We start from the raw sequence: 121,896 nt of genomic DNA, 5'->3' as shown, positions 1-121,896 counted from the left end.
GGAGGGAGTTCCTTACTTCCCTCTAACACTCTCCACCTGGTAAGTCCACACTCAGAAATGGTAAGTGTTCTTTGGAGGGAAGATGCTTGAGAAAATTAAGCCCACTGAGGTCAGCAGAAGTTTTGCCAGTTGTTATGGATGGGGATGTGTTTGGGTCCTGAGAGTTAATGCATACAGAGCCCACCATGGCGAGATTTGACCCATCAGCAGACAGATCTGAAGCCACGGGCAGGAGCATATCTCACATCTTCCTGTCGATTTGTTCTGCTGCTGAATTCCTGCCACTGTCCTCACCGAGCCGTTTGCTGACTCATCAGCTTGTGCATTTGCCCTAATTAGTCATATGCAAACACTATTTCAGGAAGTTCTCTTAACGTAAGTTGGAGTATGAACTTAGCACAGCAATAAAGGTCAAGAAAAGTGACTAAGGCATTATGTACTGTAATAAGCTTCTGTTACCAGCCACTTGCAAAGTGGTAAAGATAATGTACATACAGAATTTTCATGGAGTGATGCAAAACTAGATGATCTTTAAGGTCCCTTCCAACCCAAACCATTCTATGAAAAGTTTAGTAAGGGGGAGGATGTGTGTGGGGGAGAGCGTTTGCTTAACATCTCTCTAGAGCTGCTATAGTATGAAAGGCTTAATTGCAGAACAAGTTTCTACTAACAACCTCCTGAAACACAGTTGGGTTTTGAAGCAGTATTCTTTATTATGAGCTTAGGGTAAGCATGTTTGGCATGAAAGAAATGCGTCCAGTAAGGAGACCACAAAACTTACTCACAGCTCCTCAGCCAGTTCACGCTGGGAAGTCTGACATCTTTGAACAATTAACTTGAGCAATGTTAGTAATTTGTATACTGAGATTTTTCTGCAGTGTCTTTTACTCAGGGATTGCTAACACATCTCCAGCCTTTGTGCCTGAATGATTTAAAAGGGTCAGAACCTAGGGTGAGAATACTCAACAAGGAACTCTTTCGATGTATTGCACAGTATTGGAATTTGGATAATGGTAATAAAGGTGCACAAGTGGATCCTAAGACGTCGATGCTTTTGGGCACCAAAATTGCCATTCCAAGGAGTGACAGCTGTAGGATTGAAAATAAGAGCCTACTGGATAGGATAAGCCGGGTTCTGTAGCATTACTGCTAGGCAGTCCTCAGTTTGGATTGCATCAGTGCTGCTTGGTCTTTGAAGGGAGTGTGAGCACCGAGATTGCAGTCGAAGTGCAAAAGAGGCTTTCACTTCTGAGTCTGGCCGGCTCACCAGGAACCACTTCACACTCAAATTAGATAAGCTGCAATGGCTGCTCTGAGTTGCACCAGGCTCTAAGGCATGGGAAATACCTCTAGTAGCGCCACTTCACTTCCAAAACTCCCCCGATGCTGTTCCCCAGGGCAGGGACTCTGATGGGGAAGGTGGCACTGAGCTGGGTATGTAATTTCTGCACTTGCCAGGAGATCCCCCCGTTTCACCAGGGAAATTCCTTAGGGGCTGTTGTGGTGACTCTGAGACTGGACTAAAATAATACATGGTTGCCATGCATGAGTGCATTTGTCCCTATGTTTAAACTGCCTGTACCTCATTTTGAAAAATGAAATTTTCCATGAGCTCTTATGTGGGGCTTCTGGGTACTTATGCAAGAGACCTAAGCTTAAGTCTTGCTTTCGTTCTCTTCTTGAGGCTCCAGAGAGCACAGAACCACAGAAATATCATTAGTCCACAGCCACACTGCCATGGGCTATCGTGTTGTCACATCTCATAAGCTAAGTAAAGCTGGGCTTTGTCAGCGTTTGGATGAGAAACCTTAAAGGAATAAAATGAGTCTGTAGCACCTGTGCCTCTTCTGTGTATCAAGATTGCTGCTGGCAGAAGCAATTCATTTCATACAGAAACTCCTTGTGATTTCTAAATGTCACGGTCACTGCTTTTTCTTCAAAAGAAATTAAAAAAAACCCCAAACCACAAAACACCCATGGTTGTATGCAAAAACCTGGACGTTCGGAACCCGCCGCAGAAGTGTTAGGAAGGTGCAGTACTGAGCCACCATCACTTTGCCCTGCAGGTGTTTCTTACAACATCACATGTGCATACAGCAGCGCAAAGATGTTACTTATGCCTGTCAAAGCTGCTTTTTTTAAAGGTATCATTACCTCCAAGCTGCAAATAGAGTAGTCTGGCAAGATTCGGCTCCATATGATTGCTTAAAGTTCTTGCTGGAGGAAGCCTACAAGGACATGGCCCTGTTGGAATGGGTCCAGTGGAGGGCCACAAAGATGATCAGAGGGCTGGAGCACCTCTGCTATGAGGACAGGCTGGGAGAGTTGGGGTTATTCAGCCTGGAGAAGAGAAGGCTCTGGGGAGACCTTATAGCAGCCTTCCAGTACCTGAAGGGGGCCTACAGGAAGGATGGGGACGGACTCTTTATCAGGGAGTGTAATGATAGGACACGGGGTAACAGCCTCAAACTGAAAGAGGGTAGATTTAGATTGGATATCAGGAAGAAATTCTTTACTGTGAGGGTGGTGAGGCACTGGAACAGGTTGCCCAGGGAAGTTGTCAGTGCCCCAGCCCTGGATGTGTCCAAGGCCAGGCTGGATGGGGCTTTGAGCAGCCTGGTCTAGTGGGAGGTGTCCCTGCCCATGGCAGGGGGGTTGGAACCAGATGATCTTTAAGGTCCCCTCCAACCCGAACCATTCTGTGATGTAAGTGAACCTCTGAGCTCTGTGGAGTCCCTCCACCTGGAGCTGTACCTTTCCTGCCTCCCCAGACGCATATCACTCAGAGTACATAGCTCAGACCACTGTGGCGGTTTTAATTTTAAATCTGTGGGGCTCTGCCTGCGATTTTCCTCTCTCTGGCCCCAAGGCTGTGGCCTGGCTCCCGATCTGAGAGGCCACTCCTGAGCATCTGCACGGCCGTGCCTAGGCCAGGCCTGCCGCTTAGGCCTGGGCCGGCACAGGCCCTGTCCCCTGCACAGCCGCTGGTGACGAGCCTCCAGGGCCGGCCAAGCTTTGCAGGAGGCGCCGGAGCCCTCAGGTGAGCGGTGCCCCACACCGCCCTCGCAGGGGCAGTACAGGTCTGCCGCCGGCCTCTCCGCCCCGGGCCGCGCCGTGAGGGGAGCGGGCTTGCCGACCCCTGCCCTGCCGGGCGGCCGCTCTCTGACGCCCCCTAGCGGCCGCGGCTGGCGCAGGGGCAGCGCGGGGCAACGCCGCCGCGGGGCCGCGCTGGTCCTAGCGCCGCCCGCCTGCCCCGGGGACTGGCAAGGGCCCGGGACGTTCCCCCCAGCTCCCCGGCGGAGGCTGCGGTGCCACGGGCGGAGAGCCCGCACTCGTGCTGGGCCGGCGGGGCTCGGGCCTGCCGGGGCGGGAGGAAAGGCAGCGGGAACGAGGGCCTCCGCGCAGCCCCCGTCCAGCCTCCCGGCTCTGCCTGTAGGTGTTTTGGAAGTTGTAAAACTTGCTCGAAATGTGCTTAATTATCTGTGTGTTACCCTTCTGGCCCGCCCGCCGATGCAGTCGCCTATTTCCTTTAATTAATATGGGGTTTTGAACTCTTTAACTGGAAATGTCCGGGTTTTAGGACTAGGAAACCTTTCGGGGAAAGAAAGAGGAGCTATGAAAAGAGTTCCTCACAAAGAACGTAAAATAATTAAAACACGCGATAGCCCATACACGTGCAGCCGCGCCGTCGGGCTCTTGCCGGCGGCGGGCTCATTTTTTGGGGCGATTTCTTTCACGATCTGCACCGGCGGCGGTGCTGGGCGTGAAACCAGGGGACCCTGCCTTGGGGGCGAGTCGTGTTCCCCCACCCCCCGCCGTTCCCCGCGCCGCTACCCGCTCCCGGGATGCGGGGGCCGGGCCGGGTGTCGGCAGTGCGGTGCGGCCCGGCCCGGTCCCGCCCCGCACACAGCGCCGCACGTGAGGCGCCGGCCTCCGCCCAGCTGAGCGCTCAGCTGACCCCGCCGGCCGAGGGGCTGGGCCGCGCCACCGCTCCTCACTGGCGCAGCGCGGGGACCGGGCCCGTCCGCGCCCGCCCCCGCCTCCTCCTCCTCCGCGCCCAGCCTACCGTCGCCGCCGCTGCGCCCTTCGCCGCCCGCACCTCCCCGCAGCCTGCCCCGATGCTCTGAGCCCGCGCGGCCCCAGACCCGGCCCCTTTCCCGGCCGCGCCGCCATCTCCCCCCGCGCCGGCCGTTGGAGCCGCCCGCCTCGCAGCCAAGAGGAGCCAGCCCGCCGCCATGGAGAGCCCCGGCGGCGTCACCGACAAGAAGAGGTACCGCCGGCCGACACCGTGGCTTCTCGAAATCGCTCGCTCGCCCGCCCGCCCGCCCGCCCGCGGTACCGGGGCTCGGCCGGCAGCGCGATGCCCGCTTGCCGCCCCGCAGCGGGGGGCCGCTCCCCCCTTCCCCCCCCGGGGGGCTGCCGGCGCCGTCCCCCGGGCACCCCCCGCTTTGTTACCGCCGCCCCTTCCCCTCCCCGTCCTCCGTCCCCTCCTGCCCTCCCCACGCTCCCCCAACCCGCGGAGCGCTTCGCTCTTTCATTCCTCCTCCTCCTCCCCGCCGTCCACGTCGCCATTTTGTCGGCGGGGGGAGCGGGCCGGGGCCCCGCCGCCGGGGGAGGTGGGGGGGAGTTCCGTGTGGTGCGACGCCTCTCCCGCGGCGGGAGCTGTCCCGCCGGCCCGGCCTGCTTTGGCGCTCGGGTCCGTGGGTGGGAGAACCTGGCGTGTTTTCTCCCCCGTGGGGCGTGCGTGGGCCCCGCGCTCTCAGCCCGTCGCGCCCGGGCGGCCTGCGCGCCGAAAGCGAGAGAAGCGGGCCCGGTGGAGGGGCCGCGGGGTGTCGGCGGCCGTCCTGAGGGGAGCCGGGAGGGGGAAGAGCCTGGCTTCGGCCGGGGTGCGGGCCGCATTCCCCCTTGAAAATGAGAGGGTAGGAATTGACCGCGCTTTATTCCAGGCGGTCGCCGAGCCTGCGGTGTTCGGTTTTGTGCAGGAAAAGGGGCCGTTTTGGCATCTGGAAATGCTAAGCTTAAAAAACCCCCAAAACCGGGGGGGTGGGGGGGTGGGGGTGGTGGACGATGGCGGCTGGACAATGTGATTGAGGAGTATGAATAATTCACCAAGGATTGTTAGCTCAAATTAGGAGGGGGAAATAAAACCCTTAAAAGCCTTTGTTACACGGTGAAGTTAGGGAGTTTGAGTATTTGGGTGACCAGATTTGTGCGCCGGTGCTGCACCGGCGCGCTTTGTGAAGGGATTAATTGCCGTAATCGCCATCTGCGGAAGACGCCGTTTGTTTATATTAATATCGATACCTTTCTGGTTTTATTTAATTTTTTTTTTCCTGCTCTCCTATCAAAGGGTCATCTAAGTAGGTTAAACGCAATAAGTATTAAAGCGTGTAAGTCGCGTTGGAAGAGGAGACTGGCTGGCTTTTAAAATGGATGGTGAGCTTTGTGCTGAGCTGGGAGCGCTTCACCCCTAGGACAGTATACTCTCGGTGACAATTTGGAGTTGTTACGGCGGTGCGGGGAGAGGGGTGGGGGCGAAGCAGCTTTTAGTCTAATAAAATCCGTACAGTGAGGCACCTGGGGAGGGGTGGCACCGATTCGGTAACCTTTGTTTTTTCTCCTCGAAGCTAATAGCTATTGAGAAGTCTGGGAGACAACGTTGCAACAGAAATGATTATTCTGAGCTTTGGTCTGCCGCCCTAATTTTAGTGGCAGGTCTAGAAAGGAGGTTTGAGACTTGAGTTGTTCTCTGTTGCTGGTTTTTGTTTTGGTGTTTGTGGTTTTTTGTGGTGGTGTTTTCTTTTTTTTTTTTTTGCCCTTGAGCATTTGTTATTTTTTTTACTTACCATTCTGGGTACTTGGGTACTTTTTTTGCAATTTCCTTATCCTGGATATAATCTGCTTTTTTCAGAATATAAGAATCAGTATGCAAAGCTTATCCTTCCTTCCTAAAGGCAGGGCTTAAGAAAGAGAAATTGTTTTCTGTTTCCTGTAGACTGAGTTCAAAGTTGGGAATGTTTCTTATAAAACAGTAAGGAATATTAAGATTACTTCTGTTGTAGGGTATGTTTTAATAGAAAACATAAAGCTGTATTTGTGCTACGCTCATCCTGTGGGCTCTGAATGTGCAGTTGAGCAAAGATGGCTAAGCAAAAAAGGAAGGATGTGAGCTTACCAGAGAACTTCTTGAGAAATGCTTGAGATTTTCAATAACCTGTATTGTTTTAGAAGGGATTAAGTTTGATGGTGTCCATATTTAGAATACCTTTAAGGCAGAAGACCTTCCAGTCCTGTTCTTCAATGATAAAACTTCAGTTGATTGTATATATAGCACTTCTCCATTTTGGCATGTGTTAAGATCCTTTTATTCCTTGTCCCTCCCTGTCCTGTATTGGATAGTGTTTAGCTCTTGATGGTTAAAGTGAAGCTTGTTGTTTGCTTAATTACATGCTGTGAGATGCAGAAATTATGGAATTTGACCAAGTGTGTGTCTCAGTCTTACATAAGTGAAATTCAGTCATAATAGTAACTGGAAGTTTGGATTCATTTACTGGTTTGTTGAATCCATTCTTTGACATAGTCCTAAACTTCTTATATACATACAAGGTTCAAGATTCCATAAGAAACAAAGTATCAGCAACATGATTATGTATTGAGTTATTTGAGGTTTAGCTGTTCTTTAGCAGTTGCATCATTTTCATGTGCTCCTGCGTTTTCCCCCATGTGCTACAAGGAGTGAGTTTATCTGAGGGCATAGAGTGGGTAAAACAGCATTGTTCGGAGCTTTGTTTGCTTATTGACTTTCGTTTGATTCAAATTTAAGGCTTTTGTTGAGAAGTATGCTGATTTTTCTTAATATTCTGTGAACAAACTCTAGTGTGTGGGTGGCCGGTGCTGTGAAAAGTTTTTCCCCAGGTCTGTGGTGTGACGCTTCACTATTGGCAGAGTCATTCTTGCACCATTTTAAGTAAATGAGCCATTTAGGGTTACTGGTTACTTTGGTAGTGACTTTCAGCTGGTAGATAAACTAGAAAAATGAATCTCGTATTGTTTTAAGTCCTTATTTCTAGTATAAAATATATATATTTAATGGTATGGGTGCTAAATAAAAATGAGAAGCAGAGGGGTTTAAAAAAGTGATTTCTTGAATGCTCAGTCTGAGTCTCAGATGGTATAAAACAGTGGAATTCAACAGCCTAACTTGAGTGTCTTGCAGAAAAACTTCAGCTTTTCAGTTTCTCAGAGTTAGGACTTGAAACTTAACATCTAGTGTCTGAGGGGATGATTTGAATGACCAGGGTTTTGCTGCTGGATCTCTGCCACTGAGGTTCAGCTCCAAAATTTGTTTGAGGAGCCTGGGTCCTGCGCCGCTGGCTGTGTGGGGCAGTGGCTACTGCTTTTTTTTCCTTAAGCCTGGGTGAGGTCTTTGGGATTGTATGTGCCATTGCTTTTTGTTTGTTAATTTCTTTCAACACCGGTGGAACTGAGCCACCATTGCTAGAGTCAAAAGTGAATACAAAAACCTTTTGTATACACTCTAACTGTACTTCTCTACGTGTTGTAAGAAGAGAAATCTTTCAGTAAATCTCCTGTAGACTCTCCCCGCAGGTGCAGGGAGGGCAGAGTAGTTTCTGGCCTACAGAACGGTGTTTTTACTGCTTTCTGGATTGTTTGTCTTGCCATATGGCTTACCTGGTGGTAATACCTGTGTTGTCTGTTCTTTGCCGTTTCCTCAAATGTGAAACAGTTTTGAATTCCTTCAATAAAAGTGATCAGAAACTACTTCCAAGTGCCTGCCAGAGATGAAGGCAACAGCATAGTGCTACAACCCTTCCTCCTCGTTATCAAGGCACTGAAAATCAGGGAAGAATAGCAGTGGAGGATTTACCTACTGCAGATCTTTTCCATGATTTTGCACTGTTGGTGCGTTGGTTTCCTTTTATCAGTGAAGGTCTGAGTATTTGGCAGTATGTTGATGGAAGCAGCGGGAGGGTTTTCTGTTTTTTGTTTACAGTCATGCTTGCTTTGCCCTTTTAAAACATAGCGTCTTAAGTTCATAGTCAGGGTCTTTCAGAATGCCTGAAATACCACCAACTGGTCTACACTTAGCAGACAGGTCTAGTGTAGATGTTATCACATGGTCGAGGTTGTCAGTATTTCAAGTACTTCCAAGCCTTTTTAGTAACTCTGCCATCTGTATAAATGCTCTTCCTTTCTAGCATCTCTGAAGGCACATCCTGGACCATTTTTGGGAGGGGGAGGAACAAATGTAGCTGCATACTGCTATCAGCAACTTAAATCTGGCAATTAAGTCAACTATTGGTTTGAAGGTGGAGGTGGAAGTGGATAATCCATCTTATTCCCTTATTTAATTGCCATCCCCACTTTCTGGTTGGTTTCCCTCTTCTCAGAAATGCCCATCAAGGGTTTAGTTAGGTTAGGCAAAGATCATGCTAAAGTATGTCCTTTGTAAGCCTCTAGAAGCTGAGAAGCACAGTTGCATCCTCTGTTTCTAGTACCAGCAGAAGAGAGGCCAGAGAAGACCATCCTGCTATCATGTGTGAGACTTCAGTCAGCAATGTAACAGCATGCATTTACTTATAGTTGTTTGCTTCCTCCTCTGCACATTGTGAAAGCAATGTAGACCTTTGTTCCTCCTTATCCTTGAACTATAATGTGTGGCATTTATAAGGCTGTTTCCAGGACTCTGATTGCTGATGATGAAGTGGAAAAAGAAAAGTCAATAAATATTAATAACACTAGCAAATGTCAGTAGTGTTGCCATGTAAGCCCAAACCCTTCTGAGGTTCTTAAGAGTGTGTATGTTCACTTTGGTGTGCTTCTGACCTGAAAGGCTTGAAGACTCTTGCTGAGTCTATGTAACACAATGGATTAAATTCTTGAGTGTGTTCATGTTGTTCAGTAGTAATACTGCACCAATTTATGTTAGAAGGCTGGATTTCAAGTCAGCTTGCATGAGATATTTGGTACTAAAGGGGACATTGAATGACAAAACCCACTTATTTTTGAGTATTCTTTTTTTTTTTTCATACTGCAGAAGAGTATTTGGCAGTATTATCTCAATTTATTCTTGAAGAGCTTGGTGTTATGATATGCCAACAAAATAATTCCTACATGATTGTAGAGTGCGCGTTGTTAAGTAAACCCAAGGGGAAGTTCAGTGATGGTACATGAGAGCATCTAGATTTTCCTGATGATACTGCTCTTTCAAGGAGATGCAAATCACTGATCCGATTACAATATGTGTTCTTTAAAAAACAAACAGCTTCAAAACAAAAACAAATCTCACAAGAACCTTAGCAAGAAGGCGTAGTAACCTGTTTCTAGCTCGCTGATGTCCAAAGGGAAGAATGTTCCAGATTACAAGTCATCAGCTCAAATGCTCCTTTTATCTTCACATACACAGTTATATGGGCAGGTGTTTACATGCCTCAAAAAAACCACCTAGGTAATGCATGGAAAGAACTTGGACCTTAATCATCTTTTCATGTTATAACAGCCCTTTCTTTCTCTTTTGAATTCGAGAAAGTTTGAGCATTTTGAGCCTTTTTTGGCAAACCTCCTTTGTATTAGAGCAGGCAGAAGAGCATGCAGGAGAATCTGAGTTTTCTGCTGAGTACTGATCTGAAATGGGAGATACTTGGGGGTTTTATGGCATTCGGAACTACAAAAATGTCCCAGGAGAGGAGGTGAGCCTTTTTACTTTAACTAATGACTGAAAATTCAGGAAAGATGCAGGTTTCCAAATGACTATTGGATATGAAGGCTATTAAGGTTTTCGTCTACTGAGATTTCTGCTATTTAATTTAGAGTAAAAGTCTCTATGAAAACTAAGTTCTGAAATTACTAGAAACATGAACGTGAAATCAAGTGAATACATGCCAGCGTATATATTTTTTTAAATATAGTTTATGTAGGTGACAAACACTTTAGGGTTCTTTGATGTGGAGCCATAGCCTCAGTTGATGTAAATTAGCACAGGTTCATTGAAGCTACGCCTGTTCATACCAGCCTGGGGGTTTGGTCCGAGATCTCAGAGCAAGTGCATTGATAAAGAGGAGCTTCATCGTATGCATAATCTGTCATTTCTTTGTGTTGAAGCCTGATAATACTGGGGCTTGTACAAAAACGTGGCCTTTTAAAATGTTGAGATATTTCAGTACTAAGACATTTGAAATGGCTCTGCTGGCACTGAAGAAGTGGTTTGAGAAGATCCATTCGTAGTTCCTTAAAGATAGCCAATACATAATAAACTTTGTGTGTGTTAGGAGAGACACTGTGCAGCTTCTGTTTAATTTGGTGTGGTGTCAGTGAATGTTTGTTAAGCATTTTGAGGAAAAATGTTACAACAGATCTTGTAACTCATTACTTTTAAATAGAACCTGAACTTCAAGTGAAGGATTGAGGAAACTGAATCAGCAGCGCTGAGCTGTGCTATTATATTTACAACAGTGGGAGGTTTTACCAAGTGACTTATTTAATAACCTTTTCAGATCAATTTGTAATAATCCTGGAAGTCTTTCCTGAAAAAGATGACGCATTTTATTGATCAGAATGAGTTGTTTCACTGTTGATCCTCAACCAAATGAGATTGGTGTTACTTTATGAAAATTCTTGCATTTCAAGAAGCAGAGGAATATGAGGCCAGGACTCCTTTTTTTTTTTTTTTTTTTTTGGAGCTTTTTTTTTTAATTTCATGCTGCTTGCAAGTGAGAATAGTAAATAGATTGTTATGTTAGGAAGAGAGTTACTAGAGGTTTAACTCCTTAAATTTGCCCCCTGCTCACACCCGTTGGAAGAGATGGGAATATGCTTCAAGGAACAGAAGACTTGAAGTAATCCACATCAAACATAAAAGCTGCAGCTAAGCTAGAGAAATGAGAAGCTCTACTCTTGACCGCTTCGTGAATCTGTTTGTTCTTTATTCATACAGAAAAATAAAATTTTATATCTCCTACTTCTGTTTTGGTGGTTTTTTTTTTTAGTTCCTAAAATCTTTGATCATGAAATACCTTGTTAACTGAAAGGAGTTGAGGAACACGAGGTGAAGGGATGAGAGCTTAGATGGAAGCAGTGAGGGAAAATGTCCAGCCTCCAGTCTGGAAAACCTAAATACAATGACATAAATGGTATATTTTAAAACCATGATGTAAACTAAAATTAGTTACTTTATCAAGAGTCTGCATCTATCTGAAGATAGACCAGTTTGTACCTAAAAGGTTGTTAACTGAGAGCCTGACAGATGCCTTGGGGTTATCTTTTGCATCTTTTTTTTGTGAGCCTGGTAGATGCAAAAGCAGAAGTGCTGAAGGAAGGGGAGCACTTAGTGGCTAGTTCTGTCAAGCCCATGTCCAGATAGCTCTTTTGAATAGCTGTGGCTTTTCTGTAATAATAAACACAATTTAATTACCATGTATCTTTCATCCTGAAGGGCAGAGCATAGCTAATTAAAAGAAAAAAAAAAAAAGAGTGCTGTATTCTAGGAAAAAGCCAAGTAACCTACTTGAAAAAAAGTAGACTTTTCTTACAAGCAACCACTGTATGCCATATGGTTATTTTAAAACAGTAAATTACTATGCAAAAGTAAAATATCAGTGGGTTACGTTGTGTAGTAGGATGCAGCAGAATCACTTGACCACGTTCTGAATTAGAAATACTAATTTGGGAAACTTTTACCTTCTTACTCACACTTTCTAAGCAGGGAGGTAGTTGGGGTTTCAGGTCAGTTCAAGGCCAAATCCAGGTGACAGATAATCTTGGCAGTCTGGTCCTGTGCTGGCTTCAGGAGTTTCAGGCTCTGCTGCTGGCTCTTAGGTGCCATAATTTACCTCTCTGTAAAATGGCTGTTTATACAGACTTCACAGTCTTGATAGTAAAGACTTTGTAAGTTAATGCGTAGCTCAGTGGAGTCTTCTCGCTGCCTCTCCCCACTATCATTTTGCAAACGGCAGTGGGTTTCAGTGTTCACTCAGAAAGTTTGTGCTGTTGTAGCTAATTCAGCCTGAACTGCCTGCTTGCTCTCTTAATTCATTAGGGTTTTTTTCAGTTAGGGTTTTTTTTTTTATTTGATGGTAGTCAAGTTATGGTAAATGCCTGTAACTACCCTCATGTAAAGAAAATAAGCTGCTTTGTCAGAAGGTAACGCACAAAGGAATGAATTTTAAGAGTTGACATAGAGAAGTGTTGTCTCTGCTTGCATTTTAGGCTAGTTTCTGCAGTTAAATCTCTCTTAAATCTTTCTTACTGTATGGAAGGAATTTCTGATTTCTTTTCCTGAGTTGGATTACTGGGCTGTAAGGTTCATTAATTCATAATGAGCAAGACTTTCTTTTAGAAAATCACATGCTTGTGATTACACATGAGATTTGGATGTGGGGTTTTTTTGTTTGGTTGGTATTTTCCTTACAAGAACTCTCTACGGAGACTAAAATAACGAGACTTGGTAAATGAAATTGGCCATAATGGTGAAAGCAATAATAAAGTCATGTCAAAGCAAGAAGAGGCAAAGCTGTAACCCAGAGTTCTTCGTGAACTGGTAGCTGAGAGATTGTACTAATTCTGTAAGGCAGCTATAGAAGGAAGGAGCGCATCTCCTAACCAAAAAAAAGTAAAATTTATGGAGAATTTGCAAATATATTACAGTTCCCAGAAAGCCTGCCTATCCAACTGAAAATTCAGACTTTGCAATAAGTGTTTGAGAGCACAGTCCAAAATGTCTTTTCCCTCACCGTTGGGAGGAGTGCTTGGATACCAGAATCAAGTAGCCCGGTAAGCCGACACGCGAGGTGAAGCTGGTTCTCTGGCCCCTTTCCTCCCCCCACTCCATTGCCTGTGTTTTCCCATGTTTAAACAGGAAAAGTTGGGGCTACCATACAAGACCAACTGCAGTGGACCCAGCTGCCCCTACTATAACCTCTTCTGTCGTTTCCCTGATAAGCGATGTACAGTCTGGGCTGCTGCATCTTGGGTGGTGGCTGCTGTGTCTCAGCTGCAAGTCAGGCCGGACAAGTTACTGATGGGCTGGGAGGCGAGAGGGGAAGGGGGCTTTTGGGGCTGCCTGTGACTCTGAGCCATGTTTTGTGTGGGTCTGTCTCAGGACTTGATAGTGTTAACACTGCAGCTCTGTTGCCCCTAATTGAGGTTGTTTAACATCAATTTAAAAATATTTTTAAGGGGATAAGGGGGCTAACTGGCAAGTTCTCCATCTATGCCAGGTGGAAGCTGAGAGGCTTTTGGGTATTGAGTGTGGGTTATATTGGGAGTTTTGCATGGGTTGTTTTGGTTTTGCATTTCTTCGGAAGAATACCTGCATCATTAGCTGGCCATATATTTAAATAACTGGATTTGATGTTCTCTTACATTATAAGCCTATTTTTCGTATGAAGTCGTCTTTAGGGAATTTGATTTACACTGTTTTAGTTGCTCTGTGGCAAACACTGAGCTTGCTTGGGACTTCTTTCCATATAAGAATAATTTAGTAAATATTGTGGCTAGCAGCTCTGTGCAAAATAAAGATTTAACAACCAGCAGAGAAAATCGAATGACTGCATATTCAGCCCAGTCAAAAGAGGAGAGCTCTGTTGTAATACCCTCTTTGGCATCTGCAGCTTTTAAGTGAGCTTGTATCTAGTTGGTATTTTGTTGGCTGAGGCGTACGATTGTGCTGTAGGCGAGAGTAGTTGGCGTGGATGCGCCTAGGGTTGAGGTCTTCAGATGGTCCCCATGAACGCAGCCACTTGTGTAATGATACCTGCATTGGGGTGTTCTGCTGGGCCTCAGCTGCACACCAGGAATTGCAGCTCTGTCCCATACAGCTGTACTGGCAGAGGAACTTGGTTTAGGCTAGGCAGGAGAAAAGAAAACCAATTTTGTACCAGCTGCAGGAATGAATTCGACCTTAAAAGCTAAATACCAGGCCACTCATGGGTCTGCTTTTTAAATTCAATACCATCAGTGATGACATCTACTGTTAATGTATTATTGTATTGCAATAGCTACATCTTGTCTCTTTTTTTGCGTAATGAAGAAAAAATGAAGCAGTTTTATAGTGGATACCGTCTGTGCGACTCCATTCCTAAGCCAGATATTTCTAGTACTAGCTTTACAGTCTGAGGAGATGTTGCATCTAACATGTAAGTATTGTGTGTCTAGTCTTGTGCTGGCAAATGATGGGAATTAACATCAGAACTCAAAACTAGTTAAAGCTCAATAATGAGAGGTTACTGGATTTGAAGCACATTATGCATTTGGATTATGTTGCTTCCACATGGTATACTTCCGTGAAACTGCTTAAGAACAGATGCCACGATAAATAAAAAGCCAATCGATCGTAGGAAGCAGTTTTAAAAAGAAAAATGTGAATCGCTACCAGAGGATGCTTATAATTTATTTTTTTTTTTTTACAATGTGCTCAAAACCTGAATCAAGAAAGATGAGTCTGGATCAATTAATACATATACAATTGCTATTTTGCTTGGGAATTGAAACCAGTTATAGAGAGAAAAATCTATCTGATTAGAGAAACAGTAAGTTAGAATGAGAGAAAGGATAGAAAATAGACCACAGCACTAAAGCAACATACGGGGGGGGGGAAAAACCCAACTGATTAATTGTGTTAATGTAATATTGTGTACGCAATGTAAAATTTTCCTTGACACTGATTTAAGAAACTAGAAGGAGACAAAGTTGACATGCTACATATTTTAAGATACGACCATTGACCATTTTTAATCTAGTTAGTAATTTTTTTAATTGAAATTTATCAGTTACTGATGGCATTTTCCAGGATTCTTTTTGGATTTAGTTGCTGGTGGTAAATAAGTCAGGTTTAAATGTGGCTATTGATTAGTTTTACACTTGAGGAAATGAGAACCATGGGCTGTGTTTAGTCAATTGGGGAATCATTTGTGGAAGTATGTAGTGGTGGGCAGAGGCGTCTTTGGGGTGGTATGGGGAACAGTGTATCATTTGAGAGATGCTTTGGCCCAAATGGTTCATATGACCGTAATGACAGGACTTGCACATTGGAGTACAGAGGCTGTATTAACATCTGTAACTGGTGCACATGAGACTGCTGCTGGCGTGCTTTGTTCTGAAGGCTGTTGGGACAATTCTTGCTTGCCGCAAAAGCCTGCTGTAAAACTTTGTTTATAATCACCTTGCTATATTTTAAAGCCTTTTTGATTTGAGGCAGTGAGTGGGAGCCTGGGCAATATCCTTCAGCTGAGGGCTTGGTTCAGCTGCAGTGAATCCTGGTGGTGAAATATCTTTTTGCTCTGGGTTGCTAGCTCGGGTATCTTTTGGAACTCATGATTATTCAGCTATTGCATGTAAACATCTCTTACATATAAAAAGTGCCTCGTATTGGATGTAAAACTGTCAGTGAAACACCACTTTCTGTGAGCTATGGCGCATAATCTGTTTTGGATTGCTTCTGCTTCTGTATTCTGGTGGCAGAAATACAAAATGGAAATGAATGTCTGGCACTGAAATTGTGCAGGAAACATCAGACCTGAAAATGCATGCAATTTCCTGTCTAGCACCGGCATTTCTGATATTTTCATTGCATGTATAATCCACTCTTCATCTGAGATTTTCTTCTGAGTCTGTAGGTGTTTCTCTTTTGTGCATGACTGGTAGCAGAAGGTTGCAGCTCTTAAGTTTTGGTTTGTTTTAAATGGAGCTCGGATTCCTGTTGTTCCTACAGAATGGTATTTCTGTTGTGAAGAGCATGAGTTTTACACACAGGCACTTCTGAAAATCTCTCTTAAGTTATATGACTTGTTTAAATGGATTTTGTACCAATTGCCATCTCACTGCATAAAGTCCTCTTCCTTGAGCTCCCCTTTTTTCTCTAGTGAGAGAGAAATATATTTTCTTAATATATTTCACTTAAGAAATATATTTTCTTTACAGGAACTCAGCGTCCTTCATTTGACTGTACAGAAATTTGTGGGCAGGTACACACAGTGATTGTTGCTTTTTCATTTACTTTGTGCAACTAGAAGTAATAAAGCTTAGAGTAGTTGCAACAGTAAAGGATTTCTTTTTGGCTTTTTTTTTATTATTATTTGGTGGCATCCCATGTTGAGGCAACTCTGACTTCACTTGGTAATTAAACCTCATTTGTGACCTTTTTCCCCATTAATTTGATCCATTAAAGAAATGCTCTTTGAAGCTGGTAGTTAATCTCCCTGTTTAAATTGCTGGGTTTTACTCAGATTGGTTACAGCTTAGTTTTAAACAGCAGCTAAAAATAGCAAACTGTTGTGCTGTACAGTTTAAATATCTATCTATATTAGTAGCCTTTCTAGAAAGGAAATACTTAGGGAGAGGAGACTCTGCTGCTTGGACAGCACCGGTTGGTACCAACATTGCACTTGAGTTTTGCCCATTGCAAAGACAAGCAGCGCTCCAGCAGGCAGCACTTGAGTCCCTTACTCTGGGATTAATTTTTAACACCGTGAGCTTGATTTGAGGAGCGTTTCAGTTGGTAATTAATAATTCAATGGCCGAGAAGTTTTGACTGGTTATGTTTAAGTCTGATGCTAAATGTGCTAAAGCCAGGCAAAGATCTAGAAACTAGTTGAAATACTTTCAAGAGCATTAGGCTTTCGGGAAGAAAATACAAGGGAAAGGTCTGAAATCACAACCTGTGAGGTTAGGATCTATTTTCATCGCTTGCGTTGTCCTTCTCTACATGCCCTTTGTGATTCACAGAGGCCTGACAAACTTGTAGACTTGAAGTGCACAGCGTTATTGCCAAAGCATGGGTTTTTTTAACTTAAAAGCGTCTGCAGTTGAAAAGGAAGCCGTGACAAGACTGCGGACGTCTAGGCAGATGCAAACCAATTACTTCCAGTAGTTCTCCCTTGAGTTTCTATTGTAGCAGGAACTTTACGCAGGTGAAGGAATCTAGAATGAGTAGCTAATAGAAAAAAAATAATCAGAGGTATAAAGGTGAATCTGTCTAAGGCAGCATAATTACTTGTGTTACCTTTGTCAGTGAAATCTGTGGTCCAAGAAAGAGGGCAAAAAGAATCCGGATTTTTTAGTATTGTTGAAGGTTAGACTTCTTGTAATGGCTGTTTCCAGATATACCTGTATGTCAGGAGCCTCAAGCTTCTCAACCAAGATATCCATGACTAGAGCAGGAACATCTGTTGTCACGGGGAAATTGAATGTGAAGAAATCTGCAAGACGGGAAACATTATCAGATATTTTAGGCTACCCTTCTGAGGAACACCAGCTTATATTCACAGAAACCGATAGACCTATTGTATGTCCAGAATTTTTTACTACTATAAGACCAGTACTTTAGTTCTCCAAATAATCTCCATTACTATTACATTGATTTGGTACTGTTTCTCATTACATAGAAATAGTATTTCTGTGACCTAGTAGCCTGATTTTGCCACCAAAGGAAAAAACATAATCCTATTTAAAAGCTTGTACAAGCTTTTAAAACTTATGATTCTGAAAATCAAACTCCTAGCGCTTCTTTCTGCCAGCAGTGGCAGGGGGTAGGAGGGTGGGGTTGGGGGCTGGATGGAGATGCCGTACAGCTTTATGAAGTCAGAAAAAAATGAAGGTAATCACAGAATGGCTTACTCTGTCTTTATCAGAGCTTATTAAACTTCTTTGGTGTTTCAGGGCATTCATGCTTCCAATGTCATTCTTAATAGTATTGTCACTTGCAAGTTTCTGCACAAACTAAGCAGGTTTTTGGCTATTATGGGTAGCACATCAGTAAAGGACTGAAAATGTGTTCATTTGGGTATGTGTTTGAGTGCTTGCATTAAATTTGGTTCATTATTTCTGGGGAATATTGGCTTTTTGAATCACTTTCCTCTATCGTCTGTGGTACCTCTCACAAGATGTGTGCTAATTAAAAAGTGCTTTAGCACAGATCTGCAGATTTAGCAATCTGAATTTGGCAGTGGTAGTATGTGACTTTTAAGTCTGGTGAAATTTGAAAAAAGTAATTCCTAAATTGTTAGTAGTAAATAGTGCAGTGGTTTATTCTCTGTCTTTTTCAACTAGTGACGCTTAGTCTCTTTATGATAACATTAAAAGGCATGCAACTTCAAATTATAAAAGCAGTGTTTATAGGCATATGTTTATCTTAAAACTTCCATGAAAGTCAATGGAAAAAGGTGATCCTACAGATCAGTGCAGCTGCCTTTTGTAGCTCGAGTGTATGCAAAATGAAGATAGGGTGCCCTCAGAAGGCATAAATGTATAAAAAGAAAAATGGACATTAGTACTGTATACTTGTGTATCATCCATTTAAAAATAAAAGCACGTTTAACTGCAGTGGCATAATGTCCTCGGGGACCAGAGCAACATTGAGTTCTTGTTCAAATGTAAGAAAAAAATTGGAGGATCCATCTCAAAACACTTAATTCAAAACTTATGTGACAGATGCTTGAGACAAACATGAACCAGTGTGGGTACTGGGCAAAAGGAGAATTACCCACGTTACTGACTGACGGAGAGTCTCGGTTATTTTGGGGCTTGCTCTTTGTAAGCTGTCCTTTACTTCATGCGTCCTGAGGGAGGTGAGCCGAACAGAGGCAAGGGAAGGAGAATAGGGCAACTTCTTTACAGTTTTCCAGTATCGGGGGGACTATGGAAGGGGCTATACTGCAGAAAGAGAGCTGGGAAAGAGACTTTTTGGATCACTTGAAAAGCAGGTCGCCTCATGCTAAATCAATATCCTTGCTTATCTGACCTGTTAGGTGGGCTTTGTAAGGATGGATGGTAGAAAGGGAAGAATTTGGAGAGTGTACGCAATAGTACTGGAGCATCAAGCTGGAAATAACTTATGCTTTAGTATTTTGAACGGTCTTAAGGGGTTAGGAAAGAAGAATAAAATGGGAATTGGAGGCTTAGAGAGGCAGCAGTGAAGGTGTGAGATAAGCATTTCGGGAGCAGTTCTGAGTATGTAGATGCCTGTTGGAAGAACTAATCTTGTTGGAAGCCTCTGTGTGTTTGAATTTAGTTCTGGCAGAGCCCAACTGCAACAGAACTCTATACACAGAATTACATTTACGCTTTTAGACTGAGGTTTTAAATTATTCAACTTTGATAACTGTTTAATTGGCTTCTGGGTGGTTTAGTTTCAAATTTAACTTTTAACTTGCACAGAGAATTCTGTTTCCTATATTAACCCCAGACTTTGTTTATATAGGATTAGCTCGGAACGCAGAAAAGAGAAGTCAAGGGATGCAGCCCGGTGCCGAAGGAGCAAGGAATCAGAAGTATTCTATGAGCTTGCTCATCAGCTGCCGCTGCCCCATACCGTGAGCGCACACCTGGACAAGGCGTCCATTATGAGACTGACTATCAGCTACTTGCGCATGAGAAAGCTGCTAGATGCTGGTAAGGGAATAACATGGCAGAATCTGGAAAAGGGGCTGGAGGTATATCAAGGAAGAAGCTATTTCTAAAATGGATCAGCAGTTAAAAATAAATTAATTAATAGTTGCATCCTTTCCTATAGAAAGTTGGAAGACCTTACAGTAGAAATAGGCTATTGGTGATGGCACAGGAAAAATGGCCACCATTAAATAGACTTTTGCTTTTTTCCCTTTCTGTTCTGATGAGCCCAATTTGCTCATCACAGCCATAGTGCCATTTTCAGTCTGAGTTATTTGACCCTTGTCCCGAAGTTAATTTCTTGCATTTAACCCTCTTTTTTCCCCCCTAGAGTTGGTTGCTCCAACTGTGCTTTACCAAACTGTAGGTTGTTGGTGCAAGGCTGGCTTACCAAACTGTAGGTGTTTCTCCTTAATATAAACTGCAAGATTATTTTTTTTTTTTTTGTAATTGTACTCCACTGACAGTGAAGTTAGCTGCATCTGTGTCTCTGCAGTTACACCTACCCATACAACTACAGGAGTATCTGAGTTGGCTCATGAACCAGTATCTGTACAGCAGGCCATAGGTGCTGTACTGATTATTTGTGCTCATGCATGCCTACTTATCCTGTATGGAGGAGTAACTTTTGTAGCCAGACTCTAAAATGTCCCCTAGGAAGCCCCTGAGAAAAGTTTGTAATGCCTTTTTGAGATAAATGCTAATATTTCTCCTGCGTAGACTTTTTCCTTAAGGTGGAAGGTTTATTGGTTTATGCATAAAAGCACAGACATTCAACCTCAAGCTGCCTTTCTGTGGTTTTTGATACCATTACTAGAGCTTGAAGAACTTAATCGATCGCTTACCTAATGAATATACTGGTTTTGAACAGCCGTGCAAGATTTACTCCTTGCAGACTGGTGCCAGAAGTCATTCCTGATGGTAAGTGAAGAATGACTGGTGTTTACTTAAATGAAAATGTGTGGCTGCTTGTAGGTGAGCTGGAGACCGAAGCCAAAATGGAGAAGGAACTGAACTGTTTCTACTTGAAAGCTCTTGATGGATTTGTCATGGTTCTGTCCGAAGATGGAGACATGATTTACATGTCTGAAAACGTGAACAAGTGTATGGGACTCACTCAGGTGAAATACTGACGTTTCCTAAGACTGTTTCAAATCTGTAAAAGTTGTTGCATTTTTGTATGTGTAAAGTTAGACATTTGTATACCTCTCATTTTTTGCAGTTTGAGTTGACGGGGCACAGTGTATTTGATTTCACTCATCCATGTGACCATGAAGAGCTGCGAGAAATGCTTACACACAGAAATGGTGAGGAGAAAGAAAAAAAAAATCAATTTCATTTACCTGTGGATAATTCCTTTTGGCTTTAGTACAGTTGGATATCTGCCAGAAAAAGGTGTTGAGAGAACAAACTAGTATGTTTTGCTGTTTAAATCTCAAAATAAACCTTGTTCAGAGATACTAACAGAAATAACCATAATGTTTTGGAAGATCCTAACTGTAGGAGAGATGAGACTTAGTACTCTTTAATCTAAAACAAAATTGACTAAAATGGTGTTATTGAGGGTGGAAAGAATTATTGTGCCTACAGGAATAAAATTAGAGGTAGATTGATTGAGAATTATCTTAAGCAATTGCTATAGAAGGATACGGAGAAGTTATATTGGTTCATTTGTCTTGGTCTGAGCTTGTCCTCACAGGACAACTTAAGCAAATGCTTTCTTCCAGAAATCTGTGGTGGTATACTAAAGATACTATATTTAAGACACTGAAAAACTAATCGGGGAATACTTGGACAGCCCCAAAAAAGGGCTTTGGGATTGATGCTTCTCTGCGTCTTCTAATTGGTGCATGAAATTGGTATCTTTTCACAGATTTCTGACTCTTCTTTTCTCCGTCCGAGGGAGTAGAACACTGTGTTCACTTATTCTGTATGCTTTTGAATTTAACAAATGCCCATGAATTACTACTTTTATGTCTTCTAAAGGTTTGTTAATGACTATAAAGACTTGGCAGCCTGCATGCCTCCAAACAAATCTGCTTTACTCAGTTGTTAGAAGTCTAAAATCCGACCTCTATAATTTCTGTTTCATCAAATAAGGGTTATATGGACTCTGAATCTAGACAGTGATAAATTACCAAGCCTGACCTCTGCTTTCCTGTAGCACTGTAAATCGGAAGTCTTTTATGTTGTCATTCTATTTAATTCAGACGAAGAGACCTGATAAGGTATCATAGCATTAAGGGCCCCAACTTTGATTTTGTAAGCGTTTTTCTAAACTCGTCTGCCCTTAATATTGATGTGTCTAAGGCTAGGTTAGACTCCACCCCCCCATTTGGAATACTGTAATGCATGCAGGAAGGGTGGGGAAACAACTTCACTAAGGCAGTGTAAAAACTGGTCCTGGTCTTGTTGCAAAAGCTTATTCTTAAAGAATTTATTCTAAATTTATTCTAAATTCTTAACTCTGTCATATTACTGAGTTTCATGCAAACCAACTGTCTAAATTGACCAGACTGGAATAAGATGTCTGGAAAGCATTATTACAAAATCTGTTTCGCAAATGAAGTTGGCAGACAAAAGTCTAAATTACAGTAATAATGGTGCATTTTTATATTTATTAGTATTCCCAGGTTGCTCTCTGCTGCTGCAGCTTTTACATCAGTGGAATTATTTTTGTTTTGAATTGAGTATTAAAGACTCCCCTTTGGGATTGTACAGGTGCAAATGAATACAAATGTGACTGGCAGAAGCTGAACTGTATTCTGATTTTATGAAGTTGCTATTGAAACTTTCAAAGCTGGTGATTTTAAAAATGATGTCCAATGCTCAGTCAGACCTGAGAAAGCTGTTCCATCTTTTACAGCTGCTTCTCAAAGCAGAGCCTTAAGCATTAGGAGTTGGTAACAATAATGTTTTGTGATCTTTAAGTTTCTAGATTGGTTTGACTGTTTTGAAAACATATTGAATTAAATAAGTGTTGGCTGCTTCTCTAAACTCTGGAGTTTTTTGTGTTTCCCCTCCTGCCCTTTACTTGAGGATATTTTGATGTGGCATTAAGTAGGCTTGTCCCTGTTAGTCTTTCCTCTGCTAGAAGCAATAGATAATGTAGTGTAGGGGCTTTAACATTTTTCTAATGAATCTTGTCAAACTAGCAGCTGCAGTGCAAGCCACCATGAAGCTACTATTGTCTGTGGAGGATGAGGGCAAGCTATTGTATTAACTTGTATCAGAAGTAAGCTCGCATGTTCTAAACTTCTACCCCATGCTATGATTTGGTCTTCACTCCTTAGCGCACCTCGGCAAACTCGCTCTTCCACTGCTCCATATCCGAGGTGCTTTATTTCCTGCTTCCACACACGACGAGCTGCTTGCAGCTCTCCTGATAGGATCGGTTTGCATTTTCTCTGCCCAGAATAGCCTAGCTACTTATTGACTCTGAAAGGTTCTCTCTTGTAAAGGCAAAAACTTAACTTAAAGCCTGCTGTTGGCAAGTAAGGCTAAAAAACGTAGTGCCGCTAATACTAATTTGTATTAGGATTTCTTGACTCTTTCTTTTTCTTCCCAGCAATGCTAATAATGTGTTTAAAAACTTGGTCCCTGTTTACTCAGAGTGTAAATCACTGCCGAAATATTCAGATGAATATAAACAGCAGAGTCGTTAATTCTGAATTTAAAAACTTAAAATACTGCAGTCCTGAAGAGCTACGGCCCCAAAATGTATTTTATTTGACCTCCATGCAGTGAGTTACTGATGCATTTCAGTGGAAACTGACTCAACAGTACTTCTTATTCTGCACATGCTTTTCTTGTCCTCTCTCACAATTTTAAAATACATTAAACTTTCAAACAGTCTCTCTCTCTCCCCACCCCTTTTCCTGAAATCTGGGAATGTGGAGATGGCTACAAATACAATACTGATCTTAAAGCATTGAATCTTCAGTTCTTTGCTTACCTTACAGTAAAACTCATTATGAAAAATGTTATTATCAAAAGTGCTGTTAGGTTTATCGATCTGTTTAATTTATTTTTTGGGTCTTTCCCTAGTCTTAGAGTTCTATAACAAGTTTGGGTTTGGGGGTTTGTGGGGTTTTTTTATGCCTTTGGAAGATGATCCAAGAGCTCAAGAACTGGTTTGCTATTTGCTTTTGCTAGGTCCTGTGAAAAAGGGCAAAGAGCAAAACACGGAGCGCAGCTTTTTTCTCAGAATGAAGTGTACACTGACTAGCAGGGGAAGAACAGTGAATATAAAGTCTGCTACGTGGAAGGTAACAAATGCAAAGGAATACTTACATAGTTTGGCAGCTTCCTCTTCAGATGTCATAACACTATTATTTCAACATTTTTACTTCACGTAATAAGCTTGAGTTTTGCTAAGTACTTAACTAATTTAATGATTGTGCTTCAATATGCTGAATTTTAATGCTGAATACATCACAGAGGTAACTGAAACAATGTTTTAAAATTAGTTTTTCAAAAATCTTTAATGAGCTCTCCGTTTTAAATTAGAGGTCATTTACTTACTAGAAATTATAATTACTAAATGTGTTTGCATAAAGCCTTGTCCTTTAAAAAAAAAAAAAAACAAACCAACTTGACACCACTTATGCTGATACCTGTTTTCTTTTGATTTGACACTGTAAATGTGACAGTTGAGGTCTCTGAAGGACTTCAATACCATTCATTCTGAAGCTGCTGGCTATCCCTTTTGTAACAGTTGGAACAAAAAGAGCACAGCCTGATAGCTTTCTGCAGTGAATGCATTTTCTCCTCTGGACAAAAAGTAACCTTCTACTGTATTGAGTGGTATTATGGCTCACAATTCTCTTTTACGACTTAAATTTAATTATTCATGATTAAACAACTTCTTTCTTCTTTGCTGTTGTCTGAACAATTTCTACTTCAGAAAGGTTAAAAAAAAAAAAGGGCCACAAAATGCAAAACTTCTGTCTCTTGAAGACTGTATTTCATCTCTAACATCACTTCTGCAGATGATCTAAAATGGAGGTTGATACTGTTACCATAACTTTCAGATTTAAATAGTGAGATACCTTTTGCTTGAGGCAATTGCTTATCAAAGTAGAACAGTTCACAGAAATGTAGAAATGTCTAGCGTTGTTTCAGCCAGCACCCGAGAGGAAAGAGTTGGCAGCCTGCGTACTCATCGCAGTCTGCCTAGCGTGAGAACTGCTGCTCTCCTTCAGCCATCCATCTGAAAGCACTGCTGCCTTTCCGTTGTTGCTCTCCTGTCGAGGGGTGGGGAGGGGAAGGACTTCGCTCCGGGTGTGCTAATGGAAATACAGTTGTGTTGTCTGACAGACAAGAACCTGGTCTCTTTTTAAAATGCAACTTTCCCGTAGGTACTCCACTGCACTGGACACATTCGTGTATATGACACATGCGGTAATCAAACTCACTGTGGCTACAAAAAGCCTCCCATGACGTGTCTGGTGTTGATCTGTGAACCTATTCCTCATCCATCAAACATTGAGGTCCCCTTGGACAGTAAAACGTTCCTCAGTCGTCACAGTCTTGATATGAAATTTTCCTATTGTGATGAAAGGTAATATATATATACGCTACTTAAAAAAGAATTAATTTGAAGGATTTGCATGGTTGGTACATGTTGGCTAGTGTTGGCCTTATACATTTACGTAGTTGTACTTGTTAACTTGATTCATCTGTGCAATGGAATCGTCACTTGGGATGCTTTGACTTTTACTAACTGATCAGGAAGTCTTATTGAAAATAAGACAGACTTTTAAATGTAACAAGGGTTATTACTTTGGAATAAATCCTTTGCCTGCAGTTAACTGCCTGTTCAAACTGGTCTTTAGTGTAGTGGCAGCGATTAAATTGAAATGAGATGATTCTTCCAGACACTGAAAAAACAGGAAGGATTTTAGGTTTGTCAAAGATGGTGGTGCAATTTGGTGACTGAAAAGAGTGTGTGTGTAATACTTGTCAGATGCATTTCATTGCTACCACTTCCTCCCTCTCCCTTCTTCGGGAGATCGGTGTCTGCTTTCTCTAGTCCAACCCCCCACCACCAAACATACAGCTGTACTTCTAATGCAATACACCTGCTGTTGAAAATGAGATTTTCGTGTTCTGCTACAAATCATGGATGTAGTCAAATACATAAGACTGCTCTTACTGTCTGCTGGAAACCTAGCTTGACAAATCTGAAAAACAGAAGTGAAGGAAATAACTGGCCTGAGGCTTTTTTGTTTGGAGTTTTTTTGTTTAGTTGGGTTTTTTGTGGTTTTAATTGGGTATTATTTCTTACTGCCTGTTTCCTTTTCTTTATAACAAAAATGAACATCTGATTAGTTGCTGCAGGTATGTTAGAGATGTTAGTGCAAGTTACTTTCTGTCCTCTGCAGTAATTTTACCTTTCTAGGACTGATGGTGTCACAGAAAAGGTACTTATTTGGTCATTCTGCACGTAGAATGGGGCAAAATAAAAGCTTTCCCCTGGTTAGCACTGCCCTCTAGGGGCTGAAGAAAGTACCGTTTTCTTTAAGAATGAAGAATAAATCCGATTCCTAATTTCTTTTAGCTGCAGGTTTAAAACCATTGAAACATGTCGTTGTTATTTTGTTAAATTCTTATATTTGTGTAAGCTGGATATTCTAGTCCCTAAGTAGCTGGTCTACCTTTTAAGCAAAAAACCCCAAACAAACAAACAAAAAAAATAACCCACAACCCTACATAGCAGGCTTTACTTAATCCTGTCCACCACAGGATGTGATTTATAAATATTCACTGAGAAGGAAAATCCTGCTGAAATTTCTCATAAAGCATAAAAAGCTATCATAAGCATAAAAAGTAGCAATTTCTTTCAAAATGAAAACTGCCAGTAACCCGAAATTGTAGCTAATGTGTATGGAAGTGACTCCGAGGATTTTTCTAGATGTGCAAGCATCCAAATGCTCTAGTAATTTTGCTAGTCCATGTCTGCTTTTATTTAGCAATTTTTCCCTGTGTTTTCAAGAATTACAGAGTTGATGGGGTATGAGCCAGAGGAACTCCTGGGTCGCTCAATCTATGAGTACTATCATGCGCTGGATTCTGATCATCTGACCAAAACACACCATGACAGTAAGTGAAAAGATGTATTTAATGCCCTCCAACTACAAGAGATGAGATGCGGAGTGGGGGCTTTCTTTTAATTGCAGATACGAATCTGCAGTGAATACTTATCTTAAATGGTTTTGTTTTTTTCTGCCTGTAATTAAAGCTGGTGTCCTTTCTGCTTTTAGTGTTCACAAAAGGGCAGGTGACAACAGGACAGTACAGAATGCTTGCTAAACAAGGTGGCTATGTCTGGGTTGAAACTCAAGCAACTGTTATATACAACACTAAGAATTCTCAGCCACAGTGCATAGTGTGTGTAAACTATGTGTTGAGGTAAGCTGAGTGGACATCGCTATTCTTTGTCGTTATTTTTATTGAAGACAAAGACAGATTCTGATGGTGCTACATCTTTTTTTTTTTTTTTTTATCTCGTTGAGCATGTGATCCCCTGTTGAATACATTATGTTACTATTTCCTACCAATTAAACTTTGCTTAGAATACTGCTAGTGCTAGGATTAGGAATTGTATTTGAAAACAAAACCATTTTTTGATCTAGTGATGTCAGTAGGAAGACCTCTGCAGTCAAACGAGTGTAGGGTCAGCCTCTTCTTAGTATTGCAATGGAAGAATTTGAGAATTTGTGTGCATTCTAGACAACTCTCTAATCTTTGTCCAGTCTGGAGCAGTTGATTTCACTAACAACTTTTAGTCATGGAATCAGAGCAGCATTAATGGTGTCTTTCTTAATACCATTTATCTTTTTCTTCCTTAGAATTCCTCTCTTAATTGATAGCTTCAACTAAAGGCAGATTTGTTGACTGTTTTTTCTGCAATTGCATAATAGTCCTAAATGAGCTTTTCAAAACTCTAGTGAATGTACCAGTATCAATCTATCAACATATTACACAGTCATTTAAAACAATAAAAGTGTCTTAGGAAATATCTTTTGTCTTTTTTCCTTACTTTCTCAATGCTTTCAGAAAAGCATGGGGTTTTTTGTTACTGTTTTGATAGCACCACAATTAGTGCTTGCTTTTTCTATTACATTTGAGGAAAGAATGAGTAAGAAAAAAAGAATTTGTAAAGCTCCTATCCTGGTAATTTTGTGGTGTGTGGTGTTTTGAGGGTTTTTTTTGGGGGGGGGAGAGGTTGTTTAGGGGGTCTTTCGCTTGGGATTTGGTTTTGTTTTTTTTTCAACTTACAAAACTCTTAAGCCTGAATTTATTCCTTTTAGCTGTTCTTTGACAGTCATCTTCCTCTCTATCTGACAGTGGAATTGTTCAGAAGGACTTGATTTTTTCCCTTGGACAAACTGAGTGTATGCTGAAACCGGTGGAGTCTCCTGATATGAAAATGACCAAAATATTCAGCAAAGATGACCTGGATGATACCAACAGCCTATTTGAAAAACTTAAACAGGAACCAGATGCTTTAACTGTGCTGGCTCCAGCGGCTGGAGACACAATTATCTCTCTAGATTTCAGCAGTAATGGTGGGTGTGTGTTTCAATTGGAGAGCATGCTAACTAGTAAAGCTAGTATTTTACAGTAAATGTTGAAAAATAACCTCCCAGTATCACTTGCCTAGTGGTATTTCAGCTGCTGTTTAAATTTAATGAGGTCCATAGACACGCACAGTATTGTTACTTAGGTTGATGGTTTCTTTTAATTTTTATAGAGTCTGATGAACAACAATGTGATGAAGTTCCTTTGTATAACGATGTAATGCTCCCCTCATCCAGTGAGAAATTGCAGAATATAAATATGGCAATGTCCCCACTACCTGCCTCTGAAACTACAAAGCCACTTCGTAGCAATGCTGATCCTGCACTCAATAGAGAAGTTGTATCAAAGCTGGAGCCAAACACAGAGCCACTCGAACTTTCTTTTACCATGCCTCAGGTGCAAGAGCAACCAACCAGTCCTTCTGATGCAAGTACCAGCCAAAGTTCACCTGAGGTTAGTTACGTAATTTGCATATCCTGTCATTAAAATGTATGTGCTGTTGGGCCTTGTGGAGCAAATCTGGTTAAGGGTGCAGCCAAGACAGAAATTGAAAATTATTTTTAAGTTGTGACTTAGTTAAGCTCACGCCATGATCTGAGAAAAAAGATAAATTTTCATACTGAGCATTATCTTTTCATTAAAGTCTTGCAAATGCACGCAATACCACCTGATAGAAACAAGAAGAGCTTGGGATTGGTCTCTCTAGAAGAGAATGGTTCGGAGACGACTCCTGTAAACAGCAAATTAGTTGCAATAAATTACTGTAGTGGCTACTTCCAGGTTCCATCTAATCATGTGCTTCCCAAGTGGGGTAAATTTGAATGTATACCTATAAATGTGTTTTCATTTTCCCGTTTCAATTACGTGCAACTATAGCTTGGAATTAGTTTTTTACATTAGAACGTTTTTCAGAGAATCTGTAGATACAATACAAAATGATGTAATGACAGAAACTTTAAATTGCACTCAAAATGTTTTCACAGCCCAGTAGTCCCAACAACTACTGCTTTGATGTGGATAATGATATGGCTAATGAATTCAAACTGGAATTAGTGGAGAAACTCTTTGCGATAGATACAGAAGCAAAAAATCCGTTCTCTACTCAGGTAACGTACATTAACTTAAAATGCTGTATTATCTTAATACTTATTCTCAATGTGCTTGTCTTTCTCTTAGAATCTCTTCAGGAACCTCCTTCCTCTTTTACGTTTTTTTTTTTTTTTAATTAAAATAAATTGCAAAAAAATATTGTAAGGATTTGGTAAAAGGAAGAGCCTTAATGAAGACATGAAGGCATAGCTGGGATGTTCTTACATATTTATAGTTTTTACCTCTTGTCTTTTCCAGGAAACTGATTTAGATTTGGAGATGTTGGCTCCTTACATCCCAATGGATGATGACTTCCAGCTGCGATCCTTTGATCAGCTATCTCCGCTGGAAAGCAGTTCTTCCGGCTCTCAAAGTGCAGCCACCGTTACCATATTTCAGCAGACTCAAACACCATCAAGTACTGCTGATGAAATAAAACCAGTGACAGAACGTGTGGATGACGTGAAGACGTTAATTGTTCCTTCATCTCCTGTCCACATAATCAATGAAACGAGTAGTGCCCCAGCATCACCTTACAGCGGGAACAGGAGTCGAACTGCGTCTCCAGTCAGAGCAGGAAAAGGGACATTGGATCAGACGGAAAAATCTTGTCCGGGAGCACCCAGTTTGCTAACAGTCACTCTGAATAAAAGGTATTTTAAAAGCACAGCTTAAACCCTATTATCTGTTCAAGAAATTAGATATAATACATTTTTAAGTACTGCCAACTGTTATATGTTGTCTTTGGCATTCTACTTCAAAGTTGAAATTCATACATTTAAATTTGGACACTTCAAACAATTTTGGGGTTTTTTGTATAATAAGCTTCCGTAAAGTTAATTTTGCAGTAGCTTTTACATAAACATCTTATGTAATAGGCAGCAACTGTATGCAAACTGTGTTTATAATTTTGTTCTGCTCTTGTATCTGACACACAGCCTTTTTAAAAGAATGCAGTAGGCAGTTTACAAGTACTTATACCCACACAATATTTCTGGTGCTTTTCTTGTCCACTTTGTTATGAGGTAAGAGGCGACTACAGTCTGTGTGCTACATGTATTGCTTTTAAAGCGAGCCGTATTTCACAATGGTGGACTGTGGCATTTGTAGCAGATATTTATCATGACAGAAAATTCTACAAAGTCAAACGTCAGACCTTTGATAAATCGAAGCTTTATCTGTACATAAAAATATTAAGAACAGACTTTTCCTCACCCTTCCCTCCCTTCTTTCTGTTGGAAGTGAATTGCTGAACTTTATGCTTTGTTTTTTTCTGCAAAGACTTTAAAATTTTTGTTGTAACTCATTCTGAGCTTCACAGCAAGATTAAAAGCTAACATTTGCTATGCTAATAGATAATGATTGTTGAAATAAGTCAATTATAAAAGAAAAGTAGTATAGTTCATAAAATCCGTTCTGTGATATTGTATGTAAGTGTTCACAAAAGAAGAATGGCTTGAGGATAGTAGAAACGTCTTAACAGCCTGAATCAATTTTTCTTAGATCTACTGCAGTGGATGAAGAACTAAATCCAAAGATGCTAGCTTTGCATAATGCTCAGAGAAAACGAAAAATGGAACATGATGGTTCACTTTTTCAGGCAGTTGGAATTGTGAGTTCTGTTTTACCATTTTAAAATATTCACTTTTAACCTTACAATTTCTGAAATGAGGCATCGGTGCAGACTCCTGAATTTAGCTGTTGGTAAGCAGTGAAATCTTGGGATCAGAGATAACTAATTGTTCGATAATCAAATTCCCATATGTATGCAGATACTCTGATTTTCATTCTCTTACGGTGAGCTGTTTCAAAAGTGCCCTTTATACCCAAGCACATTTCTTAATTAGGTAGAAGATACTCTTTTGTGAACATACATGTTCTTCAGTAGAATGTGCACAAATGTAAGACATCACATTTAAATTTATAATTGCCATATTTATTTCACTTTTGAATTCAAACACAATTTTCATGTTTGTCAATAGTGGAGATAGTATTCTTATGCTTCTTTCTATGCTTTCTTTTTTCTGTCGAGTCTGAGATTGCTTTATTTGATCAGATAACAAGACCATCTGAACCATAAGGGAATAGAATTCATATAACCTAGCAAATGTATGTTACTAGTACCGCTCTCATTTCGTGCACACCTCTCTAGTATTAGTGTGTGCGCTTGCAAGTAGCTCGTAATCATCTGTCCTAGATACTAAAAATAAACTTTCTAGGTATTCTTAGATTTGTGTCACTTAATTGGGGCTATCCAGCTTGTTATTTTCTGTAAAGGGTATTTTGGTTTCTATAATCTTTGTCTCTTACTGTCAGTTCTTAGTATTTTGAAATCTTGAGCTTTGCCATTACATACTGTTATCTCTCTTCTAGCCTTCATTGTAAATTCCCACTTCTCTTCAGTTTTTCTACAGTTAATTCTTAGTTCCTCTACTGCAATGTAGCCTTTCGGATTCTTTGTTTCTGTAGTGGTCCATCTCCTTGGTGTAGTCAACCATCAGGTCTTACAGTGCAGGACTACTGTTCTTCTGAACTATGAGATATTCCTGTATTAGGGTTCTGGTTTGGGCATGAGACAAATCACTGTATACCATCTTTATCATGGCTCTCCTCTGGAAGAGCTGAGCAAGCTCTTGTATGTTCTGTTTTTTCTATGAGACAAGCAGACTTTATGTAAAATAAATAAATAATTAATCACATGCCATTGCTTTCATTTGCTAAATGCTTTGCACTTCCATGCATGTTGTTCTGTTGCTTCCAGTAGCCCTGTAGGAATGCACAGCTCTGCAAGAAACTTTACTGCCTTTCATTGCGTCTTTCTCATGTGATGGTGCTACAGCTGGCATAGCGCTGCTGATAAAATATTCAAAATAGCATGGATGTCATTAAATACACAGAACGCAAGCAGTTCTGTATTAAGTGCTGTAATAGTGTTCGGTCTTCTATGCTTAGTGCTTTTTCAATGCTTAAAGGTTCAAACTTCATCCTTTGCTGAACGTTTTTCTTTTTTCTGTACCTGACAAGTGTTATAAAGGTTTTGATGGTTTCTGCACCGTCAGAAGCTGAATTTTCCAAGTAGCTGGGTCTTACTGACATCACTTCAAGCAAAGTGCTTTTGTTGTTTGGCTTCTTTCTTCGCAATGGATTTCTGAGTGGATTAACTAGGCCTTGCACAGGTGCAGAAGAACAATTATGTTAAATCCAGGCTTATAATACGTAGTATTCTGGGATTGTGCAAAAACTTGCCACAACTGTTCAGCTGTAAGAAAGTAGGACTTAACTTTGTGAAGAGTGAAAATAAGTGAAGACAAAAGTAAAATACTATTCTCGTTTTCTAGAAAACAGGAGAATTAGACAAGGGCAAGATGTGTTGTAGTAAGACTGTGAAATAATGATCCAAATCATTAAATTGAAACGGACAAGCTAGGCCTTTTTTAATATGAAGGGCTGTATCGCATTCACAGTTAAAAAAAACCAAATAAAACAAAAACAAAACCCAAAAAAACCCAAAAACCCCACAACGAAACAAACCAGCAACAATGTAGGTGACTGACCTTACTATGAAATACAGCTTCTAAGTCCAAGTTGTTTAACTATAGTTTCTATTATACAGTTGTCTTTTTGACTCGCGTGGATGTTTTATAACCTGAAAACATATGTTCTTTACTATTTTAAGTGTTTGGGATAATGGCAGCACTCTGAAATACCTTTTTCGCTTTTTGCAGTAGTTGACTACTAACAAGACAAAACTTTGCAGATTCAACTACTTTTGCTAGCAAACTTGTACTAAGATGGCATTTTTTTCCCTTCCATCCCATCTGTTTGAGTGGCAGCTGCTTCTTACTTATCCTAATTACATGGAGCCCTTAAAAGCTTTCTAACCTCCATATCTTCTATGCTGCTGTCAAAACAATATGCTAAGGAGCCATATCTGCAATAGAATGGCTTAGGACTGCGTTCCCCACAAGACTTGGGTCAGATGGCTTGGCGGCAATAACTGGAGTGCAAGCAGAATTTACATCTTAAATTTAGATAGAATCAACCTACCGAGGGTCCTGAATCGCCTGTCTATGCTATTAGTTCCAGTGCAGAAAACCATTAGAGACTTCAGTGAAAACCTGATGCTTACTCACCCAAGAGCGGTAATTAAATGGGTGTGTATGTGTACGTGTACATGCTAATCTTGAGCATGGTAACTGATGATAACCAGGATTTAGTAATTGTTTTCTGTAAGGCAAGTAAGGTCTTGAAATCTGATTCAGTTTTCTTTTAAATTTCGAGGCTGGTGTACTTGGAAACATGTTTTCCCCGGGTTCTGAATAAAGCCCAGTTTAATTGTAACAATGCCTACATTAGTAATTGGTGACAGGAACTGTTAGTTTTGAAGAGGGATGTGGAGGGCTAGAAAGATACAGTATTCAATAAAGAAGATTTATTTTATTTCTTTGTAGGGGTCTTTATTCCAGCAGACAGGTGACCGTGGAGGAAATGCATCACTTGCTTGGAAACGTGTAAAGGGATGCAAAACAAATGGTCATAATGGAGTGGAGCAAAAGACAATCATTCTACTATCAACTGGTTAGTATTGGCTTTTTTTAAATACGTAGAGGGGGGTGGAGAGGGACCGTGTGAAAGAACTGAATGACAAAAACATCCAAACTTACCTCCTTTATGAGCAATTTTGGAGGAAAGGTTTAGCATGGTGAATAAAGTGTACTTTTTTTCCTTCCCCTCCCTCTTTAGACATAGCAAGTAAACTTCTAGGGCAGTCGATGGATGAAAGTGGACTACCCCAACTCACGAGTTACGATTGCGAAGTAAATGCTCCCATACAAGGCAACAGAAACCTGCTACAGGGTGAAGAACTGCTCAGAGCTCTGGATCAAGTTAACTGAGCTTTCACAATACTTGTTCCTTTTTTTGGACATTGGTGAATCATCACCTAAAGCAGTCTATTTATATTTTCTATATCTGATTTTAGAAGCCTGGCTACAGTACTGCACTAATTCAGTTAGTTCAGTTTTGATCCCCTTTCTACTTATTTTGACAGTCTTTTTAATATGTTCTTTATGTAACAATAACTCAAACTATAGTGCGTTTTTATAATTCTTCGGTACATACACTTTTAAGTCCATTACATTTAAAACACACTTGCAATAGCAGCTTTGAAATATGCACCTGATTTTAAAAAAAAATATTTATTTTTTGGCTGGGGAGTTGGTCACCAAAACTTAACATTAGTAAAATGTCAACACAGGAAAACCTGGCAATACTTCCACCCTGCTCTTCATAGGTAGTTGGAAGACTTATGCTCTCTTACTCTTTATGTTCAGATAAGTTGGGTTTTTTTTATTTTAATAATTTTTATAAGAAACAACAATGCTTTGCAGCAGTGCATTGTAGCCACAATCGCACAATATATTTTCTTAAAAAATACCAGCAGTTCCTCATGCAATATATTCTGCATTTATAAAAACTAGTTTTTAAGACGAATCCTCCTTTGTTTGCCTATGAAATCATGTTTAAACATGGATTATGTCATTATTTTAGTCATGTTGTAATACAAATTGTTCTTAAATGCTGTCTCATGCTTTTGACTTAAATGAGTGTGATTAGTCAAAGGAAAGGCTTTATCTGGAAAGGGCTAGCAGCATTTTATTTGGATACGTTCTCAATTTAGAGAGAGTTTGATGTTCTTAAAGTAGTCACTTTGCCAGCTTAAAAAAAAAAAAAAATTCCCTGCCTGTAGTTGTTGAAGTTAATGCTAATATTGTGTATGATCTTAAATCTAAATGTTCAGCTTACCCTGTGTGGTATAGGTGATATTTCAAGCAGATTGTAAAACATCTTGCATTGTTAGCAAAGTTTTATCTAGTACATCATTGAGTTGCTCAATATTTTGATGTTTTGGTTTTATGCACCTTGTTGCTATTAACATCCGTATGTTTTCATGTAGATTTCAATAACTTGAATATATTTAGAAGCCTTTTTATTTAGAAATATATAGTTGTCACAAACATCTTATTTTCCTATATGTACTGTACAAAACCTTCACTCGCTCATTCTTTTGCTCTTTGTGGTTGGATCTAACACTAACTGTATTGTTTTCTTACATCAATAAACTATATGTGGACCAGGCCCCCTTGGGGAGTGTGTTATCTGAGAGAAATGAGATAATTTATATTTTTGTTAGTGGTTATTGTTCATCCGTGTTCCCTTTTTAACTTAGAGTTGATTGGAAATCACTGCTTCCTTATTTTGATTGTAACATCTCCGCATTAATGATTTGAGCCTATTCAGTACTGAAGTCTCCTAGACAGTGTTGTACTACCGCTCGCCAAAGATGTTAAATTTTTAAATCTGTTATCACACCAGTTAGCAAACTTGAAAGTGAGGAGACAGCATATTTGTGTTACTTTAGAGTGGAAAGATTCTTCCTTGTTAACAGCTTAAAGGCTTGTCTCTGGAAGCTTTATCAAGGTAACACTGGGAAAGCAGGAGAAAGTAAAATTCACAAGAGTGATCAATTAAAAGATGGATTTTTATCACAAAACTGCATGATTAGAAAAATTAAGATAATACTTGTGATAAAGCTTGTTCTGCATTCTTGTGCTGTTGACTTAGTAACTTTGACTAGGTGACTTTTCTCATTTTGCTGTCATAAAACATGATGCTTCTGATACAACCTTGTAATGTGTAAATATGATCAAGATATTCTGTGCATTCTTCAAACTAGTTTTTTTTAAAACTTTATCTCTGAAAGAAATCAAACGTGGGGTGTCACAAGAATTATTTTGGAAACTTTGGTTTCATTGGACTCTTGGGTCTTTTGAAATCAGTATAATGGTATATAAGCTTAAGCTGTTTTCTAAAATTACTGTTACTCTTTCACTGAAATGAGCACTTTTCAAACTGACACAACTGTATCAAACTAGATGGAGACTATTAGCTACCAGTTAAAAAAAAGATAAGGCCCTGGTAGCAGACGACCGTTGCATACTTAGAGTAGAAGTTCCACAAAGAGAGGAGAAAGCGTGTAGGTGCTGTAAGCTAAAACTGAAGCTTCATCCAGAGACCATTTTGAATATATACAGCTGCTACTGAATATTAAAGATTTTTAATGCAGCGGTTAAGTATACAAAGCTTATAAAGTTCTCTGGATAAAAGTAGCAGAGCTACTTTCTACCTGCTCTGTGAGGTCTCTTGGATGGCATTCTTTCCGTGGCATCCCTTTCTCTGTCAGCAGTTAAAAGGTTAAACGGTGAAGTTGCTAAAGGCTTTTAAGTAAAGTTGGGTTCTGCTTTTCTTACTGCCCTGGCAAGCTTTCAGCTGGCCTGGTGAGTTATTGGTTTTTTTTTTATCTCCCAAGAGAAACTTCATACCTTCCTGCCTGATGTTGTTCTGCTCTCTTGACCTTATTTTTGGAGGAGCCTGACCTGTTTGGAGCTGTCGTTTCCTCTTCGGTGTACTTTAAGAGGGCTGTACATTTTCATAGAGAAAAATCCATGTTAAAAAGAGGAGGAAAACTTAAGTGACCCATGTGATTTATGGCTATGAGCCTTCCCACCTCTCACACTTTTTATTATGCGTAATAACAAGGCATGGCATCTTGTTTATTGTCTTGGTAAAAGTGACTTAAACAAGCAACTCTAGGAAAAAAGATGGGCGAAACAACCCCGAACGAACCTTCTAGAGACACTGAAGTGTGGAAAAGTAACAGTAATTGATTGCTCTGGCCTTGTAAAAGCTTTGCTAAATGCAGATGACAGTTCATAAAACCTAGTACACATTTTAGCTGCTTTTTGTTCGGTTTTACTTTTTTTTTTTTTTTGCTTAGATTCCAGGAATACACAGCCTGATTCTAAACCTACTTTGTAGGACAAGCTTCTAGAATACATTACTTTCTAAATGTTTTCTTAGTGATTTTGAATACTTTTGTACTTGAGTTGCTATTTCTTAAAATGTTGAGGCACCATGTTAGAGCATTTATTCTTTCCTAGTAGTAAAGAAAAAAACGGTAGGTAAATATAGTGTTTCCTGCGGCGTATGAAATAAGCTAGATTATGTGGAAATGATAAACTGAGAATAACAAAGTTTGCTTCCAGAAGGTTATTGTGACCACAGCAGTAGTCAAGCCATGCCTTCTTTATGGCATAGAACAATTATTACTTTCACATATGGATTGTAATTGATGTTTTTATCAGCAACACTGATGATTTTTGTTAAAAAGTAAAGGCATTTTTAAACCAGTATTTGTGATGCCACCATTCATTCCTTTACCTGAAAGTAGTTAACTACAGCTGTAGCTCCCAAGTCGTCACTTAAGTCTGCTGTCCAGTAACTTGATCACGGGTGTAATACATTGAGTAAACTAAGGTAGCCTGCAGTCCAAAGTACACCTTTCTAACATACCTTCCTCCCCTGTAGTGAGATAGGCTTGGATGGTATGTTGATCTTTGAAAACCTTGGCCTGAAACAGAAACAACTTGCTATTAAGTTTCCTGTTGTGTCTGTGTACATGTATTAAACTCTCCCCAAGTAATTATGAATTAAAGAATCACAGATTACGGCCAGAAAGAACAATTAAAACTTTACACATAATACTGGCGGCAATTTCAAGACTTCAAAGCTTATTTTGGATTAATTGGTCAACTCCGCTTCCAATGAAATACAAGCGTAGGAATAAAAAAAAAAATGATGATTACAGGTTAAACTACTGCATTTTTAAACAGCTAAACAATATGGCAGAAACAGGGGCTGTTAGCCAGTATCTCTTGGCAGGCTTTCTTCACTGTTACGCTGCCGAATGAACCATTTCCTTTGAAAGGTGCCTGTGGAAGCCGGAGTGGTGAGTACCTGACCACTGTGACCTGGGCTATAGCTGGACATGCTCCAGGTCGACCATCTGTTCCCATCCGTGCTGATGAGCTGCTACTGAACAGAACACACATCTCACTCAAATGTCACTGCACTTAACGCACGTTATTCAAACTGTAAGTGTCCAGCATGAAAATAAATATTTTGCAGGCCAGGAATGCTTTGTAGGAATACTTTTTATAGGAATTCATGTGAGTTGGGTATTCAGCTTTCGTTAAAAATACCGTTATCAATTAGGCACTTGGTTCCCTGGAAAGCTCCATTCTGGAGAACTTTTTTTTTTTTTTTGATTCAAATTCTAGAAATGAGTTGTCATTGTCCTGCTTCCCTGTTTACCTTGAGCAAGGCTTGCCAAGTTACCAAAAAGTTAAAGAGTTTGCTACTGGACTTATACAGTATGGTAGATTTTGTGAATAATAGCAGTATTCTCTCATGAAGAAGTGGTATATTTTAATGGAATTCTTTTTTGGAACCAAGTACAACGTATTGCAATTGATATTTCTCTTGAAACATTTTGACATACTTGTGACTGTATTTCTTTTTGATTGTGTAACAGTATAAAATTCAATAAAAGAGGGTTTGTTTCTAATTCGTGATGTCTGTGATCTTTCTGTTCATCTGTTATCCCTGTTCTAAAAGATGGAGATGGCAGATGGAAAAACCACTTTTTAAAGTGAACTAAATAACCACTATGCAGTATAACTGAAGCTCCTTGCACGTTTGAGGTCTGACTACCTTACTTTGACGCTAAGCGTGCATGGGTTCTGTTTTCCAATAGGGTTTATAAATTCTCTCATGCCCTTACAGCTGAATCCCGTTCACCTTAGACACAATGGTTATCCTACCTGAATAAATATCCTACCCTACCCTAGACTACATGCATGAACAAAAGAGGTTAAGCATACAATTTAACAAGGGACGGTGCAGGTTTTCCTGTGGGAAGCTTAAGAGAGAGGAGAGTGACAGCTATGGGGCAAGGGGGACGGAGAAGCTTATGAAACCTCTGAGTAATGAAGAATGCCCTTAGTAACAAAACAGAAACTAGTCTGAATCTAAGGTGACGTCTCCAGGTGAATTCTGTTCCTCTCAGTACATGCAAATGACTTCACAAGAACTTATGACTCTTGCTGTTTTGTTAAATCAATACCGCTTCCTATCGCACAGATTAAAAATACTTGCACCATTTTTGCTTGGTTGGGAAGTCGGAAAGCAGAAGGCACATGCAAGTGCTGTCACAGTAGAGTATGATCCTGTTATTTGGTATTAGTGATAGGTTTGTACATACAGAAGTTTGAATACACTATTTAATAAAATATATCCATGATCTATTTTCATTAAAATCCATTAAAATCTGATTTATTTCCATGTTTTCAATTTCAAAATGTGTTCTATTACAAGGTAATTTTTTTTTTTAAAAAAGGAGTGGTCTTGTGCCATGTGCAACTGGAGAACCCCCTGTTATTTATAACTATGCAGGACAAATGGCTTTTTAACTTGCAACTTATAAACTAGGAATTAACAGGGCAAACAGGACTTCATCCTTTTGTTTAGGAGTTAAATAAAAATATGAAGAAGATATAGCAACCAGCACGCTCTTGCTTACATAATCTAATTTTTTTTTGTTTATTTATTTTGGTTTGGAAGGCAGTCTATTAAAAATTAAAACGTACTAATGAAAAATCTGAAGGAGCACTAGATGAAAACACACAATAATTAGCCTAAAAATTGACACTGTATTTCATTGTATACACCACAGAAGGCGAATTCTACAAAGACACCCTGTTGCTTATTTTTATTATTATTTCTCTGCATTTTCATTCTTTACACTGTAGCCAAACTTTCTGCAAGGAAAGACTTAGCACATGTTAACATATGGGCACATCATCCTCATCCTCACTACATCTTACATCATCTTACACAATGGAAATGTCATGACATGCAACTCCATCTGCCTAAAAAAAAAAAGAAATTTCCATCTAGCATTTCTTGAAGCACCACCTCTGAGAAAGCACAACACCCAATGCATGCTTAAAATACAAAAATCAGAAAGCACACTCAAGCTTTACAAATTCAGCACCACTCCAAAGACAAGCTCCTCTGCTCCTTTTAGATTATGGGATAACTCCTGTATCTAAGCAGGGCTTGGCTTGACCTGTAAGTAATGACAAACTCATTCCATGATGTGTCAATTATTAACTTGCTTGTGCTTTGAATCCTTAAGTCCAGTGTGATCGGGGGGAGTACATTATAACTGTTTTTCCCAACAGCATTGGCATTCTGTTTCAAAATCAGTACAATCTGTTGACAATCGGGTCACATACTGGATGAATGGGGTCACTGTCCTATGGCTCTAAACATGAATCCAAATGATAGATGAAAATGTCTCGTCTTTTCGGGGGGGGTGGGGGAAGCCAAACCAAAACCCGGCAGGTGCAGCTCACCCCCTGCAGCGGCTAAAACCTGCCCAGTTCATATGTAACAGCTCTGGAAATGCTTCTGTTCCCATAATCAATGACAGTGGAAATCAGTGGTGCTTAAACACAACAGCTGTTTAGCTGATGGCCATTCATTTCCTACTCATCTATACAGGCTGATAAAGGTTGGATTCCAGCAGCCTTTTGGGAAATATAATAAATATGGAAAGATGCTTTTGTGCCTGAAGCATTGTGGAAGCTACTGTCATTGTACGAGCCGATAGCTTGAGGTGCCTAGCTTTACGGAGCAACCTTTGGATCAATTAGTTGGTGGTAACGGTGAACTGGAGAACATCACGGTACCAGAGCCAGGAGAATTTACAATTTTGCAGTGCTTGATTATTCGAGAAAGCGAAACGGTCACAGGGCGAAACACCTGCAGGTTTAAACATCCCAAAGGCAGCACGCAACGCACCATCCCATGCCCGCTCCCTACTTTTGCCTCTTTTCACCCCTTCAGTCCCCCCCCGGCGCGGTTCACAGGCTGAGTTCACACAAGCCGAGTTCGCAGCCCCTCTCTCCCCCCACGGATGCAGAGCCTTCCGGCGCGCCCCTGCCGAGCCCGGGGACCCGCTCCCCAGCGCAGGTGCCGCCGCCGCCGCCCAGCCCCGCTCCCACAAGACCGCAGCCCGTCTCCGGACAAGCCCCGGCCGCGGAGGCGACTCCGCCCGCGGGCGCCCATCGCGACAACGACGCCCTGGAACCAGAGCCCCGTCCCTAAACCCTCTTGGGAACTGCCGGAGGGGCTGCGGGGCTTCCCGGGGAAGACAGCGCCAAAACCGACTCCCCCAGAAAACACCTTGCCACCGCCCCGAGCCGCTGCTCGCCGCTCGCCCGCCTCCCCCGCTACCGCAGGGCCGTACTCACTCGGGGCGCGGGGTGTCTCGGACGCCAGCGCTCCGCTCCGCTCCTCTCCCCAGCCGCCTCGGTCACCGCTCGCCCCTACGTGCGCGGGGGAGGAGAGCCCCCGCCGCCCCGCTCCGCGCCGCCGGCGAGGCCGCGCCCACCCTCCCTACGTGCGGCTCGGCAGCCGCGGCCCCCTCCCCGCCCGCCCGGCTCGCCCCGTCCGCCGCCTACGTGTGGCCGTGCATGCGGGGAGCCGGCAGCGCGCCGCGCCGGAGCTCAAAAAGAGGGGGTGGCCGCCCTACAAGCCCCCGCCCGCCGGATGAGCTCCTGCCCGGCGCGCTCGCTCAGGCGGAAGCGGGGCTTCCCGCAGTCGCCGAGCCCTGCTCCCCGCCGCCTGCGAGCAGCGCTGGGCGGGGGAACGCCCGCCGAAGCGGCCCCCTTCGCCGGGCACAGCTGGCCGGGAGCGTGGCGGCGCGTCACGTCCACACGGGCCGCGAAGCGCGGGCGCACCGCGGCGCTGCCGAGCCCCCCTTCTCCCCTCAGCGAACCCCGCCGCTCCCGCGCTCCGGGCCGGCGACATCGCTGGGCCGGGGGAGCTTCTGCGGGGCCGGGGCACTCCGAAACCCCACGCCCCACCGGCATCACCGCCTCCCTGGGGCTGTCGTACGCCGGCGGCTGCCTAGCCGAGCCTGCCGCCGCTCCTTCCCCACCAAACCCCTTCCTCCCTCGGGCTGCTTCCCAACTGCGCCCTGAGGCCAGCCGAAAACCCGTCTCGCCCGGCAAGGCGAGGGGATAGCCGCCCCCGGGACGGATGGAGGGATAATCCCCTCACCGGCGGGACCGACCTCTCACAGAGAAGCCCAAACTGCGTCTCCCCGGTAACGGGCGAGTGCGCATGCGCGGAAGGCTGCGCAGGCGCCCCGGGGGCGCTGTGGAGGGGCTGCGCATGCGCGCGCTGCGGCGGAGCGGGCCGCCGGCGGCGGCGGGATGAGCTCGGTGCCGGGGCTGCAGGCGGACTGCGAGGAGCTGCTCGGCGCCTTCCAGGAGGCTGACACTGTCCGCTTCGAGCGGTTCGCCGAGCTGTGGCGGGAGCGCCGGTTCCACACCATCTTCTAGTGAGTGAGGGGTCCCGGCCGGCCCACCCGCCTCCGGGCCGGCTCCTCGACGGCCTGCCCGCGGCGAGCCGCCCTCAGCGGCACCGGCTGGAAAGGTCCGGCCGCCCTTTGACGGTCCTTTGGCTGGGCCCCGCCTGAGGGAGCCCGTCTTCCCCTTCTTGAAGCCCACGGCTCCCCGCTGCTGACCTCCCCCTGTGCTGGTACAGGGGGTCTTAAAGGGTGGTGTCGGTGAGCCGCGTTTCCATTTGGGCATGGCTTTTCGGGAAGGTTTGCCTGCCTGGCGTGTAGGTAAAAGGCAACGAAGCATCGGTTCTTGTGTAATACTGAAAAGTAGTTATTAATTTTATTTTGTATATTAGTAACGCCTGTGATTGTAACACTAACACCTCAGTGAGCTTGATGCAATCCTCATGAGATTAAAAAATACGATTGTAGGGCATTGCATTTTTCACTTTCGGTCTAACTTAATACAGAGAATTTCATGCAGTACTGGGTGAGAGTTTAAGGTCTGTCTGTCTTTGAAGACTTCCCAGAACTTGAACCCTATGATAATATGTTTTAAAATACCTAAAGCTTGTTTCTGCATTATGGATTTTCTAAATTACTTGCTTTAACGTACTTCCTTTTGTTTACTTTAGTGGTAGAATAAGAGCTTTGGAGAGGAATAAGCTCACAAAGAAGACTTTAGAACTGGCACAGCAGTACTTCTTGCCCCCGTATGCATTCCAGATTCGAGTTGGTGCTCTGTACCTTTTGTACGGGCTCTATAGTACACAGCTTTGCCAGCCAAAACAAAAGGTAATTGTTCTTGAGGTTTTATTCTCGGGAGATACTCGATGTTAGATACATGGCATACCTCTGTCTGCTTTGTCATCGTAAATGGGTAGGGCATTTCCTCTCGCTTTCTTAGAATAAAAATATTTAGAACCAGATGGTCCCTTTGGAAAAGGTAGCCTTTCAAACACCTTTGGGTTGGAGAACTTACATGGTAGTGACTAAAATATTGCTTATGCTTCCTAAATTGTAGCTGTGGTGTCAGAAATCTTGTTTGCCGGATAGGAAGTTCTCTGTTCAAAAATGAAGACTAACTTTCAAAATGGCAACAGAGAACATGCTCATCAGCTATAGGGTGAATTCCATTACAGCCCCAATTATTCCTTAGGATTTCAGCAGCATGAAGACTGGTTGAATTATTTGCAGTTTCTGTTAGTCAGAAGTAGAACTAAGTGGCATTTGTAAATAGGTTGAAAGGATGGATGTCTGAATGACATGTCGCCTTGCTGCATTTAGGTCAGGAGACTAGTGTATAAAGGAGTTGGAAACTCAGTGCAAGTAGAAGCGGTTTACTTGGGAACTGTGTGATGTATGTTGTGTTCATATGCACAACAGACTTCAAATTCTTTAAATAAGAAACTGGAGTTTAAGTATTCTGCAACAATGACATTACATCTCATATCTTAACTTCAAAGGAGTCGATACCTTTTATGGAGATTAATTTAGGGAATTTTAAAACCCCTGCTATATAGCAACTATTAGAGAGTCCAGGAATTATCAAAGCAGTTAACTGAGGTAGACATGGAGTACGTGGGAGAGGAAGGAAAGCACAGAGACAGGGATACTTTTATGAACATTTCGCTGGTAGCAAATCATGGTATTAGTATTATTTCCTTATCATCTAGTCAGTGGGAGTCTCCTGGGTGTATATTGTTTCAGGCATCCCGGAATGTGAAGGCTTAACTTTTTCAGATGTCGAAGAGGGCTTGTGTTTCATGTCACTGTCAAAGAAAGTAACTGCAGTGAGAATATTTAACATAACAATAAAATAAGCCTATCTGCATAAAATGTTGATAGTAGTAACAAATGTTATAGTAGGGTCCTTTCTGTAGTTCTGTGGTTATGTGACGTGTTATACCCTAGATGTCCAGGTATTGCGTGTAGTATAACATGATCACAGTAGTCAGCTGAATTCATTTTTTATTTGTTGAAATGTTCAGGTTGGTATGACAATACACAACTGTTTTGCTGCAGATCAGAATCGCACTCAAGGATTGGCCTGAAATCCAGAAATTTCAACAGGATTTGGTAGACTCCCAGCATTACGATGCAGCATACATCTTTAGGACACTGCGACTTGCCAGAGCATTCCATTTCACAGCAATGCCAAAGCTAGTGAGTTATTACATTAAAATTAATTTTTTTTAATAAAATTTCTTCCGTTTTCAGTGGCTGGCAGTTCAACAGCACTCGTGTTTCGTTTAGCTTTGAGGCTAACGTGTCTTGCTTCAGCTAGGTGGGTGACGTAAAGCTTAGAGGATGTTTGAATGTAGCATGCTTATCACCTGAAAATGGTTTTTCAGTATCTAATGTTCTTATTAGATTTGAGATGTCTTACCATTTGTGCAAATGAGTCTGGGTGCTGGATTAAATTCTTGACTAGGGAATAATTTTTGAAAAGCCCTGACTGAGCACTTGACAGTGAAGCTGCATGCTGTTGTTGATGAGATGGTTTTAGGCCTTTCAGCATCTCTTGATTGTTGGATATGCAGTAAGAATTCTCAAGAGAAGATGCCATTTTAAGTTTGCTTTTAGGTTACAAAACACTGTCTCTTGCTTTAGCTAAACTACAGAACTAAGAAGAAGATTCAGGAAAATGAATTGAAAGAAGAATTTAAGGACCCAAGTAACAGAGTAAACAGCCTCATCACTAATGATGTACTGGAGGTACAGTAACTTTTAAACTACAGATTAATCATTGGGGCTTGTTTTGTTTTTCTTCTTCTGTTGTCCAAGAGCTATAACTTCCCTAATTAGCACAGTCTTGTCCTTTTTAAGTCTTCTTATGGAATCCAGACTAGGATAATAGTCTGTGCCAGCAATTTTACTGAACGTACAGAAACACGACATTCATTTTGGAAGAATCGTGGTACCTTTTTCAATATTGAAATATGCTCTAATGTTTTGTGGTTTTGCCTCAGTAAGATGTAAAAGGGGAAGGGTATAAATGGTTAATTGGCACTTAAGCAGAGAAAAATGGATGATGGCAGGTGGGGGGAAGCATGTTTGTTTTGATGTGTCTGCAGGTTGCAGCTGGAGGCTTGATACTTGTGGTAATATGACTTTACTTACCTGCAAGTTTATAGCCTTCTCTAACCTTTATTTATCCTTTTAAAACTTGGTTTTGTTCAATATATAGTACATTTTATAAAAAATTGAGTAATCCAAGCCAGATATAGGCCTTATACTGCTCATTAGGACTCAGTAATAGATCTTTGTTTACAGGTTTTTCCAGTTGCTGCTAGCAAATATTTATCTTCAGTAAGGTTGACTACTGTGGTATAAAAATCAGTAATCTGTGAAATGACAGGGTGAGAAGACCTTCCTCAAAAGGAGGAATTAAAATGCTTCCTCCAAAGAGATGAAAATAGACCATCATATCAGAATGAAACCTCAGCAGTGATCCTGAGTATCACTGAGACTTCCTTCTTCGTTTAAATAATGAAAGATACTCCTTCTTCTTTTGTTTATTTGGTGGACTAATTGGAGAGTACTACGTAACAGTATTGCTAGGATCCCTAAAACTGAACTGATACAGAATCTGTTTCTAACATTCCTTCTGGTTCAGTAGTTTCCTTAGGATGGTTTGTATAACCCTGATTTTGTTCATTGAGGACTAACATTGCTTTACTGCTGGAATCTTTTTTTTTTTTTCCTGAAAAAGAGTCTGTTTTGTTATTTTAGGAACTGATGAATATTCATGACCACTATCAGAAAATGAAGTGTGTCATTTCAGCTGACAAATCCCAGCCAGACAAGGCCCTGAGCTTGATAAAAGATGAATTTGTAATTACTCTTAAAGACATAACTTTGGAACATCAGGAATGGCAGCAGAATAGAATGGTAGGTAATACCAGCTATTATGCTGTGGCAATTTAACAGATTGTGTCAACATGTAAGAACTGTTTTAGTGTAGTTGCCTCTGTGCATGCTTCGTACATGTCAGACTTAAGTAGAAGGAACTGTAACGCTGAAGACATGGAATGAGTAAAATGCTAGGCTGAGTTATGATATGGGGAGAAGGACATGGACTTGTATGTGGTGTTGCCTCTGTGATAACATAAGGGATTGCTGAGGGTTAAGCCCTGGAAGGTGTCCGTTTCAATATGGGTGTGTCCAGATGGTCGCATCCAGTGAGTGGATGAGCCATTAGCTAATGGCTCAGTGTCCAGATGGAGGTCGGTGACTAGTGGTGTCCCTCAGGGGTCCATATTGGGACCAATACTGTTCAGTATCTTCATCAATGTTGTAGACAGTTGGACAGAGTACACCCTCAACAAGTCTGCAGACAACACCAAGCTGAGTGGTGTGGTTGACATGCCTGAGGGATGGCATGCCATCCAGAGGGACCTGAACAGGTTTGAAAAGTGGGTCCATATGAACTTCATGAGTTCAACAAAGCCAAGTGCAGGGTTTTGCAGGTGGATTGGGGCAACCCCTGGTATCAATACAGGCTGGAGGATGAAGGGATTGAGAGCAGCCCTGCCAAGAAGGACTTGGGGGTACTAGCGGATGAAAAGCCGGACATGAGCTGACAATGTGCACTCACAGCCCAGAAAGCCAACAGTATCCTGGGCTACGTCAAAAGCAGCATGGCTAGCACATCAAGGGAGGTGATTCTGCCCCTCTGCTCTGCTCTTGTGAGACCCCACCTGGAGTACTGCCTCCAGCTCTGGAGCCCTCATCACAGGAAGGATGTGGGCCTGTTGGAACAGGTCCAGAGGAGGGCCACAGAAATGATCAGAGGGCTGGAGCACCTCTCCTGTGGGGACAGGCTGAGAGAGTTGGGGTTGTTCAGCCTGGAGAAGAGATGGCTTCAGGGAGACCTTATTGTGGTCTTTCAGTACTTAAAGGGGGCTTATAAGAAAGATGGGGACAGACTTTTTAGTAGGGCCTGTAGCGATAGGACACGGGGTAATGGTTTTAAACGAAAAGAAGGTAGATTCAGACTAGATATAAGGAAGAAATTTTTTACACTGTGGGTGGTGAAACAGTGGCACGAGTTGCCTGGAGAGGTGGTAGATGCCCCATTCCTGGAAACATTCAAGGTCAGGTTGGACGGGGCCCTGAGCAACCTGATCTAATTGAAGATGTCCCTGCTCATTACAGGTGGATTGGACTAGATGGCCTTTAAAGGTCCCTTCCAACCCAAGCTATTTTATGGTTCTATGTATTAGAATGACCACAGGAAATACCTCTGTAACGCCTATCCTTGGATTGAGGAAAGGCCCTAGTGTAAGATTGATAAAGAAAATGGGCACATGTTTGAATACTTGTTTTGTTTTTCACAATTCTTGGATTTTAGCTGCCTTGTATATGACAGACATTCAAAAAAATATTTTGTGGGTCTTTTTTCAGAAATTATTCCTAAATGCTAAAGAAACTGATGAAATATCAAACAAAAAGGAAGAGGGGGCTTTGCTAGAATCAGAGGTAAGAACAATAAACTAGTTTGCTACACTATGCAGGTGAAATCTGTTAGTTTTTTGACTTCAGATCACAGGCTAAACAGTGTATGTCAAGGCTTGATAATAGCATCAAAGTAAGTTCTGGGAATAGCTGGTTGGGTTGGGTTGATGGAGGGTATTTTTTTGATTTTTAAATAGCATTGTTTTGTGTTGAGCTGTGAGCATTCACTACTGTAATAGCTCTTGGATGCTCACAATAAAACGCTATGGTCTCTTTCACATAAGGAGGGGAAATAGCTGTATTTTCTTGGCCAGACTCCTTTATGGCTCTTCCTGGAGTTTCAACTAAATGCAGTATCGATTTTTTTTTTTTTTTTTTTTTAATGCTACAAAATTCTCTCGTTTTACTTACTTGCTTATTTCAATTTTGAATTTGAGAAAGATGTGAAGGTTCAAATTTGATTTGTCTTCTCCTAGGCTTTGTGAAGGCAACCAAAATTATGCTCTGTCTTTTTAATGAAATTTGTACTTTTTTTTATAAATATCAGTTTGGCAGCATTCTAACATAGCTCTGATTCTAATTATAGAATTACTGCTGTAATGAGATGTTGCTGAAGTAGTTGTCTGATTTCACATTTCAATATTTCTATAATAGAATAAGAAATTTTTTTTACTGGTCTTTTGGTTCTTTGCAGGGTTCTGAAAGAGCAAGTGCGTTGGCTAGAATCAAATACAGGTCTTACTCTGCGGTTGTTGAGGTAGGTATAAAATTTGATGATAAGTACGTACTTAAAACTGTTGTTCAAAAATAAATACCAGTTTAATGTAAATGATGGCTCTGAAAGGAATGAGTTAAAATTGTCCTCTGCAATTCAGCCTTCGAATATTCAGGTTTCTTTAACACTGGGGAAACCAAAGTTCTTATTTTTCACGTTAGATTTATGGAGACAATGCAGATATGGTCTGTGCTTGGGGGAGTTCAATGTACAACGTATCTTTTAATGTCTATGCTCTGTTTTTTAGGTAGATGGAATTTTAAACACATGGAATAAAAATACTTGTGAGTTTAATTGCTCAAATTTCTTGAAGCTTACATGTTGGAATCTCTGAAGATGCTTGCAAAAGTAGAGCTTGGGGGTTGGGAGTCAGTTCGGAGTTCTTAGAAACATTATTTCGATAACTTCTACTTTAAAAATATTGTTGATTTTTCTTTTTTATAGCAGGCCTATGATAAACATTATGTCTTTCCTTGTTTATTAAAATCTCTTATTGGAAAAACACATTATTAAATAAAACGGAGCTCTGTAAGGTACAACAGTCCAGACTTATGAATACGCAGGGATAATGTTTTCTAGGCATCTAAGCAAAATATGAAAGAAGCTTTGTGATGCAGCAGTTTTTCAAAGTGTTCCTTTTGCTTGCACACAGTGGTGCAGTTCGATGCCAACAGAGAGTGGTTTGAAAATAAACAAATGTTTCATTACCTGGATTTTAAGTGACACATCCATTAAATCATAGAAGGGCATTTTCCTGTTAAACTGAAAAAGAGTAGCTAGTGGTAATCTTTCTTCTCTCCCTCACTGCTGTCCCCACCCTGACATATGAGGAAGTTGATGCCTCTGGTCCTTGCTGACTTGTGAAGTACTCAGTGACATACAGTAATATGTGGCTGTAGCATTTTAGCTTTTTTACATCATTCATGTGTATGTTTTGGTTCTAGGCTTCCAAATCTAGAAGACATCGTCAAGTAAAATTAGAATCCACTGAATCAGGATCGAATTATGGGAAATCTCCAAGCCGAAGTAAAAAAAACAGTAGGAGACTACAGCCAGCAGGGAGAGGAGATGCTGTGGAAATCAAAGGTATTTCTCCGTTGTATTTATGGATCTGGAGAGACTGCAAAAGTTTATCCATTGCTTTGCTAGAGGAGGCAGCTGGGTTAAATTTCAGTGTTGATTAGTGGAGGTAGAAGATTAAAGAAATGTTTTGTGACACCAGTATTGTAATTGAATCTTTCTGTTTTCCACAGTCTGGTCAGGTAAAAAGACAACATGAGAGCATGCAGTTTATAGTTAATATGAAGTTTTATACACAGTCCTGCTAATTTTTGTCAGGAAGATCATGTCCTTGGAAAAGCTTGTTCTGTGTGGCACTGTCTTAATTTTTCCTATTGCCATATAACCTACAGGCCGGTTAGTCTCACCTCTGTCCCTGGGAAGGTAATGGAGCGACTCATTCTGGATGTCGTCTCCAAACACGTAGAGGAACAGGAAGTTATTGGAAGTGGTCAGCATGGATTTACCAAGGGCAAATCATGCCTGACCAATCTGATAGCTTTCTATGATGTTATAACGGGTTGGCTGGATGAGGGGAGAGCCGTAGATGTCATCTACCTTGACCTTAGCAAGGCTTTTGACACTGTCTCCCATAACATCCTCATTAGGAAGCTGAGGAAGTATGGGCTAGATGAGGTAACAGTGAGGTGGATTGAGAGCTGGCTGAGTGACAGAACTCAGAGGGTTGTGATCAGCGGCACAGAGTCCAGTTGGAGGCCTGTAACCAGTGGTGTCCCTCAGGGGTCAATACTTGGTCCAATTTTGTTCAATATATTCATTAATGACCTGGATGAGGGGACAGAGTGTATCCTCAGCAAGTTTGCTGATGATACCAAGCTGGGAGGGGTGGCCGACACTCCAGAGGGCCGTGCTGCCATCCAGCGTGACCTGGACAGGCTGGAGAGCTGGGCAGAGAAGAACCTAATGAGGTTCAACAAAAGCAAGTGTAGGGTCCTGCACCTGGGAAGGAAGAATGCCAAACACCAGTATATGTTAGGGGCGTAAATGCTGGGAAGCAGCTCTGAGGAGAAGGACCTGGGGGTCCTAGTAGGCAGCAAATTATCCATGAACCAGCAGTGTGCCCTTGTCGCCAAGAAGGCCAATGGCATCCTGGGCTGCATAGGGAAGACTGTGGCCAGTAGGTCGAGGGAGGTCATTCTCCCCCTCTACTCTGCACTGTTGAGGCCACAACTGGAATACTGTGTCCAGTTTTGGGCTCCCCAGTTCAAGAGGGACAGGGAACTACTGGAGCGAGTCCAGCGAAGGGCAACCAAGATGATTATGGGACTGGAGCACCTCCCTTATGAGGAAAGGCTGAAAGAGCTGGGACTCTTTAGCCTGGAGAAGAGAAGGTTGAGGGGGGACCTGATTAATGTTTACAAGTACCTAAAGGGTGGGTTTAAGGAGGACGGAGCCAGGCTCTTTTCAATGGTTCCCAGCGACAGGACAAGGGGCAATGGGCACAAGCTAGAACATAGGAAGTTCCGTTCAAATACACGGAAAAACTTCTTTACGGTGAGGGTGAGAGAGCACTGGAACAGGCTGCCCAGGGAGGTTGTGGAGTCCCCTTCTCTGGAGACTTTCAAGACCCGCCTGGATGCAGCCCTGAGGGATGTGCTTTAGGTAATCCTGCTCTAGCAGGGGAGTTGGACTAGATGATCTCTAGAGGTCCCTTCCAACTCTGAAGATTCCGTGATTCCATATAACAGACATACTGGAGATTAAGATATGTATCGAACTGTTTCTTCTTTTGACAGATAGCTTCTATTTTTGAAGCTATCTATCTTTTTCGTGAAAATCAGCCTATCTTTATAGTTTTGATACTTAATACTATCTTCATGAAATCCAAAGTAAACCTTGCCTGTCTCTGTTCTGTTCCTGGGCTCTTAAAGGAATAACCTCTAATATTTCTGAAGAGAAAAGGATACCAATATCTTAAGGACAATGCTTTGTAAGGCTACTACCTCCACTATCACATCAGTTATTCTCCTTCCACCTGATACTTGTTATTTATTTTGTTCTTTTACTACTGAAATTTTTAGTACTTCCATGTGAATTAAAATATTTTGTCAACAACTGATGCAGTTTCAAAACTCTTTCAAATTGTTTTCTTAATCCCACTATTGCAATTATATTCTAACAGGGTAAGATTCGTGTAGTCTATAGTTAGACTTAACTTTTACCTTCTTGACAAGACTCTTTTTTTGTACTCCTGTGACTTGTTTTTTGTGGTTCTCTCCTGTAATTATATTCTATTTTTCCTGGTAATTAACATTTTAGCTAGGAATAAAAACAATTTTAAAGAGCAAACTTTTTTTAAAAGCAGGTACAGAGTTTTTAAGTCCAGTCTCTGGGACCTTTTTTCTTAATTTGAAAATGCACCCTGGAAGGAAATAGTTTTAACTGCTTGTATTTCTTACAGTTCTGGGTTATTTATAGTGATATAAGAAGCATTGGGGTGTCCCAGTGTGCCCTCAGTGAGGGCCCTTGTTTAATGTAGTCAGAAAAAGACTTCAAACTTTTAACAAGAATTATTATGGAATATTAAATGCATATGCCTATAACCTCCCTTTGAATCCTGTGGGAAGGATAGAATTTTGTGAGTGACAAGAACGGCTGGGTGAACGTGGGTGAAAATGCTTGTAAGAAGGAATGACTAAGTGAGGATATGGTGAACGTCTTTAAAAGAAAACTGGACTGGGACCTCCTTTCTGCCTCAGAGGAGGAGTTTTTGAAAAAAAAGTTGATTTACCTGATCTAAAGCTCCTAAGTTAGTATCTTTTCCATTTGTGAAGCTTTTTGAAAGCATGATGCTGAGACCAACAACCTAAAGGATTAGCCATTTATATAGATTTTTGTTGTATGGTGTCACTTCTGTTAATATATTCTGAAAGAGATCAAGTGTCAGAACTTGAGGTCTGACTTGTTTTTACATGACATTAGCATAAGACCTGGTGTGAAGGTACTTTGCTAGATCAAAAGAGGAGGTGAGGAAGGAAAGGCAGATCAGCTCTCTAATTCGGGTCTCTTGGAGAGATCCTATCTGATGTTGCTGATCTTTGGCATATCTGAACTGACTAGTGATTTATTTAGTTAGTTATTTTACTATCATAGAATTTATGTCATCTGTATTGGTGCAATTTTTTGCACATACTTTCCAGGTATTTGCACATCCCTACTTAGGCATCTTTTTTTTTTTTTTTTCCTTCCAAGGTTCTCTTTAGATCTCTTTACGTCCCTTTACGTCCCACTTCTGAAAACATAGGATATAAGTTTTCAGAAGGAAATCATCTTTCTGATATCCAGCTTTTAAACTGATAGAAGTTGCTCTGCCACTGAAGTTCATTTAAAGGATAAGTTAAATTGAACAGAAAAATAGTTTTGAATAAACTTTTATTTTAAATTCAGTGATTTAATTTCCAAGTTACAAAGCATTAGTTAAGCTTACAAAAGCTGACAGTTTTTCCTAAAAATGTATCTGCGGGTGAAATGCAAGTGGCAAAGGAAACTGTTACTCGGCATATTGGAATGCCTATAATTACAGAAGAAGAGAACCCAGATGAAGAAGGTACAGTGATTGAAATTCTGACAGACTCGTGACTTGGTTTTTAATAGCTCTCTACTATACTGTTTTTTTCTGAAACTAAAGCTGATGTTTTGGACCACGTGTTGCTGCCTTGCAAAAGCTAGTTGAGTTTTTAGCCTGTAAATTGTTGCATGAAAATTGAAGCTTTGCTCTGATACTTTGTTACGAGCACACATGTGGTGGCAAAATCCTATGGGTCATGTTTTTTTCTATATAGATTTCATTATAGTTTGTTCAGAGTTAAAATTGGTCCAGTTAAAAGGAGACTTACTCTTCTGTAATACAAATCTGGCTTGAAGAGTTACAATGCGTAGGGAAAAGTGATTTTTCAGTCATTCTCCCACTTACAGAAGATACCTGTCCTAGTAGCTCTGGGAACTTATGTAATTTGCATTTGAGGTTAGAATAGCCCTTGCTGCCTTCATCTTTGTGGAAGTGAGGGGACATAGAAGTTTCCCCTCTGGCCTTATTTTCACCTGGGCAATGTTTCAAGGATTAAGTTCCATTATACGTATACAGTAACAGCATCCTCTGCTATATTAGAAGTTGTCTGACGTCGTTGGGGTGGGATTCTGGGAATTGTAGGAGAAGAGTGGATGACTTTGCTGTCACTCGTTATTGGAGATAATGTAATTTTTATTTGGAAGCAATGGTAAAGCACGTTTCTTAAAGCTGATGGTGGAGTTGCTCTACAGAAGCATCAAATGCAAATAGTACAAATTGAGATGTTAGATGATCTTGAACTGCTCTGCAACTCAGAAGCTTCAGGGTCTGTTCTCCGTATCGCATGAGGAGAACATAAGCACCATGGAACAGACACCGTACAAAGAAAATTGCATCCTCTTTATCTTGAGATACCTTAATGGGCTATTCTCTAGGAAGAGTCCAGTGAACTGCTTTGCTGCCGTGCCTCCAACATGGGTAGTGTTCCTGGGAGAGGAGTTGGCCAGCTAAAGGCATGATTTCGACTGGCAGTTCTAGCTAGTGTGAGACCGATGGGTCTTGCTTGCATAGTGGAAGGCAGACTTGATAGAACCAGAGGTACTGGTTCTTAACCTGAAAGGGTAGGATTTAATTAGGTTGCTTAAAGGGAGAGCAAAGGGTTAAGTACAACTTCTGGAAAGCTTTAATGACATAGATGAATGGGAGGGGTATATCTTTTGGAGTTAATTTACTATTCAAAACTGTATGTAATGGGAGGATATTTCATACAAGGGAGCGTAGTAACTATTAAAATACATTTTTAGTGAGGTAGCACATATTTGCTCTTTTTAAAAGCCAAAGAGCATCTTGTACTGAAATGAGATTACGTTCTCAGATAACCTTTGTTGTAGACAGTGTGAATTCAATGGTGCATTTAATATTGTACTTTATTACTTATTTTTCCTTCAAGTTGTTGTGGACAAAAAGTTTCTTTCTAAATCAGGAACATTCTCCATTTCTCAGAATTTGTCGTCAAATTCTGAAGCATTAAAAATACCCATAAGCAATCTCTTCAGGTATTCTGTGCTTAATTTTTTGAGTATTCCATTTGTCAAATTCATAATGAAATCTTAAAGGTGTTCATGAGGAGTTGTAAGCTGTCAAGATCAAATAAGTTTTGAAGTACAGTATTTTGTTCATCAATAGAATTTTAATTGATATTTTGAATGCTAGTGTGCTATAGAATCTGGAAAGACTTTTTTTCCTATTTAAAACCTCGGGGAGAGAGGGATTGGGAGGGGATCTCAAGAGCTCATTTAATTCATTTCTTTTCCTGGGCAGAATTAATTCTACCTTAATCATTCCTATAAGGGAAGCTAGGTTGAAAAGCTTGCCAGAAAAATCTCTTTATTTCCTTTCAGAAGTATCTCTCCCCAAGAGGAAAAGAAGATGTTAGAGGCTTCAGTTGGAGAGGCACTAATACGAATGTTAATGACAAAATGTAAATGTCAGAGGTAACACAAAGTGCTTGTTTTGGATGCCTTTGAACGTACAACAAGAAGTGTCTGGGACCAGAATTACGGGTGATGCTGGAACGCTGTTAGTGACTGGTATGCCTTAGCTGTCTCATGGTAAAGCACTTGATGCCTTTATTCATCTAATGAAAGCTTCTTGTGGGAGACAAAGTTGCTGTGCCCTGTTTGAGATAGAAAGAGAAGACGGTTGCTTGTTCTATGTAGTTTGTACAATGGGAGTTATCACTTGGAACTCATGTTGATCTGCAATGATGTTTTTAGCTGAGGCTGTTGAAAGAACAGCTCACAAAATACTTGCTTGTATGAGGCATGTTTGGAATTAATTATCTTTGAACATAAAATTAAGGCTCCTGACTGTTTAAAATGAGTACAATAAATTATTTTTCACAGATTACTTGCTCCATTTTCTAGTGTGCAATTTCAGCAATGTTTATCGTGGTTTGATCCCACAGGTGTGGGAAATGAACTTGGTGGTAACCCTTTTATTGTACTGTTTCCAGCAGATCTGGTATCAGTGGATATTCAAATGAAGAAATGTCAAGTACATTTATTAATTCACTAGATGACCCTAAGCTGTACAAGGACAGGACTGGAATTCAAAATGATCGTTACAAATTGGAGAGGTGATGTGGAAGAAGTGGGTGTGGAAATAAACATGAAGCTCATTACTGAGTACAGGTGCAGAATGGGAAAATAATTGCTAGGCAACAGTACTGCAGAAAAAAACAGACGGAGAATCCTAAGATGGAATACTTTCTGTAAACAATAATAAGCACTAGAATTGGTGTCATCGTTCAGCCCTGTAAGGGTATAGCCTTAAATACCTGCTTCTGACCAGGACAATTAAGAGGAATGTGGATAGTTGCTCTCTTTGGTATTTTCTCCAGTTGATCATAGGTGTACTATCAAGAAAGGCCAAAGGAGATGTCCTCTCCTACAAGAAGAAATACGAAGTAGAAATTTGAAAGATTCTGAATATAAAAGTGGCTTAAACTGGGTGAATTAGTTTTGTAGTATGACTCTGAAAGGCCAAAGGAATTGAAGTGCCCTTAGCTATAAGAAGAAACACTAAGTGAAAATATAAATTATTTGAATATAAAATGGGCCTGTATTAAATGCATTAGTTCGTAAGAAGGAACGGGCCTAAATGACAAACAGGTTGGACACTGGAAAAACTACTAAGTCCCAGTGTTGCACTCAAAACCTTGTTACTGGGAAAAGAGGAAACACTATAATAAACCCAAAACCTTACTGTGTAGTAAACTGAACAATTTAATATTGCGTTACCAGCACAAACTCATTCTGCCTCTGCTCCTAATTTTTGATGAGCAGATATAAGAGACAAAGAGACCTCTCAAGGAAAACCAGACTTTTTTGGTAAAAATTGCCTGCTCATCTCAGAGCAGTTAGGATCCTGTTGGTGATACTGCATTTGTCAGTTCTGTCAATTCCAGCTGCTGGTGTGGGTGTGCAGGCTGACTGAGAAGCTTTCTGGTATCCTCACATTGCAAGGGACGGACAGCAGTATAGGTGTAATAGGGGAGCAATCTGGAGATGAGGTGCAGTGGACTACTTGAGTCTTTTCTTGAGAAACCCCTGCATGGCTAAGAAAGGTGTAAATGAAGAGGGAGCGTGCTTTCTAGGAGATATTGTGACTACAGCTTCAAATTCATCACTTATGAGTTTCTTCACTTAGGAAGTTGCTTAATGATGACCTTTACAGCACCTCTGTTTCTAGGCAATGAGGCTAAGATAGGTCTTCCAGCTACATGGTAGTGGGTTCTTCCCTTGAAGGGGAAACTTGAAAGCGATTTCTCTTTCTCTATTTCCCTCCAAGTTGCAGGTGTCTTTCTCAAGGAAACTAAAGATTAAACACAGCTGCAAAAGCTTATTTTTCACTTTCTCGACAGGCTGTTTTCAGCTAAATTGTTATTATTCAATATATATGGAATAAGTTTGTTTTAACGTATTTAAGGAATATGTTTAATACTGTTCCCTGCAGTGGCACTTTTCATAATGTGACCATCTTGTTTGCCTCTCCTTGTATCTTTGAACCATCCCAAGACCCAAGTAGGAGCACTTTTCAGAATTTTCGGTATTCAGTGACCTGAGTCTTCCTGCACACACTTCTGAAAATTATTTGCACATCAACATGACTTTACTCTTTGCCTGACCCCTATCTCTCAGGACTGCGAACTCCACCAGTGCATGATCGCTGCAGCCCAGGCTGCCTCCAGTCTTGACATCACCAATTAGCTCACTTGCATTGGTGACCATCAGGTCCAGCATCGCATCCCCTCTGGTGGGGCTGTCTGTTACCTGGCTTAAGAAGCTATCTTCCATGCACTCCGGGAGTCTCCTGGATTGCCTACAGCTCGCTGTGCTACTTTTCCAGCAGGTGTTGGGGTGGTTGAAGTTCTCCAGCAGGATGAGAGCCTGCAAGCACGATGCCTCCCATATTACGAAAACAAGTGTTCCTTATAAATTATGTAGATGTAAAATGGAAGTTATACTTAAGTATAGACTTAGGTATGCTGTGGTAGTATTTCAAAACGGTAATCCTGAGAATTTAGAGGCAGCTGTAAGCAAAGTTTCATAATGCTGATGTAATCTTTTAAAAATATAGAAAAGAAAATCTCTTTCTGCAGCTCGATGGGCTATTACAGGCTTTTAAAAACAGGAGCGGGACTTCCTCAAATGCTTAATGGAAGCAAGCTGCTGTGTTGTGGCTTAACCCCAACAGGCAACGAGAACCTCACAGCCTTCTCACACACGCCCCCCAACTCCCCTGCAGAAGAGGGCAAAAAAAGTCAGGGAAAGGGAGAAAAAAAACCTCCTGGGCTGAGATAAAGACAGTTTAATATAAACAATAACAGAAAAGGAAAAATAACAATAATGATGTGGGTCACTTTCACTGCTCTGTGAATTGGCACCATCCAGAGCGGTGATTCTGCCTGCCTCCCCGCCAGCCCCCATTTATGTACTAAGCATGATGTCTATGGTATGGAATATTTCATTGGCCGTTCTGTGCTTCCATGAGAAGCTGAAAAAAGTGCTTGAACAGTGTAAACATCACTCAGCCAACAAACTTAGCGAAAATGATAGGTATTATTGACATTCCTTTCACAGCAATCACTGGAAAGAAAATTAACTCTTGCCCAGCTGAAACCAGGACAAGCTGTCAATAAAAACAAACAACCCTCCCCCCCAACAACGGTAAATGTAGACTTAGGAGGGTACTGTTTTCTAGTATGTAACTTCTCTCCTAGTTATAGTCTCGGCTAATACAGCGGTCAAAGGCTGCAAGGAAACTTCCTCTTTGTAACACCAGTCTAACTTCCAGCTGACCTGGTGGATTGGAGTGAGGCAACGTGACGATATGTATCTGGGCGTTGCAGTTTTTGTAAATAAATTAGAGAAATACGGTTTTGCTGAAACTTCTCTAAGAAATTTCTCTAAGATGTCAGCTGACAGTCAACTGACTGAAGAACTATATCCGCACAATAGTAATCACCACTTCTTTGGCAAAGCTAAACAATCCCCAAAGCGGGAGTTTGAACTAGTGCTGTGCAATGTTTACAAGTATAATATGGGTGATGAAAAGCAGAATAAACTTTAAACACTTACAGGTGACATTAAGTTTGGAAACTGTTGAAGTGGAAGAAATTGTCCCATATAATTTTTATTCTTGCGATGGGAGAAATCAACAAGGTCTAATTAAGTGAAGATAGGTGCAAAAGGCTGCACTTGGAAGGACAGATGAAATGTAAATCCCAGCAATTCCCAGGGAATGTTTGTGTAAACAGCTATTCTCAATCTGGAGGTTTTTGCAGCCCTCAAACCAGAGGTAGATCAGCAATATGGGGGTGATGTGAAAAATTCCAAATGCCACGGATGGCAGTGGTGATGTGCATTGTGTACAGTTTGGGCAGGATGTGGACATCGCCTCTAGAATAATTAAAGAATACTAAAAAAAAAAAAGTCAACAAAAAGAAAACAGACTGCAGGAGAGTTTAGTCTGGAAAATAAAGGGTTTGACAGTGAACCATCTTCACATTTTTGTAATGATGTGTTTATGCAAATGGTGATTAATTGTTCTCCATGTTCATTGAGGCAGAGCTATACAATTTACAGCAACATGAATTTACTTAATAAGAGATTTTTGCGGTTAAATAAACAATTCGGCCTTCTAACAAACAGCAGAGTCACTTCTACTATAGGACTTCAAAACAATGTTGGAAAAATGTTAGTTACGGTTGTCTGAGGTAGACCTAATCCTGCTTTGGAGAAAGGAGGCCTCAAGGTTCCTTCTAGTCCTATGCTTAAATGTTTTATGTAACAGGACCCCATGCAGGGAGTTCATATTCTCTCATCGCACATGTGTAGCAAGTTCTTCAAATGACACAGATATTTTACCCCATCTTTTCTGGAATGTTTCATTTTCAACTTCATTCTACTTCTGGAGTTGCCCATTCACGTTTTACAAAGCTTGCTGCGTGGACCTGACTTCTTTACCCCATTTTCATCTTTTTCCTCAAATCTGGGCACGTGATTAAGCCTGGTAATGGAATACTTCCCTCCTCCACCTGTATGCAACCCAGCACTTGGAAATGGGACTGTAAGAACTTCATGAGCTACAAGGGGTTGAGAAATGTGCTAAAGCTGTATTGCTCCTAGCACTTCAGGACTTGGGTCAGCCTTCTCTTGGCTGCGAATAGAAACGTGCAAAGCGAAATTATCTTGCAGTAGCTTCAGCTTGCTGTAACAGACACCCAACAGCTTCCTCTTCGGTCATAGAAATGTAAACCTGGATATGGAAAACAATGAAGGACACGAGGGCCAGCCATCGGCTATTAAAGGTTATCAGAGACAGGGAGTGAGTTTGCTTTTTTAGAAGAGAGTTTTGAATGTGTGATGGAAAGTGAGGTAGCGTTCAAACCTTTGAGACGGGCTGGGTACAACCTGCCGTGCCTCCAGATCAGTTTTTGACACGGGGCTGCCTGTTGACCGAGTCCATCCGAGCGTGGCTGGAGTTGCCGCTCCTATGCCCACGCTGCTAACCGGTCAGCACAGCCCTGAGGACTCGGGAAAAGAGACGGTACAAAATTTGGGAACACGGGATGAAGCCGCTGACCCTCCCGAGTCAGATTTATCCGCGGAATTTCGGAGTCCCGCCCGTGCCGTGCACAACCTCCCCCGGGGCGGCGGGTGCAGCCGCCTTTCGCGCGTTACCGCCGCTCCCCGCCCGCCCCGGGCAGCGCTCCCTCCCCGGCTCCCGCCGCGGGGAGACGGCAGCGCCGCTCCTTCCCGTAGCCCCGGGGGACCCCCCGCGGCCGCGCCCGGCTCCCCTCACCCTCCCCGCGCCGAGGCGGGGAGGCGCCGGGCGGGTCAGCGCGCCCCCTCCTCGCTGGCGGCGGCCCGGGCCGCCTCCCCGCCGGGCTCCGCCGCCATCCGGCAGCGAGGGCGGGAGGCCGGACCACCGCCGCCGCGGCCATGGCGACGGAGGGTGAGTGCGGGCGGCGCCGGGGGCGGGGGCGGCTTCCCTGGGGAGGCGGCTGAGGCAGCGGCCGCGCCCTTCCCCGGCCGGCGCTGAGGGCGAGGGGCTTTCCCTCCGCCGGCCCGGGCTGAGGGGAGCGGGGCGCTGAGGGGGAGCCGGGGGGACGGGCGCCGCGGGGTGAAACCGGGCCCCGCTGCGGCGGGGCTGCTCCTGTGGGGACCCTCCGCGGCCGCGGGGCCCGGCTGGGCGGGAAAAGGGGGTGTGGGGGGTGTCCTCCTCCTCTTCCCCTTCCTCCTCCTCCTCCGTATGGAGGCCTGGCGGCACCGCCCGGGCCGGCGCGGGCAGTGCCCCCTCCTCCCGTCGGCGAGGTCTCACAGGGAATGGTGGTGGGGATGGGGATGTGATGGTGTGTGCTGCCTGTGCCCTCCACACTGGAAGAGACGAGCAGGTGGGCAGACGCGGACATGAATTTTAGGGAGAATAAATAAATAGGAAAGCCTACTTTAAAGATATTAATGAACAGGTGGTGTTGTAATTATGGGAGACAGATAATGACAGAACCATGATCTGTGTGCTTCTTTGCTTGCAGAGGCTCGGAGTTGTTGGGTTTTCTGACCATGCTACAACACAAATGATTTCAGGGATGATTGCCGTCTGGTCTTTGATTGGTGAGGTTGTTGCCTGATGGCACGTACGCCCTGGCTTAGGTCTTGGCCATAGCAGTGGTGCTGCTGCACCGAGGGCAGGTGTTTCTCTTAATATTTCAGCAAGTAAAAACATGAATTGCTACTGTTAGCCAGGGTCCTGGTGGTCTCCTCCTGATTTACTGTAGAAACACCAACATCAGTGCTTACTGGGGATTGCTAGGTTGATTTTGCTGTATATTTTGTCAGGTTGGGGGAAAATAATCACGTGGGCCTTTAAGAGATGTCAGTAAGGCACATACCAGTTCAACGTGGCACATACCAGTTTATAAGCTCTTGGGAACAAAATTCTAGGCTTGAGCTTTTCAAAAAGGTTGGACTTGGTGGGGAGTCTAATTTCTCTCTTCCTTTTGTCATTTGGTGATGTTCGTGTGTGTTTGCTGTTCCTTGCTTCCATTTGAGGCTCTGTCCCTAAGGAAGGGTCATCTCAGGCGAGGCCCAGGCTGATGTGAGGTGGACTCGTTTAGTGCTTTAAGGTGGCCGTAGGAGAATGAGGAACTGCCTAGTTTGTTCAGAGTAATGGTACGTCTATACCTAGCAGAATTTGTCCTTTTATTAGTTGGATACTCAAAGCAGAGATCCAAAGGCACTGATAGTGCTCAGTACATAATTGAATTATCATTAGTTTATATTTTATAGCATTTTACAAATTAATAAAAATATTGTGAGTTGGCTTCTCACCTCTGTTCCTGCTGCACAAATATGAAATGGATAATTATACAATATTTAATTAGACATCTTTCTGACCCAAAAGTCAGCAGAGCTATTGCTTTGTTACTCAAACAAGAACAACTTTCTCTCCTCCAAATGCTTACACGAGGTATCATTTATTTAATGTACCTCTTCATTTAATGTACCTCTTCTTCTGGTAGTAGGCTGAGGTGGTTGGTGGGTGGCTGATGAGGGTGTGGGGCAGCTGAGCTCGCACCACCCCGACGCTGGGCTGTTGGTTTTGGGGTCTACAGGGTGCTTGGATCAGCTGTGTGGACAGGCTCTCCCAGCCTGGGGTTATAGCTGGCGTGAGAAGAGCAGCAAGTGAGATTTCATTTTGTAGTTTGTAGCTCTGAGCATCCAGAAGGTTGGTGTCCTTTCTAGCGAAGGAGAATTTGAGGAGTTTTCTGCTAGCATTTTAGCTCGGTCACATTATGTTTTTTTTTCCTCTTATTCTAAGTGTGAAGGGATTGAACCAAGAAAGCAGCCAATGGAACATTAAGCAGTTTTTTACGATGCTGTAAGTTAACTGCTCATAAACCTAACATATATGAGGGATGGGATTCACCATGAAGTATGATCGGTGCGTTGATCATTGCAATGGTGAAGTGTTGATACACTGACTGTAAGTGTAATAAGGCAGCGTGGAGACACATGCATCGTTTTACCATTCAGCTGATGAAGCTTTGGTGTGGATCATTATTTCCCAACCTGCTTTTAGCTGAGCTTTGCTTGAGAAAGTTAGAAATGTTTGTTCTCATTGGTTGCTGTTCCTCATAGTTCCTTCTGTGTGTTGCTGTGCTGGGGGCTGCCACCTCCTCTCACAGGGCTACAGTGAGACCAAGCTAACAAATCCTGCTACGCTCATCTGACTTGGTCCAGAGCCGTTGGAGTACTGTTGTTTTGTGCTCATTTTGTGTGCCAGTCCAGATCCGACAAACTTCTTTTTTTCCTCCCTGCTCTGTACCTCAGCCTTAGTTGTCTTGTCTTTAGAGCTGAGATGGTTGCTCCGGGGTGTACTGCGTTCAAGGCTACCTGTGTGCTTTGCGTTCACTGGGTTCCTTGGTGGATTGCAATATATGATCTTGGTAAGCACATCTAACAGTTAACCCTGATCTGGTTGAAAATTACTAAATGTTTTGATGGAGAAGTAATAGCCTGAAGACGACCTGAGGGAAGCCTAATAGTAAAATGAATAATCTGGCACTCCTTGGACTTGGTGTACTTGTATTAAATTCCACTCAAGTATAAACGATGATTTTAATTGAAGTGGGGAAATGTGGATTGCTCTGTTTAGCTTTATATCCAACAGGCACCTTAGCAGATGCCAACCCTGCCTGTACTTGCACAGAGCAGTGGGACCATTGGCAGAACTGGGTTTTTTGTTGATCGGGGAGCTTTGGGAGGAGCAGGAGCATCCTGATAGCTCAGGTAGTGTTGACTTCTGTCCTTGTATCAGAGTTGTTCTTCAGAGAAGGGAATAAGAGCCACAGGGTCTCTCTTCTTCTGTGATTCTGGGCTGCCAGAAGAGGTGGTGGTGATGACTTGAGGTGATCAGAGATATGTGTTACAGCAGTCTGCTCTGATTTTTGTTATTAAATAATTCATTGTTCTTGCTGGCTGAAGGATCAGAAATGAGGAAGTTTGGTCTCCAGTAACTCTGGCATCAAACCGAATTTGAAATGAGTACAGCTTGGACACAGTTCATCTTACTGCTAAAAAGAACAAAATACAGTGGATCATTTGAATACACTTCTAATACTTCTAATGGTATTAAATATGGTATCCTTATGGTATTAAGTATGTTCTGTACAATTTTAAACTAAAAATTTCCCAAGAGAATATATTTAAAAGAGGGAATATGAGTTCAGAGTAGGTTTTAAATACTGGAAATATATTGGCTTTCATTTGAAAGTTCATGTCATTCTACCTGTTTTCTTTTTCCTGGCCTAGGAGGTGTAGAGAAACCAGCAGTGTTACAGGGATGCCCATGTTCTTTACCACAGGTCTGTGGCATTGGAGCTTAACCGCGTTTCACACCAGTAACCCTGTTCGTTGCATGGATGATGAGTGTGCTGGCCATATTCCACCCCAAGGAAAACTTCACTCTACTAATGGTCTGTTGGTTGTTTGAACAAGCTCTTCATTAAACAATCCATACCTATGTATTTGTATCACTTCATGTACATGGGTATCACGGTGATGTAATGTGGCACTAATCCTTATTAGTGCAGTAATAAGATCCCAGGAGCAGTAACTGGATCCTGAGTGAATTATTCTCCTTAAAGAAGATGCTAGGAAGGGGATGCGGGTCTGGTATAGCAATACAGAGGAGGATACTCTTGTTCTCTTGGCTCTTAAGATCCTTGTTACTATGAAAATACAGGCAAGACTGGTAGGTTCTTTGTTAAAAAAAAAAAGGTGAATAAACTACCAACAACAATCCAGAGTCTTGTTGATTACCTTCCTGTGTCTTTCTGGATGGCATGAAGATGCAGCTCTTGAATTTTTATGGTGGTGTTAGGAGCTAGCATGCCTGACGCACAGTCTGGGAAAATAGATAAAGTATTGCAGCTCAGCGTCTCTCAGGTGAAGGTGAAAGTCTGTTTTGTGGCAAGGGTGATCCCTCAGTACTGTGTTTTCTCAGGGCATCATAGCAGAGTGAGCTCTGTCTCCTGTAACGTGTGGTGCGGAGTTACTCAAAGAGGAAAGAGCCTGGAGGAGTTGTTCTGCAATAAGCTGTGGTGGTCGGGGTCTCTCACCTCAGGCCATGACTCAGCTGCCGTTGTGAGCCGGTTGCCCTAGGAAATTACTTCCTGCACCTGTATGCTTGATGCCTGACCGTAAAATTGCATATAACTGTAGAAGGCTTTCTCGAGTACTGCCACACTGGTGCGTATCATAAACCTGCTGTTGGAAAATAGTCAGAGCTGTTAGATTCTTTTTTTTATTATTATTATTATTTTGTTTATTACCTCTCTTGTTTCATTTTGATCTAGGGTTGCTTAAATCCTTGCTAATAATAGACCTGCATCACATCTGGCTGTGCAAAATCTTGAAAAACGCCCGCGTTGTGGAAAATATTGATTGCAATTGTATGTTCTTTTCTAAATACACGAAACAGTCACTTTTATAAAGAGCTTGTATTTGTGCTTATGCACCCATCCCCATGAGAAAACATGGAAATACATAGTCAGACTTCAAAATAGCTTGCAAAATAAATTAGAGAATATTTTAAATCAGTTTCCTTCCTGTTTTGATTCAAGTGGGGAGAATATTCCAGGGGTGCTGCCTCTGCAGAGAGTTTGTTTTGCTCATTGTTATTCGCAAAGACAGGGAACGTCATATGCCTAGGAGGAGAGGATGGGGAGTGCTTCAGATGAAGAACTGGGATGCAGTTGCAGGAGCGTAGGCAGTGTTCCTTCTTTGACAAAATAAAAGCTAAAGGGCCACTAGGCTTGTGGACCCCAGAGCCAGGCTTTTTGTAAACATTTTTAGAGGTTTGAAGACACAAATAGGGTACCAAACCAAGCATTTTCGAGCGTGTAGGGCACGTTAAAACAAATCTGGTGCAGGAGCCTTGCTGATAATGGCTGTAGCACTGATTTAGTGTGTTTAAGTCACACTGAAATGGGTCCTGTTCAGTGCAGATGGGCAATTAAGGAGAAGGTCTTGTGAGTGTGATGGTGCATCTGTGGATGTGCTGGGGCCCCGTGCAGGAAGCACTGCAGCAACGAGAACGCTGTGAGCTGTGTCAGGGTTTGCAAAATGAAGTGCTGTGTCTTGCCTTTGCTCTAAGTAGTGATGCCAGCACTTCCTGAGGGACCCATCTGCAGTAGTCCGTATCGTTTACTGCGTGTTACTTTCTTGAAGTGTTCTTTTGTTTCCCATGCACGTGGGAAACAAGTGTGTGCCATCTGGTCTGCTTAAGTCCTTCCATGGTGCTGCTTAGCTGTAGAGATGACTCTTATGTAAATAGGAGTAGTCATAATTACCAAGGGAGGTTATCTAAAAACATCAGGCAGCTTTATTTTGAAAAGTAGCTTCTTATGTGCCTTAGATAGGCTGACGTCATGATCAGTGGGGTTAAGCAGTCATTAAGGAGACCTTGTGCTCACTTTCCATTTGTATGATCTATTGCTGACGGCTCTGATTGTGCACTGAGAAGGTTTGATCAATTATTCAGCAAGGGCTTGAGTTTAATCTGTCTTGGGGCGAGGAAGACACTACAAACTGGTGCGGTTAGTTGCTATTTAGGCACTTGGACTTTGCACTGACTGTTCTTTGTGTAGTTTTGGGAGATGAATTCCCGCTCAGAGGAGGATATAGTTATCAACCATTTATCTGACATGTATGCACTCAACGTATTACAGTGGTTGTAAACAAATCAAATTAGACCTGTTTTAATCACTCACTCACGGATACTATGTTAGCTGTGCTATCCGGAGTGGACTTTTTCCCTGTTATGTGTAAGATAGACTGATGTTATCCATCAGCAGTATGACCAGCTGCAGGACTCAGTTAAAGCAATGAAAAGGGACCTTTGCGGCAGCCTTCTCAGTAGGTATGAGGAAGATGAGATGCCATTTATGAAGTCCCAAGAACAGCAGCTCATGGGAATCAAAATGGAAAAGATTAGGAAGGGAGTTGAAAGAGTACGGGTAGATTGCAAAGAGCATATCCATATAGACATTGTACAAAACCTAGGATGCTTCCTCTGTGTGAAACCCCAGAGTGAGTTCTGAGACAAGAAGATGTCCTGATTTTAGGCCCAAGAAAATTTAGAGCTGTGCTTTTAGCCATGTTGAAGTTTCAGCTGATTCAGAAGATGTACAGCAAGAGCACTGGAAAGGCATGCCAAGATCTCGTGTGGGTGGAAGGGTAAGCCTGGAGTGGAGGCAGAGCTGTGGGTCATGAACAAAAAATAGAGGCTGAGACTGGGAGTAAGGTGGAAAAGAGAAGAAATAATAGGTCTTCTAGGAAGCTCAGGGAAATGGGGAGGACATAGAGGAGGAAGGGAAAATCATGCAAAGGAACAGTTGGAGGTGTGAAAGGAGGGTTGCATAAGCCAAGAGAGGGTCTGATTTCAAGAACAAAGTGTGTGATTGCATCAGAAGCAACTGATGGGTTGAGGAGGATATAGACAGAGTGTTGGCCGAAGAAAGGGTATTGGAACAGTATCATGGAGCCCACTCTCCACATACAAACACAAAATTACACTTATTCCTGCCTCTGTTTGTGGGATCACAGCTGCATTGCATGCATGTGTGGAACAGCTGGATGGCATGTTTTAATTAACACAGGCCTAATTTCTGGCTTGGAATGAATTGTATGATGTTCCCTGGTGAAAGCTCCCAATGAGAAGAGTGCAGGGGGTCCGAGCAGCACTGGGGAAGGGTGAAGATGGAATGGGGCTGGTTTATTTTCTTTCTTAGGGTACCTCTCACCATTCTGACCCCTCCGTTTTGCACGTGCCTTTCATGTCTCTCTTGGCCCCATGCAGGAGGCCAGGAGTTGTGTTGGGCATCAGTCCTTCCTCTGCTGCTGACTTCTTCAGAGACCGTGGCATTTGGCTTCCCCTCCGTGCACCTGTTTCCCTTTGCTGTTTCTGTAGTGCTCTGTAATGAAACTTGTTATATGTAAGCTAGGTATTATTATTACCACCTATGTTATTATTATTATTGAGCTTTTGTGGCTCAAACGTACAAGGTACTGTGTGCCTCCAAGGAGTGAGGGGTCAGCCTTAATTAGCCTTCATTGGCTTTGATAGGATTTCAAAGCATCTGGAAACTTGTGGATACTGCTTATTCCTACAGCTGGCAGACGTGTTCTCAGATGGCTGTTACTTTAAAAAAATACAGTTTTGTGGATACCAAAACTACTTAATTTGGTGAAAAAAGGAGTTTTGAAACACTTTGGCAGTTCTTATGAAAATGTGGAAAATCAGTATGTGGTTTACATCTCAGAAGCATATTCAGATAATGTACATAAATTAAAAAAAAATCCTCCAAATGTCTCCCATCGCATCGTCCTGAGAACAAAGTGCTTGCACAGTTGAAACAAGAATGTGTGGTGACTGAACCTGTGGTATCTCACTGTGATTGAAAGAAAAAAGCTTTCAAAAAGAATTTATTGCTCTTTGGTGTGATACTTTCTGTTTTCCTAAGCATTAGCTCTTCAAGGTGGGGCGGAATTCTGGAGATGGAGGGCATCTGTACACTGCTGATTCCTGCTGGTATTGTGAATTTGGTCAGAAGATAAGCATTTGTCTGCAGCAAGTAATTTGTAACAAATTTTTCTCTTTTTCAGTATTTAATTTTGCTCTGAGACAGGGCAGCGAGGCTTGCAGCAAAGAGTAAATCTGAGGAGCGTCTAGTCAAGGCCACAAGCCCTGCCAACAAACAGACCGGAGAGGAGGTGGCAGCTCCATGACCTGGTACACGAAGGTCTGTGGCTGCCTTGCAGGCATTCCCTTTCTGCAGTGTTTGCCTGGCTGGCTTATTGCAGGCTGTTCCAATAGTTTATGCTGTTTAAGCTGGTAAAGCGAATTATTAATTAACTAATTAACACACAGCCCTGGTTCACAGACAGACGCACGTGTGCCTCAGGTATTTGTGTGCTGGTGAGACGGGCATGGCTTGCCTGGGAAGCAGAGGGAGGACCGGTGTCCTGCTGTGCTCTGCACTGTCACATGGCTGGCTGAAAGAGGTGGCAGCATCCAAGGGAGTTTTGCAGCGTTTGCTCTTCACCTCCGTGTTTTGTCATTTCAGGTGGGATTGCAGTTCCTGATGCAAAGATCTCTGGAGTTTTGTGGGGTCTGTGTATTGCTAAGATACAGTGACCATTCCTTTTTAACAGACTATTTAAGAATCGAAAACCTTACTAATTGTCTGCTCATACCTCATTGCTGTGTCTGTGTGTTGGCTGCAGATATGATATACCTGCTTCCTTAGACCTGTGTTTCAAAGACTTTGGTGGTGCTTAGTGGTTTTAGACCAGATGCTTTAGTGGCTTTGCAGTGAGCTGTAACTGAAGTTACTTGGTCAGTGTTGTGTTTACCCTCTCTTGAGAGCTAACAGTGAACTACACACAGCCTCTCTTAGCCGTCAGTATAAATTGCTGCTTGTGCACGGGATGTTTAGTCGAGGTGTGCTTTGCAGTGCAGAAGGAAGTTAGGCACTGATGTTGCTGGCCTGATGGATGGAGGGGAAAGGTTTTTTTCCACAATTGGTTAACAAACTATCAGTAACTGTGAGCCAGGACGGTCGTTGGTAGGAGATGACTCTGGCTAGTCATGATCAAGAAACACAGGTTTTTGTAAAACTAAGTGCGAGTAGAAAGTTCCCCTCTGGGAGAGTATTATAATGTGGTTTCTCAAGTTCTGAGGTTATCAATTGGAGAAAAGCATGGGAAGGAGCTGGGGGCAGGGGGGGTGGGTGGCGGAGGGTGGGGGAAGAGGACAGACACTAAGCTAACAGAGGCCTTTGGAGAAAACAGATACTTGCTTCTGTGAGCAAAGATCTCCTTCAGTGAAATTAGGATGAGGGTCCTGCCTATAGGCTGAAGTAAGATATATGTGATTATAAATGCGGTTTTCCATAATATCTTTAAATGCCCCTCCAAACCAAGTAACTGTGTTGTTTAACACTTGAGTTGTAGTAAATAAAAGAAAAAAAATCACTTGGCCCAGTTTCTGAGAATTATTTCAGTGGACCCACAGTCATGAGACTTTCCATCACGGAGGACAGGGCAGGCCTTAAATTGGGGAGTGGGATTCTCTGGCAAAACGAAACATCCCAAGGAAGTTCAAAAATACTCACACAGCAGCAAAGCCACTGCTTGAGTCGATTTGGGAGATGTTAGTGCAGGACTTCTGTTTGAAGAAGGCTTGTCTTTCTATGACGAGCACTAGTTGGAATATTTTTGGCATATGTCAGAACTGTATCCAGATCTCAGGAGCTTCCAGTGAATTTCTGAGAAGATGTAGTAGCTTTCCTATATTGAGGCTGGCTTGAGTTTTTTTTCTTTGTTTGGGTGACGGTTTTTTTGGTACTCACTTGTACTGGACAAAATGAGCCTAAAAGCTCATCAAACAATGGCAGAAGGGGAAGAAACACTGTCTGTTCTTGAGTGGGTATTTCTTCTCTTGTTTCCTAGTGACTATTTGGAACCAACATTTTCTGTCAATAACTTTTGTTGAAAATACTTAAGCTTTGCTGTTTGAATCCCGTTTTGCGTAACATGCTATAGTTACGCTTTGTGCTTAAAAACTGAGTCAACCCTGAAGCACAACACTGTCACCATAAAAATCACACACAAAATGTTTGATGCGTGGGAGTTTTTTTGTCGTCTTTTTTGTTTTGCAGCAGTTGAAATCCTCCGATTTTCTTTCTAGAGGAGCAGATGAAAGGAAAGAAGGCGTTTTTTTTCATTGCCACAAGGACTAAAAAGTTATTTGTTATAGCAGCTGAGATTCTCACCCCATCATTTGCTTCAGGATCCACACATTTAGCTAAAATACCTATTGTTGTTTGATGAAGGCTTAGAGTTTAGTTGGTGAAGTTGTGATAGTTGTGTTTAAACAGTCCTTTAAAAAAATGTGCATGCTCCATGAAGCTTGGGTTACTTTATTTTCTAGTTGCAAAAACGACTTTAGAAGTTCTATACCTTTGACTGTGCAATTATATTCATCGTCCCTCATGTGGGTGATACAGCTGTATGGGGAGCCCAGCTGAGAAATGAGTCCAGGCGGTTTTGTTGCTGTACTTCGAAGTAAATGCTTGTTAAGGTTTTACTGAAGCTGTAATAGATGAGATGTACAAATGCTCATAGCATTTTGCCGCGGTGCTTTGGGTTTTGTTCTGAAGTTTGAATTACTTGATTTGTTACCTGCGTTTCAGTGTAAAATTAATAAGCATTCCCCCCAAATTTGGATTTTATATGGTTGTATATGGTGTATCATAGGCTTTTCAATGGAAGCAGAGTGCATTTCATGATCCTGAAGTCAGAAGACAGCCTGTAAACAAATGAAGGTGTATTCCTATTGCCATAATTTATGTTGGGAAGTTCTATTATGTTTTTTAGGGCAGTCCACGATGAGGGATCTGACAGCCTGCAGGCTTTTCGGTCTATGCTATTCATGATGCTATGTATCAATGGTGGTCAACCTACGTGGCTCCAAGAGCCAAAAACCAACATTTTCATGCAAGTGAGAACCATATGATGTGCACCTAATGTCATGGAAAGCCATAGTAAGGGACACTTCATGGCTGGGAAAATACAGTGATCCCACTGCTAAGTTACAGAGCCTTGACTGTTTGTACCTGATGATCCTCTCATTTAAGCCCAAATACTGGCAACCTCCCACCTTTTTGATTACCCAGGAACCTTATGGCTGGCCACATGACTTGGTCTGTCCAAAATGACAAAACCCTCCAAAATGACCAGAGTCGTAATTTAGTGAAGACAAATGGAAAGTGCTACTCTGAAGGAGGAGTCCTCAAACTGATGGTTATACTGGCTATGCTGATACAACTCAACATGTCCCAGTTTAGTGCTGCTCATGGATTTCCTCTTTATCACTGGGGCAGGTGGTAGTATGTGATGCGAAAGTCAGGCAAGAGATGTGTTGTTCCCTGCCACTCTAAAAATTTGTTTATGTGTGTCTGAATGATAATGCCCTCAGGCCCTGTGAGGAGGTGAAGATTAAAGTGTTGCCACGTGCTCCAAAACCACGACCCAGGCCTTGCAAGTCTGTAAGCTAATGTTGAAAAATCAGTGGTTTCAAGTCTCAAAAAGAGCACGTGTCTTGACTGACTCTGTGACTTTTAGTCTGCCTATCTCTGGTTTTCAGATATTTCTTCTGCAATCATGTGAGATAGAAACAAAAATATAAAACAAAGCTGAGTTTCTCTTTTGTGATGACATGGTTCCAAGTGTTACAGAGTTAAGAAGTACACCAAATAACTTAAATCTGATAGCAACTAGGGCAACAGAGCTGCAGGTCCCTTTTGTAGGGGAAAAGGAGTGGAATAAAGGTTTCCCAAAAGGTAATCTCAGGGGGGTAGGAGGGATTCTTGTGAGCATACTTGGTTTCAGTGCTTCCTCAGCAAGAACTGTGCAGGAAACCTAGTCGCGTGTTTGCCCTGCTGAAGGCACAAGGACCAACCTCCAGAGCTCTTCTTTTCCCCTTTGCTTTCCCATTGCTTTCTTGCCTCTTCCCAGTTTGGATCTTTACTCTCCTTATCTTTCCCTGTCTCTTGCTTGGCAGAGGGATGCCATCAGAGATTCTGCTGTTGCTTTGGTTTGTGTTTTGTTCTCCCTTTAAACCAGGGGAAGGAGAGCTGTGTAGAGCTGGCCCCTTAGGAAGGAGAAGGAGCAGTTGCTCATACGGTGTTGCTCAGCAGCCCTTGTCTGCCAGGAGTCATCGAGCATCATTTGTGAGTGTCCCTTGCTGAAACCAGTAGATGAGTTCTAGGCAGTCTGTGACTTCTCGAGTTCATTTGGAGCATTAAATACATGACTAGATGATTCCAGAGTTGGGGCAATGGAAAATTAGGAGTTGGGCTTGGCTTACTTGCTCATGAGTTGGTGACACTGGAGGAATGTTTTCCTCCTAGACACTGCAGCAAGATCCATGATGAGCTCTCATCAGACCATAAACAGAATAGTCACACAGATACAGTGGTCAGCCAAGTGCTTCCGTGGGAAACCCTGCAGCCAGCAGCCTGAGTGTGAATCACAGTCAATATGAAACATGGAGCAGCATACTGTGGAGGTGCGCCCCTTTCTCAGACTGGAAAGGGGAACCTTCAGGCTCCTGGACTGTTGCCCATGTTCTCAGCAGTTAGCATCAGCAAACACTGGAGCACGAGCAAGAAGTCAAGATTGCATTGTCCCAGGTAACTCTCACTAATGCGTGATGGAGTTGCGCTCCTTTGGTCCATTAAGCATTTAAATGGAGCAGCTTCAGCAGAGTGTACTGGGGGTTATTGTTCTCCAGGAGGACTCCACAGGCTAGGGCAATGTGGATGCTGGGGTTCAGATCTTTCTAGGCAAACCCAGGACTTCTGAGTTTGTCTTGTAGCCACAGCCACGCAACTGCTGGAGGAAAGGGGATGCCCACTTGATCTTAGAGGGTGCTCCATCTTTTTGGTAATAGAGAAGCTCATCAGGAAACAGAGGCATAAGTTTCTCTGTCATGGGTTGTGGGAAGGATGAGGTATGAGAGAGTTCTGCTGATTTGGTTAATGCTGTCACGGTTTCTGTGAGCAGGTGGGTGCCTGGGGAATTTTAATGCAAAAATGTCAGATCCCCTAGGATTAGGTGTCAAATGACTGATGATTTTGAGGGCTGCAGTTTTGAATTTGGTACCTAAAGATAGCAATTGCGTGGGACTTTGTCACTGATTTCCTTTGAGAATCAACACTTTTCTGAGAACTTTAACTTTGGGATTCTGTTGGCATTCAATTCTAGTATGTAAATATTCATTCACCAAATCTCACTCTTGTGCTCTAACCCCTTTGCCTCCCTGTAGCATATTACAGTGTAGCTTCAGCTAATGGAATGACAATAGGTTACATGATGCAGAGCAGGGTGAGGAGTGTAAGGCCTAAACTGCACATGGCTAGCAATGTGTTTGTACTGTGATAATCACAAGGTAGCAGATGTCTTGCCCTCTTTTTTTATTTTTCTTTTTGAAACCCACTCCACTTGTTATTGTAATTACTTGGGCTCATCATGAAGGCAAAAATAGCTTCTCTATTTAAAGAGAACAGATGGTTTTTCTAATGGTTTTTCCTTAACATTGAATGAATTGTGGTTGAGTCAGAAACTGCCAGCCCAGAAACGTATGTTTTCATTAGAGAAATACTTGATTAGGTTAATTGAGTGTGATTCAATGTGATGTACATTTGGCCAACTTAAAAGCTTTCCAACTTTGTCTTGGATGGAGATAACAGTATCTCAGTGTTTGCAGTTTGCTCAGTAGTTTGCAGAAACATTGCCTAAAGAGTAACGAAACATTGAGGGGACACTACTGCATTAGTGGACTGAATATAATCTTTTGTAAAAAAAAAAACAAACAAAAAACCACCAAAAAACCAACCAAACAAAAACTGCAACACAACTCCTGCTTCATTTTTTAGAACAATGCAAACAGGTAATGTACACTTAAGTCATGTCCGGACATAAAACTTGCACTAGTTTAATTATGGTAATGTTGAATACCCAATATGTTAAGCAAGGTGTGTAGCTTCCCAAAGAGCACATACCTGTATATCATTGCAAGGGGTATGAGAACAGAGGTGAGATTCAGTATGAGATAAAACCAATACGAAGGTATGTGGTAGGCGTCTGAGCTCCCATTACAGTTAATGGAGATCTAGTCAGGGCAGTGCATGAATCTGGAGAGTGATTCAGCTCACTTTGAAGTATACTCATAATGAGTGCTCGACTGAGTGGCTGTCTGAGCTCCCTGGGCCGTATTGAGTGACAATCCACTGACTGTGATGGGAGCTGGGATGGCCAGTGCACACCTACCTGCAGGAGACTGGGTTTTGGTGTCTTCATTTGAATTGAGGTTCACCCACATCCATGTGGCAGCTACGTGCCTGTAGTTCTTTGTCTGCTGGAAAGACAAAATTCAGTGTGTCCAGATATCCCTGAGGACAGAGGGGCCAGAAGGGGTGCAGGTGAAGATGGATAAGCCAAAAGAACGTAACACTTTCAGAAGGATTGGGAAGCATTTAAAACACCGGGACATGTTTGCCCGTTCACATCTTGTTCCTGACAGTGAGGTCTTTGCCATCATTACTAAACAGCAAACTCCTTCCTCTTTACATCTGAGAGGCTTCAAAAGAACGAACCACATTCAAACCCAAACAAAGACACAGCTAAAGGCAGTCATGAGGACCCAGCCTGGAGGGAAGAGGCAGAGAATAAATTATAGAGTAAGTTCACCTTTGGGAAGCCCCTCTGTCATGAGATGGAGCAGGAATTTAGTTACACTGAGCCTTGCTAAGCTAAAGACTTCAAGGTTGTGTTTGTGATATCCAGGATAGTATAGCAGACGAGTCATATTTTCTATTGCCTTTTCTGTTAAAGTCTGAAGATCCCCTGAGCAGCCCCAGTTGTCACACAAGGTGCTTTAGTTAGGCCATGGAGTGAGTTTAATGTACTGTAATTTCCATGCAAGCTCAAGCCTCATGGGAGAGATGATGTGAAGCTTGGAAAACAGGCAGACTTCAGGGAACAACCCTAAAACCCCAACCTCTTGACTCTTCTATGATGTTTGCTGGAGACTACGGGATCATGATATCTCCTGGAGACCTCAGTCCTCTTCCAGACTCTAGCATGTAGCCAGAGAAACTTTGAGTTGTGTTGTGTGCCCCTATCCTCTGTGCCCAGAAATGGCACGCATAAAATGCAGTCCTCGGTGTTCCCTCTGCCATCCAGCAGTTGGTCTGGGCAGTGTCTAGGACCATCTTCTAGCAATGCTTCATTTCTCTTGGCTGCATAAGACTTAATATAAACTCCAAACTCTTTGAGAAGGGGTCTTGACAGTCCTGGTTTTGTAATTTGCAGCATGTCTTTTAGCAACTGGGCAGTCTTCCCACCCCCCCCCCCCCCCCCCCCCCAGAGTTCCTTACTCCTGCTCCCTTTCTCCCATCTGGTTCATGAGGCTGAGACCCTCTTTTCCAGAGCTGAACTCACTATTACTGCTGTGATGCTGAGAAGATCAGCAGGTCAGCCAGGAGGCTGGCTCAGCCATGTCCCTGTGTCCTTCCAAGGGTGCTTTGTGTGTGTGTACCTTCAGGCACATATCTATTACACATTGAAACGAATCAGGTCCCGCAGCAATTGTGCACTTTGATATGGACAGTGACAAATTAAACAAAATGGCTTCTGTCCTTATTTCATCCCCTTTTTGTTCCTTCTTTAGGCTCCAAGTGATTTTTAGAGTGTAAACCATCTCTTACTGGGAGCTTATCAGGGAATCCTGATAACAGCTACAGCCTTTGAGCACTGTTCAAGTACAAAGAATATATTTGTGTATTCCAAAGCAGAAAGGCAGACGTCATCTGTTGGGACAGTATATGGGCTGCTCAGATGCATAACTAGTAGAGGGGAAGCAAGAGGTTCTGAAGTAATGTGTAGAAGATACTCTACCAATCCCAGTACAGAAGGACAAAATGTATCCAGACCACCTCCCGCTACAAGGGCGATGCAGATGTGCGCATGTGGTTGTTAGGATGTGGTATCAGTGGAAGATACTTGGCGTAGTTTTGATATGCTAGGGTTAGGGTATGTTTTCTCCTATCCTTGCCAGCTTATGAATGAAAGAAGTTGATGGCGGTTAGCTGCATGCAGATGGATGCGTACGTATAGCAGTGGGTTGTGTTGGGCAATCTTTCATTATGAATTTGAGAGAAAGGAACTGAAACTAATTTAAAATCAAAACAAAGCACTAATAGGAGTAATATCCATCTTTCTGTAGCACTGCACAGAATTAGAACACAGCAGGTCTGACTGCAGCAATTTTCCATCTTGGAAGGAGCCAGGTAGATTCTTTGTCCTGTGGTCTGAGTTACAGGAATAGTTGTGGCTTTGGGGAAGGGAACAAGTAAGAAAAAATGCAGTATTTTTTTTTTTACCTATAGATATAGAGATACTGATATTGAAAGTACTTCTTAAAATGCCTTATTTTAAAGATATGCCTTTCTAAATAGAGGCAGGGGTGTGTGGGGGGAGATACTGTCCAAAATAATACTGAAAACCACTTGAAGAATCTGAATCTGAACTCTTGTCTTAATTATTGGCCGTGCTTCAAATCTGGCAGACAGCACTCTTCGGTTTGGTGCGTTTAGAGCCAAATTTGTAAGAATCTGCGTCTGGATGCTGGAATGATGAAGTGACAGTGACTCTAGAGGGCAGTGCAGCATCCCTGTGATAAGAATACCTCCAGGGCTTTTTCACAACAGTCTTAGTATGCCAGATGATTGCTTAAAATAATTAGAAATAATATAGAATTAAATAAAAGTTTTTGTCATTATTATTTCACAGAAAGATTTGATTAAGGAAGATTTTTGTACCAAGATGACTCGACCCTCTTTTTAGAGGAACTTTGAGCATTGGACTGGCTGCACTTATTTTGAAAAGGTTTTAATCTCTTGAAAAAGCTTGTAGGATATTTGTATATGATTTAAGGAAACAAACCAACCAAAGCTCGTCCTTCCTATTCATCTAGCAGAGTCCACAAAAGAATTTTCATATTGCTTTCCCTCTCCTCCAGGCCACTCTCCTAATGTAACATATCCTTTGACTGGAGATGCTCTCTGTATTCCCTGTAGAGAAATAAATCAATAAACCATCATGTCATCAGAGTACAGCTTGAAGTGAAATTTCCCTGTGCTGGAAGGTTTCGAATTAATTTTAGGTGGGAGTTCAGATGTGCTGTACACACATGACTACAGATAGTATTACAAGGCTGCATTCAAACTGACAGGGTGTTGATTCAGTATGTCAAGCTGTTCTTAAGGATGTTGAGCCACAACCTAGAAGCTGCTTATGCTGTCAGAAGGGGTTGGTAGCTCCTTGCTACCCAATAAACAGTTTGTGTGCCACTGACTAATTATCTACCGAACATTTGGTGTGGATCTTTGCTTTATGAGAGAGTTCACATTTCCAGACTGTGACCTTATAAGTCTCTGCAAAGTGAACCAAAATCCAGATCTTGCAGCACATGAGATGTGCAGAGCCTGTCGTTCTCTGAGCACTTGCTTGCTGTGAGTTAAATTGAGGAATCACACTCAGATGCCTCCACTTCTCTTTGGAAAGGTGCACGTGCATGTGTGCACACGTGCACACACTTATCTCAAAGGATGTTTTGGAGGGCATGCTTGGCTTACATGACCCTCTTCCCCTGATTGAAGGAAATAATAGGCACATACGGTAACATCTGCTGTTTTATAGCCATCAGCAAGGGTTGTTTCTTTGCCTTCACTGCCCTTCTGGAGGTGCCATAGGTTGCCTTGCACCACAAGCCTGTGCAGCACCTGCGCGCTGCCCTCACGGGTCCACGTACTGTGGGTGCACGCAGAGTCCGGGCATTGTTCACATTGCAGGTTCCTTCAGTGATGAGCATTGAGGAGTCAGTGCTGAAATCCAACAGACAGGTGCTTGAGCAAGGATCGTGCTACCAACATCGCTCTGTAAGTCAGTGAATGATAGGTTTCTATTAACTTTCACAGTAGCAAAGCTTCTTCCAAATAAAAATTGACTGCTTTTCACAGCAGGAAAGAGAACATTAATCCAAATAGTTGCTCTGGGTGCACGCAGAAATCTCTGTGTGGACTCAGCATTAAACAACTTACTCTCCTTTGCCATACCTTGTTCCTGTTTAGGGACTCTTCCAATAATGTAATAAAATACAGCTGCTACCTTATATGTGTAACGGAAATTACATTGCACACTTCCCTGTGCAAAGTGTTTTTAACTCACTTTTATACTTCTGAAATACATATTTGTTTGTTTGTTTTTTTTCTAAGTGAAGTGCACCTTGTTCATCTGTGCAAATTGGAGATGATGATAGGAAAAAGGAGAGCTGTGGGTAACAGAGGCAGGACTTTACATGACTGAGCTAAAAAATAAGATGCAACACGTTCTCATTTCAACCTGAGTAAAGGAAAATTGCTTATGCATACTTCCCAAGTAATAATTTTTAAAAAGTATTATTTTCCCTCTCACTTCTATCTGCTGTCTTTATTTTCTTCAGTTCTACCTTTAAAGAAAAGGTATATGAGATCTATAAATGTCACACTTCTGCCGTGCCATATTTCTCTTGTTGCAGCAATACCTGTCAAACCTCTCTCCAGTCTTTGGAAGCTGCTACTGGCCTAAAGCTGGAGACAACATCTTTTTACAAAAGGAGGCTGTTACCGTGGAAGGTTCATAAACTATTTAAGGGGACTCCTCTGCCCTCCACAGGGCCATGCAGTGTCAACAGCAAGCGTCCAGAGCAGAAGACACATCTTGTATGATGTGGCTCAGGCCCTCGGCTCCCAGCTGTGAAGTGCAGGAGCGTCCTGCCCTACCTCTTGTAGGGAAGATGCTGTAGTTGGGAGGGATGGCTGCAGACTGATGATCGAACAGCACAGTGATACTAAGGATGCGTTGCGCTGCACAGAGCACGATGAAGGTACCTGTGCTTTGTCAGTGTACATACAACATGGTTACATTTTTGTTTGATATGGTCTCTTCCAGACCACTGCTAATGCACTGCCTTCTTTCATTTTCTTCCCCTCAGTTGTTGTCCTTGGCCTTCCCCTCAGATGTGGTCCTGAGTGTGGTGGACTTTCCCCATTAGGTTTCCTTCCTTCAAATTCCAGGTCTGCCTGAGCCTGAAGTCAGGGGCAGGTCTTGCAACAGAGCAGGTATGCGTCAGTCTGATTGATTCCCCCCTAGGAAGTCTGTCAGACCACCCTGTTTTTCGGATATTGAAATGTAGTGTTTGCAAGTAGGAGACCTATTGGTAAGTTGTCTTGAATCTGATTGACTACTGCATGGTGAACGTTGCATAGGTATTACATAGAGATCACTGTTAATTTATGTTTATACCAATTAGTTTCCCTGTTTTCTTATTAACGAAGGTGTGACTCTAAAGTGGATTAACAGAATGATGCCGAATACCTGTGTACACATTCTTCTTGTGAATGAAGGTTGTTATTTCCTCTATGGATTAAAACTGAGCCACATGTGCTGTCTTACTTGATTTAGATTAAAGAGCATGAAATCAGCATAATTTTATACTGTTATTATTTAAGACTGCTTTGATTTTTGAAGACGAGAGATAGCCAAAGGGCTCAAGGCCATTGAACTGATATGCTGCAAATTCTTGTCTTCAGCATATTATTTTTTTTTTTTGTGCACATCTCTGGCAGCCCCTTTAAAATAAGGGACCTTTGCTTCTACCCCCAGTATCTGCTTGGCATTCTCACGCTTTTCCTTTGACTGCCTGGTGCTCCAGGTGTTCAGAAGCTAATGAACAACAGAAGGGAAAAAAACTCCATTTTTTTCCTAAAATTTGAGTGTCAAAGTGCAGTTGTCAGTTTTTAAACACAATGGGGCTTTTTATCGCTGTTTTTTCCCAAGTAGTTTGGTCTCCCATTAATGGGGGCTGATTTGCAGTGAACTTGGATGAGTTCTGCCTGTTTTGACAACAAAAGATAAAAACACCAACTCCCGCTAATGAAAAGTCCAAAAACTTAAAATAGATTCAGTATAAGCAGTTTGGCTATGAATGAATAAATCTCCTATGCAGTGCCTGGAACTTGAAGCTACCAGACGCAAAAGAAATTAATTGTTCTACTAATGAGAGAGACTTCTGCCTCACTCAGCTGGGTCAGTTGAGATCTTAGAGAATTAAGCAGGATGGCTCTGGGCCCTAAAGATTCTGCTGATATCACTGCTTTTGTAATTTTTGCTCTTCCAACTAGCAGAGAGAATGATGACCATTGGGTGTTTAATATTCTCCCTCTTATTAAAGGTGCGTTCGTGGCTTACAGGGTGGATCTGATGTAATCATCACAGCTCCCTGACTTCACTGGAATTAGCCTTCTACACTGGAAGACCTTACCAAAGTTTTAAAATGAAATGCAGTTCTCTTGGGCTAGTTGCAAAGGCTGTTCCTCACCTGCTGGGGCTACAGGCATGTGTCAACTTCAGATAAGATCTGGAAAAACACCTGGAATGGAGAGGCTAAGTGTACAGCAGTGCTAGCGAAGGTACAGCACTCTGCTGTGTCTGCTTATTCACCACACTTGTTCCTCAAATATTGCTGACTGTTTTAGTGCTGGGTGAAATGCTTTCCTGTCTGATACGTGAGAAAGCAACCACCAGGTCGTGTGATGGCAGGGCACATCCACATGTCAGTCACAGCATGGCAGGAACCCTCCTTTCATTGCCGAGCTGGTGATATGGGAGAGAGAGAGCGTGATGCTGAGCTTGGGGAGACTGCATCTTCTGGGGTGTCCTTTGATGGTGAGTCCTTTCTGGGGAGCACAGACTCATGGCTGCTTTGCTAGGAAGGTGTGAATTGCTGCTGCTAGAAGAAGAAAGTGCAAGACAGGGACTGGTGGGCGAGTCATGAACATAAACCACTCAGAGACTTGACAAGTCTATTGCAGTTTTGCCAAAATAAAATAGCTGATTCCTGGCTCATCCTGTGAACCTGTCTTGCCAGTAGCATGGAGTGGGGGAGCCATCCAAGAGTGCTCTGTATTTCTGTGCCCAGTGTCCTGATTGCATGCAGGAAGGATGCAGCATTATCCAAGAGAAAGAAACTAGGGTGGCCAGTGAAAAGGGATCATGGTGTGCTTGAGACAATTACTATAATAGGAGCTTGCAGGTGCTTCAGCATGTGTCTGCCTTGGAGCTTAAATATAGTCGTTGCTAGGCTGGTGTGTAGGAGTGGGAAGAGAGAGAAGGACCAGCCCGGCACACTGGCAGAGGATGGATGCAGGGCCCGTCAGTGAAGCACTGGCAAACATGGAGAGATAACGAAGATTTCTAGTCTACCCCTGGGGCTGTGGAGGGAAGCATGACTGTAGTGGTTAGAAGAAAGATCTGTCTAGCCAGCGTCTTGCCTCTGACAGCAAGCGTTGTCTAGTTGGAGCACAGGAGCGGGACTGACATGAGAGCTACTTCTGCTTTCATGATTTCTCCCAGCTTTCACAAATTGCAGTTCAGGTACTCCCCAAGCCAGGGATGGCTGTCTCTGCTGCAAGGTCCTGCCACGTCGCTCCACCAGGTTGCAGAGATGCAAACTTCAGGCAAGCAAGGTCACACTGCTTTCCTGTAAATGGCAGGCATGTGCAAAGTGTAATGGATAATCCCATGATGTCAATGACCAAAAGTAAACGTCTTGCAGGGTGTAATTGGTTTTTCTATAGTGTCAAGAGCTTTTACGTGTTCAGCATAAATATCTTTGCATTGATTGGGAGAAGGAGATAAAAATCGATGATTTACAATGCAGAAGTGCTTAGAACATGACATTAAAATGACTCTGGAAGACTTAGCTCATAGGGGACATAGTAAATACTCAAGAGGTACAGGAAATGAAGAGACTCTTCCCAAGTCCTGAAACCAAGCAATAAATTTAATAGAGTCTGTGTTTCTCTGCCTAATGGATTTTAATACTGACTTTCCTTTTGTATAATTATTCTCTTTTTCATTGTTTAGCTGTGGTTATTGGTCACTCATTTTTGTTTGGATGTTTAGGAGCTAAGGCTAAATGGAAACATTACTGTTTTGCGAGGAAACTCTCTAGCTTGAACAAAATGGGAACCAAATCCTATTTTGGCTGGCTTTGTACACTCATCAGCAGGAGAGTGTCTTGACCCATGAGTTCTGAGGAGCACAGATAATCATAGAAAATGAAGCTGGAAGGGGCCACAGGTCCATTCCCTTGCCCCATGTCCAGATGAACTGTGTCTAACTCACTCCTGACAGATTTTATATCTAATAGATACAGAAATTGGATAATCCCCTTTCTATCCATAGTGATTTTTTATGTTTCTCTCCTCTAATCTTCCTTTTTTCAGCCTAAATGGTCCTCCTTTCTTTATATCTCCTTGTGTGTCACGTTTCCCACGTTTCTTTTTTTGTATTTTTTTTTAATGGGCATTTAAATTGTTACTTTGTTGTCAGTATGTTACTGGACACTAGATGCAGTATGTGTCAGTAGTACTGAGAAAAGAGGAAGGACTGCTTCTGGTGCCGCATGCAGGAATGGTCACAGCTCCATACTGGCAAAGGTAACCAACTGTATGGGCTGCCCCCGTGTAAGATTTCACCTCAGTGGAAGAGCAAGAATGTGCAGCCCAGTGGTGTCAGCTGGGTATGGCACTGGTGTCTCTTGGCTGTAAGTGCACTGTAGTTGTAGGGGCCTCTTTACAGATGAAAGGGCTAGATCCGAGAGCTTACAGGCTTTTCTGTCTTTTCTGTGAACTAATCCTCAGCAAGATTTATTAGCTGTGCATTTCTGCCACAGCTAAACTGTCTCCACTACTTGTGCAAACTAGCTTGAAGCCAGCTGAAATCTCTGCTGCATCGTCTTGCGCAATGCCATGTACGAAGCAGAGGGACAGCAAGCCAATCTCTTCATCCTCTGTTGCAGAGATCGTTCCATGTCAGGCCAGGAGTGCCTTGTTAGAGCTCTGCCACAGCTGAAGGCTTTTGCTGATAAGAGCGTTTGATTGCCAGTACTGCCCCAAGACTAATGTGTTCATCTTACACAACAGTTTCACAGACTTTGCAAGCAGGAGCATCTTGGGGCTCATCTGGATTTTTTGGATGATTCTTTCACTTCCACCTTCTTTTCATATGAGAGAGTTTGATTTCTCTAGGGCTGGAGAATGAGACATAATTGTAATGGTTTTTGCTGCAAGTATTTATATACTATTTTCATATTAATCAGGAAAATCCTAACTGCCTTTCATTGCTGGCAGAAACTTGTGTCATGAGCTGTTCCCTGGAGAGGAAAAACGCTTCCTGGGGACTTCCAGCCCCTTGTCTGAGAATCTCATCTTGAGTTTGGGCTTTAAAGTAGAAGAAAATAATCACAATTTAGGGATGAAGGATCCCAGATTTGACTGGTGCAGGAGGCCATGTGATCAAGTATGCAAACGGGTTGCTGGTCTTTTTAGCTGAAAGTCAGATGTTGTGGGCTCACAGTTATGTGAGGAGTACAAACCAGGAGGTCCCTAAAGTAATCTGCTGGCATCATGCATCAATATTAGCAAAAGACAGCATAAAACTTTATTCTTTTCTTGAAATATCTATAAGTAACGGCAGAAAATAATCAGATATTTTCAAGACTTTGCACTATGATTGCATGTGGCTACCTGCAGACATAAGGTAAAACACCACCTAGATCTAGTGTCTGTCTTTCTCAAATCTATACTGGGGAAGGAAAAACAGTTTGCTCAGGATTTTCTTCCTCTTCACTACACAGGTCTAGTTTGACTTTGTCTGCCTGCTTTAATTGTTGTTGAACAAAAAAGCTGTAAAAAAGCCTGTGGAACAACGCATAAATCAGTAATACATACAGAAAAATAAAAAAGTGTGTGCGTTCCCAAAGTGACGTGAGAACAACAGGAGATGTGATCTTCTGAGATCTTCCAACCTTTTTTCCCCAGAAGTTCTGAGGGAGCTCCTGTTTTTCCACCTGGCTGTTGTCAGAATTGATGATTTGTGCCTCACCATCTCCCCAGCCATGAGCTGCCTTTGAATCCAGTCCAGCCCAGCTCCTCTGCCAGGCAGACTGGTATGGGTGGTGCTGACTGTACACTTTATCAAGCACTGCCAGTAAACTGCTGCCCTAGGGTGAGGCCAGGAATACTTTTATTGTTAAGTTTTTAAGGAACAAGTCAAGGCTACTGCTGAACTGAGGATAGAAACATGCTGTGAACTGAAATAATTAACACTGCTTTGATCACAGAAATATGGATTGCTTTGTGTATGGGTATATAGGTATTACACAGTTTACAGGAAAGAGTGAAAGGTGTTAATGATACCTCTTCATTAACTTAATCCTTCCCATTGGCATTTTGGGCATTATGTCCCTGTTTCTGTGCCTGCCGCCAATATCGATGTGAGGTTTGTGTTTTACCCCATTGTGCCTGCAAGCTCTCCCTGCACACAGGTGGAGGAAGGTGCTATACAGGCACTCCATATAGCACCCTGAGCTGTGGTGGTCCAGTCCTGAAAGTGCTAATGCAATGCAAGTTATCATTTTATCACAGTTGTGCTTATTAAAGGATTTACATTCATTTGTCACAGAATTCCAGACAAATGAAGTGAGCCTGTCCGTGAGAAGGCAGGCTGCCTGCTCTGTGCCTGCAAGGGACCCTGGCATTTTGGCTACCTGTTTCTTACCGAGGGCTGCCTGTCCTGTTGTGAAAGCTCTGGTTTCTGGGTTACTCCTGTAGACAGGATGACTAGATTAGCTGTGTTGGCTTGTTTATACCTGTAAAACCATGAAAGATGCAAGATTGCCTTCTGTTTGGTTCTTTGGCAAAAGCAATTCTGAACAAAGAGTTGATGATGCCTTTTGTTAAGTGATTAAATCTATTTTTCTCCCTCCTTAGCACTGCTTCTCTTGCTGTGTCTTTTCCATTGCTCTCCCTACCTTGTGATTTGATGAAGAGCGATGGTGGATCACTGGATGGAGTAAATTTATGACAGTTCTAAGCAAAATTTAGGTGGTCCGAACACATGGTTGCCACTGGTGAAGTAAAATCGCTATTGAAGGCAATAGTGACGTTGTGCTGGATAAGCATTTGGCATGCCACGTGTTATCCCCAGCCTGCTCTGTCTAGCCATTGCTTGTTTTCCACTTCAGTTGCCAAATGCTAGCCCAGCTCATGAATATTTGTGCTGAGTCCACATGCCAAGGGATGATCATGTTAAGACCATGGAGGAGATAGGGTTGCAGGTATTACCGGAAAGCAGACAAACCCCACGTTCTCTCTACTTCAGTCCCAGCCAGTTCAAGATCGGGAAGGTGATGGCTGTGCACACAGATGGAAGTTCATATTGGCTGTTAGGAATGCTGTAGATACGTGATGCTCCCAAGGGATGAGCAGACCTTCTACCTACTGTCCATGCACAGATCCTCAGCTGGAGGAGCGGCGTGGGGGCCGCAGTGCTCCAGGCTGTAGCGGGTTGCTCTGGGAAGGTGCAGGGCTGCTGACCCTTGTGCAGGGCCTGCTGGCATTAGCGAGTTGCTTTGTGTGCCACTGTTTCCCCTTGTCAAGCCTGCCTGGGGCGCAATTCATGCCTGATCTGACCAGTAATCCAGAGTGCTGCTGCTGCTGCAGCAGCTCCTGGGTGCCAGTGGGGAAATGCTTTTTGGCTCCGTGGAGGGGCAGCAAGAGAGGACATACTGGTTCCCCTTCCTCTGTCCCCCAAGGGAGCTGGAAGGCCCATTTCTGGTGGATGCTTTGGCCATTTTATGGAACGGTGCGTTGTGTGTGTTGGGTTGGATTGTGTGTATTTGATTTCCTCTGAAGGGAAGAAAAAAATCCTTCTTTCTTACTCCATTTTTATTCCTGCCCGGCCGTTATCACCTGCTGCTCACTTCTGTCTTTTGCAAGCTATGGGTGGCCAGGCTGGGACAAACCCTGTAGTGCTTTCCCTTCTGCTGTGTGCTCTTCTAAGTGCTGTAGAGAGGGTAGATCGCTGTGCAAGCACACAGCAGTGACTGGGAACATCTGTTCAAGCCAAGGAATAAGCAGAAGTAGTATTTTTTGCAAAGGTTTTGCTGAGGGTTTTGGAGAATTGGAGTGTCAGATGAGGACCTTGCTGTCCAAGTCCCAGGGGTGGACTGCGTGTGATGGCACGCATTGGGGTGTCCCGCTGCCAGGTGTTGCTGCCATGGACAGAGCAGCCCCAGCAGCAGGCAGGGCAGGCAGCATTCCCTGTCAGGGCAGCTCTCCTGGCTGTCTTTGCAGACCTGTTAGTGGGAAAGGGGAGGAGGCGAGCAGAACCAGCGTCTGCCCCGGCTGCCTGCCAGCATCTGCCAAGGGCAAAGATAGCACAGATGCTGCCGGTTGAGGGCATCTGCCTTGGAAGGGCACAGAGATCCTGTGCAGGGAGCCAGCAGCCACTAAGCCTGTCTGGAAGGCTTGGCTGGAGAAATGAGGTTAGCAGAAGGAGAAGTTCCTACAGCATGCCTACCAAGTGGCGGCTCAAATTGGCTCAGGATGCTGGAAACCACTTTTTAGCCTGGGCACATCTCCATCTACATCCAATCTGTGCAGCAACCAGCCATGCTAAAGAGCAGGGATATGACTCTCCCTGGGCCTGTCTTGTAGAAGGTGAAGAACCATTTGGAAGCTGATGGTTCAACCTCACTGTGTAAGGTACCTGAAGAGAGAGAGGAAACACAGGGCCCATGCCTTTAAAGATAAAGGAGGGTGTGTGGGTGCCATTTCCCCCACAGCTGAAGCTGTTGCAATGTCTGATCTATCTGTGGTTTAAGTCTCTCTTCAATAGCACTTCTGCTAAGGGGACAGTTGGGAAGAACTTTTGCTCCGTAGTAAACTTTCAGGGGAGATCAGATTTGAGGTCAGAACGTGATTTCTCTTCTTTAGTTCATATTCTCTCAGCAAATTCTGATTTTTTTTTCAGGTTTGATACTTTCGTTTATTTCTGTGAGATTTATGCTTTGAACTCTGATGACAGTGTATTCCTGATATATTCTTGGATTTATTTGTTTTTTTTGTTTTTTTTTTTTTTAAATTTTCATCACTCAGTCTTATTTCCTGGCTACTGTTTTTTTCATAATCCCCTCTCCTATCTTATGTCCCCTCCTTATTTTCTCAGAAGTTCAGCACTGGAGTTTTTCACTGCTGAACCCAAGCATTATTTCTGCTATAGTACGTTTCTTCAGTACTCTGGTAGTTGCTTAGTCCCAGATTTCTAGACATCTGTCTCATTTGCAATACCTAATGTTGATGCTCTTTACACTCGGGTGCTTTGCAGGCAGAAATCCATGGAAAGTGTGGACACTTAGCACTTATGAAAATTGAGTACCTTGTGTCTCAAGGTGGACAGACAGAAATTAAAGCACTTGTAAGTCTGGAGAACTTTGGGAAAATGTTTCCTCCCTCTCTCATTATCTTACTGTTTGCAAGATTGGGGTAATTCTGCTATGAAAGGTAGCTGTGAACATAGTGAACGGGTAGTCATTTTTTCTACTCTTGCAATTCATAATGACAGCGCACATCATTAAAACTCAGTGCATGCGTACCTGATATTAAACAAATTGGATAGCTCTGAGATTGCTTATTTCTTCCAGAGATACAAAGATGAATTGAACCAAACCAGTTTGCAGCCCGGCGTGTTTCAGCTCAAGGCTGCTAATGACGCATCCTAGAAACACAGAGCATCAGCAAGTCCTTTGTACTTTGCTAATATTTTTCCTGCAGTAACATGAGAGCAATTACAGCTTGGAAGGATGGGAGCTGGAAGGCTGGAGGAGATGAAAAAATTTGAAGAGGAAAACAGGATTTCATGAAGTGAAGGCAGGGGCTGTATGTGGGTGGGTGTGGGAGCAAGGATCTGTAAATAGTTGGCACTGGCAGCTGCTTTTGAAATATATAGGAATTTGGAAGGAGAGAGGTAGAACAGCTGTGTGTATATATTTTATGGAAAGAGGAGAGCAATGTGTAGTTTGTGAGGGAAGGAGCAAAAGAGCAGAGCTAGGCAGGAATCCGTGTAAGGGTTGAGAGAAAGTGGAGCACAGATAGAGTGAAGATGGGGAAAAAACAGCTTAATTCAAAGAGATTTTCAGGAATGGGTATAAACTATAGTGCAGCTGATGTAAAATTCAGTGTCTTGCTAGTGACTGCCAAGGAAGGGAAAATTGCTGTTGTCGCTTGCCTTCCGTTCCAGCCTGTCCTCCCTCCCCTTATTTTATCTTTTGATTTATAATAATAAGAAACTGGCCTTCCTAAGAGCAGGTCATGAGACTCAGCTGAGGGATTAAAGCCGAGTCTCTGACCTCTGAGTGTACGGTAATGCTTGTGAGTCATTGACTCATCCTCTGTATTGGCAGGTTGATGGATTCCTAACTATGTTGTTAGTGGCATCTCAATGTTGCTGCCCAAGTTGTGCCTTTTGTGTTTAAACTCTGACTTGGAGAAACAAGTTCATTTCAGGTTCTTTGTGCTTCTCTCCTCCTCCTTTTCTCAGATTTTACTTCTTTAACTGTAGACTTCTTTTGACAGATCATCTCCATGGTAACTAACGGGACCGGGCTGCCTACAGAAATTGTAGTAATAAAGTGGTTGGTTTTTACACATGATGAAAAGATGATGAAGCACAATGATAGGTGATAAAGACACAGGTAATTGCTCTAGAATAATATTGCTGCCAAGAAGATGACTGAACTCCCACACAGAAGATGAACAGATGGTGTATTTATTGAAATTCATAGGCTGCGAGAAGAAAAATGTAATTGATGGCTGTGTAGGTTTTGTTTCAGTTTACTATATACTGAGCAGAGCTGGGAGAGTGGTGTGCCGGCAGATGGAGCCCGTATGCAGAGCCACCGTATTTTCTCACTGGAGAACTAGCTTTTTGCTTGAGATCAGAATTCCAATCAGAACCATAAAAGCAGCAGAACTGCTAATTGCTCTGATGCATTTTGCTGTTTTAGATCTGTCACATAGCCCTGTTTTATTTTAGAAAGGGAGTAACACTTCTGTAAGAACACTGGTGGTAAATTATACTAGCATACCAGGAACGTCAAAGTAGAAAGTGGAAAAGTGAATACTTGCAAAACTTGTGCTCAGTACAGGTTTTCCAAGACTGAGTGTGTATTTATATTAGTAAACGGCAGCTGTAGCTTGTTTGCTGAGCTGGTTGCTGGAGAGGCTCTGCTGGTAGGGCAGTCTGTTGTGCAGAATCCAGGGGAAGGCAAAGGCAGGGTGTTTTCCTCTGGTTGCTCTCTCTGCATTTTCAAGTATAAGATAAAACTGGTCAATTTGATGTTGAGGCTCTTCTCAAAGTGTTGTCTGCCTGTGTGGGGCAGTGCTACGGATCTGGTTTGAATAGCTACATTGCTGCTTTGTGGTGTAGCGCAGTGGTCCAAAGCATGGAGTGCTGTGGTCCTGCCACAGGGCTTGGTGCGCTCAGGTTCCCAAAAAGATTACTGCAGTGCTGCCAGAAGAACATTAATATCTGTGGGAATCATTGTCTGAAAGGCCTTTCTCTGAGAGGTACAAATAACCCTACTTATGACAAAGAGTGCCAGCTCTGGAGCGTACAGATTTTTTCCCACGTGTAACAAATGCTAACTGTTGGGAGAAATCCTGTTGGGAGGAACTGATTGAGCTAAAGTGCTGGTGGCAGACTGCTGCCTTCCCTGGGGTGCTCGCGGCTCCTCTGTTCTCAGCAGCTTTAGCACCCCTGTTGTGCCTCTGCTAACTCCCATGGTACCGTGATTTATTGGTGATAATGTCTGGGTGCTGTTTAGTACATCATGTGATTCTGTCTTCCTCTACAGTCTGGTGCTACTTTATTGATTGTATAACTCATTTTCTCATCAAGCTCAGTAAGGAAACCACTTCCCACTTGGGTTTACATCCAGCTGCACCTACTCACGTATTGACTACATTTGTAGGACTTGCATGCAAGGGGCTTTGAGAGGGCGTATAAATAAAAGAAGAAACAGGTTCTTTGTCTTACAATGGTAGTGTCAATGAGAATGAAAATAAATGTGTGGGTAGCATGGAGGAAACTCTCTCTTCAGGACACTTTGCCCTAGGGAAGAAACTAAAAGTTGAGGGTTCATCAGCTGACAGTATTTGTGTCAAATTCACCCTTCTTTTTATCTCTTCCCTCCAGGTTGACAGGACCCCCACATCTTCTGTGGCACCTGAAAAATCTGATTTCCATGCAAATTGCTCCCATTTAAGTTAAAACATTGCTGTCATTCTTTTTTCAAACTTCTTTCCTTTTTTCCAGCAGAAAAGGAGGGGGAGAAAAAGTTACTTAAGTGATATGCCTTCTCCATACAAGATTAAACAGAATTGCGCTGGCAGTGGAAAGACATGCTTTTTTGAGACCTGTCAGCCAGCCACCAAGTGGAGCGTTACGTTAGAGACACCAGAGAGATGTACTATATTAATAAAGGAAAGAACAGGAAAGGAAAGGAAGAGCGTGAATCTGAGCACTGAAAGGAGACTGGCCTACCAGCTATATTTTGAGCAGTTACTCGAGTGCATGAAGTGTGGTTGGAGTCATATTAACCCAGCTTGGTGACTGTCATTGTGGTTCCTCATGAGCCTCCTGATTTATTTTCAGTGCCAGCCATTCCTGTTGATAGATCCAGGCACCTGAGAAGCCCTGCAGACCTTGTCAGGGGAGCTGGCGGCAGCAACCGAGGGACCTAGGCAGCCTGGTGGGGTTCTCTGGAGAAGATGGAGCAGGTCATCCTTCAAAGAATGAGCTTTGCTTGAGATAAAGGGCTGGATGTGTTAGCTTGAACAGATTTGTCAGGTGCTTGGTGGTCTGGGTGCTGCCAGCTTCTCTCCATCAGGCTGGCTTTGTTTGCTGTCCAGCTGCTGGCCTCTTTTCTTTCTCCTGTTCCTGCTCTGCCCTTCACCCCTAATTGAGTGTGTCAAGCAAAGTTGCTCAAAAACGTTTTTATTTGAAACTTATTTTCCTGTCAGCCAAGCCAAGAGAAAGGTAAATAAAAAGATACTGTCCTTTTTCTGGGAGAAATTCTCATTTTCGAAGTTGGAAGCTGAACTATTGTCACCCAGTTTGGGGGGGACCTTTCCTATTGCTTTTTCCTTTTCTACTTTACCTTCTCTCCCTTCTTCCTTCCATTTCTGTTTCTCCCCCCACACCCATCTGTTTTTTCCCTCCTTGGCTGTGTGAAAACTGCCAGAAAGGTCAAGGGAATCTAGGCTGATGTGAAGATTTCCTCTCCAAGTTGAATGTTTTTCATTCAAAGATAATTGTATGTTTTTCAGTCTCCCTTCCCCCCAAAAGTAATGGCTGTTCTTGGACTGGTTTCTGCCTCTGATGGGCTAAGGCTTCTCTGGTTGTCTTGCCCATCCGGGCAGAGCTGGGCTGTCGCTCTATTCCCAGACCTCTCCATCAGGCAGCAAAGCCCGTCTGTGAAACTGTCTGTGTCTCTTGAGTGTCCCACTGATCACATGCAAATGGCTGAGGCTAAAAGAAGGATGCTGTTTTTGCCATTGCTGGGATGACATTACCTGGCCAAGAGAACTACTGTATTTGTTTATTCTTGTGGCAGAGGAGACTCGAGGCTGGATGAGATCACGGCCTGGTAGAGGATTCATTACCACAGCGGTGACCTTTCCCTGTGCTGCTTGGCATGAACTGAGAGCACCTTAGTAAAATGAGCGTGAATGAAGATAAGGCTCCAGATTAATGCCTTGCCCTAGTTTAGGGGAGAGCCAGATTATGCAATATCCATGATATTTTCCTGCGGCTGAGTTGCAGGACCAAGGGACTGGTATTGACCGCTGTGTACATAGCACACCAGTTGAGCTGGTGTGGTGCGCTGTTCGTTGCTGGGTGATTAGCAGTGTGAACTAGTTTTCAGATATCATTTCTGCTGGGACTGCTGCCCTTGAGCTTAAAGCAAATGATCAGAAAGGTTTATTTGACAGTAAAGCTACTGGAGCAGGTTATTTGTTTGATCTACCGAGTGAAAGCTGCAAACCAAGCGGTTAATTTTTCATCTTTTGTTAACAGCTTGCAATTTTATGGGTTCAGATTATTTATAAATTTAAAAATAATTTAAAAAGTTAAACAAAAAAGCAATCTGTGGTGCACTGCCAGAAGAACAGTTGTGCTGTGTCAACGCAAAGATCCCTGATGTTGACTGGTAGCAAGTACCTGGGGAGAATGTTTAAGAACAGAGTTTGGCTATATGTTCCCAGCTTCTGACAATCAGCAGCGTGGGAACTTTCTAACCCAGAAGTTTCAGTATGGCTTTTGTGTTTGATAGCCTGTGATGAACCCATACTTCCATTTTCTGTTTGCTTTTTGAACCTGTTCATGCTTCCAGCCCCTGCAACGTCCTGCAGCAGTGAGTTTCGTAGTCTTGTGTTGCAGTACACGTTATTTCTGTGCATTGTGTTTTGTACTTGATACCTACTCATTTTGTTGTCTTTCTAGTTGTTTTCTAGAAAGGAGTAGTTACAATTCATTCCTTATTCGACACCTCCATACCACTTACCATTTTATTACCCCTCCATCCCTGCCCTGGTCCCATAATTACCCTTTCTCGGTCTGAAAAAGTCACCTTTTTTCCTTTAGTAGAAGTTGTCTCAGACCCCTCATTATCCAAGTCGCCTGTCTCAGTGTGGTTCTATTATAACCTTTTCAAGACTTCTGCACTGTAGTGAAGAAAGGGGGTGCAGTATGGATTTGTAGTGGCAATACTAGTTTTGTGGTCTTATTCCCTAGTTTTCGTAATGTTTCTTTGTTTGCCTTGTTACTGAACACTGAGCTATTTTCAAAGAACTATTTGGACAGTCACCGAGATCCCTTTTCTGAGTGAAAATACCTGAGTTATGTCCTTCAGCTTCTCTGCAGGTACCACTGGTGCAAAACTTGGCTTTCCTGCCCTAGGCCTGTCATCATGAGTGTTCCTTGTACACCTTCATCATCTCTGACCCCACCAGCTCTCAGGGACGTCCTATTTCTGCAACACTTGAAAAAGCTGTAATGAAATTTTTATGCTGTTAGGAAGTTGCTTACCACAGTTTTTTTTGGTCCGCCCTCCTATGATTCCGCATTTAACTTGCCAGAAGTTCACAATCTTTTTTTCTTTTCCTCCTCTGAACATGATATTCACATTCTGAAGGGTATTCTTTTTCTCTTTTTGTCTTTACTGCCAGTAATTGCCTTAATCTGCTGTTTGACCCCAAACAACAAATTGATTTTTTTGTCATTTTAAAGTATTTTGAATTGATGAGGTAAGTATCCTTATGCTTTCCTATAGTACCTCTACATGGTCTCCTGTAAGTATTTCCACCTTTTTATCTATTTCTTTTTACTGCTACACTGATTTTTATGTAGTTCTCCTTTTTCAAATCCAAGCTTATTGCTTAGATTTCTGTGGGCTTTTTTTTCTTCTATAGGGTGTTGAAGAATAGCTGTTCTCCTGTGTAGCTGGGTACTAGCTGCTTTTCTATTACAGGTTTTAAACTAGTTATTTATAATGTCTAAAAATACAGTGTTTTCATCACCCTGTCAAGACAGTTTCCCAGTCTGTGTGGGGTAGCTGTAGTTTCAAATCATTCCTGTTTTCTGTCTACAGACCCAGTCTCCTGTAGCCCTGTGGACAGTGTCACAATCTGGTTGGCTTTAAACTAATCTCAATCTGAGCTTTTTAACACGTTGCAGCATTTCCCCGCTGGCTTCGTTTGCTCTGATGTTCTCCTGCTTCTGGTATTTGGTGACTTACAGCTTCCCACTGGGTTTTGTCTCCCCTTGAGCCTTATCCTGCTGTGTCCTCCTTACGCGAGTCCCTCCTTTCCTGCAGCAGCATGAGGCTTGCTCGCTGGGAGGTGTGACGTCCTGGGGACATCTCTGCACTCCTTGGCACAGCGCTTTTTGTCTCTGAAGATGGGGAATTGCCTGATCTTGTAAGCAAGCTGTCCTTTATTGTAGGAAATGCCACTGCACTGTTGTGTAAACCTAGAGTTTACCTTAAGTACTATGCACAGTTTTGGCCCCCTCCTTCCCAAAAGGATATAGCAGAACTGGAAGAGGTCCCACAGAGGGGACTAGGTCAACAGTGTGGACGTTTCTGGTACTGAGCATGACTGATTGACAAAGACTCGTAAACTAGGAAAAGAGATTAACTTTGGGGGATCATCAGATATACAGACTTATGTGAGTAGCAACGGAGAGGTGGGCAGGAAGTGCTTGTTCACTGCCTCACAAGGTTTGAGGGGTATCAAAGGGAGCTGGCTTCAGGAGGAACAGAAGGAGCTAGACCTTCATGCAGCAGATGGTAGATCTGCAGAGATCTCTTCTGAAGGGTGTGTTAGGTGCAAAAAGTTTACATGGGTTCAATGCAAGGCTGGTTGAATACCTGAAAGAAAACAAGCTATGTGAGGCTCAAAAAAAATCCTTAGAAATGAACATGGTTGGAGGTGGGAAGGCTACGCAGAAGAAGGCACATGTGGGTGTCCCGCTCTTGCTCTTTCCTTGGCATCCACTTATGGCTGTGACTGGAGAACAGGCTGCCCATGGGAGAGGGGTCCTTGCAAGGAAGAAAGGCTCCTGGTACATTCTCATTTTATGCTGAAGCTTTTCCCGTAGGTTTTGATTTACATCTCTGATCTCCACTAGACCTCCACCTAATTGAGTAGATTGACCCTGGCTCTTACAGAGCAGGCAATTAATCAAAGACTGACTAATCAGCTCTCAATGGCTGGCACCTTGCAGAAAGTCTGGGAATCACTTACGTGCTACCTCTGCAAACCAGTTTTATGCTCTGAGATTTATAACCAGGTAAATCTATTGAATTCTGTGGATTTACTGTAAACTTTAATTATTATAAGCTCTGAAATGTAATAAAAGTTACTTTACTTAGCTACCTTAAGTGGGAGTTTAAAAACTAAGTTCTGTAGATGCTTTAACTAATTACACTCAGTAGTTTTACCACACGGTTAAAATTTAGCTGAAATCTGTCATCTCTCCCTGAAATTAAATACCTTGAAAACTGGCTGGCTGTGCAACGAAGTCTAAACTTATTCTTCAGGGTTTAAAAGCAGTTTTATTCAAAGGTCTTAATTTTCATCTAAATCACTTCCTAAGTTAATGTTTGACACTGCTGAAATCTAGGACTTGACTTTTGAGCTAAGGTTCTCATTTACCAAGCTGCAGTAGTTAATAATCGCTTAGTGATGTTAACTGACATCTATTAGGAGCTTTAAATTGAAGATGTACTGTGAAATACGATAAAATTAAACAAAGCAGAATAAATGTGTACAAACAAGTCTTCCCGCACAGCCAAGCTCATTTATGTTAGTGCGGTCTGTGCCAAGGCTGAAGCAAAGGGCAGCAAAAGGATCTGGTTGGAGCCTGTGGCACTGTCCCGAGGGGAGCAAGTCAGTGCTGACATCCTCATCGAGAATGACAGGAGGAGTGATTTTTTTTTTTTTTTTTTTTTTTTTTTTTTTTTTTATCGCCCTCCCCCGGCTCCAGCAGCCTGCCCTATGTACAGGCTCACAGGTGGTCCTCTGAGCCCCCTCCTAACTTCATTTTTTCTGCAGGAAGGGGGTAAGTGGACTGTACTTAGCTTGTTTTGTTGATGCTGAGTTTTGCTATGACAGAAAATCACGTCTGTTCCCTTTCTGGTAACAAATGGTCAAATCTCTGATTTACTAGTATTAATACACTTAACTAAATAACCTAAATCGCCATGGGCAATTATGTAGGCTGTCTCTTAATGTACCACAACTTTCTTTTAGTTCATCTTCTCACCACCTTGAACCCTGGAGGTCCTCTACTGACTTTCTCCAGTGCTTCCCACAACCGATTGACAATTGGAGCCCAGATGCACTTATCGCTCCTATGTTGTTTATGGTCCTTGGTGCCTGTATTGTAGAAGCTGCCTGCTTGACTTGGCTTTCTCTTAATCACTTTTGTGTCCTTTTTGTCACTTCTGTGACCTAAGGCATGGTGCTGTCACTGAAAACACAATCTATTTATGCCCTCCAGTCAAATTCCAGGCTGGACCACCCTTACAACTGTGACTTTACTGGTGGCGAATCCCCCCTGTACATTTTGCCTGCACTGTTAGTCTTGTGGCTATCTTTTCACTGTGTGATTTTCTTTTTGTTGCTGGTAGATAACTGTATTCCGTTCAAGTGAAGTTGCACAGACTCTGGAAGCATAGTTGATCTGTTTGAAGTGTGGACTCCCTGTGCGTTCTGGGGCTTGGGCATTTGAATTTCTCTTCAGAGTTACTAAAAGTTTTCAAGGAGCATTGTTTTGATATCCATTGCTAAAGTATTCATTCCCCCCCCCCCGCTTCCTATCTACGTTCAGACAAATCTTTGTTTCAGAGCAGCTGGAGCTGGCTGGGTTGTCAGCACGGCCTTGGCGTCCTCCTTTCCCCTGCTTGTGGTGGTGTGCTCCCCTGGCTGTCATTCACGTGCCCTGAGCGTGAACAGATGACAGTGCTTGTGCGTGTCAAGTACTGCGAAGGTTTTGTGATAACATTCCTGGTGTTTCGGGCTCCTTATTGGCTGCCTGCATTTGCTCGTGCATCTCCAATGGTTTTACTGTGTATCATGAGCAGCTGGTCACCTTTCCTTCAGCCTGATACTGCTGCTTATCAGTGTCTCTGGGATTAGATTGTAGTGTTTGTACATGGTTAATGTTTGAATTGGCTAAAGCCCCTCTGGAGGCATCTTCCTTTTACTTGGTAGTGTTTTCAATCACTGCACATGTTGCTGTTTGCTGTTTTTTTGGTTTGGTTTTTTTTTTTCTTCCTGGGGTATTTAGTTCTGTCTCCCTCGTGCCTGTCAAGATAGCTGTTAGGGTGGGTGGTTTCCTCTCTGCCTCTCATATCACTTTCCATGGTAGAGTGGTTGCTATTGCCTGTATTCCAGGTCTGTCTGTCTCGTTTGTCCAGCTACATTGCTTTAGCCTATGTGCTGACTTGGTATTTGCGTTCTTGTTTTGGTTCCTTACCCGGACAGAGCCATTGCCTGTGGCTTTCTGCTTGCATTTTTGGAGATCTAGATCTGCTCTTCTCTGTATTCTTTCTTGCAAGCTGGACTTGTGTGACCTACAAGCTCTCTAGTTTGATGTTTCCAAAGTAGTATGTGAACTCAGAACACTGATCATCTGTTTGTTGATTTCTGATCAAAACCTGCCATTTTTCTCGGGAATTCCAGCCTCCCTTCATCTCATCTGCAATTGTAATGGTTTTGTTGTATTTCTGGCAACGCTGTCTTTCAATGATGGAATATTATTTTTAAAAAGAAATCCACCCACCTGTAATTAGAAAAAGAAAATCCCTGCCATTGATTTTTCAGGTCTCTAAATAGACTTGAAACACCCTTGTGTACATAGACTTTGTCTTTGGAAATCTACCTCTTGTGGAGTTTGAGTTGGCCTGCCTGCTTGCTTTGTTTTCAGGGGCTGATGTGCCTGCCAGCCTGTCTTTGCTGGGCATCCCACTAGACTGAGTGCTTCTCCAGGCTTTCCTTCCTCCCACCTTCACTGTCACAGTAAAAGAAATACAGGTTGCAACAGGCACCAGAGTGCCTGGGGTTCCCCTGAAACTTCTGCAAATTTCAGAGAACGGGACCACTCAGATCCACTTCAGATACCATTAAATTAATGGGAAACTTTTTCACTGGAATAAGTGAGCCCTGGAGTCCAAGCTTGGGGTAGAAGTCAGTACTGGATCTGAAAACCCACCTGTGAAGTGTGCAGGTACACAGGATTGTAGCGAGCCTGGCCATCAAGCAGCACATACGGAATAGCCACAGGGAAACTGTTTGATCAAATTACTGATGATTTAGTAATATAAACAGACACAATTTCTCTCTTCGCATACTTTGGCAACCAGGTCAGATTTCTCTACTACAGGCCTAGTGGGCACGTGGATTTTGTTGATATTTTGTACTATAGGGGAAGCTAACCTTTTTGTTTGCGTGCAATGGCTTACAGTCTCATTTCAGTTAGCTTTGGTGTGGTGTTCAGGCATGGCGTTCAGGTAAACAAGGCCATGCATTTGGTCTGTGCCACTTCATAGAAATTTTTGTGATGAAATGCCGTGGAGTCCAGAGACATGTTTAAGTGAAACACTGCTTCTGCTAAGACAGTTTCCTCCTCTTTAGTTCAGGATCTTGTAATCTATACCTGTTAGCGAACAGCAGGTGAATGTGACTTAGGTAAAAATGTATTGTGTAAATATTTCTGACTTCACGCTTATCTAGCACAGGCATCTTCCTTCCAGTATAGTCTGCTGCTGTACTCTGTTAGCCCAGAGGAGTGGAGTACCAGCCAGACGTTGGGCGAGTTTGGCGAGATGTGATAGAGATGTTTCACTCCTATATTCATACCTTGCTAAGAGGAGTGAGAAGGGCACTGACCTGAAGTCTGTTTCATAAGCTTTTCCAGTTTGGGGGCTCTTGACTCACAGGCCTGTCTCTTGCACGCAGTTCTTGCTCTTCTCTTGTGTTCCTTTTGAGTAAGGTTTTGTGTGCCTTTAAATTAAAAAGGCAAATTCAGATCAAGGAAAAAGCTCGGATGAAATACCCTCTCCCCTGTCTCTGAGAACTGCAAGCCTGGTGCACCTTGAAAAAGAAGAACTAGAAATCAATTTATGAGGGGTTCTCTCAGAGGCGCCTTGGCAAAGGGCTTTTGGTGGAGCTTTGAAATAGAGCGTGGCTGGCCGGGCACCAGCTCAGCAGCGGATGCCTGAAAGGGAACTCGCTGCTCGGCTGACCTGGAAGAATGTCGCGTTGCTGAGGGAACCGGCCGTGCCGTGGCTCCCAGGTGAAAGGATGTTTGATCTTTTAAATCATGGTGTAAATGTTTATGTGAAATACATTGTCCAGGTTTTAAAAATATCGGCTTGACATTTAGTGGGACATAAAGGGAATATTTCTACAGTTTAGCTGACGGTTGACAAATAATAATAAAAACTGGCTACATCTGAAAATGTATTTGAATTTCTGCCAATTGTGCTCTAGCTCTTTTAGAACAACGATTCTGAAAAAAAAAACAAAACAAAACAGAAAAAGGGCAGTGTCAAGTTGACAAGGACGAGAGTTTATTCTCCTAACATTATTGTGGCATTATTTCTGGATTACTTTTTCCATTGCAACTTTATAAATGATGCATTCAAGAGTAAAGTTTAGAGTAAGAACTTAATGTGTGAGAGCAAGGAAAGCAGCTGAGCGCATGGGAGTCAGAATGGAAGACTTAAATGGTCTTCCATTTTCCTTCATAAATATGGCAGTCCTGATGAATTCTGGAGAAATTTGAATAAAAGTGAATAAACATCATATTACCGCAGAAAAGATGTTAGGGGCTACAGTGAAAGGTATGAAGGGAAGAGTTCAAAAGTAAAGGGAATAGGAGAATAATGAATGGGAAGAAGTTTGGAGTAAGTGACTTCTCTGGTGCAACACTAACTCGGTAGCAGTGGCACGGATGGAGAATGGTTCTCCTGGGTGCTGGGTAAGCTGCGTTGAACCTGAGACCTTCCTCTCTCTTTGGCAACTCATTTCACTGCCTCCCGTCTGGAGCTGCTACTTGGGCATTTATTTTCAGTCGTGCAGCATTGGGACTACGTGTACGTGCAGGGAATGAGGCACCCACAGACCTGCGTGCTGAACTGCCCTGGCCCCTTCCTGGTAAACCCGTCTCTGCAAATCTTCAAGGGATTGGTGCTCGCTTCTAAATTAGCAGGGAAATGTCCCACTGGCTTAGCAGACGAGGCAAGTCTCCTGGGCAGTGGATGAAACTTGCTCAATCAGTTGGCTTCAGTGACTGGTCTGACATAACTAGACTTTGTGTTTCCCTTGTTGCTCTGCTGCACCCTTGCATATTTTTAGCACAGTGCTATGGCCACCGCCTCCTGCTCTGGGACCTCCTACGGCTAATCGCTGTGATCGCTCAGCCATGCCTGATACTGGCATCACGGAGACAGGGGGGAGGCTGTGAGTGTGGAAAGAGCCCTGCTGAAAGGCATGTGTCCCCAGCAGTGGCCTTTCACCAGGGCTTTGTCCATCTTGCGCCTTTTGCCTGCAGCCATCACACAGCCCAGGAAGCCAGATGCCCTCTTCGGTTGCCTGATCCATGAGGAATCTTGTGCGGCAAGAGTCATGTAAGTCAAGGGGCTTGATGTCTGCTCAATAAGGACTTCTCCCCCCGCCCCAGCTTGAGCTCTTTCGAAGTAGCTTTTATTTTGAAAATGCCAGTCTGGACTACTCTTCAGGGGTCTGCCAGGCAGCAGCTTTTATAAATAAGATCATCAAAATGCCTTTTTGGGGGGGGAAAGAGAGTTGTATTAGGAACACCTGCAGAAAATTCCCTCAGGGAGCAGTTTACCTTAGAGAGGCAAGATACTGCTGATAGTGGATTAGAGCCAATTTACAAATTGCTGCAGGCAGTGGGGCCAGAAGCCCTTTTGATTGTGAGCAGCCAGGTCTGCAAGGCCCTGCTGAGAGGGGAGTGTACTCTCCTCCTTCCCCCAATTTTCTGTCCATCTTTCCCATGCTCTCTCATGTTTTAAGCATTGTGAGTAGCTTGGTTCAGATATGCGATTTTATTTTACAGCCTTTCCATACTGTTTTTGAGGAGCACTAGATATTCTAGAAGCCGGAAACAACATTTTGCACTCATTAATAAATTGCTGTGAAGAGCTTCAGTTTCACTGCAGATAGACCTTTCGCAGGCAGAGACAATGGGGATGGATTTGCTTGAATGCTGGGGAAAAATAACCTTTCTTCTACTGTGAATCAAATCTACATCCAAAATGCACATTCAAAGCAGCAGTTGTGTAGATAGTGAAAACAGGATGTGATCTCATGGTAAGTATCACAGAGCCTTCTTCATCAAGGTTAAAAAAAAAAAGGAAAAAAGAAAAAAGAAAAAAAACAGGAGTTGAAGTCCATTCTTTACTTTTTCTTTTTTCTTTTTCTTCAGCGAAATGTGACTTTATAAGAGACAGTCTCCAAGTTGAAATCTCCAGCTATTCATGGGTGTGTAGTAAGTATATGAGCAGGTAGGCATTAAGATTGGTGCTGCGCTTGCACCTTTTGCTGTAAGAACAGTTTTAACCTCAGTGTGTACAAACCCCGTCAGCAAGCACAGAGGTGCTGGCGCAGCTTTGCTCTTCCAGCCTGGAGCAGGGCCTGGCTGGGCAGAGCCGTTCAGAGGAGTAATGACTGGTGGAGGCCTGGGGAGTACTGCTCCCTGGAGAGGAAGCACTTTGTTTTAGACTGAATGCCCGCTGTGATCCTTACTTTACTTTTTCACTGCAAATCTGTGGGAATCTAGGATGGAAAAGGTACATTTCTAAAGTGGATCCAGAATACTTATGACCAGAACGTGAATTTAAGCCAAGTAATAAATTGTATCTCTCTACAGAAGAGAAAAATTGCGTACAATTTCATGATAAATGAATGGCAATATTTTTTTTTAAGGTAAATTTGTCAGCAAGATAATTGCTTGAATAAAGACCCAGCACTCATAAGGTGAGAGCAGGAGGAAAGCTACAGGTGAGGCAGTAGTTTTTAAACAAACCCTGTCAGATGCGGCATAGGCTGCTTTATCTCTTGTTTCTCTGGCTAGCATTCCTTTGGTGGCTGTCACATGTTTACCAGCCAGCAGCCTTCCTTCTTCCTTGGGACATTAAATCAACAAGTATATACAGAGGAAAGAGCAAGAGCACGAGCACTACTCCTGTTTTTGAAACTCAGGACTGTGCTTCTCTTCAGCTTTGCCCAGACTACATGAACACTGCGGATCCTGAGGATTTAGCAGCCTGTCCTAGGAAGAAAGCTTTGAAACGTGTTATTTGTGAGAAAAGTGTTCTTGGGAAATTTCATTGCTGGTTTGACCTGTCTTGCTGCTTTATGTAAGTGTGAATAGGTAAGTCTCTCATGTTTTGAATGTTTTGTGGCTATTTCTTGGTGTGAAGATTGCTTTCCTGGTTTGTTAGTTTGGTGATAGTTACAGTTTGAAAAGCAAATTCTGTGTTACCAACGCTTGCTACTTTGGATTTGCTTGTTTGGTTTTCTTGAAGTACAAAGGTCTCGGAAATTGCAAGTAATGAAATAGGAGTTAGCCTTTTCTTCTGTTTTCTACTTTGTCATTGTGCTATTTCCTGCTGTCATTTCAGATTTTACTGTAAAGCAGTAGTAAGACCATAATTCTAGATCCATAATGAATAACACAAGTGTGGAGTATTTGCATTCCTGTTAAGCAGAGGGCACATCTGATAGCTGTGCAAGGGAAGCCATGGATAATTGCAGGTGTTTATGACTGAGGTAGGCTTAAAAAAGGACCTAAATGTAGCAGGATGGATGTGGAAGAAAACAGCTGAAGAGATCGAAATACAGTAGTAAGTAGACTCCATAGCTTGGCTCAGTGTGTCTGAAAACATCCAAGGAACATGCTGCACTTTATTCTTGTGGTCCTTAATGTCAAGTGTTTTGGAGAATGTATGTGGGGATGTTTGCCCATGTGGGCTGGACTGGAGCATCAGAACTGAAGAAGCCCTTGAAATACGTGGAATCTATTTTACTCTGTTGTATCTGTTTTGGCTAGCAGTTGCCTCTGTCTGCCTCCCCTCTTCTCACTCTTCTGGCTCTGAAGTGGCATGGCTCTCCATTTATCCCTGAGAATGGTCTAATGTCACAGCTTTTGCTTGAAAGAAACTCCAGGTGGAGGCTTTGAAATTTGTTAATGCAAATGAATCATCTGAGGCAGCGTTGTGGTCGCTTTAATCTGGAGAGGGCCCTTCGCACAGGTTTTGTAGTGCTGGGATCTGGCCCTGCACGTTGCTTTTACAAAGGAATTATGGAGCGTGTCTTACATCATAAACATTTGTTTTCTCTGAAATCATTCCTGCTCCCCATTAGATCTGTGACAACTCTGCTTTTTATTTACGTGCTTTTGATTTTCCGTGCCCTGTAGAGACAGATATTTTGGGCATAAGTCCCAGGGTCCATCTTTGATTGAGTTTGTCTGAACTGAGATTAAGCAAGACTGAGGAGTGCCTGGAATAGAAAGAAGGTGGGATATAGGAGGGTATAAGGTGGGAAAGCACACATAGGGAGCCAGCTGTTCTTCTGGCTGTTAAAACCACCTCTGGTTCCCCCCTCCTTATGCCTGTGGGACTTCATTGCCTGTCTGTTATCGCAGATATTATCTGTTATTGTTTAGCTGAGCTATGACTTCAGTTCACACCCTTCTCCGTGCAGCCCTAGCAACAAATTATCTGGTTTGTTATACTAATATGGATAGAGAAATGTTTACGGTGACGTGGTAGAAGGTGGCAGTACTTGCTAAGCTCTTCACTGTATTAAGTACATGACTCTAGAAACCACTGACATTTTTTTTTTACCCAAGCATTTGTTTTAATGGCTTTTGTTATTGTTAGAACATATTTTCCCAGGGCGTAGGTCACTTGGTCGATATCAGAGGCCTAGAAATCTTCCACAATATGCTCTTTCTTTGAAACCACACCCTGCTTTATGAGCAGCCTTCTTCCGCTTCAGGGCTTCCTTCTAAATACCAACAATTCCTCCATCCTGTTCCTCAAGAGCTGGAGCCTGAGCTTGATAGCTAGCCCGGGTCCCAGGGAGCTGTGTGGTGGGGCAGTATATCCTGTGCAGATATCCTCCATATCAGGACAAAAAACACATAAGGGTCCCTCGCACCAATTGTGGCAATACTGTGTGTTATTCTGGCAGCCAACAACGTGTGTGGAATGAAACTCAGTGTAGGCCTGTGGCTTTTAGGTTCAGAGAGTGGTGTGTTAGTGTCCTTTGAGATGCAGGAAAGAATGACCCAGGAGGTGAAGGATAGCCTGAACACCAGAGTTGAGTCTACAGTTCAAACACCCCAATTCCTTTTGGGAATTGCCTGGAAAGGTCATACTTACGGCCATCTTAGGTGGTGTAGCACTGAGGGTTCTTAGATGGTAAATGGCTTTTCAGGGACATGAATCTCATCACCACCAAATAGAATTTCTTGTCCTGTCAGCAGCGCGACTGTAGAAAATTCCTCTCCCGTCTGCTGTTCATGCCTCTTTTCGTGGCCCCTTCGTTGTGCTAAATGGCAGACTGATCATCTGTCTTTGTGGCTCGACTTAAATGCAGGGGCCGGAAACCTTCAGTGGAGCTGTAGAAAGGTTGGTCTTGTTTCTACTTAAAAAAAAATAAAAATCAATTACTGGTTGTGCTTTTGGGGCTGAAATAGCTACTAAAGGTACCCTTTCAGCATTGCCAATTAGAAGTTGTAGATAAAGCAGGTGTTCTCTGCTGCAGTTTGACAGCAGTCCCCAGTCTAGGAAGGTCGAGAGATACATGGTTGACCCATTTTTTCTTCTTGGTCAGCACTTTGCTGTTAACTGGATGTGTTTAATGGGAGCTGAAAAAGGGACAGAGTGGATTGAGAAGGCTCAGAACATGTAGCACCAGGCCTGTAAGGAGTGTATGTAACCAATATTGGAAAATTTATTTTTCTTTCAAAGGCCAGGAGTTGAGGCATGGACCTTGTGGGGGTCCTGTTGCCTGCAGGCAGCTCTCACTGGGCAGCTTGTCTCCTTGCTGCCTGTCCTCTCTGCAGCCTGCCAGGCATGTGCTGAATCCAGGTATGGAGCTGCTGTGTAGATAGCAAGCCTGTTGTGGCCTCTTACCACCCCCTCTTCTCCTTTGGTAGCTTCAGGAGATGTTCGTGGCCTACAAGGACCCAACAAATAATGTGTCAAGGAGGAGCCAGGGCTGGGTTCCGGGGGTGCCCTGCTTTCCGCAGGCACATGGCCTGCTCTCCGCACACAGGAAATCATCTAGGTATTAAGAGATTTGGTTTGATTAGCTGAAATCTCCTGTTGGCAGCACATTTCCAGTCCCTGGAGCAATGGAGATCAGACAGGTTGCCAAGGCAACGCACAGCCTTCAGCGAGGGGTTTACTGCTTCGTCGTCCTTGGTCAATTGATGGAGTAGGGTGTATTTAGGTCTTTGAAAAAAAAGCTGCTGTCCGGCCTTTTGCTGTGGTGAGTCATTCTGCCTTGGGTCACATTGGTGGAACTAAGAACAAGGTTTTTGGATGAGAAAAATAAGTACATAAGAGCATAAAGATCCCAATTAGATTTCTCTTTGAAGAGATGAGAGCACTTCAGTTCTGAGTAGAGGCAACTTATTCTTTGTTATCCCCCCAAATAAGAGAGAAACAGCAACTGAGATCCTCCTTTTTCCTCCATCTCCTCCCCCTTCCCCACTCTCCCAAATCTGAAATACTTACTTTTGTTTGCTGGAGGACTCTGTGCTCACTGTTGAATTCTTGACCCATACCAGGGATCCTTCCAGTTTGACCTTCTGTCACTGCTTTGCTTGTTGCTCTCTGCTCCCTCCTCTGTTGCAGAAGCCTTGATAAATTCAGCTTATATAAATTTTCACTTCATTACATTATTCCTCCTTTTGCACCATCGGGGACATGAAAAGCTCATCATGTCACTGCTGTGAACGCCACTGAGGCAGTGGTGGTGTGCCGAAAGTCATTGTGTCTGTTGTTGCCTGTTCATTGATCTGGGCTCAAAGTCAGGGAGCGTGTTGGGACATGAGCATCTCTCACCGTGACTGTTCCCTGGCTTTACTGAGAGAACAGGGTTGTACCAGTGGTGTGCGGAGCTTTCTCGGAAATCTTGGAAGGGATGCGGTGTTCTCATATGCACGGTCAAGGAGGGAAATGCCATCGTGCTTAGTGTAAGGCTTGACTTGCTAAGTTAGTAAAGGTTTTTTAAAGTAATTCTGGAAGTGATAGGAAAGATGCTACAAGGCCAACAAGACCATACCTGGTGAGTTGAAGGTTGTATATGGGAGACAGCATCAGAGTGCCCTTTTTTGTTTCTCTTACTGTTGAGATAAATGTGGGTTGTGCTTAGCAGTAGATACCTTGTTATTTCAGGAAGAAATTGCACAAGCAAGAATTACAAAGCCGTCATTGCGTGGTTTAACATGGGGAGCCAGGCTGGCATTTTCTGAACATGCAGGTACTTCTGTTCTCTTGTGAGTGTGCACCTCAGCTGGTGTCATGTAGCATGGGGAGAAGAAAAGGAATTAAAAAATAAACCTAGACACTGCTTGCTGAGAGACAAATTCTGACCTTCTCTGTCATAAAACCAGGGTATGACCTTTGTAGACAGCAATTTGTATGTGAGAGGGAAAAATTAAAAAGGGTGGAGGAGCCTTTAAAAGTCTACATTGGCATCCTTACTTATTTACCCCTTTTGAGAGGACGGCAGTTGATAGATGTGTCATTGTGATGATGCATGGTTATCTTCTTTCCCTGTCTCAAAATACTGCATTAGTGATACCATGGCAACAAAGAAGTTGTCTTTAAGGAAAAGGAAAAAAAAAAAGTGTGACTTCAGTGTTCCAGAAAGGTGGCAGACTGACGGCTCTAGTCTTCCCTTTCTACCCATAAAGTAGTGGTGGTGTCAGCTATGACAAAATGTATCCGATTATGAACTCTGTGTTGTACTGTGACTGAAAACAAGCCTGGGACATGGTCAAAGACAAACCTACTACAGTAAGAGCAGGCTGAGAATCTGCTGAGAAAACGTGCTCTTATTGGACAATTAAATTCTGTTTGAATTACAACTTTTTCTGAAAAATACATCATCTTGAAAAAACCTTCCTAGACCCAAGTTGTGTCCTTACTCAGGATGGAATTCCTTTCTGAGCCAAGTGTGGTGATGGTGAGACAAACCAGATGTCCCTTGCTGGTGTGGTAGATTTTCTGGAGGTGAGACAGTCAAAGGACATGTGGAAGGGGCAAGTTCAAATCTCTGTCCTGTTTGATTCAGACTTGCATTTGATTGAAGGTCTCATCTCTAACACAAGAGCCCTAAGCAGCAGGAGATTGGCTTTTAGGGACTAGCTTCTTTCTCTCATTTGATCTAATACAGATTATATAGGTAGTTATCACTACAGACTTTTTCTTGCTTTCCTACATCTTAGGTGAAAGCTTTGACCACCAAGTTAGTTCCCTCACTGCTTTGTGTGATGGCTGTTTTTACAATGGAAAATAGTTCCAATGTGCAAAACTGAGAATTTGAGCATAGGTCAGAGATGAGGGTGAACATTGAGATAGAGAAGAAATGACAGAGCAAAGACTTGTGTGTAAGGGTTTCTCATAGACTGTGGACTAGGAAAGTAATTTTCTGTGTGGTTCTGATTTTTCTTCACTGGTCTGGAGAAGGACTGAGACACAGTTGTGAATGCTGCAGTTTTCACTTTGATTATCTCAGCTGTTGGCCCTACTCTTGAGAACAATTCTGGCAGGGACTGGTGGTGGTACAGGAGGACCAAGGCCTGGATGGGTACCACAAGTTTCATCGTGCTGTCTGAGTTAAACGTCTTCAGCCCTGACACGAAGGGGACCAGCTTTCAGTTCGTGAATGCCAGTTCAAGTGCTGTGCTGCTCAAATTCTCAGTCTCCCTGACCCTGTTAACTTCAATGAATTTTAAATACCGTGCTGAATTGGAGCCTTTTCTAAGATTATTACTAAGATTGATAATTAGTCTGAATCACCCTTTAGAGGCCTAGGTCATTACTTGAGTCACCTCCGTTTTACAGCGTGAATGCTCCCCTGTCTGTTAGGGTACACTTCTGTTTCCTTGTTTCATCTGTATTTGTGGGTTTGACGGAGAATTTATCTTACGCCTTCCATTTCTTAGGTGAGTGCCCTTTCTTGATGCCACTGCCTCCGTGTCCCCAGTTGCGCCTGATGTGCCTTCCCTTGAACTTGGTGTTGCCAGGAGGTGTCGGCCACCTCTACTGGATTGTGTCACTAAGAAGAATCTGGCTTTGGGGGAAGAAATGCGAGTCTTGTGGCTTTCAGGTGACCCGAGGTGACTGAGGAGATGCTTGGAGGCCTGTGGCCATTGCTGAGGTGTCATCTCTAGGCAGGTGCTGTACATGTTCTATTTGTGAGCCGGAGCCTTGGGGTGAAAAGTGAGGTATTTCCAGACACTGAAGTGCCTGCGTAGGTGGATGGGACTTTTCTTGATTGTTCTTTTGGGTCTAGCTTCCACCATTTTGGGTTGTGTCTTTGCCGTGGCTCCCCTTCTGTGGAGCAGATGTGTTAGCGTTTCCTTGCTTCACAGAGTTGCTGGGGGGATACACACATTGAAGCCTGCAAGGTGTTTGGGTGCTGTGGTTATGTGGGTTGTAGAAGAAGGGGAGATGAAGTTGCTGTACTGTCTCCGAGACCTTTGAAATTGCGTGCCTATGTCATAGGCCATAAGGGCAGCTTAGATCTTTAAAGGTGACCTGCACATACATCAGCAGCAGCTATGAACAGGCCCATTCTTCCACCTTTTGATTAGTGAAATTTTGCAATCAAAGTTAATAAAAGTATAGTCAGGTCAAAAGCGACTTTCAGTCCTTCATATTCCTTATATAAAAGGGCTGGAGAACTTCCTCGCTCTTACTATTTGTAAATCAGCACATAAAAATAAAGTGTGTGAAACTGAGCCTTGATGCAGGGCAAGTCCTCCTGCCTTGGGTGGGAATTTCACCCTTCTGCTGCGGCACTGAATGAGGTCTGATTGCATTTCTGATAATGTATTTGTGGAGCACCTTGAGGAGAAGACGAGGAGTTATACAACTGTTCCCTCACAGTGCTGTTAGGAAGGGTCGAGCCTTAACTCCTTTGAAATAGATATCAGAAGAGAGCTGCAATCCTGTGAAAACACACATTTATTTCTGAAGTGTTTGTGTATTGTGTGTGTGGTGCACACGAATAGAATTGCCACCTGTCCGAGGCTGATAATGATGATCTGGGGAGCAGTGGTCATGCGCTCCTTATTCTAGCAGTTTGCGGTATGAGGAGTCAGCGCCTACAGCTTCCCTTGGTCTGAATTTATGAAATGCTGTGTGCAAGGATTTGCTTTACCCTTTGTGGCACTTTCTGAGCTTGCACAGATATGGACTGGTTAGAGGTTTTGCTATAATGGAAACAGTGTTAGCTGTGTCTCGTGAAAACCCCTTCTTTCTTTTCTGTCTTGCTCTCTCAGAAAGATCCCATTAATTATCCTATTCCTTTAGGAATCCACATGTGGCACTATTTTCCTTTGTAACCTTGGCCTCAGCTTGTGAGTGGGCGAAGTGACAAGATCCTGATACCCACATGCTTTGGGCACTGGGTAGAGGAAGTGACTGAGAAACCTTCTTGGTGTTTCCATTGCGCCCAGCAGGGAACTTGTCCTGGCAGTGGGGCTGCTGTTGTCGTTTCACCCCACATAACTTCCCTTTAGTAGTTGCTGAGCCTTGCTAAGCACGAGGCTTGTTACAGATGGACTCCTGTGCTTTGCTGGGCTGTGACACTGCTAATAGGGATGAGGATATGTAGGTATGCAAGTAGGTGGAAACTTTCTAATACATCGTAATAGTAATAATAATAACGTGCACTTCTACTGCCTTGCAGATTTCGCTAGAACTTCTGCCCACGCATCAGCCTACTTGGTTCACAATGCAGTGTGCATGCTAGACAATTAGTGGTTGATAATGAAAAATGTCATGGGAACCAGCAGGAAAATCATAGCTTACTCCAAATATATAATGAAATGTAATTAGCACAGACAGTAAAACAGACAATTTATGGGGGTTTTTGTAATTAAAAAGTACCAGTAAACATTCCTTTTGCAGGAAGCTTGGTATCAAATGGAATGAAAGAGCTATTGTCTGGAATAGAATTTTATGCAAAATTTAACCCTTGCAAAGCTGAATGGATTAAAGTTTTCTTAATTGCAGACTTGCCGACTGAATCTATTGTGGCACTTCTTCCATTCATTCTCCTGGTCCTTGTCTGTCTGGAAGGGGCAAAGTCTGCTAGCAGAATTGCTGTGAAATCTGCTACAAGCCAAATACCTAGCCAAATTCAATGCATGTAACGGTGTGGCCGGTACTTCCCTCCTGCTCTTCCCTGACTTTCCCCTGAAGTCATCTTGTAGCGTGGAGGTAGCTTTGAGGGAGAGGCTGGAGCAAGAACAGCATGGTGAAATGCCTTGTGCTCCCTATGTCCTCTGTCAGATGTCTTCTGTTGATCTCACTTCCATCTCTGATCTCCTCTTTCCTAGTTTGGGGGACTTCACACTGCGCCTCTTGTTTGTTCTTAAGCAGTGTACACAAAGGAATGTGTGCCAGGAGGGCAAACACTGTTTTTTGGCTTGTGCTGTCACCGAGGGCAACAGAATGTGTGGACCCACTGTGGCAATGCACAAAGGCATCTATGGCATTAATTTCTTAGCTTAAAAATGGGTAAGCGAATGGGAGAGAATCCTGGCTGAATGGACTGTTCATGTCCCAAAGCACATAGTGGCCAGTTCCTTCCCTGGACTTGGGTGCTCATGGTTTGAACCAACAGTTGAATGCATCACTATGTCTCCTCTTCTTGCCCTCAGGTACAGTTTGTCACCTGTTGCTGTAAGGCTGGGCATTTTAATTGTGTGAGAAACTCTGATGCACTCCCGCAGTGCTGTAATGCAACCGACACACGTGCGTTTCTGCTGCTTTTCCTCCCCTACACTCTCCCAGGCTCAGACATCCCACCACAAGCCAGAACAGAGGTCTACTCCAGATCAGTTTTACAATAATTTCCCAGGCCTAATCTTAGCCTAGAGTTTCAAGTCTGCAGAGAAAGCCCTTCAGCTGAGGGTTGAGAGCTGGGCCACGTGGTCAGGACTGTATGCAGGTGCAGCATGTTTTCCTCTTGATGATGGAGGAGCAGAGAGCCAGCATACCTCCCATTGCAGAGGGATGAGCTTCCAGCTGGAGCCAGGTGCACAGACTGTAACGTTTCTACCCACGTATGTGAGACAGTGCTCAGGTGCAAAATCACAGCCCTCCCTCAGAGACGCTGTGGCACAAACCTCTAGTATCTGGCACTCATAATGTGGGGGAGAGGAGAAGAAATTTCTGCTTAAAGCCGTGGGACAGGATGCATGAGCTCCTTTGCTGTGTGCTGCAGAAGTCCCAGCCACCTCCTCGCGGTTGGGCAGGCCCTCTTTAGGAGAGGAACTCTGGTTTACTGTGGATGCCATCTGTGCAGGAGGTGTCAGTTCCTGCCAGAGCTGTGGTGGTCTGTCTGGGACACCTTTCCCCTTTGGTGCCTACAGTGATGGGAAAGGTGGTGCAGGGATCTCAGCCCTTGTTGGCAGCTGGCTGGTAGTCTTTGCTGTTCAGGATGTATTGGGAGGGGTCTGTGCAGTCCCTTCTTACCTGTGCTCCCAAAACCTGTGCCTCTCTATGGACACAGTTGTTAGTGTTCAGCTTTGAAAGCTTGCTTCTTGGAAAGTGCTGCTGGATCTTTTGTGAGCTCTGACAGGAGGTGCCTTTTACATCTCTGTCCCAAGGAGCAGGGGAAACCTGAAAGGTTGTGCCGTGTCCTATGCCACTGCGCTACTACTTTCTTGTTCCTCTGTAACTGACCAGAAAACAAGAATAGATGGGCAATAATGCTGTTGTGCCAGTCTGAGATCCTTTAGGACAAGTGGATAGCAGCCGATGATTTGTCTCCAAACTTTCTTTCAGGATGCCTGGTCTAGTCAAGGGTCTGCTTTTTCCTCTGGGAAAGGTACCATGCAGGTCTGTTGGACAAAGAGGCACTTTGAGGATTTCTGCAACTGGTGTGTAGCGTATGGGAGCATGCATTGGACAATTTGTGTTTAAAAATACTGGTGGCTTGCTTGTGCCCTGTCTGAGAAGGGGAAACCCTGGCATCTCCTTGGGCTCAGAGTTGAGATTTTATAAAAGGTCTTAATAAACAGCAGCAGTGGTGTCCTTGCCCCTCTATGTCACACGCTGATTGTCAGTTTGCTACACACCTGCTCCAACTTCTCACGTACACACGTATGCATGTGAGCTTGTGGGCACACACACACACACACTTGTGCTGAGATGCGGTGATCCCAAGCGTAAGGTAGAGCGTAATCCTTCTTCCTGCATATGCTGTGCTCAAGAAAAGGAGTCAGTGATGGGGACCCAGACAGGCTGTCGTGTATATTCTGGGGTTATGGCTGCTTTGATTTATACTCAGCTCCTTTGATTTATACTTGGCTCCAGCAGCCACTTAATGGTGACTTCAGCATCTGAAAATAGCCAGAGTAGATGTATCACTCAGCCACTCTTGCATCCCAAGCCCTGCTCTGTGGGTTGAGGCGTGAGGGGAAGATAAGGCTGGTACGTGCCTGCCAAATTATCCAGGGAAGCTGTGGCACCAAATTTCAGTGCTGACAGGGAGACCCACTCTCTTCATGGACACTGCTTAGTGTTGGTGTGGCACAAGGGGGACACAGAAGTAGTCGCCCGACAAGTGGCTGTGCCCATGCAGAAGAGAACAATGGAAATGTACACTTGATTTTGTTGTCATTTAAGCTACTGTAATTCAGTGCATGTTTCTGTTCCTTGCTTAGGCTGGAGTGAGCAAGGTCAGAGCCACCTCTGGAGTTTGCGTAACCTGTATTTCTCTGGGTTCAGCCCCAAACGCTTGTCTCTTTTGCATGTGGGCTGCTGCTATGCATTGATGATTTTTGTTTCCAATTGAGGCACATTGGCTTGTATTAATTTGGGATTTTTTAGTCCCCTAGATCATAGTCCTAGCGTGCACTATCAAGCCTGTAACTCGAGACAGTGTAGCTCTTCTAGCCTAAGCCTTTCGCTGAGTCAAGTCTTGTAAACTCCCAGTGGGATGTTTCACAGGCAGGGCTGGCTCTGTTTACATCCTTTCCTCCTGCTGTCTCATCTGTGAGCTGCAGCTTTGCAATCACAGGCATCCCTAGTGTGCCACTGATGCTGATGATGTTTCATTTTTATGGGGTCTTTGACTTGAATTGAACGAGTGAACTTCACCCCTTCCTGGTGAAGTAATTACCAGAATAACAAGCCAATTTTATTTTTTTTTCAGATGGCACTTACAGTTTTTGACGTGTGTGCCCTTGCCATCCACATCAGATGATCTATGTAGCGGTTGTCCCTTGTTTTGGCATTTTGATATGTGTGAGAGAGGTGAAATGGCTTTAAAAGCTTTTTGCTGGCGCCTGCGGTTTGTTGCAGGCCCAGCGGTACAGGCGGAATGTGATAAATTGAAATAAGACTGTTTCTCTACAGTTTAACTTGGGGATGTTGACGTATAGGACTAGATCGTCAGGTGGTGCGGAACCACTGTGCTTGTTACATGTGGCCAGACCTGACACCAAGGGAGCTAAACTGAATTACCTGAGCGGGAGGCTGGTCTTTTGCAGCAAAGAATGGTAATTATGTAGTGCAATAATATACTTCTTATTTAAGGGTAAAGTTACAGTTGAACAAAGATCATAGGCTATACGTTAACCTGGTTCTTAGTGAATGTAGTGAAGCTAGTGAGTACCATTATGGTGTAATACGATCGTTTTAGAGAAAATACACAAATAGTAAAGGAGGTGATGGGGCCTTTTGCCCCCCCCCCCCGAGCTAATCCTCCCTGCAGTCTCCCCTGAGAATTTACTGCAAGCTGTGCAGAAATGGTTTATGACCAACTGCCCTTTCTTGGCTGGGTCCTTGTTGCAATATAGATTGTCTCCCTTGAAGATGGTGGAATTCTGCATTGATATGAAAGTTTATTAAAATCGCTTAGAGTCTTTCCTGTGTTTGAGTTCATCATGAGATAGAAATTAAGACCTTAATTGGAACCAGGTTTGGTGTGAAATACACCCTGTTGTTGATGTTCTCAGTAGACGGCCCCAACGTGGATATCGTAGCCATTTAACACAAGTCCAAGTTCTGTTGAATTTCATTGTCATTTCTTCTGGGGAGAGGATGGGGAAGCAGAGCCATGGATGCAGATGTGGTTAAAACACATCTTTTTCTGGGCAGTTTTTCCCACTTGCTCTGATATTTTCTTTCTGACTTGCGGTTCCTAGTTACTCCTGAGGCCTTTGGGTTTTTGTCTGCATTTGTCTGTCTGGAGTCTTCATCATCCTCCCTGCAGTCCCCTTCCACTTCATCAACAAGAAGCTCTGCTTTGAAAAGAGAGGCTCCCATGCCTGGAACAACACAGGAGAAGAAAACACTACAAAGTCCAGAGCTCATGAGAGCCTTGGTAAGTATCACAGTATTATACCACCTTTGACGTACAGAGTCTTCTTGAGGCTTTGATTGCTGGAAGGACGGAGTTAGACCCATCTGCTGTGTCTTGGGTTATCTGTGTGGGAAAGCAGCAGGGTTTTGGATAGACTGTTGCAATCTCCAAAACTTGATCAAATGGATATGCAATTGCTACCATGCTCCCATTATCTTTGTTGTCTGGAGTAATCTCTTGAAAAATGGAGGGAACACTGGGGAAAAAGCACGCTCCCCACTCTCTGTCTGTTGTGGCAGTGTTTTGTTAATCTAGTGAAAAGAAAAATGTGATCAATTCTGAGTAATGACACTGCCTTTCTGCTGACGAAGGATGTGCCTGTCCTGGTTTTCTTGTAGTAGCTGCTATGCGTCCTTTCATGCGCTTGTTCTTGTCTGGAAACATTATGTCTTGAGTAAACCCATGAGTCCTGGAGTCAAAATAACTGGGAGTTTTACTGTGTTACAAAAATAACACTTTAATGTTTCTTTAGCCATCAAAAGTGTATCCATTCTGGTAATGGTGGTAACTGAGAATTTGGTAACTTCATCATACATTTGTTTGTAATTTTGCATGTCGTAAGTGTATAATCATTGAAATAATCAGCCAAGAAGAGGCCTCAGAAGCCTCCCAATTAAAAGCTCTGCTTCTCAGTTGTTTCAGTCTTAAAGAAGGGCACAATCACAAAGTGTGGAGCCCCTGGAGGTTTTTCTGTTGTACGTTTTGCCTCGTACACTGAGTTCAACTTTGCTGTTGCAAAAGGCATGATTTGGTCATACCTTAAGAATCCAGGATTTACAGACAGTCAAAGGCTTGGATACCGTATGTGACAGGAAGTCAGTGGGACTGACTGCTCCTTGCTAAATGCATTAGTCCAGGGACAGGTACCAAAAAATTGAAAGTACAAATGGTACTTGAAATTATTCCCACCCACCCCCCACTCCATTGAATGCCTTGACTTTAATGTTTCTAAACAAAGACTGTGGGTTTTTTTAATAAGTTTCCTTCATCAATATTATTTTTAAGTCTTTCTTTCCTTCCCTTTGCCTCCCATCAAGTGGTGTAAAAATGTGGCTTTTATTTCAGATTTTAAGATGACACATCTCCCAGGAGTGTGTGGGCGTTGACATTCTATGGAGCTGTCACAGGCTATCATGTAAACACGTATTTGCAATGCTTTTTAAAATGTGAATTATTAATAAACAGAGTGGCTTGCTTTTTTTGTGTTTTGTTCCTTCCAAATTTTGAAGGACAAAAAATTGCTTCCGAGCTGAAACACTTGATGGCAATTTTCATTGCAGACTGAATCTTACGTGTGTGAGCAATAAACCTTTGAAAACATGGGTTTATAATGGAAACACTAATTCAACTTTAACTACAGCTGTGCCATACAAGCAAAATACCACACACATTAATGAGGTGCTAAATCTGATACAGCAGAGGAATGTGTTGTAATCATTAATTACAATGGAAGCTTAAAGTTGGAGCCTGCTTTTTCCATTCAAACAAAATCAGCTTGGCAAGTTGGAGCTAAGAGTTATTTAAAAGTATCGTCTCTATCTTTAGTTTAAATTTCACCGTAGCATTTTATACTTGTAAGGCCAATATGGAATATGTGTGTAGGAAATGCTAATGTTTTTAAAGGACAGCAGCATGAGAGAATAGATTAAACCCTGGGCTAACATAGCATGTCATATGGCAAATGTAGGAACCTGGAGCCTGAGCTTGGGCTGGGAAGCCAGGAAAGGCTGTTCTAGCATGGCAGTTGCCTGCTGAGGGAGCTCTCCCAAGAGGAGTGTTGACAAGCAAGAGTTTGTTTCAAATACGGAATCTGACTTTGCTGGGTAGAAAGAAGCAGGATGAGAGTGTTTGTAACGTGTAGCTTATTGGTTAGCATTCCCTTTTCCTCTTTTCAACTTCTTCTGGTGAGCTGTGTTTGTTACAAGGAGATCCTGATTCTAAAGACTCAACTGTTAACATGGAACCCATTAATGATTGTTCTTCCCATTTCTAAGCTCTCAAAGTGGGGAAATGTTTTTGCTTTTCCACATCTGGAATTAAGAACATTAGAACGTGTCTGTCCAACAGGACAGGGGACAACGGACACAAGCCAGAGCACAGCTTATGTTGCTTGTGAGGAAAAACTTCTTTACTTGGAGGGTGACAGGGCACTGGAACAGGCTGCCCAGAGAGGTTGTGGAATCTCCTTCTCTGGAGATATTCAAAACCCACCTGGATGCGATCCTGTCCAGCCTGCTCTAGGTGAACTTGCTTTGGCAGGGGGGGTGGACTAGATGATCTCCAGAGGTCCCTTCCAACCCCTACAATTCTGCGATTCTGTCTGCTATGACTATCAGCCTTATAACTCTAAATAGGAGAGAAGGCATTATGTATTTTGATCCCTCTGGCATGAATATTACATCTGCAATAGGATAAACCCCAATTTGCAACAGCATTGGTAAAGGAAGGCTGTAGCTTGAGCAGGTGTGTATGGGTTCAGTGCATGAGATGTTTCTCTTGTCCTTGGATCTAGTTGAATTTTGAGTTATCTACCGATAAAAAAGAGAATTGGTATAGAAACATAAGCAAATCTGTCTACTTTGTACTTTGTAGGTGCCCAGGCTGACATTCAGAAAATGTACTGTAAAGTGTCTTTTTGTTGTTGTTGTTTTTGTAGAGCCTGACCTCAGAATGAGGCAAGTGACAGAATGAAATAGGTGTTTCATTCTTCATGGCTCTAGGATTCATCTGGCTGGTTTGTTCCTAATTTAATTTTAATTGCACAGTTTGTGTCCTTATGAAAGGAACAAGATAAGGGAAAGATCTTTGTGAAAATGAAGAATTAATTGAAAACCTTTCAAGAGACTCCAGGACAAAGCCTCTTAATTACTGGGACACAGTGGACAAGGTTTTTGGTACTTGAGGCTTTTGTGGATCCTATTCTTGACTGCTTCATTGACCTTAGTGATGAGCCCATCTCTTGAGCAAGGATGTGCTGCCCTGATTGCCTCGCATTCAGCCACAGGAGTCCATTCGTGGCAGGGGCTGGAGCTCAGCTGGACACAGCCAGCCTGTATTTAGGATGGACTTGACACTGCAAGGGACAGCTCAGAGCAGGGTGCAAACTTCATAGAGAAGCTGGTAAACACATAACCGATAGGAGGGTAGCACAGAGTTAACTTCACATGTATCAGTCTTGCTTGGCTATGCCCAAGCATGTGCAGAAGGAAGTGGTGGTGGCATGAAGCAGTCCTGAGCTGACTGGAATGATGTAGAGCTTTGATGTAGGTCATGTGCAGAATTCCTGAGTGAGGGAAAGATTAAACACCACACCTTTGGCCTTAATGGAATCAACTGGAGTGGCTTCTTACAGCATTGGTAATCTTGCAGGTGGTGGGGCAGTGTGTGTGTGTGGGTGAAATTTCCCCTTGGAGCATCCCCCCATGCAAGGAAGGAGGCCCTTTCCTTGAACGGAGACCTGACAGATGTCAGTGGGGTATTGTGTGAGACCACCTGATGCTGTGATGGTTTGGTGTCCCTTCCTGTGGTGTGAATTTCAGGACCAAGAGGTGGTGATGGTGTTGTTCTGTATGGTGTTTATAATGTTGCTGAGCCCTTTGCTTCAAAAGTTCATGGATGAAATGAACTTCACAGAAACGTGACAGTGCTGGGCAAACCCTTGTGTAAAAAGCTGTATCTAACCGTGTGCTTCAGTGCGATGACTCAAAAAAGAAAAGGACCCTCTTTGTTCTATACTGTAATCTTTTTATAATGATGTGGCCTGAGACCAGGAAAGAAATTGTAGTTTCCTGAGCTGTATACAAAAATATTCCAGTTGTGCCTTGCCTTGAACACTTGTTGTGATGTTAAGCATTAGCTCCTGATAGGTGAAATCAGCTTAAACATCATGAGGCTTGAAGAAACGTTTTTTTTTCCATTTTTCCTTTCTGTTTTATCAGCCTTGAGATTGCTTTCAGTTTATGTTCTCAAGCTGTTCTGCACAACCACTGCTCTAGCCTCTGGGGCTAGCAGCACACTTAAATAAACGGAGATGCAGTTCTTATATAAACCACTCATCTCCTGTAGCTGAGGGTTTAAGGAAAGAATCAACACCTATAACAATCAACAAAGGCAGGAATGTTAGCAGCACTGCCTGGATGTTGACCTTGCTTTGTCAGTGCAGCCTTGGGCCCGGCCAGGCTCTGGGGACCTGTCATATGCAGCATGTGGCACCATCATATGCTAGCAGAGTCTTAGCTTCGTGTTTAGAAACAAGTAATGTGGGTGAGCATGACACTACCTGTCTGGCATGCGCAGTAGACTGGCTTCCTCCAACAGCGTGGAAAGCCCAGGAATGTCCTTATCCAAAGAAATACAGCCGTGGTTGATCTTTGTAACCCTGATGCTGAGTACCCAGTAGCTCCATGGTCCTCAGCAAGGTGCAGATTGAAAATGAGTCTGGGGTTATTCATGTCACCTAGTCAAAGTACGTAGTTCAGCCAGGGTGTTAGGTTTGTTGACCAGCCGGTGGCAGGGGGAAGAGGAGCTCTTGAAATGCCCAAATGAAGCCGCTTTTCTAAATTGCTTTTCCTCTCAGTTGCTTCTACAGAGGCTCGTAGGATAGAGCTAGATGGCTAGATACAGGACAGTGTGGTTGTCGCCATTGATGCCTGCCCTAGACATTAGAGACCCTGGTTTGTAACAAGGCTGAATTAAATGAAGGATAATGAGTAGCTGAGGGAGCAGCCCCTAAGCTGGTAGGGGCAACTGCCTGCTCAGGTCTGTGCCTCTGAATGCTTTTAAATCATTTGAAACTAGGTCTGGTTTTCCCAGTGACCCCTCAGTCTCCCAGCAAGTCTGGCTGGACTGGTGGTTGACTTAGCAGAAGCGAAAGGAGGTGGGAGCTACAGACTTAGCCATGTGCGCACACGAAGGTGGATAACGCGGAATGGATAATCATCCGTTGCACTTGCCGCTTAAGGCTGTGGTTCCCAAACAGCACTGCTTGCACTGCTCAATGGTGGTCCACGCAGAGCAATTTCCATAGGCTCTGTAAGGAAGCAGTGTGGGGGGGGGAAATAGGAGTAACAGTAACTGAGTGACTCCTCAAACTGTTTCTAAAATATCTTCATTGTGTTAAACAGCTAGACATGCCCTCCCACTGCTAATTTCCATGGAAGTAATTGCTCTGATTGACCCTGGCTTGTTCAGTTGCTGCAGACTGGGTAGCGTGATTGCAGGCAGGGTGGAGACTCGGTCTGTTGGGTCTGCTCTATGCAACAGCTTGACAGCACAGGTGGGTGGGTTCGAGTGGCGGTGTAAATTGGTGTTTCTCCAGCTTTTTGAACTTGTGATTTCCTTTTGGCTCTTCTGTCTTCATGCAAGCCGATGAATGACAGCAGCTCAGTTACAGAATGTGCTGTAATTTCTGACTGCAGGTTTATTCTTTCATTCCCCTAATCCAGTAATTACAGATGTTTCTCACTCCTTTACCTTGAAAGAGCACGGTTACCACTACTAACACCACTTTTCTAATACTCCAACGATCTGTGACTTTCTTTATGCTCTTTCTGTAACCATCAGTTTGAGAAGTATAAATAATTAAAGTTATTCATTGTTGCTTTTTGTACTACCACTAGGCACAGAACTGTTATTTTTTTGTGCCTATGGTGACAAGTGGCTTTTTAAACGCAAAGGACCTTATTTTGATTTGAAGGATGTGCCTGGCTTCAATGGAGTGACACTGGACTTAACACCAGTGCCGAGGCAGAATCTGGCTCTCCAGTATATCTAGGCCAAATATTACATTTAAGAAAGGTATTTCCATTTTCTCCATCCTGAAAATTCCCTCAAGTTTTGTATTAATATTTTGATGGTGGTAGTATGTAACTGTGCAGTCACAGATTCTCTGTTTTGTGGACACACTGGACACGAAACAGACACAATTCTGAGTTCAGGAAGTCTTACAGTCTAGGAAAAACCAAAGGTGTGAAGTAGTCAGCATAGGAAGTCTCCATCAGCTCCTCAGTCATGTTGCTGGTGGAGCTTCTGAGCGTAATATTTGGATGCTGGTCTTCCATGAGTATTTTTTTGCCTGAATTTATCACCATATACTCTACATGGTGGAGAGACCTGGGCTTTTTGAAAAAGGCTCCACAGTTTTGAATGATTAATGTCACATTTGCATAATTCATTTTTTCTTCTATGCCTTTCCTTTTCTCCCCATCCCACTGAAACTATGAGAATCAGTAATTGTTGCCTTTATTTTTGACAAAAGGAGAGCATGCAACAAAGGAATGGGAAGAAAGGAGGAGACACCATGGGGCTAAATGTTCTCATCAAAACCACTTCTGTCATTTGTGTATCAATTTTTACAACTAATTTGGCGCAGCATCACTAATAGTGAGCTGCCCGCAAAGACAAGATGATTTGGGAGTGAGGAATAAGTCTGCAGCCTTCCTCTGCCTAGGCTAAACCCCGTGCAGCAGTGTGCATCGCTGTCTGTCTGATCTCATCTTTGTTTTCACTTCACGCTTTTGGGGCTTGCAGGACCAATGCTCTGCAGCAGTGGGTTTATTGCCTTGTTGATTTGTAACCCATGAATGTTTCCAATGAGATGTGTGTAATTTATTGGCATAAACCATTAGATCTTCCTTGAATGCCCTGGGGTTTCTGAATCACCAGCTGAAAACTATTATTACAGAGCACATAATCACTTGGAAAGTACCTCTGTCTTCTCTTTTTTTTTTTTTTTTTTTTTTTTTTGTGCGTGTGTTAAATTCAGCTACGTGAATAGCATTTTTATAACACGTAGGCCAAAAAGGTACCAAGGTGTTCTGTATTTCTGTTTTGTTTTACCTTAGGGAGACTTAGGCAGCAGTGACACTCACAGTTGATGTGAACCTTGGGCGCTGTCTGTGAACTTTCCTCATAACGCTTCTGCAAGAGGCTCCAATCAACTGAACAGCTTTAAGTGCACAGACTGGTTTTGTCACTGTGACAATTTTAACTGGAAATACAGTTTCATCGTAGCAATGTTTGGTTATCCTTCACTGTGAGGATGGAAGAGCTTTCCTAGCATCTTGTTAAACATGATTCTGTCAACTACAGGAGGAGTGAAGAGTCCAGATTGTTCCCAGAACCAGGATAGGGGATTTCTTGGCCAGTGCTGCTGCTGCCTGCCTTCAGGGGAGTACATTTCTAATCTCCCCTCTGCTTTTTTACATGTGGGCTAATTGGGCTCTAGTCCCAAAGGAGGATCAGGCTCATTATAGTTTTCAGTAGCTTAAAAAGAGATATTAAATCATCTTACCCCTCTAAGCCTTCCTTACACC

The 121,896-nt window shown here is 42.9% G+C and overlaps 2 protein-coding genes across 6 annotated transcripts; both read left to right on the top strand.

Annotated features, from left to right (window-relative positions):
• The first annotated feature begins 4,032 nt into the window (after positions 1-4,032).
• HIF1A (hypoxia inducible factor 1 subunit alpha) lies at positions 4,033-38,542 on the top strand. 2 transcript variants are annotated; one of them, XM_054199404.1, is made up of 15 exons: positions 4,034-4,270; positions 19,214-19,404; positions 20,377-20,522; positions 20,624-20,708; positions 23,557-23,669; positions 24,762-24,964; positions 26,399-26,505; positions 26,667-26,814; positions 27,754-27,974; positions 28,160-28,440; positions 28,971-29,093; positions 29,335-29,729; positions 30,580-30,688; positions 33,528-33,654; positions 33,820-38,542. In XM_054199404.1, exons 1-15 carry the CDS (start codon positions 4,236-4,238, stop codon positions 33,969-33,971), a joined length of 2,436 nt encoding a protein of 811 aa, XP_054055379.1. In that variant the 5' UTR covers positions 4,034-4,235; the 3' UTR covers positions 33,972-38,542. The 2 variants fall into 2 exon arrangements, 1 of the variants encoding a protein (XP_054055379.1); XR_008466075.1 differs by lacking the exon at positions 30,580-30,688 and having other exon boundaries at positions 4,033-4,270; positions 33,820-33,959.
• Positions 38,543-42,213: 3,671 nt separating this feature from the next.
• SNAPC1 (small nuclear RNA activating complex polypeptide 1) lies at positions 42,214-114,703 on the top strand. 4 transcript variants are annotated; one of them, XM_054199923.1, is made up of 10 exons: positions 42,217-42,388; positions 43,027-43,186; positions 44,417-44,557; positions 45,005-45,109; positions 46,127-46,285; positions 47,801-47,875; positions 48,546-48,608; positions 49,571-49,714; positions 53,172-53,253; positions 55,116-55,620. In XM_054199923.1, exons 1-10 carry the CDS (start codon positions 42,261-42,263, stop codon positions 55,148-55,150), a joined length of 1,092 nt encoding a protein of 363 aa, XP_054055898.1. In that variant the 5' UTR covers positions 42,217-42,260; the 3' UTR covers positions 55,151-55,620. The 4 variants fall into 4 exon arrangements, with proteins under 4 accessions (XP_054055899.1, XP_054055897.1, XP_054055900.1 ...); XM_054199922.1 differs by lacking the exons at positions 53,172-53,253; positions 55,116-55,620 and adding an exon at positions 114,366-114,658 and having other exon boundaries at positions 42,216-42,388; positions 49,571-49,712; XM_054199925.1 differs by lacking the exons at positions 53,172-53,253; positions 55,116-55,620 and adding an exon at positions 64,095-64,446 and having other exon boundaries at positions 42,216-42,388; positions 49,571-49,712.
• The last annotated feature ends 7,193 nt before the right edge of the window (positions 114,704-121,896 follow it).

This window comes from Rissa tridactyla, chromosome 4, assembly GCF_028500815.1.
Source record: "Rissa tridactyla isolate bRisTri1 chromosome 4, bRisTri1.patW.cur.20221130, whole genome shotgun sequence".
Classification (NCBI taxonomy): domain Eukaryota; kingdom Metazoa; phylum Chordata; class Aves; order Charadriiformes; family Laridae; genus Rissa; species Rissa tridactyla.
This window is presented reverse-complemented; position numbering and strand designations above follow the sequence as displayed.

Bases quoted from the DNA above. Each gene is read 5' to 3' on its own strand.
- HIF1A (XM_054199404.1), top strand. From the start codon at position 4,236: ATGGAGAGCCCCGGCGGCGTCACCGACAAGAAGAG. The intron at 28,441-28,970 runs GTTAGTTACGTA...ATGTTTTCACAG, and splicing joins CCAGCCAAAGTTCACCTGAG to CCCAGTAGTCCCAACAACTA. The intron at 33,655-33,819 runs GTTAGTATTGGC...CTCCCTCTTTAG, and splicing joins AATCATTCTACTATCAACTG to ACATAGCAAGTAAACTTCTA.
- SNAPC1 (XM_054199922.1), top strand. From the start codon at position 42,261: ATGAGCTCGGTGCCGGGGCTGCAGGCGGACTGCGAGGAGCTGCTCGGC. The intron at 43,187-44,416 runs GTAATTGTTCTT...GTTTTGCTGCAG, and splicing joins TTTGCCAGCCAAAACAAAAG to ATCAGAATCGCACTCAAGGA. The intron at 44,558-45,004 runs GTGAGTTATTAC...CTCTTGCTTTAG, and splicing joins TCACAGCAATGCCAAAGCTA to CTAAACTACAGAACTAAGAA.